General features: G+C 38.5%; 5 protein-coding genes across 5 annotated transcripts; 3 read left to right on the forward strand and 2 right to left on the reverse strand.

The window, feature by feature from the left end:
- Positions 1–2,845: 2,845 nt before the first annotated feature.
- LOC140226125 (gamma-aminobutyric acid type B receptor subunit 2-like) lies at positions 2,846–68,622 on the reverse strand. The gene is made up of 19 exons (XM_072309854.1): positions 68,359–68,622; positions 53,109–53,246; positions 22,912–23,082; positions 20,811–20,912; positions 19,164–19,229; positions 18,118–18,321; positions 15,167–15,424; positions 13,728–13,788; positions 12,530–12,761; positions 11,229–11,443; positions 10,050–10,127; positions 9,574–9,739; positions 7,294–7,426; positions 6,613–6,720; positions 5,996–6,118; positions 5,453–5,599; positions 4,842–5,030; positions 3,913–4,077; positions 2,846–3,400 (listed from the first exon to the last, which is right to left on the reverse strand). The coding sequence occupies exons 1-19, from the start codon at positions 68,620–68,622 to the stop codon at positions 2,846–2,848; spliced, it is 3,375 nt and encodes a 1,124-aa protein (XP_072165955.1).
- Positions 68,623–80,038: 11,416 nt separating this feature from the next.
- On the forward strand, positions 80,039–89,806 carry LOC140236407 (epithelial sodium channel subunit beta-like). Its single transcript, XM_072319627.1, has 9 exons — positions 80,039–81,012; positions 81,332–81,438; positions 82,656–82,819; positions 84,743–84,944; positions 85,646–85,718; positions 86,351–86,408; positions 87,662–87,735; positions 88,774–88,849; positions 89,537–89,806. Exons 1-9 carry the CDS (start codon positions 80,039–80,041, stop codon positions 89,804–89,806), a joined length of 1,998 nt encoding a protein of 665 aa, XP_072175728.1.
- Positions 89,807–100,312: 10,506 nt separating this feature from the next.
- Positions 100,313–102,782, reverse strand: LOC140227972 (carbohydrate sulfotransferase 14-like). The gene is made up of 3 exons (XM_072308357.1): positions 102,668–102,782; positions 101,937–101,971; positions 100,313–101,248 (listed from the first exon to the last, which is right to left on the reverse strand). The coding sequence occupies exons 1-3, from the start codon at positions 102,780–102,782 to the stop codon at positions 100,313–100,315; spliced, it is 1,086 nt and encodes a 361-aa protein (XP_072164458.1).
- An 11,464-nt stretch (positions 102,783–114,246) lies between these two features.
- Positions 114,247–118,432, forward strand: LOC140246041 (uncharacterized). The gene is made up of 6 exons (XM_072325838.1): positions 114,247–114,651; positions 115,237–115,406; positions 116,454–116,552; positions 116,967–117,122; positions 117,635–117,799; positions 118,262–118,432. Exons 1-6 carry the CDS (start codon positions 114,273–114,275, stop codon positions 118,430–118,432), a joined length of 1,140 nt encoding a protein of 379 aa, XP_072181939.1. The 5' UTR covers positions 114,247–114,272.
- Positions 118,433–131,755: 13,323 nt separating this feature from the next.
- Positions 131,756–133,361, forward strand: LOC140227982 (uncharacterized). The gene has a single exon (XM_072308368.1). It carries the CDS (start codon positions 131,756–131,758, stop codon positions 133,256–133,258), a length of 1,503 nt encoding a protein of 500 aa, XP_072164469.1. The 3' UTR covers positions 133,259–133,361.
- Positions 133,362–144,179: the final 10,818 nt, after the last annotated feature.

The raw sequence follows: 144,179 nt of genomic DNA on the forward strand, positions 1-144,179 counted from the left end.
GAAGATTCTTTTCGCATTATCTAAAATTCCCTAGATGCAGCTGAGTAAGGATGATACTGATGATATATATGGGTGAATAAATATCGATGGAACAAACTCTTCGCTATCAACCAACAAACCAAACACACACACACACATATACACACACACTATTTTGTTTAAAAAACCAACACGGAAATAGAAAACCACGACAGTACCGACGACTCTCCGAGAGGTCTGCCCGAGATTTTTCCATCGAAAGGGGGGGGGGGGGGTCAATATTGACTCTTTACTCCCCTAGATCAGCCAGAGAGCCCCCCCCCCACACACACACACACAAGCACACACACACACACACACACACACACACACACACACACACACACACACACACACAGTGCATTGTTTTTCGTAATATGATTATCCGTACATATATTTTGTATGAAATACTCTGACATATTTCTTTCAAACTGTTGAACAATATGAATTGGCATAATTTCTGTATATTTAGTACGTAATACCTTTTGCTTGATTGAAATAAAATATGAATGAATTGAAAGGAAATTGACAGACAAACACAAGTTGAATTTTCGATATTTCACAAGTGATAAGCCGGTCACAGTTTCTATGGTTTTATTGTGATGTCACACAAAATGACAAGAGTGATGATAAAAGTACTTTGACTTCATGCACAAAATTATTGCTTAAGTCTTGAGTTTTACATGCAGTTCTATTCGTAACACGCTTTATATACACTTAGACACGTCATATTTAGAAAAGCGTAGAAAACTTCTTTTTGGCTGTACATAAAAACAAGAACATACATATAAGACACTTGATATTTTTTTTTGCCTCGAATAAGTTTGGCTGCAGATAACCATTCACCCTTCCCCCTCCCTTCCCCCCCCCCTTTTTCCGAGATGATTTGAAGTGATGGTTGCGAAGCTCTTGAAATACAATGTGCGTAGTGCCTGTTGTACATACATTTCGCCGTGTCAGCATTATTTTACCTGTATTTGATAGGTAGACTGCAGCTGTTTTGGATTTGGCATAAGGATTATGATAAATGATAATAGTAATAATGATTAATAAGGTCTTCTTTATCCAGGGTACAGCACATCATTATTTTCCTCGAAGCAATTAGCACACCAAAGTGTTTACTATCCAGTTGGACTATAACTCTCTAAAAAAAATCGAGTGAAAATTTTCACTCTTAAAGGAGTAACAAAAAAGAGTGAATTTAGAGTGAAATTGGAGTGAATTTTTAGTGAAAATGTTCATTTTCACTCGTTTTAGAGTGACGTCAGGGATCACTCCAAAATCTTCGAGTGATCCCTGAGGTCACTCCAAAATGAGTGAAAATGAACATTTTCACTCGAAATTCACTCCAATTTCACTCTAAATTCACTTTTTTTTTTTTGTATTCACTCCTTCAAGAGTGAATATTTTCACTCGATTTTTTTTTTAGAGAGTACGGAATAGTTTTGTTTTGACTAATTGTAAATAACGAAGGTCACCGTTGAACTACCCATGTGTCTGATCAAGCAATACCACAAACCACCGAAGCCATGTCATGTTAATGGGATGGGATAGTTTTGGTTGAGATGGGGCTTTAGTTGAGATAATGAGAAACTACGTATGAAATATGATGAGAGAGCATACAAATCTCAGAGGAAATAACAAAATGTTATTTAAATCGGTTTTGACATGCCTGAGATATCCAAAATAAGGTGGTCCTAATAAAAGCTACATATAGGTGGGACCCTCCTTTTATTAGGACCACAACCATAACTACCATCCTTTTATTAAACGAACGCCATGACTAAATCCACACCTCAGTAGCTTAGACAAAACTATGAAACATTTAATATCTGCCGTGTTTTGCGATCGTCACAGACGTCTCAAGATCTGATGATGGTTTACACCATTTCATTTTGCCCCCAGCAGATTATTAAGAAATACACTAAAGTGCATGGCACAATGTAAACAATTAACCCTTTTTGTACCAGGGACTTTGGAGAGTGTATACAACATCATGGAATTTTCTGTGCAAATTGAGCACTCAAAGCGAACAAAAAGTTCAATAAGTAAACACACTATTACTTTATACATTTAATCACTGTATACTTTTGAACAAAACAGAAGGCATGCTGCCACCGGGGAAAATCAGCGAAAGTAATGAAACACGCAGAGGTATCAACGGGAACATATCCACACTTTCCCCTTCGTCGCTATAACGTAAAGAAGCGTGATCTCCATCCAATATTCAGGAGTTTTGGACCAAATTTTGGTGTCGAGAAATTTAACATAAAGTATTATCATCAGTGTCGGCATCCTTTTCACATATAAAATGTCAGATTCAAAATGTTAATAGTTATATTGAAACGGTGGTCCCTTTAAAGGGTTAAATGGATGGTACAGTATTGGTGGAGATGAGAATTGGGCTTTTAACTTTTTGCGAGATACCAAGAAAAAACTTATCATATAGTACAGAGCATACCATTTAAGAAGAATTCAAAGTTTTATTTTGATGAAAATCGGGTTTGGAATGACTGAAACATGGAAAAACAAAGTAAAACAAAGCGATCGCAATAAAGTGTGGGTCCCACACTTTATTAGAATCGCTCTTTTTTGGGGGGAGGGGGTATCTCAGCCATTTCAAAACGAATTTTCATCAAATAAACGTTGAATTTCTCATAGAATTACATGTTCTTTCATATTTCATAAGAGGTTTCCCATTATCTCACCAAAAAATTCAGAAACCTGAAGTTAGGTCGCAACCAAAGCTATACGATCCCTTTAAAGTACTACACCATGTTGGACATCTCTCAGTGAATGGGTGTTCCCTCTGAGTCCTCGAAACCTTTCACCTCGATGTAGTATCTGTCGTTTTCATCTGAATAGCTTCCGCTCGCCCGTTAGAGGGCGGACTCGTCAATTCGGTCGGAAGCGCTTCTTCGCCTGACGCCGCTTGTGCCGTCGACGCCGTCGCCGTTGACGACAGGGAGTTCGTTTCTATCGGTTTCCATATTGTTGTAGCACCCTGTCTCGACGGCGAGTTTGTCCTTGAGGATTTCGCCCCACCCGAATGCTCTCCGTCGTCGCTATCAGCGATGAAGCCGCCGTTTCTCAGCCCTGGAGCACAAGAGTGTGCATCGTGCGATGTAATTTTTAGAGCAACATCAGATGTACTCGCTTCTGTCTTTGCTCTGTGCCCGAGGTAAACGTGTTTTGTATCTTCAGTGTTTCCATCGTGAGTTAACGTGTAGACCGAAGATTCGCCCTCATTGTCCAAATGAGCACAACAATTCCCGCAGGAGCATCCACAGAAAAAACCCATACACCGTAATCCGCAGACGTTCCCCCCTGCTTCAGTCATCGTCTGTGGCGTGCTCCCCTCTTTCTTCAGTTTGGCTTCAAGCTACAGAAGGACAATATGTATGAAACAATTCCAATAGATATTAGCATAAATCATATGAAATGAGAATAACTGTTAACTTGAAAGTACAGAACTATCAGCCCCAATAAAAATGTCGCAAACATACTGAGATCACCATTCAAGTTAAACTGAGTGATACATAGAGAAATTTGCTGGGTTATTCTTAACCACGAAATAGTACACAGGTGAATCTCTCGAACTTCTATCGTTTTGTTTCAAAATGACAGCACATGCGATCACAGTGTTGAATACAATCAACCATGATTTTCCAGTTTTTATACAATCTTGGTAAAGCATTCACTTATGTAATGCTAAACATTATTCATATGTATATAGCAACTTACATAAATAATAGAAAAGAAGTTCTACTCCACAACACCATAAATTGAAGACACAAAAGGATGTAATTTAACATAGGTACAAATGAATATCCAAATCAAAAATGGAATCATCAACAGTGAATGGTAAAGCAACTAATAATCAGACATCATTACCACTTTAATCTTTTCCTTGAGGTTTTGGATAACTTTTGCCTGGTCTTGAGAGGATCCTTCACGACTCAAACTCCCTCCAATGTTCACCAGTGATGATACACCTCGACCACCGGGTTTCTTCCCCGTGGCATTTTCTCCAGCAGGGTCTTTGTAGACGGAAATCATCTAGAAAATCAAACAAAAAATTCTTACTAATTTCCGATTCAATCTACTGACATGTTAAATACTAATTACAGTGATCACGTCTATCTAATATGTGCATCTTTAATGCCAACATCGACTCACACAATCACCGGTATAACCGCATAAAAAAAATTCAAGAACAGTGGTACCAAACACTTTTTGCAGCTGGAGTCGTCATTGACTAATTTTGTGCAGAATCTTTCATGCAAGTTATACGGCTTGTGTGGTGGCTATGAAAATATAGACAGAAACGATGTCCATATATCATCACAGTCCAATGAAAATCAGACAGTAAAAACATGTTGTTGTTATCCATTGAAAAACTGGGGTCTTATTGAAGATGATTTGCCCCAGTCTTTAATGATAGCAAATTAAACGATATTACAAACAGATCAAACGAAATTGCTATTGAAACTATGTTGATATAGATCTTTACGGGGAAGCTCATAATAATTGTCTTCATGGAATAATTACCTCCATGAAAGCATGTGTCTTTGATTTGATTATACGATTAAAATTACATGTGCTCTCTTATTATTGGTGCATGGAGATGTAGGCCTATAATACATTAATATGACAGATGTTATATGTCCTTCAGATTGAAAAAAGTGATCTATTGGCTATGGGTAGCTTGCGGATGAGGTGTTTTTACGTCAACGCAAGGGAATGAATACTACAAATAACCAGGAAATATCATCAGTTAAATGAATAAAAACCCAGTTGCGGTGGTCGATCTCGACTCTGACCTTGGGCACGAAGACGACGAGGAGGGTGATGGTTGTACAGAAAATGACGATGAGGGAGAGGAAGATGAAGAGCGAGGAGCGGTCGTCAATGAGCGCGAAGCTGACCCCGACCCCGATGCAGGAGAGAATGACCACGTTGTAGACGCATATACCTATCAGCTTACTGTCGTTTAGGGCTGGGATAGTTACCTGTTTGTAGATAACGGCGATAACATAGACTAACACTTAAGTTTAAAGGGAAGTTTCATGTTCCAATCAGCTAACTGCCGTTTAAGGTTTTGATAGTCACCAGGTAGTAGATGACAGTAATAACACAATAATAGCAATAACACACTTTATATCTTAAAGGGGAAGTTTCTCAAAATATACAGGTGAATTCAGTGAATGCAGAAATATTACTAGAAGACATCAGTGAAGTTTGAGGAATATCGGACTATCCATTCAAAAGTTACAGATATTTCAAGTTTCAGTGCCTCTATTGCTGGATGAGAAGACTACTACAGTTTGTAATGTCGTTGCAGAATAACGATATATAATGTATTAAATATACATAGATCGTGCGCAAAGACGTGGAGTAGAGTCGACCTAAGACTTGCTCTCATATTACCCACCTTTCTCGTCTCCCACGCCAGGAATGCCCCGAACACCAAGAGCAGCCCCTTGTAGCAGTAGATAGCTATCATCCAGTAGTTTATGTAGACCGAGCTGCAGTATTCGATGTAGGGTTGGATGTCAGACAAACGGTCATGAGGATCCACCTGGCATAAGAAAACAAAAGTACAGCAATGTTTTCTGAATCAGTGACTGCCCCGGTGACTGTCTCTCATCATACACTCGTATACCAGATTTCGGTCTGTGCAAGTAGGCCAAGTCATAACACATCTTCATAAGATAATCTCTCCACCAAAGAACTATATTTATAGAATCGCTAGGATAACATGGAGGATCATATCAGGACGATTATACCTTTCGAATATCACATAAGTATGATTCACAAAACAGGGACGAAGGTTATGTTGTTGGGATGGTGCTGGTTTTGTTGGTGTCAGGGAAAAGGGTATATAGGATCTGTGGAGCAGCCAAGCTACCTGTTACCATGGCAACACAAGGGAGTTCTTCCATTTTTGCCTCTGATCCGCTACTAAAAAAATTACCATAGAATAGAGCATCTTTCGATGAAGAACCATTGGGTCTAAGATCTGCCAGGAGAGAAGGATGCCGAAGTCGATGATGACGAGAACGAATACCATGAGATAGAGGTGCTCGTCACGGACGATCTGGGATACGAAAGAATGAAATGAAGCCATCATTATCAGAAAAGAAAAGTTACTGCTTCAACCAAGCTTAAATTCAACGTGGAAAAGTATTTTCAGGATAAGAGATGGCGCGAAACCATCATAAGGTTAACTTTAGCATGGTAATGTAGCAACGTGGAGATCAGATTCGGCTTATAATCTTTAAAATTATCCACAGTTTACTGTGAAAAAAAAAAATTGTTTAGGCATACATGCCGCCGAAAGCTACTTCTTTGACAATGTGGCCATTTACTTTTAGTTGCGTTGATATTCTTCTGATCCAAAGTTTAAATTTGTCCACACGATTATGATTCATGTATTGCACAGCAAAACTTTGATTCTGAACAAGGCACAATGTTAGAAACTCCACAATGCTGTAATAATGTAGAGCCATAATGCGAGTGCAGGCATCATACATGTCGACAAAGGAAGGAAATGAAGTACTGTCTATAGAGCGATATAAGGTGTGCACGAACCCTCCGTTTTGGCGTCTTGAACGAGGCTACTCGATGCACTCTCCATGTTTTGCTGAACATGGCACCAAAGGCAAACACAAAACCCAGGGAGATGATCCAGTTTCTCGCCTGTTAGAAAAGACGATATGGAATTATTATGAGGTGGCATTTTAGTTAACGAAGATATTTCTCGCCAGTTGGCATATATTATGGTTGGTGTCGCCCATTTTTCTGCACGACACTCAAGTGGACATGATAAAAAGTGGACTGTACTCTCTTGCTATTGAATAACACTGCTCTGAGGCACAAGTCAACAGAGCCTTTCAAGCGAGCTGTTTGTTTGTCTTATCTAATCATAAAGACTTACTGTCCTATATAACATATGTGATTACACGATGATATGCACTGTATATCCCCAATTTATTTCATAACTTCGTAGGCAGCGACAGAAACAGGAAGTATAGAGGCCACATTCTTATTCAGTAAAACTACATCAAATGGGATTATTAGTCTACACGAGGCGGTTATAGGTTTCCTCAAAAAGGCATCGGTTTAACAAAACATTGAATGTGAACTTAAGTTTGACTGCACACTTGAACGGTTGGGTTTTATTAGAGCTTATGAAGTGTACTTTAGGAACAGAATATCTCAGTCTTTCATTGTCAGACGCAATTTTTTTTTTCTTGTGACGTGAAAGTGTACCATGCAAATCTTTTCGCTGCCTTCAGGACCAATGATGTTTTTGTCCAGTCCGTAGACAAAGATCCAAACATAGGCCATGACGCTACCCAGGATGATGAGGTTGTTCAGGTTTGGGCTGGATAACTTGACGAACCTACAGAAAACATGACAAGCCAAATCATATGATTGTGTTGTGATACGATTTAATAAGCGTTGCACAGCCAGAGATCCTATATATTGGAGACTCTCAACGTTTGGTGAAAAGTTTTGTTGAAACCCGCTTTATGTAGGCGCCTATCTCAGAACGAGAAGGTGACTTATCTACACTCGCCAATGCATCAAGGCATATCTTCAATTCTCAAGGAAAGGCGCTTATATTACAGGCGAATTTTTGGAATCTGTCTTCTAATCTATCACTCTCCCTGAACGAGTTCCCGTAGCGAGTTCCATCGATTTGCCATTTCGCCTTTTCATCTGTAAGGTCACATTGGCATGTTTTAACAAGTTAATACTAAAGCATCCGTATTTGAAGCAAAAATAATATTATTTTGTTTAAAAAAAAGATCAATGACAATTACATCACTAATGTACTTGTGGACCTGCCTATCACGCAAGATAGGCACAATGTGTGTTTGACTACCAACGCCCATTCCTTGTCAAATTTTGGGGTTTCCCTGGGTACTTAATAATGTGGCACGAAGTCCCTGCACAAAGTTACATGAAACACACACATACATACACAGGCACACACACACACACGAGCAAACGCATTGTTACAGAAAAAAAGCACAAGTAAGCCAGCTACACAATCAGCTATAATGTACAGTAAATCATATTACACCGCAAACGTAGTATCGTAGTATTCATCATACTTTTAGGAAGCATGCAAATGGAATAACTAACCCACGTCCAAAAGGTTATAAAATGAATTGATCAATCCGTCGCTATTCCATTCAAATACTGTTGGATGCTAAATTCTGTGTTGAAATGTAACTTCGGCTTTAGCGAGAGCAGAATAGAACCATGCGATTGTTTGGCAAAGGGTACACACTCTTTCAGACAAGCTAACGATAAGAAATTAAAAACCCGCGTGCACACCCACACATTTTTCGCAATTGATAACAATATGATGTGCACACACTGTGTAAATTGATTTCATGGCCAAATAGATGCAATACCGATTTCGAATGACTCAGCATTCAAGTAATGTGCAAATTAATGCCCCGTCACTGACCAGGCACGCTAATCTGAAAACATTAAACTGCACATTACTTGAATATGAGACCATTCTGAAGCAAATTATTTTCACACAACAATAGATATATAATGTACTCTTAAATAAATCCCACAAGGATTGGAACAATCATCCTCCAGCATTCCCACTGATTCCCACTGATCAGTTACTAGCCATCCCCTTTAAACAATTTCACCGACAATTCACCCGGAAAGCAAACAAAAGTTGAAGCTCGTGCACTTTTTTTTTGTTGGTCAAATTGATTAAAAAGTATGGAGAGTAAATTATGTAATTAATCTACACATAAGACTAAAAACTCCCTTGGATTTGAAAGGAAGAGGGGAGTTTAGTTCCAATTTGACACCATTGGTTTCACCGACACATGCAATACATTCTTGTGTAATATCATGTGCATATTCGTCGAAGTGCAATTTCACATTATGCTTCATGTTGAATTAAATAATCAAATGGATAGATTAAAATCACACAAACAGAATGATAGGATTCTGATCAAAATCGAACTGAAAGAAGGGATGTTACCAAAAGACTGTCACGTGTCTTCAAGTGTCAATTATAGGAACAACCACCTCGGGAAATTGGCGGAGGTGATGATTAATATCGCTGTCTAATAAAGTTTCCCTTGACCTACACATCTATCTCCACTTAATTTCATTTTTTCCCACATGAAGTAAGGAAAATAAGTTGTATCCTTCGCCTGATATTATTAGTCTTGTTATGACTCTGCAACATTAGCATTTAGGGGAATGTAGGGGGTTTTCCATAAAATTTCTGACCAAAAGCAGATTCTTTTCCTTCAGTTGCATCCGTTCGGGGAAAATATAACATTCATTTCTATTTTTATAATTATAGATTGACCTGTATAGATAACTATAGATTGATGTGCATGCATCTTACGAGCTTTTCGTTCTGAGCTCGTGTTCTGATTTGCAAGAATATGTTGTTTTTCTTGAATGACAATTCCTCGTTAATTTGTTTATGGTCTGTTTATTTGTTTGTTTGCAAACCGGCGATGTGCAAATTTCCATACCGTTGCGGCATTCACTCACTTTTGATTCCTAAACCTGACGTTGAAGGAGAGAAAGACAACTGCCATAACGATGCCGAGGAGCGCAACGGACGCCATCACGATGTAGAGACGGAATGTGATGCCCAAGTACATCTCGTTGACCATCCGGATGACCTTGGGGGTTCTGTCCGGAGGAATCATACCATCTATGGATATCATTGAAGGAAAGAGAAAGACTCGAATTTTCAGCCCGTCACAGAATGAATAGGTTTTTATTATCATTATTATTATCATTATTATTATTATTATTATTATTATTATTATTATTATTATTATATCGATTACAACTTTCTTAGTTGTTAAAGGAACAGGATATTTGGCCCTATGATCAATCTTTAGTGCTATATAATTCTAATGACTTTCATAAACTATTGCTGTGTTCTCTTTTACAGATTGACAGATTGATAGAACAGATTAAAAAAATAATCGACATGCGATGTTGGTGTTCGTACATACCGGGGAAGAGTACTTCAGTGTCTATCCGCAGGTCATCGTCCAGAGTATGATATCGCCCAATTCGTTGCTGGCTATATTCTGGAACCAAAGAAAGAGCATAATGGAACAATCCGTCACGAATTAAGAAATCCTATGGTGTCTCTTCAGAGGTTAGGAATCCTAATCAAATGCTTTTGAAGGCAAGACTACCATGATTATCTCCATTATTATCATATCTGCCCACAAACGGAGCAACTGTTGAGTGTTCATTTTTTTTCCCCCCGGAAGGCAAAATATCTACTCATAATCGCCCCACCACCCCCATCGATAAAAAAGGGGGAAAAAGAACAAAAGCTTAACTTTCTGAGGCAGTTGTTTATATGTTTATATAGTTATATTCATTTTCCAGGTTTGTAAGTGAAGTTTTCTCCCAATCTCAAACCTTACATTATTAAGAGTTTCTTATTCGCATTTTGCATACAAATACATTTCTTTAAAGACAAAGTAATGTAATATATAATGCGATATAATATAACATGGAAATCATTGAGGTCTATATATGCATTGAAATGAATGGGGCTTCACGACGGACTTGCGATTTTACTTTTTGAAGCATAACTGATGAATGGAACCCCTAATATGCCTTCCTCGTCTTGCTGAGATAATTGTTGTTGAGATTAGAATGGCCTGTATAAGGAGAACTGTTGTGCAATTTTCCAATGTTTTTGACTGCTTCATGGCATTTCCAAGCGCTACTCAAGTGAGTCATATTCGTCTATGCGAAAAGTGTTCATCACTTTGATTTAGATATACGATATAATTTGCTATACGTGATTCGCACGTTGGAATGGACACTGTATCGTTGGGCTGTTTCCAATTATGAAACACTATTGTCAACACTTCTTCACATTTTGAAACTGCTGTAATAAAGAACGCTTTGGATATTCTTCTGTTCCTCAATTCTATTGAGGGAATTAAGGCTAGAACCCATCCTCTCTTCCCATACATTATTCAACCAGTCAACATACCGTTAAGTAACTTTATTTGAGTCACCTTAGGTTTATTGCAAATTAACGTGAAATAGATAATACTAAGGTAGTTCGGGAAAAAAACGCATGCATGGTACAAGCCACCATTAATACTCTAGAATCAAATGTTGAAAGGATTATGGTGGGCATTCCAGAATGATTTATTCCTCACCGGCTTGGCGTGAGCAAATGTAGGGGTACATTTTGCCGCAATCAACGACCAAGAGATCCACGCCCTGGTTGAGATCGATCACGACGCACCCTGGGGCTGACGGCGACGAAATTGACGTCCACGTATCGCTCAAATTCACCTCGGAGAGTTTCTCCTCGCCAGACAAGCTGGTTCGCCACACCTCTCCACTGGTGTTCACGTAAAGCCCCAGCCACCTGAAGATGAAAGTTGAATTGAAATGACAACTTCCCTCATAACCAATTGGTAAAGTTTTTCCTGTCTACGTCATCACTGTTCTTGCTCTCATAGGCTATTTTATTTCCAAATGCGTCCTGCTCCAACAGTACAGTATTAGTAAGAACAGGGAGGTGGGAAGAACTGGTAAGAATTACTCACACAATGTACCTTTTTAAAAGTTTAACACACTGAGGCGATAGGCGATGTTGCTTTGACTGTTTTGAAGATATTGAGAGTGATAATGCCAGAAATAAATGTTGTGCATTATTTGTTTTATGAATTTTAAAACAGACCATTGTCGTCTGATAAATCCCACTCATCTCAAAGTTCATATGTCAGTAGATCGACATCTAACGTAGCTGTAACGTTGGATCTTAAACCAGGCAAGATATCAAATTGGGTCTGACTCCAACATGATTTCAAATGTAGTCGGTCTACATTCCACAGCAGTCATTTTCGCGAGAAAATAGAATGATGAAATATATCGCCTGGTCACCATCGCGTAGGGAAAGTGCTAATGACATCTCATCACTACTTAATTACGTATGACAGGTCGTAAGAAAGAGTAGGTATATAGTGCAGAATAAATGCCTGCATGGTCACCTGTACCCTCTCGCCCAATTATCTGAATAAAATCTACTTCATCATTTCATCATGGTTTTATCTGTTCAATACTGTTAAACTACAGGCAAACGCTGACAGTCCTGTGTACCATGATCGTGTACGACAAAGATACATGGGATTTGAAATCGAAGGAAATAAGTAAGATTTAGCTTTTCTTGACTTTGATTTGGGTGCACGTCATGAAACCGACACCCACGAGTCATACAGCCCATGAGTCATACATCCAAAGAGTTATACAGCCCACGTGTCATACAGCCCATGAGTTCGACACTGTTAGGCAAACAAGGCCCACGAGACCGACACATGAGGCCCCGTGCTGTAACGTCGAAATCGTGGGCTATTCTTACCTAGTGTCGAACTCATGGGTTGTATGACTCGTGGGTGTCGGTCTGGTGAAATGACCTCGTTGATTTAACATTTAAGCGAGGAACATATTTTACCATCGACTGTACAAAGCGATGTCGTCTGGCCGTTCGTCCATGACTGTCTTCACCATCAGTTCGATGTCCACCCGCTCGTACATCGGAGCCAATATCGATCCTTCACCGTGATCATAGAGACATGCGATTCTAGCCTCAGACCAGGTCCTGGTTTGGTCCACAAATCTTAGGCACATGGAACCGCTCAGGAGCGCTTCCTCGTTAAGGCCCTCTCGATGCTGCTTACAGCCAACTACAGTATGTCCCCCCAAAAAATACAATCAGATTTTCGCATTGATAACACCCAATATGATTGAACTGTCTAAATGCTACTTCAGGGTCTTAAAATATAACATCTTAGCTCTATTTTGCAGAAAACCCCATTCAATTTGGTTAAGCGGTCACAGAGAACCTTTAATGTGGATTGTTTTAAAGCATGTCATGAGTCTGATTCTTCCAAGTTTAGCACTTGGATGCTGAGGGAAGAGATTCCGACATGCTCTACAAAATTCCTAATTTCTCTTTGACCACTGAAGCAAATCGAATGGGGTTTTCTGTAAGATGTGGGCAGTGAGTTATAGTTTTGTACCCTGAAATTGTATTTGGATTGATTCGTTGTAATTTTTGGGGGACATACGGTATAGTGCAAGGTATAGAGCAACAGTAGATAAGATAAATTTGTGTCTAGGGCCTTTTATTTTCGTGCGAATGGCCTTGGAGCAAATAATTCTATACTTGAAAGTTGAAAATGTCATTCATCGATTTCAACTTAACATACAGTGCACTCCCGTTATAACGAACACGGTTATAACGAAATTCCGGTTATAACGAAGTAAAAATTCGGGCCGTAACGTTAAGCACTTTATGTATTTTTATTGTTTATTTGTTCGGTTATAACGAAATTTCGATACAACGAAAGAAAACTGCCGGTCCCGAGGACTTCGTTATAACGGGAGTCCACTGTATAATTTCTGTCATATTTTCTACGCATTTTTTATTACTTAAAAGCAGTTCCACTCCACAGATGAGCAGACAATTCAATAATTTCGCCCTCCCCGCTTCAATTTTCTGCATGTTTTCTACATATAGGTCTACGTACAGATTATTTTGGTGTGACTTTAAAAAGAAAACAAACAAATAAACAAACAAAAAAACATCGTACACAGGTTTTGTAACAGTAACAATACGAGAGGAATGAACGTTAAAGCTTATAGCTCACGTTTAAGCTGCTTGATGGCACAATCCGTGATTCTGTCCCCATCTTTAAACGTAACCATACCCTGGTGTTTCAGAGGAAAAACAATAAGAATAAGGTGACGATATCAATATTGCGGACTTTGACAACTCTGAATGAAAGAGATCTGGTAAGCATGTTAATCTAATGAGGCATATCTTTAGATTTAAAAGACACAGTACAATGAGAAATAGAGGAAAACAACGACATCTGCTGCATTTACCTTTCCAAATATTTATTTGTGTGTGCGTGTGTGTGTGTGTGTGTGTGTGTGTGTGTGTGTGTTCCTTAGAGTAATTCTCGTTAGACATTACACCCTTTGATATCAGTTTATAGGGGAAAAAATACAATACACAGCATCTGCTGCATTACCTATCCAAACATTCATTGTTTCTTCTGCCGTTCTTGGAGTAATTCTCGTCAAGTATCACATCCTTTGATATCATAATGGAAATTGTATGACAAAAGTTTTTCAGTGTGTTGACGATATCAAATACTGGGTATATCTGACTAATTTATTGGCAAATAACAATTTAAGTTAAATCTCCTACACCCTACCAACTTGACAAACTTTCGCTACCAGATAAGCACGACGAGTGTTAAGTAAAGGAGATACATGAATGAGAGCAAAGAGCAATAAAAATAGATAGACAAACCAGGGAGGTGTTACAGAGATGGAGTAGCAACTCTTCGTAATTCATGCAAACACATGTTTGGGTTCAAGGCGTTACAATGGGATGTCTAGCATTCCATTACGCTCTGAAGTCATGCTCGGCACCGCTCTAGTTGCAAGACGAAGTTCGGAGACGAAGAACGCATTTCACCTTTCGTTGAATTACAAGCTTTATTTCACCGCAAAATTTTAAATGAAATACTCGAATTGATTTAGAACAGTTTAGGAAAGAATTCAATATTATTAACATGTATTTCTAGTTTCTTCGTAATTCGCAAATCGAAAGGAAATGAAAATTAGGCCCTCTTAAAAACCTATTTTTTTTTCTATAATGCGCACATTTCCGCATGTTGATTTTCTATCTATTGATAAGGGGATATTTTGATCTTTCAAATAAAGTACTCCGTTAAAGCGTGTTCCAGCGTGTTTTTAAATTATTTGCTGTTAAAATTGTGAGTTTTACGCTGCATTTTGATTCGCTGCTCCAATTCAAGGTACACAAATTCATTGTTGCCATCACATTGAATGAGAGAGCGAATTGCAGTAGGAGCAAATATTTCTAGATGTGAGAGCGCTAGTCCCGATTATTGATGCTCTCTTTTGTCAAAGCACATGGGTAACACCTGTAGTTGAACGCATAACTTCTCGGCGGTGCCGCGCATGACTTCAAAGGAGAGCTTTAGTTGCCTCTCCTTCTCTGTAACACCTCCCTGGACAAACAAGCAATCGAACACTGGGCGTCGACAGTTACCGTTACACCTCTGAATTCTGTGACGTTAAGGTTGTCGAAGAACAGTCTTCCTAGTTCATTGTCGTCGTAGTTGAAATCTTCCAGTCGCTTCCAGCGGTCAGACGAGCTGTTCTGGAGGGCTGACGCGGTCCGATTCAGCATGAGGGCGATGGCCCAGACTGTATCGTAGGCGGGAGCACCGTATAGTGTCGGGGTCTTCCCTCTGTTCTGTGGAAGATTAAATTTCGCGTAGTAGGCCTGCTGGTAGCTCTCCGCCGTCTGATAGGAGGAACACAGGTGGTTGTGGCTCGGCAGGGTGTGGTTGATGTTGGATGGCATTGGATGGCGTTGGGTGAGTGGAAAATAGATGGATGGGATGGCAAGGAGCAAATAACGTCGCCATCAATTCGTGTATTTATTTTAATAATAAAAAAAAAATACAGCTATACCACTCGGATTCAATCGGGAAATAGGCCTACGCCATTAAAAAGTTTCTGTTGATTTTCCACGATGATAATGGTGATTGGTAGTTCCAGTACAATGAATTTCACATTCTTCAGGATTACCAAATCGCCTCGTAGACAAAAAACAACAACCCCAAAATCCCCCGAAACTGAGAAAGAATCACTAAAAACTTTGCTATCAATGAATATTATGAAATACATGTAATTGGTCCAGTATTGCATCAATAAGTTTATCATGCTTTTGATTATTGCCCAAGTAGTGACACGTCATGGCGGTGCATTGTGTTAGTGCCCCAGTATTAGGGTGAGCATCAATATGAAGAGTAACTGCGCATATGATTTTGATGGCGTGTGTGTGTGTGTGTGTGTTTGTGTCGGGGTTATCCCCAAGCCCGACATCCACGAGTCATGCAGCCCACGAGCTCGACATTGAAAAAAGTTCCATGAGTCATACAGCCCACGAGTCACACAGCCCGTAATCGACACTACGCACAAAAGACCCGCCAGCTCGACACTAATGGGTAAATAAGGTATGTGAGCTCGATACTAACGATAGGCAAGTAGGGCCCGCGAGGCCGGCACTAGGCAAAAAAGCCTAACGAGACCGACACTGCGTACATTTGGTCCCGTGATATTATATCGGTCTTGTGGGCTTTTGGCCTAATGTCGGACTCGTGGGCCTTGCTTGCCTAGTGTCGAGCTCCTAGACCTTATTTGCCTAGTGTCGAGCTGGTGGACCGTATGCCTCTGTGGCCTATTTTACTTGACGTCGAGCTAACGGGCCTTGTTCACTTAGTGTCTAGCTCATGTGCTTCATGTCTCGTGGGTTGTATGGCTCGTGGGTTGCATGACTCGTGGGCTGTATGGTTCGTTGACTGCATGACTCGTGATCTTTATGACTCGTGGGACTCGTGACGTGCACCCGTTTGTGCGTGGGTGATGGGGTGTGCGATGGTGTGCGTAATACTCGTAGATGGTGTGTGTGTGTGTGTGTGTGTGTGTGTGTGTGTGTGTGTAAACAAATTACAGACACGACAAGAAATATGCAGTGATGTCATCGCTTGTTTCCACACCAGGGCAAAGTGCCCTCATCTTATCAGATATTCAGTCACGATCCGTATCACCGACTTCAATGTCATACATCCCTGGATGCCATTTATCAAAAATACATTAAACTAATTGTTATGGCTCCAAAATGACAATAACAACATGGTTATAACGAAAGAAGGATTAATCGAGTCAGAAGTTTGATGTACTATCCAGTTACTCAAAAATTCAATTATTCTATTAGAGAATAGCGAAATGGAAATGTGACCATAACAGTCAACCGCTGCATCGACATTAATCGAACCAATCAACCTCGTGAAAACTGAAGATTTGGTACCCAGCACTCATCTGCTGGTAGCAAGTGACATTTGTTTTATTTCCTTTTTTTGCTCTCCTTTTAATGTTGTGACCAAAAGGAAAGAGGGCAATAATTGCTTGATCGCCTTTTCTCTGGTGGCCCGCTCGGGCAACTGAAATCCTTAGAGATGAATAGTAGTGGCCCCAAATAAAAGGAAACATCACAATCCATAATCTTAAAGGAGACCTCCGGATGATTTTCAGATTTTACATTTTTTGAACAACTATAAATTAGTTATACTAAGGACAGAGTTTCAGAATCTGTGATGACTTGGGTGAAGAATAAGAATATTTTCAAAATTTAGAACAAATTGCAATGAACAAGGATGATGACATGGCAGAGTCACCATAAGAATGCATGAGTTCGGGCTCAAGGAAGCAGAATCTGTGATGACTTGGGTGAAGAATAAGAATATTTTCAAAATTTAGAACAAATTGCAGTGAACAAGGATGATGACATGGCAGAGTCACCATAAGAATGCATGAGTTCGGGCTCAAGGAAGCAGAACAAAAGAAGAAGGTATGCATAGATTATACACAGGTGAACTCGCAAGCAAGCAGTATTGTACTGGAATTACACTGCTACATTTCTGAAATATGTGAACCTCTGATATGTCATCATCCTTGTTCATTGTAATTTGTTCCAAGGTTTTTCAAAGTATTGTTTCTTTGCTCAAAAACTACAATAAATTCCACAAATCTATACATGGAGTTGTTTCATTTATGTACTACATCATGTGAAATTATGAAAATCGTCTGGAATGTCCCTTTAAGTGCCCGATCACCGTGACAATGGGGCCACCAAATGATAGCCTTCTGGAAATTGGGTAGCACAACATTAGTTTTAATGGCACTACATTAACGGTGTCCTGTGACCACTAAAATTGATATCGGGCCACCAAATTAAAGAAAAAAGTTATCTTTTTGGATTGTTATTTTTACTTTTATTTCGAACCATCAAAATTTCAAATCTATAGATTTTAGCAGGCCGTCAGAGAAAAAAAGCTAGTGTCGAAAAATACATCCGAATGAGAGGGAGAAAGAGAGAGAGAGAAAAAAAAAAAGTTTTACGGATGAGAAAACAAAGGAATTCGGTCTTCTCACCAAGCCAGAGATGGTGAGATCGTGGTCATTGCCGAGATAGATAGCTTCTACGGAGATGTAAGTGACGTTCTCCACGGCCTCTTTCATTCTCTCCCGGATGCATCGGGGATCCAAGGTGTCATCCTGTTCGAGATACCATCCGTCCGCGTACCAGCCAAGCATGAACCACACGTGGTCCCTTCCCGTCATGCCTTGCAACAAAGCCTGATAATACCAAGTCATTTACGTCACAATCATGTTCTTGATATATTCCTTTGTAGTTATTGTTGTTGTCGTTGTTGTCGTCGTATGGACCTTTAAATTCTTTTGATATTTATGAATCGCTTTTTATTTCTTTCTTTATATCAAGGCATCTCATAGGGTATCTGCAGCCGTAAAGATTCCCTCAAAATTCTCTTTCATCATTAATTTATTTCTCACCAACTGCCTATCCTATTTTCCTTCTGTATAGCACCTGCGTTATGCGTTTTGTTTGTTTGCTTTTCCGTTTGTTTTTGTTTTTTGTTTTTAGTAGTGTTTGTTTGCTGTTGTTTTTTACTATTACCGTTTTTCTGATTTATAGGTGTGAGGCTCATTCAAGATGGATTAGTCTTCGAATAGTAGTAGTAATATAATAATAATAATAATAATAGTAATCAGCAGGCTATATTGCACTTTCAAGTCCAAAATTGCTCTCCTCTTTTCTGCATGTGAAGCCGTACGAACGTAGAGAGATAACACCCTATACGAGGTCAGTAAATAGTCAATATTCTGCGGATATCATTTTCGGCGAGTATGATCTACTTCTATGGGTGATTGATATCGAATGGAATTAATATCATCAACAGTAATTTCCAGAGAGAAAGAGAAAGGGAAAGGGAGAAATGCATCATCGTGGGCAGTGCAATAATAAATTACCAATTCCATGCATCCCGTATATAATTTGATAATAATATTGATGTAGGCAATGCAGCTATTACAGCGCTCAAGTAGCAAACTGTAGCGCTTGATATCATATAAAAAAATAATTGACTGAAGTTGACTAATTAAAATAAAATTGTACTTGCCTCGCAAAGTAAGCGTCTGGCGGGGCTTTCATACATGTTTGCGATGATAATTTTTGTATCCTGCAACTGTGTTTGGCAAAATGAAAAATTGGGGGCAACAAAGAAGGAGAAAGGACATTAAGAGATGATCATCAGACATCAAATTGATATGTGATGTAGAATAGCGCACAAAAACCGTCATCCTTTGAGTCCCGAGTATCGTTGTAGGTAGATACATTACACTCCCATAGGTTTGATTCCATACTGCTTGGTAATTCGTTAGATAGTTATGAAACCCTATTGCCATTAGCCCACCTCATTTAGAAGCCCTTGTAATGTCTATCAAGGAAAAGATCAACATGGATGTTTTGTGACCCAATGGAATTACCCATTCTCGGTACATATAGGGGCTTCTCATTTCTACAAATTTCATCTTAATGGATGAATTTGAGACGGAAATAGCACGAGCATAGCAACATTAACCCAAACTGTAGGATGAAATGTATAATGCGCAATCAATCTTCTGTAGCAAAATAAAGTCCTTGTCCTCAAAGATATGGTGTTTAACTCCTGATTCATGACACCTACACACAACAGCAACCAAAAAAAAAAAAAAAAAAAAATGACTCCTCCTTGAGCAAAACAATGCATCTTTTAAACGAAAAAGTTTAAGCAAAATTATTCGGCAGATGTATGCCTATATGTCTTGACTAACTTCTGTGTAAGAAAGAGCATGACGGCATGTTTAGTCATGCATATATGAGCATAAAGGGGTCACATTTCAAACGTTAAAAGAGTCATTTTGGGAGGTCTGTGAAACATTCTGTATCTCGTGAGTGTTTACGTGGTGTTGTTGTTTTATCAACCATCGTTCAACCCCCTCACGACAATATTCCGACACTTTTTATTTATTTATTTACTTTTTTTCTGTAAGATCAGCACGATTTGAGTGGAAATGGCCCTGTTCAACTATTATAAAAACTGCAACATCCATTTAGTTTACTGAAAGAATTGACATCACATATTGTTGCCAGTATCCACAGCGCATGTTGTGTGAACATAAGAGGCAGGTGATGTGTCGTATAGTTGAGTGAGTACACTTTAAAGATGGAGCGAGAGATTCTAAAAATGCGCTGTTAATGTATTGTACAAGGGGGTCAAACAATGAATGATAAAACAATAACAGCACTTAAACTTTGACCAGAAGCAGAATGTTTCACGGACCCCCCCCCCAAAAAAAAGTGACATTTGTGACTTTTGAAAAAATACCTTTTAGTCTTTAATGTGTTCTCATCCATGCATGACTCAACCGATTACAATAATTTTCAAACGGCAGTTAGTCAAAAAATGTAAAAATATTAATGTCAAATATTTTGCTCAATACCTTTAAAAAACTACTCCATTTTGATTAAAGGGGAAGTTACTTTTGTGTGTAATGGGTGGAATTCGCGTGAATTGGCGTAATATTATTGCGTTGAACACATATACCTCTCCCAGTATCTTTACTATAAAAACATAAAAAACAGATTACGGCCATCGTGTTCTTAGTCTTCCTTTCGTCACAATAGACTGATTATTTTATTCTTTTTTTTTATATTTTGATATATTTCTGTTGTCATATAGACTGATTTTTTTTTTTTGCTATGTGATGCTATGATTAATAATTACCTTCAAATTGGCAACTTGGTTTCGCGGACTTTCCGAGAAACTCTCCGAGGCGATGATTGTAATATTGGCTTCCTTCAGCAGAGTCAGAATATGGTCAATGGCCTGGATGTACGTAAGAGATGGAATGCATGATGATATTAGTCATTCAGAATATGCATGTATTTGTGCCCAAGGGAACAGGCTTAACAAAGGTACTTTACCCCTTTCTTTAGTATAATCTTATCTGCGGAAGAACATCCCCAATCCGTGCTTCTCTCGCTCCAGGGAAGGTCATACTCTCATTTCATTTTGTATATATATATATATATATATATATATATATATATATATATATATATATATAACGTGTGTGTGTGTGTGTTAAGTAATTCGTAGTGAACGTGTTGGTACAATAATATCAAAAATAGAACAGAACACAGGAAATGAATTATGTTGTCAATACCAACAGTATGTGAAGAACACACAATTTTTCGGCCTACCTGTCCTTTGTTAAGTGATTTTGTTTCTGAGAGAACGATGACAAGTCTTGATGATACTACACCCGCGTTACAAAGGATGCGTTAGGATGGTGATGCAGTTATTATGACCCGTTATCGTTCTCGCATAATCAAAATCACTTCACAAAGTGTAGGGGCCGGAAATTGTGTGTTCTTCAGATAAACTGTTGGTATTGACAGCAAGATACATTTCTTGAGTTCTGTTCTATCGTATATATATATATTTATATTTATATATTTCTTGAATTTGATTCTAAAGGAATGCATGCGAGCACACGACTGAAGACTTGATTATCAAGTTTAAAAGGCTTACAAAGAAGAAAAACTTCAACCACGTGAAGGACACGACTCAGGTGTGTAATCAAGTGTGTAGCGTGATAATAATTATTGTATATTGTGAGGTAGAATAAAAATAAAATCACGGAATGCGACAGGGGTGGTCTCATTGGCACCGCCGTACATTAACCATGAATCCCGAATGATTATATTATTTTTTACAACTGCGTCCTGTGAAAGCAGTTGGCATATCAATAGTTTATTCATTTCTGGCTGTTGCGTGTACTTTTTGGACTACAGAAACAAAGAAATGAGAGTATGCAATTGTCCCAGAGGAAGAAAACTCTACACCACTAAGTGCTTCAGTTGACAATTTCTTCTTTTTTTTTCTCTCGTTGCGAGCTTATCGTATGGTATAACCACAAGCTCATGCCATGAGATTCTGAACCACGTGATCATGTCACGTGACTCATCAATTTGCTCAGACAACTGGCAAACTCATAAGAGGCAAGTGTCAATGCCACAACACCTTTTTTTTTTTTTTTTTTTGCATTACGTCATGTACAAACAAAAAAGTAATGTCTACAAGACATATATAATACGTAAGTGATTACAATTTGCAGAGAATCTGAGAAACATCCTCACGATGAAGATGCCTACAGCTTGTCAGGGATGGACCCGGAAAAGCAAAGGAGCAAGGAAAATATATAAAAAAGAAGAAGAAGAAGAAGAAGCAAGGGGGAAAAAGATGAGGAGGATGAAGAAGAATGAGTTGACTATGAAGTAGAAGGTAAATGTAAAGTGGGAGGGGGTAGGTAAAGTGACAATACTTTCCTGATTGCCCTACCAAGTTGCAGTTGTTATGATGATTGGGTTTTCTTTCTTTTTTTATTTGACTATCGGACGTTGATTTGTAGTGTAGGTTATTTCATTGTTTGTATTTTGTTTTGATATTCATGACATTCTTATATGTGAGCAGGGCCGCTTGGTAGAATAGTAAATAACCAATTGAATAATAAATAACCAATTGAAATGGGTACTGCTAAAAGAACAATGAAGTAAGTAAGTAGATATATAAATAAGAAGGTGAAACAAAAAATGAAACAGAATATGATGATGAATGATTGTCGATGGTGACGACGAATGAAGAAGATGATGAGGACAATGGTAATAATAATAGTTATGACTGTTTTCCCCAATCATTAGATTGTGATTACATAGTTATCAAATGTAGGGAGAATGATACTGAAGAAGATGATAACGTTGAAATAGTGATGGTGGTAGTATATGCTCAGGAAAGCAAATTCCTCAATTCAAATCAAACTTACCAGGGAGAAGAGTTCATGGTTTTCGTGGATGGTTGCCACCCGGTTCCAGCCGTAGCGCTGGAGGAGACGAAGCCTCGGGGCGCTGAGGATTTTGTCATCAGAGGTCAACCGGAAGAAGTACGGGTACTTGTTCCGGTCGGAGAGCTCTGGAGAGGAAGCCGAGTAAGACACCTATGGCACAATTTTAGCGCGAAAAAAGAATAACATCATTATGAAACTGGCGGAGAAATTCGTTTCGTGGGAAAATCTATACATCTTGGGAACATTTTCCTCAATCTTATAGTGTGCCCTGCTAGTGCGTGAAATTATTTTGCACTAGAACACTACCAACATTATGTATTTTTGTTGTTGTTGTTGTTGTTGTTGTTGTTGTTGTTGTATATTTGGCTAATGGATGTCTGTCAACATAGCGAGATATCTTTTGTAAACACCGAAAAAAACAAACAAACCTCGCAAAATAAAATATTGGCCCAAAATTCTAAATGCTGGAAGTCACATTTGCACATTTACTCACCTACAGGCAAAGACGAAGACGCAATAATGCACCGTATATAGGTTAGGAAAGCTCATTGTATGTATTAGTATTTGTTGCATTTAACCCCGTGTCACCGGATGGCGCATTATCTCTTTGTGCACAGTCAGCACCTATTATACTTTTGTTCCTGATTGTGTTAAATCCTAACATCATTAATGCATGAAATCCTACGATGGAAGAAAGCTAGAAAAGAAAAACAAGAAAAGAAAGGACAAAGACATAATGAATCATCGTCGCCCTAAGCTGGTGTTGTCACGGTTATTATCTGTCTTTTTATCTCGTATCTCTTCTTTCTTATCACTTCTCCCTTATCTCTTCATCATTCTATTGTGCAGGAACATTCCTCATCCCGTAGTTGCAGAAATGTTTTTCTATGTTCTTACAAATCGATTGTTTGTTAACTGTATCTATTTATGCTCGGTTTTTGTTGTTGTTGTATTTTTAAGTCTTTTTTTTTAACATTGCGCACACTTGGTAATATATTTTGACGCAGACCTTGCTTGTAAAGTAGGCTTTTGTGGCTCTGAACAATATAGCATTCTAAATCGCTTTTAAAAGAAGATGGAATAATCAATAGGTCAGCAGATATTGCATTTATTGTACGCGGAAATGAGTGCAGAAATTTAATTTGGAAAAAGAATTCGGTGTACCTGACATAATATTGCTCTCGATAAACCATGCAGCCGTATAAGGAAGTAATATCAATGGATAATATTATGATCATGCATCCCCATTCAAAAATCCATGATAAAAGTAACAAAAAAAAAACGAAGGACTGGAATGTGTAGGGGCCATGTCAAGAAAGTATCAAAACAACCATGGATTTCAAAGTCCCTACTTAGGTCTATCAATAGGAAGAATAAACTGTTTTGCAAATACCGAAGATCTCCAAACTAAATCCCGTTATATTCGTTACCGCATTATACTTACTTCTTCGTTACGCTTAGCCAAGCAACTGTATTTTGCTAATCAGTTTGAAAAATGTAAGTTTGACATTAAGAGTACGTGGAGGGTGATAAACACAGCTTTGAAATCAACCACAAATTCCCCTACTCATATTTTGAATGACGGTCATCAAGTTGATGATCCACAGGAAATGGCCTATGTATTTAATGATTACTTTGTTAACTTAGGACCTGACCTTGCCAGCAAAATACCAAAAACCCAGACAACTTTTCATTCTTTTTTAAAATACAGGAATGCACAAACCATGTTTTTCATTCCTATTGTTGAAGAAGAAATCAAAGAAATTGTTGATAACCTAAATATTAAGAAAAGTATAGGCAATGATGTTATTTCATCTTTTCTTTTGAAGAACATAATAAATGAAATAATTTCTCCACTTTTGTATATTTTCAATCAATCTTTATCTAGTGGCAAAGTCCCAGATAAAATAAAAAATCGCTCGAGTTGTTCCCATATACAAAAAGGGTCCAAAAGAATTTGTGAATAATTACCGCCCGATATCTCTTTTGACCTCAGTTTCGAAAATTCTGGAAAGGCTTGTTTATAAACGAACTCTTAGATTTCTTGTTAATTGCAATATTTTTTCCAATTTCCAATTTGGATCAGAAAACAACATATCACAACTCACGCATTATTAGCCTTCATTGATAAAGTAGCTCATGCTTTAGATGATGCTTCCCACACCATCGGTGTTTTTCTCGATTTTTCGAAGGCTTTTGATGCCATTGACCATTACATTTTGCTTTATAAGTTAAGCCATAACGGTATCCGTGGGAGGGCTTTAGAGTGGTTTAAAGACTATCTCACAAACAGAAAACAATTTGTTTACATAAATGGTTATGAGTCAAGTATGATGTCAATTTCTTGCGGTGTCCCCCAGGGTTCTCTTCTTGGCCCACTTTTATTCATCCTGTACATCAACGATCTCCAAAATTCGTCACAGATTCTTTCTTTTATTTGTTTCGCTGATGATACAAATTTATTTCTGTCTCACCGTAATCCCACTATCCTTGTAAGCATAATGAATAATGAATTGAAATCTGTTCAGTCCTGGATTTACGCTAACAAGTTATCATTAAATGTTGATAAAACACATTATATGTTATTTAGCAATTCTCTGCAAGTTATTCCTGATGATGTTAAGATTAATGATGTTAATCTGACCCGAGTAGATAGTACCAAGTTTTGAGGACTTTACATCGATAGCGACCTCTCCTGGAAAACTCATTTTAATTTTTAAGCAAAATTTCGTCACGAAACACAGGAATCCCAAACAAACTGAAACATTTTTTGCCCAACCATATTTTGCAGATTGTATATTCAACCATGATTTCCCCATATCTTAACTATGGAATTCTTGCGTGGGGTAACGCATCCAAATACTTGCTGGATTCGCTTTTTCTTCTTCAAAAGCGAGCGATCAGAACTATTAATCATGCTGGGTATTTATCTCACACAAACGCCTTATTTCTGAAAAATAAGATTTTAAAATTGATAGACTTGTTTGATTATAACTTATGTATTTTTATGTATAAATGATCTTCCTGATGTGTTTTTACAGATGTTCATAAGAAACAATTCTGTCCACCACTATCCAATTCGCTAGAGTGACGCTTATCCCCTTCCACGTACTCGAACAGTTTTCGCTGAAAACACAATTACGTATGCAGGTCCAAAATATTGGAATGATCTCCCAACAGAAGTTAAAGGCTGTTTGTCATTATCATCCTTTAAGCGTAAACTGCAGACAGCATGTATTGAATAGCTACAACACACAAGTGCACTAACATTCCTTTTTATTATGCTCATGGCTGTTCTGTTATACTACTCAGTTGTTGCCATGTGAACAGACTTATGCATATATGCATTTAGTTACATGCTCTCTGAAATTCCTGCCTATCGGTGTTTTTCCTTCCACTTCTAGTAAGACCTTCGGTCGTGTCGCATAGCGTCCGTAGTTTCCCCTTCTTTCTTCATGCGGCATTGCAGCTGGCTGGTATATCACATATAGGAATTGCAATTGTTCATGTTTTCCATTTTTCGAATCTTTCCCCGTGTCTACGGAAGCCGGAATGTTTAAACACTAAAATTATGTCGTATTCACAATATCACTCCCATGTCAAAATTGCTATTAGAGCAACTGCTATAGTGTGCAGCATGTGGTTACTTTTTCTCATTTTATCACACACATACATATATGTGAGATGAATCTTCTGTACCCCCGAATATTAATAGTCATTCTCTTTTGTTTATCCTTACTTTTGGTCTTTAATTTTTCCCGTGCTCCTCATCCTGTACCCCACACTAGGCTTTTGTTGGGACCTACACTCAACAAGCTTTGCTTTTTAGTAGGTTCCATCATATTTCTCTTTGTATCCTTTACTTTGATTGAACACATCGACCGCTATGTATTATGTTTGTATTCCTATTTCTTTATGTATGTATTCAAGCTGGACATTGTGTATTATCATATTTTGTTATATCATGTATTCTTTATCGAGAAATACGAAAAATAAAATTGAAATTGAAATTGATTTTTTTTTTTTTTAAGACAATGTTTTGATCGTGATGTGCACAGATGTCTAGTCTGACGGGGGCGGGGAAATTTCCCACTGATTAATCGTCTTTGCAATTTGAAGCAAACAAAACCATTCAATCAACATTGAACGTATACAATACCTCACCAGCGATCCCCCCATTAAGTGCAACCTTAGAAATCTATAATTCCTCGAAGCACAGAGTCATGTTTTCCGTCAGTGATGATTCATGAATGGCAGCGGCAGTAGAAGTATACTATAGTTGTACACACTAAGGAAAATAGGTTTGCATCTATCATACCAGTGTCACAATGGGAGCACATTTGAAGGTGCAACTTCGTGCCTTTCTGATTTGAAAGGTGCAAAGTTACACCCGTAAGATGCTCCCAGTGTGACATTGGTTTGCAACTCAAAGGTGGAAACGAACCTAATTTCTCTTGGCGTGTAGTTCCAGTTCAAGTTGTTTTATTCCATTTCCAACAAACAAATAATTAGAAATACAATGAAACACTCGTATATAAAGATGTCAGGAAATCAGTACCACAATGTGATGAAGAGAATAACATTGCAAAAGAGATACAGGTAAATTATCAACAGAGATACAAATAACTGTCACGTCACCGTGGTAAAGGCGGAAACAAAATTGCTGGCAATGGAGGGGACTGCTAGTTGTAGAAGTAGTAGTGTTATAGTAAAAATAGTACACGTCGTAGCCTAGTGGGGGTGCACGTCACGAGACCGACACCCACGAGTCATACAATTCACAAGTCATACAGCCCACGAGTAATACAGCTCACGAGTCATACAGCCCACGAGTAATGCAGCTCACGAGTCATACAGCCCATAAGTTCGACACTCAGCTAACAAGGCCCACGAGGCCGACACATTAAGCCCCGCGTTGCATCTGTTGAACTCGTGGGCTGTTTTTACCTAGTGTCGAACTCATGGACTTTATTTGCCTAGTGTCGAACTCATGGGCTGTATGACTCGTGAGCTGTATGACTCATGGAGCTGTTTTCAATGTCGAACTCGTGGGCTGTATGACTCGTGGGTGTCGGTCTAGTGGGATGACCCCGCCTAGTATAAGTGGTCTCTTATAATGCGCTGAAGTCCATCAAGAATGATGCTCATGGTAATGTTGGTGTTGTTGCTGTTGTTGTTGCTCTTCTTCTTCTTCTAGTTCTTGGAAAAGGACGCACCTTTCACGAGCTCCTGTAAGTTCAAAAATTTCACGCTCTGACCACCTGGTCACCTGATTATAACTCTCATTCATGTGAGAGACGGGTTCGTAGCAGTACCTAGACCAAGTCCACCCACAAAATATATGTGTATTGTTGTTTATAAAAGGGTTTCTCATCTAGTATTTCTTGACTCGTGTATGCGGCCATTATGGCCAGCGAGGCTGCACAGGTCCCCCGGGACCAGCTGGGGACTCGTACCTCCCAGCCCGCACCAGCTGCTTCCAATGCTCCCGCTACGCGAACGGAGCCCTTCAGCTCCGTGAGCAGGGACAATGGAATCTATTTCGCTGCCATGCCGGATGTTTCAATTCATGAGTATGTGAAAGCTAAAAGACTACCTCTGCCGAATATATTATCTCTGCATCACGCATAAGCAATCAGCGCATTGCTGTTTACCTGAAATCACGACAAGCTGTCCTAGAAGCAGTCAACAGCGGATTGACATACCAAAACACGTTCATACAGATTAACCCCTTGGCACTGCCCACAACCAAGCTTACACTCTCTAATGTATACCCAGAAATCCCAAATCATGTTCTGTCAAAGCATATCTCAACCTTTTGCAAAGTGGTGTCCCCAATCAGACCCATCCCCCTTGGCTTCAAAGACAAAAACTTCTCCCACATCATGTCTTTTAGACGCCAAGTCCGAGTCATGATTCTGCCCATTAATGTAACACCACCTGATCATCTGAACATAAGCTACAATGGGGGGACCTACCGTGCCTTCGTGTCTACTGACTCTGTAAGGTGCAAATCAAGACCCCATCGGGAAGAGGAAATCGGACCCCAAACATCCCCCGAAAAAATCAGTAAACCAGCACCCCGACCCCACCACTGCCCCTCCAAAAACCCCTACCCACGGTGCTGGCCCATCAAATGCCAATTTTGACCCCACCCCTACTGAATCGCCCCACACCCAAAAAGAAAACTCCCCACCCGCCAACTAAACGACACTGCCCCGCCCCCTGATGACAGGAACAAATCCCCTCACCGTGAGGGGATCCCCCTCATAACGGGGGCTCACCATCTAGACCGGTTAGGCTGTTTTCTGACGTCGTATCTAAAAAGAAACAAGACCCACCAAATTCAGCTGTGGAAACATCCCAGCTCACTGTACTTGAATCTCGAACCCCTCCACGCAAACTCATGAAAAAAAGCCTCTTCTCCCACAAGTTCAAATCCCACTCCCACACCCCCAAAATCCTCCAACTCCGCCTCCTTGGGACCCCCAACCCCCGCGCGGGCGACCCCAAGACCTCCCACCCCCGTGACCCCAAGTCCAGCTACTCCCACACTAACGTCAAACCCATCTTCCCCAATCCCTTCCTCCCCCGCCTATGTTCAGGATAGCAGCATCACCGATGCAGCTATGTGGGAAGATGCACAGACATCCGATGACGAATCCGTTGATTGGGCATCATCCTTCCCCTCGAGCCAAGGACCCCTCTCTGACAAACAACTCATTCACTTCCTGAAAGTGGTTAAGTCTCGCAAAAAACCCTCGAAATAGCCATGAAGTTCACCCCAAACATCCCTGTACTTGTTCGTCAACTAAGACCACTCAGAAATAGTCCGCTCTTTAAAAAGAGCACTCAACAGCGAATACGTAAATAAACTAGACAACATGTATGTAAACACATCAGCTATGGATAGAGCCCTACATGCTTTTCTGCGTTACCTTATGACGCTGTCATTGCTCACCCTGGGGGCTGCTCTTCACCACTGAAGAACGCTTCCATTAGCTCATACATTGATAATATTGCCTGCAATCCTGACATTGTATTTCTTCAAGAAATCAACGATTTACCTCAAAACTCCCCCCTGTTGGAATGTATAGCCATTGTACACCCCAATGTGCACCCCAGTCGTACTCGAGGATCAGGAGTAGCGACCCTGACATACTGTTAATGTTGTAAACTCTGCATCTCTTTTTGAAGGCCACATCTTGTATGTTAAAGCCGAGTCTAACGATACTCTTTATCATTCATACAATGTATTGATACCTCAAGACGACAACATTGCATTGGAAGCTATCCGCCGTCTTTCCGTTGACCTAACACAACATAAAGACGATGTAATCATAATTGGAGGAGATTTTAACAGCACTCCAAATCCTTTATTAGATCGCTTCTGTACATCACAAAGCACAAACGCAAAATATCTGACTCTCTTAAAGTATGGTGAAAGAGAAAAAAAGGACGATATACATAAACATGGTGATTTATACATTTCTGGAAAGCTTGAGTCTCTAGGAATATGAATAATCAAATTTCGGAAGGTAAAAACGTCTCCAGAACGATAGAGAGATGGTGTTTTGAGACCCTTTTTAGACCACCTGAACCCGATCTGACGTCGAAATTTTGGTGACTAAAATTATGGCGTCACAAAATGTGCTCTGTTCTACCACTCCATCCACACAGTGGGCTCCGTTTATGGAGGGCCGTTGCGGACGTGGTTCGTTTGAGGCATACGTATGTGGAGAGGCAATGTGCCCGCTTCCATGTATGCCCCAAACGAGTTGTGTCCGCAGCGGCCTTCCATATCCGTCGCCTCTCCCTCGCTTCTTCTACCACACCGACTTTGCCACTGTCACTATCAGTGTCATTGTCACTGTCATCACTCAATTCACTCTCGATGTTAAACTCAAAGTCTTTCCGTACAATATAAGGTAAAAATTGGACGTTTTAATGTCTCAGCCGAGAAAGCAGAGGCGACTAAAGACAGGCCAGATATTGCATCCGCTCACCAAGAAATGCGTGCTTTATGAATGGAGGCCTCGATGTCCCGCTAAACTCGTAAAGGGTTTTGTTCATTTCGTGGCGTCATATTTTAGGGCTCGAAAAAGACGGCTGTTCCGGAGCGAATATCGGTGAAGCAAATCAGTCAGCTCAGTGGCGCGAATATCTTTTAACAAGTCACATCAAAAATCTGTTTTAGGAGACATATCCCTCTGCTTTGACACCTTCTTTTATATGGTTTTCTTGATTTTAATGTCTCGTTCACCATACTTTAAACATGTCCTAGAGAGCAACCACCTCTGTGATGTCTGGCGTAGACTACATCCCCTCGACCAGGAGTACTCCTGGCAAAGAAACAACCCCAGCATCACTAACCGCGCCTCGAAAGCTAGACTAGACCGCTTTTACACACCTTTCAACCTAATGCCATCCATATACACTCATGCTCTATTGTTCCCTGCGCTCTGTCAGACCATTCTGCTGTCATCCTGAAAATAACCCCCCCCCCTTCCCAAAAAAGAACCAAGAATATTTGGCATTTCAATAACACCCTCCTTGAAGATCAAGAATATCGAATCACCATCATACAATAATCTGGTCAAACTGGCGAAGTGAAAAGAGTAGTTTTCCCAACGTCTCCCTATGGCGGAAAAATACATATTAAATCACTCACGCAAATGTATAGTTCCAAACTTGCATCTGAAAAGAGAGAAGCTTTGATTATCATAAACAAACAAATTGAATCTCTCCAGGCTGAATCAAATATGTCACCTGACCTCCACCAACCCCTCTCTCTGAACAAAGGAATGAATCTAACTTATTACTTATGAACCAGGCCAGTGGAAACCCTTGTCAGATGTAAACTCGCAAACGAAGTAGACACTAGTATATCTACATTACCTGGCCTCGAACTCCAATACACCTGTTTCTACACTATTATACAAGTCCTACACCCTACTCTACACCTACCTATCTGTATAGAGTACTTCCTATTCCTAGATACATTGCTTGTGTATCAGTTTTTTATAATATGGGCTGATATCTGAAAAGGTTTAAGGCATGGTTACTAATTACATGTCATACATAATATTAGTCCCATCAAAATATGAATATGCATTGTTATAACACAAGTTGAAATAGTAACAACAGAGAAATTTCCAACATACTTCAAAGTTTAAACCCAGACTATATACTTTGGGTTTTTATGTCTTTTATCTATTTCCTCTCCTTTTTGCATGTTAGATGTTTTCTCATGAATATTCATGAGCGATACAGAAACCAAGTCAAACCAAGGATCGTGCAACTTGAATCAACTTGTATTACATTTTCCAGTTGCGTAGATGAGGTTTAAAATGCATGGGAAAAAGTCAGTTGTGTCCATGGATATATTAGTACTAACCGAGTGTTTGCACTCACCCACAACCACACCCACACACACAATCAAGCACACACATACACACATATACACATTCACACATATACTAAATACAGGCTGTACATTTATTACATGAACGTACCGGTATAATATTTTGGGTCGTACTTGGAATTTGTACATGTATGAGATAAAACACAATGTGAATGAGTTCCAGAACAAATGAACTGTTACATATAAAGAATTAATTAGTTTGCTTATCTTTAACGGGCCGGACTTATTTGGCTATAAATGCTAAAATTTGCATTTTGGGAGGGAATTCCGCCTCCACCCCCCCCCCCCCCAAGATCTCGACCATTAGTGTTACGATCGTAGCGAAATTTGGCCCGTGTTACAACCACATCGTAATCTACAAGATTATGTCTTATATGGGCGTGTGTACCCCCTTTAATTCCGGAAGTGGCACCATGACAGATCCCTCCCCCCCCCCTCCCCCATTTACGGAATTCCCGGATCCGCTCCGGTAAAGAATAGTCAGATTTTTAAAGAGTTTCATGACAGAATACTTTCTTCCATAAGGTGAAAACACACGCACAAACACACACACACACAAATCACAAATTGTGGCTGTTTTGGGGTGACATGCAGTTACAAAAATAAGCGTGGCTGCATAGCACTACGAGCAGACCTTGCAAATTTTGTCTTGAAATTACTGGCGAGACTTTGTGGTTGTTTTGGAACTGTTTGTCCGTCATGATTTCTCAGTGGGCTCCTAATCCTTCTGTGCTACTTTGATGCTGTTTTCAATTATCTTTGCATCGATTTTTTTTTTTCAATCGAAGAAGGGACCGCACTTCACAAGCTTTGTCTTTTTAGTGGGTCCCTCCTTTTTTCACACAATGCATATTTCATTTATTTCACTTTTGTTACCTCAGCAACCATTGCATTTCACCCCTACTTTAGGTTTTCAATTATTGCTTTCTCTGTACAAATTACATGTATTATACTGTCATTGAAGAAAGCAAGATTTATGTCATCAAATAGATTATTTTGCTGTGGAAAAAAACAACAATGAATTTGAAGTTGAACTTGAAAAAGTCAAAATGTCTCACGACAAGGTCTCTCCCATCGCAGACTCGAAACGTCGAGGGGGTGGATTCTGCCCCTCCCTCTCCTGCCACGTCCCTAGAGTTTAAGGGGTTTACCTTTAGAATCAGTTGATGTATATTTTGATTTTTCCCATTTGTTGCAAGTACTCATAATGGTCCAATAGTTTTGACTGTAATGTATTGGTACGTTTATAATCGTTTAAAAAGTGGAATCAACTGGTAAAACTGCCAGATTTGATGAACTGGTATGAACTTCCCCAGTCATGCCAGTTTCGTCCATTCATCCCGGCTGGGTTCTACTTACTGTTACGGCCTAAACTTTATCAAAGTGTGTGATAGGTTAAATCTGCATTGCTTTCAAGTTGAATAAATCTATCATTTGTGTCAAGTCAATTGCAACAGGTATACAGGAGCCTGGTTCAATACAGTTAATTCTGCTGGAATCATGGAGTTGATGTTTTAGTATGCCAGTTTTTACCGTTGTTTACAGGTAGAATGAACTGGTAAATCTGCCAGTCGATTCAAACTGCACCAAATTGGTCCAATTGTTTCGGGGTCATCCCACAAGTCATACGGCCCATGAGCTCGACATTGCATCATGGGGCTTATTGTAAAAGTGTCGTGGGCCTTATTTACCGAGTGTTGCAGTCATATGGGCCTTGTTCGCTAGGTGTCAAATTCATGGGTTGTTTCAAGTTTCAAGTTTATGTCATATTTCCACTTTCTCAGTGATGGGATGCCAAAATGATTGACAATAAAACAAAAGTACAAAATATATACAACCATATCTTATGTTTGAAAAAAAGACAAACAAACATTAAACACAAATATAAATGGTCATTATCATCTGAGGATATCACAAATCAATGTCAGAAATATGATGGGGCCTACATAAAAGCGATGATGCTTGTAAAAACTGTAGGTTCCAGAATTTATAGGCGTGAAATTATACGGAGAACGGACATGTTTATCTCGACCAACTTAAATTGTACCAGTGCAAAATCAGTATTAGGAACGAACTATCGAACCACATGAATATTTAAGTATCGCTTAAACGAGACTGTACATATTTCGCCGTGTTTACAAAGAAACTGCGGACAAAGACAAAAGACTGGGGGTATTAAAAAAAAAAATTTGCTAAGAGCCGGGTAGTGCGTATCCACTAAGTAATAGCCGTTTTAATTTGCGTTTGAAGGTGAATAAAAATAAGGAAGAAGTAATATCTTGAGGGAGGTCATTCCAGTATCTGGGTCCAGTAAACATAATTGTTTTCTTTGCAAAAATAGTGCGAGTACGGGGAAGGTGATAAGCGTCACTCTGACGAGTGGGGTAGCAATGAATAGAGCGATTTCTTTTGAACATGTGGATAAAAACAGATGGTAATTCATTAGTTGTTAGTCTATACATGAAAATTCCAAGATTATAATAAAACAGGTCTGGAATTTTCAGAATTCTGTTTTGATGAAAAAAACAGTTGGTATGAGCAAAATATCCGGCGTGGTTTATAATTCTTATTGCACGCTTTTGAATTCGAAGAAGGGAATCTGATAGTAAATTAATTGCATTTCCCCACGCCAAAATTCCTTAATTAAATGTGGAGATATTAAAGAAGAATATATACTCTGCAAAATATAAACAGGGAACAAATGTTTAAGCTTATTTAAAATTCCAATATTTCTGGACAAAATTTTACTTACAAAATTAATATGAGTTTTCCAGGATAATTCTCGGTCAATCAAAAGCCCTAAAAACTTTGCGTTATTGACCTGCGTTAAACATATATCATTTATTTTGATCTCATGTGGAACAACATTCAAAGAATTACTGAATACCATATAATAAGTTTTTTCTATATTCAGGGATAATTTTCTTTGCATAAATCCAGGATTGCACAGACCTAAGCTCAGTATTCATCATATCAATTAATGTATTAGGGTCTCGATGAGAACAAAACAAACTTGTGTCATCAGCAAAACAAATAAATGATAAAATTGGCGATGATTTTTGAAGGTCGTTTATGTATAAGATAAATAAAAGTGGGCCCAAGAGGGAGCCATGTGGGACTCCATATGAAATAAGTTTTAGCTGCGAATCATAGCCGTTAATGTTAACAAATTGCTTTCTATCTGTTAAGTAACTCTTAAACCACTCGAGAGGTGTCCCGCGAATTCCATAATGACACAGTTTAGAAAATAAAATTTCGTGATCTATCGTATCGAAAGCTTTAGAAAAATCAAGAAAAACTCCAATTGTATGCTCAAAATTATCTATAGCATGAGCTACCTTGTCTATAGAAGTAAGTAAAGCATGGGTTGTGTTATAATGTTTTCTGAAACCAAACTGAGAATCTCATAAAATATTATGATTTGTGAGAAATTTCAATAATCGCGTGTAAACTAACTTTACAAGGATTTTAGAGATTGAAGTCAATAAAGAAATTGGTCGGTAATTATTCACCAAATCTTTCTGTCCCTTCCTAAAGATAGGGACAACTTTTGCAACTTTCATTTTATCGGGGACTTTACCATTAAATAAAGATTAATTAAAAATGTATGTTAAAGGAGAAATGATTTGATTCAAAACATTTTTTTAAAAGAACATTTGTAATTCCATCATATCCTGAACTTTTTTTATCGTTTAAATTCTTGACGATATCAACAATTTCTTCTTCAACAATAGGTTCAAAAAATATTGATTGAGGATTCCTATTACCTATAGATATCTATAATATTCAGTTGGGGATTTCGGAATTTTACTGGCAAGATGCAGAGACTCCAACTTTCCCGTTTTCGACGGGAGATCTCCCGCCGAAAGCCCATTTTTGCAAAATCTTCCGTTCTCCCGTTTTAGATTTGATTTCTCCCGCCCTGGCTCTGTGTCTCCCGGTGGAAAGGATTTCTTACTTATTGCTATCGTATGTTGAAAAAATAAGCCTTAGATAGCACCAGAGAACATCTAGAACCCTAGGAACTTCGCGCTTCGCACACATCAACTTGGAGTCTCCCGTTTGTTGGGGGTTTCGGGCGGGAGAATCTCCAGATCAGAAGGTGCTTGGGGTTGGAGTCTCTGAAGATGTGGACCAAGACATGCGAAATAATCCTTAAAAGATTCCGCCATGATAACCGGATCGATTTGTTTGATTTGTTTGATTTGTTGGCTGTATGATTTATGAGTGTCGAACTCATTATGTACACTCATTGTTTCTACTGGAATCAACTGGTTGTTGTATGCCATTTCATACAATTTCTTTCAAGTGGATCATCAACTGGAAAATCTGCTAGTTGTGTCCAGTGTTGATCCCACTTTGTCAAAGGGCATACTTTGGTCTATTTTCTTTCTACTGGAATCAACCAATAGGCTTTAATGTTCCAATTTACACAATAGATCTGATTTTTTTTTTAATCTGTCATTTTCACCAGAACAGTGCAACTGCTAGTGGTGTGGCAGGACCCTGTGGTATAGAGCAGTGGCAACACTGGAGAGGCTCTCCTGGATAAGACCTTGTTATTGTTGTTATTATTATTATTATTATTATTATTATTATTATTATTATTAATATTATTATTATTATTATTAGTATTAGTATTAGTATTAGTATTAGTATTATCACCAGTACTACTATGCTACTACTATTACGTGTGTTATTATTAACTCACTCCATAAGTTGTTCAAACTGGAGTCAGCTATATTTTCTCAGTGTACTGGTCCATTCCCTCGCTTTCCAGTGGAATCAGCTGGTAAATCTGCCAGTTGTGTCTAGTCAATTTCAATACAATTATCAAGGGCCCGTTTATGTCCAGCTGTTTCCATACAGGAATCGGGTAGTTGATTTCTGTATGACACTTTATTCCGTTTCTTGCAATAATTGGAATCCAGTGGTGAATCTGTAAGTTATGTCAAGGAATTCTAATTGGTAGACAATTGCCCAGTTTATTTCATTTGTTTCAGTTGGAATGAAATGTTAGCTTGGAGTCAACTTGTCTAAGTGGAGTCAACTAGTGAATCTGCCAGTTGAGTGGCATGGTTTCCAGTTGGTACAAATAAAACTTCATAATCAATGATTTAGAGCCAGGCCATATATTCAGCTGGAATTGATTGGTGTTTTTCAGAGTGTACCAGCTCGTTCAATTTAATGTCAACTGGAATGGCGTGAGTTGGTATTAATTTTCATCTTTAAATGCATATGGTAATTCACACCATGGTAATGTGAACGAGTATCGGCCTACTTCCAGTTTGCAACTATTTGAACAAGTTGGGTCAAACGGATCGCTATAATGGGATCATTTTTTTCTCCATGTGATACCATTAGAGAATGTACCTTTTTTCGTCGTTATTTGACATTTAAAGGGAGTATACAGTACTGGTTGAGATGAGGATACAGCTTAAATTGTAACATTTTGCGAGATGTTTAGAAACCACTCTTTGAAGTGATAAAGAGCAGACTTGAAGAGGACTCAAACGTTTATTTAATGAAAACAGGCTGAGAAATGACTGAGATATCTAAAAACAAATTAAAACAAAGAGCTCCTAATGAAAGATGGGGCCTGTCAATTTCATTTTGATTTTGTTTTTTTTCGGAGGGGGGGGGGTTGGTAATCTCAGCCATTTCAAGACGAATTTTCTTCAATAAACGTTGAATCCTTCTCGAAATTACAGCTGTACATGCTCTTTCATATTTCATAACAGGTGTCTCATCTGACAGAAAAAAAAAATGTTATAAACCTGAATCCTCATCTCAACCAGCTACTGTACAATCACCTTAAGCTATAAGAATATCATAATTAATATGTTGTTGTTGAACCACGGTATATCACCATGGGTATTTTTGTGTACCTTTAGAAATGCAGAAGATAACATAAAGACTATGCATGGTTATATATGCTGCGGTACAATTAAAGACCCTGTGGTTGTAGTACATGGTATGATGGTTATTCATGGTATCTCCATGGTTATTCTATGGTAGAAGTAGGCCTAGTAGTGCCAGAACCGTGCTACGGTATGATGGTTATTACATGGTATATCCATGGTTAATTTATGATACCTGCAGCGATACTGAAAAAATGCCCTAGATACCATGGTTATTCTATGGTACATGTGGTAATACCGTGGTAATGCCATGGTATGATGGCCATAACATGGCATCACCATAGTTATTTTATTGTACCTGTAGTTATGCCAGGCAAATACAGTAGATGGCATGTTTTTTTTCAATGGTACTGGTAGTAATACCATGGTAGTGCTATTACTTAGACTTCGTAGCTCCCGCGTCGTCCGGCGCATGAGGCGGTCATCTTCTTCCAGTTTCGTCTATCGGCGGATAGGTCCTTGATATCCTCCCACTCTTTTAGGTCTTTAACATCTCTGCAGACAGTCTGTTGCCAGTTCATTTGTGGTCTGCCTCTTTTCCTTCTGCCTGGAGGAACCCACCAGAGGGGTTGGTTAGCTATACGATCAGGTGGAAGTCGTGCAGCATGCCCAAGCCACTTAAGCCGCCTTTTACAAATGATGGAGGATGCTGGAAGTTGATTAGTTCTCTCTCTGACTTCCTTGTTGGTAATGAAGTCATTCCACTTACATAGTGCTATGGTATAAAAATTAAAACATACTATTACCATGGTTATTTTGTGGCGCCTGTGGTAAGACTATGGAAATACCATAGACTTCACGGTTATTCTATGGTATACGTATCAGTACCATGGTCGTGCCATGGTAATGATAGTTTACCATGGTTTTTCTGTGGTATCACCATGCATCACCATGGTTTTTCTGTGGCACTCGTAGTAATACCATTGATACCATGGTTGTATTATGGCAGTTGAGGTTTTACCATGGTAATACCATAGATTTCATGGTTATTTTTTGTAAGGGTTGATAATGTGAGTCATGCTTTTCTTTTTAACATCATGAAAACCATGGGTATCGGCGACTCATTTATCTCCTGTATCAAACTCTTGTACGAAAACGCCGAAGGCATGGTCAAAGTGCATGGGTCCCTTACTGCACCGCTTTCCCTACAAAAGGGGATCCGACAAGGCTGCCCACTATCCGGCCTTCTGTACTCCATTACCATTGAGCCCTTTCTTCACACACTCAGGCACAGACTCAATGGCCATAACTTTCTATTACCTAACACCAGTACGTGTGTTTCAATGTCAGCGTACGCTGACGATATATCTATTTTTGTTACCACTGACACTGCCTTTGGTATTATTCATGATGTGTATTGCATATTCAGTAAGTCATCCGCAGCATGTCTTAACTATGACTATGACAAGTCACAGGGACTGTGGCTTGGCCAATGGGCAAATCGTAGCGACAAACTGAGGGGCTTGTCATCCTCGGAGTACACTTAATTAGGTAGTAACAACAAACACATGAACTGTAACTGGACCAATGTAAGGAAAAACTAAGCAAAACTCTGTCTCGAATTGGAGTTCTCTCTCCAAAAGTCTCTCTCTCAAAGGCAGAACTTTAGTTGCCGATCAACTAGCTGCCTCCAAAACATTCCATTGTCTCTCTGTTCTTTCACCACCCCAACGTGTTCTGTCTGAATTACAAGACATGCTTGTCAACTTTATTTTGTGTAACAAAAGACATCTGTTAAAGAAACAAACCTTGTTTCAGGAACGTGAAAAAGGTGGACTTGGTCTAGCTTGTCTCCAAGCACGAATTTATACCTTTCGCCTAGTTTAGCTTTGTCCAGCGGTTTCTGAACCTCTCTCCTCACCCCGCGTACAATGTGCTCATACAATCTCCAAAAGTATAAGAATCTCAAACTAGACTCTCAACTTTTTCTCACTAATCTAGAACCAAAACATTATCATAGCCTGTCACCCTTTCATGCTGAACTACTAAGTGCTTGGAGAATATCCGGAGCTCCTATTGAAGCGTCGTCCCTCTCCTTCAACCATGTGATGAACACACCTCTGAACCATCCCCTAGTAATTCCAAGTTCAGTAGTAGGTCACAAGGCTTTCCCCGCCAGACTCTTCGCAAGTGGTACCAAACTCGTCTAAGATCTCATCAACCCGACCCATGGCAAGTGGCTCCCAGCCAGCGATATCAAGCTCCCACCACTTCTACGACGATCTTCACTCCGCCTTCTTGATCACGAACTTTCCCACCTACAGGAATCTCTCATCGAACACTTCCCTGCTCTCTTCACCACTGACGGACTTCGATCACCCACACATCCCCCTTATCACATCTCCGCAGGCATTGTTTCCCCACTTCCGGCCAGAACCAGTGACAATCGAAACTTCCTCATCATGCCCACCCGTTCCATATATCGCATCCTGAACAAATCAGCGAACTCTTTGCCGTCATTCACCTCAACAGCCTGACATGAAAACGGCGTGCTGTCACCAACAAAGACAATTCACTGGTCTGACATTCATCGTCCCCCTCCTCCAAACGTGATGGAGATATACAGTATAAACTGTTGCACAATGTCCTGCCACCACTCACAGTCCTCCACCACTTCAACCCTGATATTTCACCAATGTGTGGATGGTGCGACGAAAGGGGGACCATTCTTCACCTGTTTCTCACCTGCGAGGCCATACAACCTGTCTTGGACCTTCTCCACAACCTGCTATCGCGTCTTCTGCCTACGGTCAAGCTCGACTTCGACCTCTACTTGACACTGGTCCCACATGCGCGAGGTCAAAGCAGGGAAGCCGTGTGCCTATCCAATTATCTGATCATCAGCCTAAAGAGCACCCTCTATTGGCTCTATCGTACCTCTCGGTTGCTAGACCCGATCCCCTTTTGGACAACAAAAATAAAGAACAGGATCACTTTTGAATATGAATTTTATAAGCTACAGAACAACACGAGCACCTTCACAAAACGATGGTCTCACAATAACTCACTCTTAACGATGCACGGGGAAAACATCACATGGTTGATACAATAATTAATATTATTGTCAACATTATGACCTCCATTTGCTTTTGTGTCACTCTCAGGTCAACATATTTTAAGCAAAAGTATGAGAATTTTTCATGCTGACTATAAGCACTGCTTATTGTTTTTGATTTGGCGGCCATATAGGGCCAGTTTCCACCTACCATTGATTGACACTCCTGATTTGTACTAAATACCTCGATTTTACTGCATTATAGAAACGGCAAACCACCCGTGATGTACTAAATGCAAAAAAAAAAAAAAAAAAAAAAGGAAAATATCGAGAACGAATATGTTTCCCGCTTGAAATAAATTGTATGTATTTATTATGATATGTTCCAATGTGAATAGCATGCAAGTGTGATGTAAACAAATAGTCAGGTCGCTTAATTAATGTCAAAATTTGGGCTTACCGTTACAAGGCGGATAAAAGCACCAAATTTGGAGAGGTGATCCTCTAGGACCTTCTCATTAATATTAGAGTAGGAGTCCTTTGGAATTTTTTGAATTTTGGGGTGAAAATAAATTTCAATGTTTCTTTATATTCATGATAGATACATACCGCATTTGCGTAACTAAGGGAATATGACAACATATAAGTTAAGATCTGTTGTGAATTGATTTAATTTTCATGGAACTGAAAACATAAACCCAAAGTTGAGACCATGATCAACATCAAAGTATTTGACACATGGAGTTGGTGGAATTAATTACTGATCAAAACGTAATATACACATATTATATACCGATCATGTATGTACACAGTTTAAATAGACAGAAAATAGTTTTTGAAATAAACATTTTTCCTACTCAGGATCCATGCAGGTGGGGGCGCAACGGGCGGGCCCCTTTCTATTTTTTTTTTGTTAAAACAAAAATAATTTAAAAAAAAAAAAATGGAGGGGGAGGGCATGCGCCCCCTTTAATTTTTTAAAGGCGCCCCTTCCCCCTTACGGAATTCCTGGATCCGCCCCTGCTACTCCCATGCTCTGAGACTCACTTTACACTGAAATTATTTTGCAGTGCAGTAAAATTTATTTGTGGATACAGTGCACTCCTGATATAACGAACGCGGTAATATTTTTCGTTCCCTTAGAACGAAGTAAGAAATCAGGTCCCAAAACTATCATCTACCTTTCTACACTTTACTGTTCGGTTATAACGAAATTTCGATATAACGGAAAAAACCCCTGCCGGTCCCGACGACGTTTGTTATAACGGGGGTGCTTTGTACTGTCTTCTTATGGAAACATTGGACTCCCGTCATAAATCTAGCAAGCTCTAAATTCCATGAAATTGGATGGTCATCGAATAAGCAACTATCACTTAAACCAGAAACAGCCACATTGTAAAGACAGACATTTAAGAAACCACTGGTGAGGATGTTAGACTACATTCAGCTACTGCTTTCTTCCTGTGCCACCGACACGTGTCTCAGCAAACAGTTGGCAACAGAAAATTTCCCTTCTGAGATTATGGGTGAGCTTTATCTTTTACAGTGAAACCCCGATATAACGAGGTCCGTGAGACCGCCGATATTGTCTCGTTATAATCGGTTCCTCGTTATAATCGTACGCACTAAAAACATAGAAAAACATAAGCATGGAATCACATACCAATCAATCAAACTTATGAGCAGTCTTTGCGTTGTTATTACACAAGTTAATGGATCATTATTATTGAGAAAGAATAAAAAGGAATCTTGTGAGTTGATACCAAAAGAATAAAAAAAAAAAGAAGGGGTTGAAAACGCGTTCTTTGTTTTCTTCCGAAAAATCTCTTTGCGAGTGTTGTGCATGCGTTCTTGAAAAGTGCACGGCAGGGTTGAATTTGTAATCCTTTCTAGACCTATCTCTTCCTCGAGTATTGAACCATTCTAAAAGAATAAAAATATCGTTTGTGAAACACAGTATAAAATCTTAAAGGACAAGTTCACCTTCATTAACATACGGATTGAGAGAATGTAGCAATATTAGTAGAACACATCATTGAAAGTTCGAGGAAAATCGGACAATCCGTTCAAAAGTTATGAATTTTTGAAGTTTTTGTGCAGTCACCGCTGGATAAGAAGACTACTGCAGTGTATGATGTGACATGCGTACAGCAATATAAGGAAAATATAGAGAGAATTTCACAAAATTTCATCTTTTGAAAAAAGTACACATTCCCTTGACTCGTTATACCGACATATGTTATGGGTACTATTATTCCCATTGCCTTTAGAAAGAGGCAAGTCAAGTGTTCTTTTATTATGCGAGAAAAGTGAAAATATGTTGAATTTTCTTTACATTTTCTTTATACTGTTGTACTCATATGACATCACGAGCCTTAGTAGTCTCCTCATCCAGCGGTTCCAACACAAAAGTTTTAAAAATTCATAACTTTTGCATCGATTGTCCAATTTTCCTCAAACTTTCACTTATGTGTTCTACTAATATTGCTGCATTCTCTTAATCCTTATGTTAATGAAGGTGAACTTGTCCTTTAAAGGTACTAGCCCACATTTGCAAACCCACGAAAATCAAAACTGCATAAAACAGGTCCAATATGACTTCAAGTACAAGTTATAACAGTAACATACCTCACCTGTTGCTCTTTGTCTATACCATTCGATAAAAGAGAGAAAAATCATCGTTTTAAAATAAATTTTCAAACCGGGTCAACCCGACCCAAAATCGAATTGCGAGCGCGGGCTAGCTACGTACATCAACTTACACATGCATGTAGTACGCGCTGGACCGGAGCTAGCGAGCGTTTTTATACGCATGCATACGGTGCATATTCATTTATTTTTATGAAAGTAATGGACTAATTGGAACGAAATTTTGCACAGGTGTTACTGCAATCATACCCAAACTCCATGCTAATTATGAGACCAATCACTGCAGGTTTACAAATGTGGGCTGATACCTTTAATAAACAAAATCACATTGTATTAAAAACGTTTGTTACTTTTTTTTTCTGAACATGGGTGCAAGCAGAGTAACATGCATTATTCAGCTTATTTCACCCTGTGTGCGCCCAGCGGGATCGCGATAATTACATTAATTATTTAGGCTGTATTCCATGATGTTTGCACCACCAGGGGTTGAAAATGCGATTTGTATTTTTCTCCCCGCAATCTCTTCGCATTTTGTACATGCGTTCTTGAAAGGTACACGACATGGTTGAATTCGTGATCCTTTTTACGCCTATCTCTTCCTCATTATAACGGACCATTCTGAAAGAATGAAATAATTCATTTGTAAAATACAGTGTGAAATAATAATGAACATCACGATGATTTCATTAATTATTTCTCCTGTAATCTCTTACGTAGTGTACACATCAATGTTTCCCAACCAGCAAAACAACTGGAAGTCGGAACTAATATGGAAAGGATTATGATATTATGTAATCCCGTGAGATTTTTGTGCCAAAATTAATTTTTTGGCTAACTTGATCAATTTGGGGGTTCTGAATCCAAAAAAACTTTGGTTCCATTTTTTCTGACCATGTCTTCAGCCGCCATTTTGAATTTCAAAATGGCCGCCATAGCAAACTGTATTTTGACACATATCTCATAAAGTAAGCATTGTAAAAGCTTCAAATTTGGTGTAAAATACATAGTTGTGATGTCAGACACTCTGATATATCTTTTTCTGATATTGTGGATTGTTTTGATAAGATTTGTAGGCTGCCATCTTGAATTTCAAAATGGCCGCCATAGCAAAGAGTATTTTGATCCATTTCTCATACGGCGAGCATTGTAGAAGCTTCAAATTTGGTGCAAAATGCAAGGTTGTGATGTCAGTCACTCTGATATATCTTTTTCTGATATTGTGGATTGTTTGATACAATTTGTAGGCAGCCATCTTGAAATTCAAAATGGCCGTCATAGCATTTTTACCCATATCTCAGTTTGCAATTATTATTAGAGCATCAAATTTTCAAGAATGCACATGCTTGTGGTTTCCAACATTCCAGTGCAGCTGTTTCCTAATTGTGGATCATTAAATAAGCCACCATCTTGAAATTCAAGATGGTGGCCATAGAAAAACATATGTGGTAAGCGCCTAAGATGAATTTGACAAAATTGTCCTAGTTAAATCAAATTCATTTCCAGGTCACGCAGAGTGATAGCCATAAATTCAAAATGTAAGGACGAGATTCTAATGGGGGGGGGGGGGGGGCATGCCACTTCCATACCCCATATCATGACCGGTGTGGGCAAGCGTGTATGCGTTACATCCCATCACGTCCCATAATAGCTAGGTGGGTGTAGGCCTATGCGGTTAACGTACTGCGCGCTACACAGCTATGCGCTTTTATACACACTTGATTTGTTTTTGCCTCTCAACCAACACATTATTTGGCATCGTGAAACCTCGTCGATAATTATATTTAATCCCAGTTATCAAATATTAGTATAAAAGCAAGCGTTGATACGATTGGGTGTGATCTCCAAAAACTTGATATTGCCTAGAGAGAATGAAGACAAACAAGGAAAAGTCTCGCAATGGCAAAAAAAAAATGCCATATTATGATCACCCTACCAGGCATCCCATTCACAAGCCTGTTTGTTGTCCACAAACTGAAACAACTCATCAGGGAGTTCATAATTGCTGGATGTATTTCTGGAATAACACAGAATGAATAAGGACTTAATAGGCTTTTTCCTGATTACCCTTGTGTGGGTCATCCTCAGTTATCAAGACTTCCAAGATATTCACTGCTGTACTACCAATGATTCTAAAACTACAAAGGAGCAATAACAGCCCGGTTCTGTGGCGCTTTGGATGCATCAGAATTCCTCAACAATAGAAAACCATCATACGAGATTAATCTACAAAATTGTAACTGCAAAAGCTGATGAATGTGGTGCTTGGCAATCAGGTATCGAAAACATTCAAGGGGGTATCAATAGAAAGAGATAAAAAGGGAAGTTTTCATGTTCTGTACTAAGAATTTGTATCTGAAAGAATTAAAAAAAAAAAATCTATCCGGGATAGTATGAGAAAGGCCAGACATTCAGCTCTTGCAATATTATACACCGTGTGAGATTGGATCCAAAGTGATTAAGCTTAAGAGGATCACTAACTTCTCATAACACTTCTACTGGTTCAACAGTCTGATAGACCTGCCATTATCCAGTCATTGCTGGACGATACAATTATCGGAAGGTATAAGTTCTAAGTAATTACACAATCATTCTTATGATCTTCTGATTTTATGGCCTTCTCCCATTCTCACTAACAAAAGTTCATTTTTCATACCCATTCCTTAGAAACCCACAAAATTGAGCCAAATAATCAGCCTGAAAGTTGAAATACTGAGCATTCAATTCCATCTGACACATATACCACATCATAAAAAGAAAAGAAACAAAGGGTTCACCAAAGATGCCATGGGAGCTGTCACCCTTCACGAGGAAGCAGATATCCTCATTTCATTGCATGTATTAGATGCTCCTTCAGGAGCAACAGAGAAAATCAGAAATACTTGTATTGATGATTATCATGTATAGACACTGACATTTATAGTATTTTTCATTCTCCTGATGGATCTTTGCTTTGCTCACTGCATCGCATGTTGTCTGCTCCATCACTGGAAAAGGAAATGATAAAAGTACAATTGACATTGTTAAGAGATTACGTTCTACAGTTTGTCGCGGAAAAACAAAGGTCTGCTTGGTCATGCCTTTTGTGGTGCCAGCTGAAGTTGAAAATTTGAGGATGTCTCAAAGAGCAGATGGACCAAGAATTATCTAAGCCTTGAATCATGCAGAATGTCCAATGACACAGTCCATCATGCCTTCTAGAAGTTGGCCGTGGATGACTTCAACCAGGACAATCTCCCACTTTGCCCTCGTAGAGTCTCGATACAATTACATCCAGGGGAACAAACCTCGTAAACTTTCACAACCTAATCTGTGCCTCTACTACAGGGGAATATTATGTAGTTATTTCCAGAGGATATACATAAACTGTGCAATCCTTTGAGCATTCTACACCAACGGTAGCCACAGAATTCATTATCATGTTCGATGGCAAGAAATGCAACATTCATTGTTTCTGGAAGAATTTAGAACCAATTCTCCCCTATGTACAGCCTTATACAAGTGCTGTGACTTCAAAAACACATGCAAGGAATGAGCCTATAGAAGACATTAACTAAATGACTATCCCATGAGTTTTTGAGTATACGGCTAATATTGTTTATTTAAACTCTGCCACCAAATCATCTTAATGGGAGCACTTAGTCACTCAGACACAGTTATTGAGATACTTTTGAACGTCATTTGTTTTAACACCAGAATCACATGATTTCCCATTCACAAATTTTACCCAATTAAGTGCATGCAATGCTCTTAAAGGAATGTTTCCCACGGCAACCATTTTGCATTTCAACATGGCAGTCTACAGGAAATAGTCCCGCGTATGCAATAATGATACTATTCATTGAAATGACTGACTTGGACACGAGTGCTCCAGCATGCTTGAGTTTGCAGTTTAAAGATCTTACATTACCAAATATGGGTCAAAATCCATCTTGAATTTCAAGAGGGGCAGCCAATGTGAATAATCCATTATTACAGAATGTATATAATCATGTGTGTGTGTTTTTAAAAGAATGTACACTGTACGCCACCATAAACATTGATATGCCTAACAGTTGTTTGTAACCAGAGATATTAGCTGAAAAGCAGCCATTTTGAATGTTAAGATGGCAGCCTCAAAAATGATCTGCATTTTGAGGGAGGGGAAAAGTTCATCTGAATGTTCAACATCATGAGCCCGGTTTATGCCCGAAATGTGAACTTTCTGTATTGTTTACAAACATGATATATGGGTCCAAACATACATTCTAGTATAGCGGCCATTTTGAATTTCAAGATGACCACCTATGATATCAAAGTGGACCATCGTTTCAGAAAAAAAATGTTTCAGAAAACGATGTTTCAGAAAGTCTGATAGCATACGCATGCTCTTTGCCCCGAATAAAACCTTACACATTGCATACGATATGAGATATAGGCCCAATTACATTTGCTGTGGTGGCCATTTTGAATTTCAAGATGGCCGCCAACCAAAATGATCCATTAAAAAAATACATGTATATTAGCATGTCTGGCATCATAAGCATGCTGTTTTCCCCAAATTTACACTTTCAATAATGCTTACAACCTGAGATATAGGTAAAAATACATTTAGCTATGGCGGCCATTTTGAATTTCAAGATGGCAGCCTACAGATTGTATTAAAACAATCTACAATATCAGAAAATGGTGTATCAGAATGTCTGACATCATAAACATGCTTTTTGCATCAAATTTGAACCTTCTATGATGCTCACATTATGAGAATTGGGTCAAAATACAGTTTGCTACGGCGGCCATTTTGAAATTCAAAATGGCGGCTGAAGACGTGCTCGAAAAAAATGGAACCAAAGTTTTTTGGATTCAGCACCCCCAAATTGACCAAGTTAGCTAAAAAAATCAATTTTGGGACGAAAATCTCACGGGATCCAACATTTCGACATAGCAGACTGTACTAATTCCCAAATCATATTTCTCCATGTTCTGTCACCAGTTTGTTTCAGTGAATGAAACACTTTTGAATGAGTATTTTTTTTTTTCACATTACGGACTGGTTTCAGCTAGTATCAAGTAGACCGCCTACGCGTATCTCGAAAAAAATCAAATAATTATGTTCAAAGACTGAAGAACATCGGGTCGTATCCCTGTGTCTTATCGCATGGTTTATAAGAAAACATGCAAGGAACGGTACTCAGCATTTGTCACTGATAAAGGAGGAAAAAAGAGGGATAGCGGCGGGACTACTGAGCCTGGCACATTTGTTTCCTCTTCCCGCCTCAGATCATTCATTGATAGAAAGACGGCATGAGGATCGCTACAATAAAGCTCACGTGTCTATGCACATATAAATCGTGATACACGCGCGCGCTATGTGGTCAGAATGACTGCAGAACGAGCAAGAGAACAGAAGGATAGCGTGAATTCGGTTTTTAATGTTTCGTCTGTCGCGTGTTTGAAAGCGGCAGGTCAAGAAATGGAACCTCGTTGTATCCGATCAAAATTGCTTATATGTTTCTTTATCATGACGCACCGAAGATGTCCTCGGTATAACCGGAATCTCATTATAACCGAACTCGTTGTAACCGATCCGTTTTACCATAGGTTTACACTGAAAGAAAATGGGACCGACGTGATAACCTCGTTAAAAGCGGTTCCTCGTTATAAGCGAACTCGCTATAACGGGGTTTCACTGTACCCGGAATTTTACTGATAATTATACCAAATAAGACAGAAAGATAGACACGATGTCTTGTCATAGTTATGCTGGCCATAATCTATATTTGTGTTAAAGATGGTTTAAAGTTTCGTGGGCTGACTTTGGCTGAGGGAGGTTTGTTTTGCAGAATGTTTCATTAGACGAAAGGAACTAACTGACTAGGGATAGTCGCTTTATAAGAAACTGTATAATGTCCCTTTATAGATGCGATGGAATCCAAAGGTTTATACAATAAGCGGATTAAATTCCAATACCTTTGCTTTTCAGAATGTGATCCATCATGGCATTTAAATGGGATCATTGTGTGATTTGCCAGCAAGACACCATTGAACCCTTAAAGTGTGTCTTGAATAGTTCAAGGGCAAGTGGTGACAAGACAGAGGCCTATATACTAGTCATTCCTGTCCAATGCCGAGCAGTTCCGAGCCATTAATGCTGTTCAAGTTGAACTCTGTTTGGGGAGTGTAGAAACTGTTGAAAGCTTTGTTCCACACTCAGCTCAATGGCATAAGCCTTGCCATTTAAAATTCAATGATTCTAAATTGGAGAAGGCAGAAAAGAAGAGAGTTCACACCCAAAATGAAGATCAGAAAAGGCCCACTAAGCGCAGAGCATTAGATGTTCAAAAATGTTTCTTCTGTGAGAAAGGAGCAGAGAGTGGAGGATTTCCTCCATAAAGTGTCAACATTCGACGCTGATAAAAATATCCCTGACATGATCACAGAGCTCAATGACACCTTACTATTGACCAGAACAGTTGGAGGAGATCTCATTGCAATGGAAGCAGAACATCATTGACATGTCTCGTCAAGCTCAGAAATAGATATCGCAATCACACTCGCAAGGCAGGCCAGACGCCAGAAATCATAGATGAGAGGGCTCCTGTTCTAATGTTGTTTCATGATCCTCAAGGAATCCGTGCGCCAAATTTGATGTTTTTATCCGCCGTGTATAGAGCAAATCGGGAAAAAGCACGCAAAAGAACAAGCGAACAACCATTTTTTAAGGGGGGGGGGGTCCCGCCACTTTTGCCCTATTATACCCCCCCCCCCAGCAGTTTAGAGACATTATACGCAAGAATATAAACAATGCTCCTACCGTAATGTACAAATTCATGTTCTAAACCAAACCAAAAAGAAAAATATGTATTGTCAGCGTATCACCCATGCAATAACATGAAAAGTGAGGGGTTTGCCATAAGTGTCCGTCATTTTGGAACTTGATCTTTTTATGTGTGGGTGTGTTTTCCTTACAAATTCCAGGAGGGTTCCTACTCTATTATTATTTACTAGTCCTCAAGGAATGCGTGTGCCAAATTTGATGTTTTTTATCCGCCGTGTATAGAGCAAAACGGGAAAAAAAAACACGCAAAAGAACAAGCAAACAACCATTTTTTAAGGGGGGGGGGGGGGGGGGTCCCGCCACTTTTGCCCTATTATACCCCCCCCCCCCCCCCCCCAGCAGTTCAGAGACATTACGCAAGAATATAAACAATGCTCCTACCGTAATGTACAAATTCAGGCTATAAACCAAACCAAAAATAAATATATATACATACGTATATATATATATATATATATATATATATATATATATATATTGTCAGCTTATCACCTATACAATGACATGAAAAGTGAGGGGTTTGCCATAAGTGTCGGCCATTTTAGAATTTGATCATTTTATGTGTGTGTATTCCAGGAGGGCTTCTACTCTACTATTGTTTACGAGTCCTCAAGGGATCCGTGTGCCAAATTTCAATGTTTTTATCCGCCGTGTATATTAAGAGCAAAACGGAAAAAAGCACGCAAAAAAACCCAATCGAACAACCATTTTTTTAAGGGGGGGGGGGGGGGGTCCCGCCACTTTTGCCCTACCCCCCTCCCCCTTCTTCTTCTTCTTCTTCGTCTTCTTCTTCTTCGTCTTCTTCTTTTGGGAGGGTGATGTAAATAAAGTACCATTTTGAAAAGTCAAAAAAGTGAAGAGTTTGTTTGCAAAAACCGACAAGTCCATTTTTGAAGATTTTGAAGTACGGTCTCTGTCATAAAGCACAAAATGATACCTTTTGAATGATATATCGGTCAATACATATAAAGGTAAAATTTTGAAGTTATGGTCAAAAGAAGCAAAAATTTTCTTATTATTCTCTTTGTTTTTCTTGACCTTTAATCGCAAATATCTCCATTAGGCAAATATGGACTTATCAGTTTTTTGCGAACAAACTCTTCAAGTCTTCTTCTTCTTCTTCTTCTTCTTCTTCTTCTTCTTCGTCTTCTTCTTCGTCTTCTTCTTCTTCTTCGTCTTCTTCTTCTTCGTCTTCTTCTTCTTTTGGGAGGGTATTGTGAATTAGCGGAGACATCGCAATCCGTGCCTCGTAGAAAGTTCTCTGCTACAGTTCGGTGTTTCGTGCTAGGCGGAAAGCATGGTTGCGAGCACACTCAGAAATGTGGCTCATAATGCATCCTCTTTGCGCTTCCACTGCAGGCACACATACCCATACCCACACACACTCACTATTATATCTTACTCACAGATACGCAGGGATTTGTGGGAAAGAAAGATGCATTAAGGTATCGATGCAGAAGGCAAAGAAATGAAGGTTACATACCCTAACGTGCGAAAACGGAAAATAAAAGGGATGCAAGGACGATGGGAGGTTTCGTTAGTTGGTACAAAACACGGGCACTGTATGCAATTAATGAACAGTGGTAGACAATAACAAAACACTATGTAATTGCGACTATCGGAAGAGCCAGAAGGACGTTGCGGATTTGTTTACATTTTTTTTTTTTTTTTTTTGCCTGTACTTGCCAAGCATTCGACTTAAAGAACGGGTCTTCTTCAGGGTTTAAATACAAATATGATAAAAGTCAACCATCATTTTGTAGGAAATAAAATAGTGAAACGAAAAAGCAATATGGATCAACATAAACTCAAACATTATGACAGAACGGTATTAGCAATAAAGCTGTCTATTAACTTTCAACTGAATTCAAGTCAAATCTTAATATTTTGATATAGATCTAAGCATATTAATTTACTTATATCAAACGCGTTTATACATAATTATACCTTAACTGAGCCAGAGCAAGAGAAGGAAAACTTGTTATGTTTATATCTATTCATTCCTGGTGTCTCTTGACTGAGGAATGTAGGAATATAGGAAGTACCCTAATTTTTATCAATGTGTCTTCCTCGTGTCTACCCGACAAGGGCGCAAAGACAGCGACAATCACTTATGGCGACCGAGCAAAAGAAGCGTGTAGGTCTATGTCAAAAACCATAAACATGTGTCCTTGCACCCGCAGTACTTGCGCAAGCCAAGAAGAGTATGTTCAACTCAGAAAGGGGGCAGCTTTGCAAGTCTTTATCTTTAAGGGGCTGGGAGGAGGGGCAAGTATTGTACGATACCCCTCGATTCCGCTACAATAGAGTACTTGGATGTGGGCGGAGTGTCTGCAATGATATGGCAATGCTGAGGGTAAACGGCATCCTTACTGTGACCAGATTCCAATGGTAGGCGGTGGCGGCTACAGCCTGCGCCGCTGTGGAGCACGCCGGGCCAATGATGATGATCTTCTGCGGAGTGTGGAACAGGTGGTTGAAAAGGACACGAGTACCAAGACCAGCTCCACACTATAGAACAAGAGACAAGACAACTATTGTTAGTTTCTTTTTCCTCTGCATAATCTTTACACAGATTGTCATTACATTTTGTCTTGCCTCCCTGATCAAATGAACCTTTTTTTTTTTCATTTTAATGTTGAAATATTTATCTTAGAACAACAAGAACATACATCTCTCAATTACACGATTATCCCACTACATAAATATATACATAAATTCAATTATTCAAAAATATCTCGAGCTAATTTTAGTATATTAGCTAGCTATACTGTGGAATACAATTTGAAATAGTTATAATTTGATATTACCTCATATTGATTACGATTGTATCATTTGGGACACTTGTTCCAAAACATTATTGTTAAAGCTTCAGAGAAGTTAAAGCCTTAGTAAGTTCGCCCGATTGGTGCTAAACGCTGATTTGGACACATCAAAAGATGTCTTAATGCTCTTCACTAACGGAAGACGGTTAAACAAAGAATTAAGTATCAGTATACCGTGTTGCCATTTACAAAACTAAGAATGGGTTGTACCGTCATATCTGGACTACACTGTTTTTAATTGCCACGTGCAATTACCACCAGATACGCTATATGAATAATCCACTTTATCTACTTCAAAAACAAAATTTGATTTTTCGCTTTTAAATAAACTACTAGTAAATATTCAATATTCACAGACTTTGAACACTTTTAAGCAGGGAATGAGTAAACCCAATATTCAATTCATTTTTTTTTTTTTTTTTGGTTGAGATAGTAACTTCTATTGTTTCTTTTTATCTTATGCTGTGCCTCGCTTTGTCATATAAAGTACACTGTTATATGACAAATAACAGCGGTGAGTTGGCTCAGTCGATAGCGCGTCTGCCTCACGATCGCGCGGCCCGGGTTCGAACCCGAGTCTGGACTGAGCAATGTTGTGTGTAAGCATACCGTCCCCTCTTGCAAGAGGCAAAACACTCTGTCCCTGAGGACATAAAAATGGAGGTCCCGTGTATGAGAGAGTAACAACTCATGCACGTAAAAGATCCCGCTTCATTCATTCATCGCAAAGAGCAGGGTGTTTAACCCGGTGAAGTGGTCCCACCTCACATCTAACTGAACCCCGTGGAAGACCAGCTTAACGTAGCTGAATATGGGCTATCCAGTCATCTCCTCAGATGGAAATTAACAAACAAAACAAGCAAAACAAACAAACTGTTAGCTTTACATCAGAAGTTAGAAATGTTTATTGTGCATGTTGTTGTGTTGTAGTGTGTTTCGTGTTTGGTATGCAGTTTTGTGGAAACGTGGCTTTTAATTCTATTTTTGTTTAAATTGTTCGATTTTGTTTATCATGCTCGGAAAGCTAATCATTTGCAATGTTTTTACCCCAATTGTGTGTGTGTGTGTGTTTAATACAGTGGTCTTATATGCTCGCAACATTTTATGTTTCAACGCTCTCTCTCTCTCTCTCTCTCTCTCTCCCTCTCTCTCTCTCTTAGTATTTTATATGGTGTTCATTGTTATTGTTTTTACTTCTGAAACCTATTATTGTGGGATGTATTTCAACGTCACATGCTCTATTGTAAAGCAGGCCCCTCAGTCCTGAATCAGACGTTCCCTGTGAATTTAAAGAAGACCGAATAAATAAACAAATAAATAAACAGACAAGTAACTAAAAACAAACACACAAACAAACAAATGAATACATTTTTGAGTCTCATTTCTCATTCATTTTCGAAAAAAAACCTTAATTTTCATTTTTCTTTAAAAATTGTTTTTTTCTGCCTTTTTATCAACCTTGCAAGAATAATATATGAATATATATAAAGTTTTTATACATTTGTGTTTTAAAAGGGAAAAGTGGGAAAAGCAAAAAGAAATAAAGTATATACCAAATTATGTACATTCGCCGTAAATATGTGACATTTGACGCATCAAGACGAAAAAACAACAACACATGCACGTTTGTGGGTGTACGGAACTTACAAATAGACCCACCAACCTACCCACATATAAACACATACGCACCAAGACAATAACAACAGGCTGAGAGTAGCTCCATAATTTTGTGTGTAGGTTCAGGGCGCTGGTTATATAGTGAAGGAGTGTTGACATTTTGACGCACAAATTTCCCTCAAACTATACAAATGCAGACGAGAAGAATATTAAATTTTATCTAACGTTTATCACTCTACCCATTCCTCTGCTTCCTGACAAAGATGTATCTATACAACTATGTATATGAGCTAAAAATCATTGCACTTTCATTAGTTTTCTAGCGAGAGAGAGAAAATAAAGAAACAAACTTCCTCCCTCATACCACGTTAGCTTGTACATTCCAGTAGGCAGATATGATACATGATTGAGTGTAGAAGCATAAATAAGATATTTCAGGCTCAAACTTCCGCTTCTCGATAGACTGCCCTCATTGTGATGGTGATAATACCTTTAGCACCGCTTGGTATATATTGGAGGCAACCTGGTGTATCAGGCCTTCACGCAGGTATAGCTTTTAATGCATCATCTTATTAGGATTCTAATTCAATTTACATGCTGTAGCATATAACTGTTGCGATGCAGGCAGCAGAAAGCAGAGTAGAATCGTCATTGCCACCACCGCCTCAGTCAGTTGGTGGCATTTCAGCGCTTCCATCCGTTAATGGAGCGTTTGCAACGTGATCGTCATTAACGGCTCCAACCTGCTCATTGATTATTCTCGGTTGAAAATTAGCGGCGACGGATGGGATGCGACGTTTGAACAGGATGAACGCGTTCGGACGAGTCCCGCTAGATACATTGAAGAGCGAGGACGCCAATGATTCGGTAGCAATTAATCTGCTCCGTACCCAAAGCAACAACAGACGATACTTATATAGCAAGCGAAATTAAACGCTGTATACGTGTGAAATGCTTGGCGATACGATTTAGGGAAGTTTTAGGATCATTCCCATCATCAATAAACTGCAGAAAATCGGAAGGGGAGTGCTTTAATCTTGTTTCAGAGAATGTCAACTGAGTCGAAAATCCGAAGTCCCACGTAAACCCCATGATTCCTTTTCGTATTGGTCATTCCGCGAGAAATAAGGAAGTGCAAATTCAATAGAATAATTCAAATTGACATGCAGTCCTCAGGAACTGCATTTATCGTTCAATTTGCTTTACAAAAACACTGTCACGCTATGATGACCAATATCCTACCCTTCGCTTCTTTACGACAGTATTGAAAGGATGCGTTAACTAGATTACGTCTAAGTTAATATAAAATTCCGTCACTTCTTTGGTAACGTCTTTTAAAGTGCGGATGTAGTGCGTATACCATCTCTTTTGGTGTGAGAGTAGACACATTACTAAACTTCATCAGCGTTTGATAAGAACTGACATGTGAGTTAAAGTATCCTTAACAATATATCGATTCGGGCTCCGATTCGGGGGGGGGGGGGGGAGGTATCGATTTTATCCCTCGCTCTAGGAAACCTTAAGTCCCCTAAGATCTTTATCGTGAAATCATACCATGACTAAGCAAGTTTAAATAGACACTAATATCATATACCTTCTACTGTTCCTGTCGTTTTATTGACTATATCTGTATATTGCAGAAAGAAAAAAAAGTCAACGGAGCAGCCAATGTCAGCTCAACAGGAAGCTATGCAGCCCCCCCCCCCCCCCCAACGCACACACACACATACACTCAGGCGGTCAACCATACACATTATGATAGTTCCAGATTCTTAGAAGAAAAAAAAAAAAAGAACCTTTACGGAGGGAAATGGGTTAGGATCCCCCCCCCCTCACGAGCGTTTGGAAGGGGAGCCATCAAAATTGCCCAGTATTTTAAGGTTTTGAAAGGGAGGCCAGCAGAATTTCCCCCTTATCACATGTTTTTGGAAGGGAAGTAACAAAATTACCCCCGAAATGAAGGAAGAGTGCTGAGGATGAGCATCCACAATTTTAGCACCTGCATGGACAGGGATATAGGCCCTATTTAGAGACATTCTCTTGCTGAATGTACCAGAGAGGATGCACTTCCTGCAGCACTTTTCCTTCACTCAGGTTCCAGGTTGGGATTTACACAGATGGACAAATCTGAAAGATGGTGGGAAAGATTTGTAAACTGCCCGTAATTAGAAATATATATTTCGGGGGAAATGATAACAGACTCTCCAATTTTCGGGGATTTTCCCCTTAGAACTAGGCCACGAAAATATACCCCTTTCCCCCCCCCCCAAAAAAAAGGAAAAGTAGAAATATGTCCCCGCCGGAAGCAGCATTTAGTAGCAAAATGTACAACATCGGTAAAAAATCAAGGTCAAAGGTCAAAGAAGTCAAAGGTCAAAATTCTGTGTAGAAGTTTTGAAGCCCTCACCTAGTGCCATCACAAAAAGCAAACGGAATCGAAATCGGGTTTTGATAGAAATGGCGAAGGAGTAGCATTTTGTAGCCAATGTACAATATAGGTCAAAAATCAAGGTCAAAGGTCAAAGAAGTCAAAGGCCAAAATTCTGTGTAGAAGTTTTGAAGCCCTCACCTAGTGCCATCACATAAAGAAAACGGAATCGAAATCGGGTTTTGATAGAAATGGCAAAGGAGGAGCATTTTGTAGCCAATGTACAGTATAGGTCAAAAATCGAGGTCAAAGGTCAAAGAAGTCCAGGGTCAAAATTCTGTGTAGAAGTTTTGAAGCCCTCACCTACAGACTGTAGTGCCATCACATAAAGCAAACGGAAATGAAATTGGGTTAGAAATGGCAAAGGAGTAGCATTTTATAGCAAAATGTAAAATGCAGGTCAAAAATCAAGGTCAAAGGTCAAAGAAGTCAAAGGTCAAAATTCTGTGTAGAAGTTTTGAAGCCCTCACCTAGTAACATCACATAAAGCACACGGAATCGAAATCGGGTTAGAAATGGCGAAGGAGTAGCATTTTGTAGCAAAATGTACAATATAGGTAAAAAATCAAGGTCAAAGGTCAAAGAAGTCAAAGGTCAAAATTCTGTGTAGAAGTTTTGAAGCCCTCACCTAGTGCCATCACATAAAGCAAACGGAATCGAAATCGGGTTTTGATAGAAATGGCGAAGGAGTAGCATTTTGTAGCCAATGTACAATATAGGTCAAAAATCAAGGTCAAAGGTCAAAGAAGTCAAAGGTCAAAATTCTGTGTAGAAGTCTTGAAGCCCTCACCTAGTGCCATCACATAAAGCAAACGGAATCGAAATCGGGTTAGAAATGGCGAAGGAGTAGCATTTTGAAGCAAAATGTACAATATAGGTCAAAGGTCAAGGTCAAAGGTCACAACTGAAATTCTGTGTAGAAGTTTCAAAGCTCCCATGTAGTGCTATCATATAAAGCAAACAGAATCAAAATTGGCTCATAAATGACAGAGAAGTAGCAAATTGAACATTTTGATCACACACGGACGCACAGACAGACGGACGGACGGACAGACAGACGGACGGACACACGGACACACACACGTACGGAGCCCGTTTCATAGTCCCCTGCTCGAACTCGTTCGGCGGGGACAAAAAAAAAAAAAAATCGGGACTGCGCATGCGGTACGGATGACCATGTGAAGGGGGGGGGGGGAGGCAGACACGGTGTAGCGTATCAAAAATAGACTTGTTTTTGGATAAATGAGACAGCATCAAAATATAAAATTTGAGAGAGCATTGATGATAAGAGAGTTTTTGAATCTCATCATCTGGCCAGGAAATTTGTCCATCAACATTAGTGTTTTTTTTTTTTTCACGAAGCATCATTGCAACAACAAACAACAACAGCCAAACAAATACTAATGGTCATATTTCTTCAAATTTTAAAAGTAAACTAATTTATTTTTTATGTAGACACCCATATAAAAATCTGTCAAGTGATATCGCTTACCATGCAAAAAAGTTTCATTTCCATCAACAAAATACTTTTCTTCAGGCATAGTAACGAATACATGTATATATGCGAAAGACAAATAAATTGATAAATGAAATGAAATGAGGTGGCTATTCGATTGGGCAATTTTCTCTATATACTCCGATTATTCATTCAGGATATAAGGGAAAATATCTTTATTAGTGCGGGATAATTCCTTTCTCCGTGGAGTCTCTCTGCTAATGGAAACAATATTGAGGTTAGGCGTTATTATGTGCACTGAATGATGCCATACCCCCCAACTGAGTTAAATCCATGGGATTTTCCAGATTCAGATGTGCCATACATTGAGCGTCATTACCATAAAACATGGACGGTGTCGAAAAAAAAAGTCATTTGGATATGAATTTATCCTGACGGGTACAGGCAGGGACTAAAAGGCAATAACTGCAACGTGACTGAATGTATGTTATTAGAGGCACTTATTGTCATATTCGTTGTGCGTTAGGTATTTGCTGACGCTTCTATGTACGCTTCTTTTAAACCAACCTTCGTCAATGCACAATATATACCCCATTGCACGAGAGCAATTAGTTTGCTCATCCCATTACATGTAATTCCAATTTCATATTTTATCTCAACAGCGAAGAACTATTGCAGTCCCATTTGTAGATGAATATGTAAACAAAGGGAAAATAATGCAAAGATTTGCTGTATTTGCGTGTGAGAAACTTTTATTATTGCAAGAATTTTAGTTGAAGTTAGTTGAAGATAGGGGGACGTCTCTTCATCTCAGAAGTAAGGTGTGATAACCTTAATAGAAAAGGATAGTAAAGATCCTAGGAATAGACATACACGCTAATTATTTTATTGAATGAATATTATATGATTTTTTCTAAACCTTTAGCAAATTGAATAAATGATTAAAAAAATAATTCAGATCAAGTGCAAGGGGTAAAAGGAAGAACAGGAATATTGGTATTCAAGTGATAGACATTTATTATGGTATTTCCTGTTTAACCAAAGATATAAATAGTTTATTGATAGTTGAAGATTTCTGGGAAAAAAAGCTTTGATTCCATTTCTCCTCAATTCCTTTTTACATCATTGGGATTATTGTTTCGTGCTTTCGTATAGACTACTGTCATGATAGCTGTATTATAAATGTGGGTTTTAGTTCCGGCTCAGGATGACATAAATCAAATAAATATTGAAAATAGATACTTAATAATCACAAGGCAAGATGACATATTAAGAAGAAAATTTACATATGAGAGTTTTTAATAGTAGTCATATTGCAAAATAATGTGTGGCGTATTTGCGAGACAGTTCTGCAAAGTGGGATGAATTGGGTGTTGCTTAAGACACTTCGCGCTGATGATGAACATGATGATAGAATTTTATGATTATAGACATTTCGGAACAGTGGTTAAGTTTTGTGATATTCCATCGAGAAGGATTCACGAACATTTTGGGATAGGTTTACAGAAATCATACACTGTATAAGTACGAGATGGTCACCATAATTTTGTATTTGCTTATAAAAATGCACAAAGAAAAAGTAAGGAGACGACCAAGAAGGGCAAATGTTAGGATAGGAAACTTAAGAGAGTTTTAATTTAAATTGCCTCGTGGAGTTGTATACAATAAGGAACATTTTTTGTTAAGTTTGACTTTGTGACGAATAAATAGAGCATGTTTTTCTTGTAAGCAAGGGAAAGAAACACATTTAGATTTAATTTGGGATTGTGTAAAGGGGAAAGTATTGTGGCAATAATTAAGTAAGAATCATTTGAATTGGAGGATATAAACTTGGAAGACGACTCAAACGTATTTTCTCATATCCAGATCCCGACACCTTGGTGGAAACCTTAAATTCAGATCTTCAAAAGGTAATTTATTGGACAAGTTCAAACAAAAACCTTTTAAAAAACCAAGTGTATGTTATTCAGTAATTCTCTAAATAGTCTTTGTAATAATATAGTATTAGATGACACAATTATAGATGTAGTCACATTAACCAAGTTTTTAGGTCTGACAATCTACAAACTTTCGTGAAAGCCACGTATTGATGGTGTTACAGTATCTCGGAATATTGGTGCCATCAATGAAGTTAAGTTTTATTTTTCCACCCCACCCTTTTAATGTTATACTGTTATACTCAACTTTGATTTTGCCTTATCTTAATTACGGTATCATAGCTTGGGGAAACACTCATACAATCTATAATGACAGACTGTATTATACGTCTCCAGGAAAAATAAAAGAGTCCTTCATATAATTTGAAATGTATCTTGGAGATCTCAAGTATACTGGCGTTTTATTTTCCGAAAATAAGATTTTAAAGATAAGTGATCTTTATTATTATTATTATTTTCATCTCGGTCAACTTATGTATAAACTCAGTAGTAACTTATTACCTCCCACCTTCACGGATGCATGTCGAAAACAACTCCTTTCACAGATACCCAACCCATCGCTCTAATGAATTTCATTTGCCTTTAACTAGGAATATTTTTACTTAATCTCTACATTTACATTTGTTGGAACAAAATTTAGGAATAGCCACTGTGATAGCTCAAAAGCGGTCCAAGGTTTAAACTCTTTCAAAATTGATTCAAGGAATATTTTCATACCCCACCCACACATAGTGTGTAGGGGGAGGGGGTATATATGAATCACTCTGAGGTCGGGTGGCCGGTCGGTCGGTCGGTCGGTCGGTCGGTCGGTAGGTCAGTCGGTCGGGCGGTCGGTCCGTTGCAAAATCTTGTGGATCGAACTCCTCTCTCATTTTTTGAACAATTGACACCAAATTTGGCATGTGTGACCACTATCAAAGGTAGATGTGCAAGACACCTTTTTCGTTAGTATCGCATAATGCGTTGCCATTGCAACAGCATATTTTCGTAAAAACTTGTGGATCGAACTACTCTCTCATTTTTTTGAGCAATTAACCCTGAATTTAGCATGTGTGACTGCTTTCAAAGGGAGATGTGCAAGACACCCTTTTCGTTAGTATTGCATAATGAGTTGCCATGGCAACGGCAAATTTTAACAAAATCTTACAAAATGTTGTGGATCGAACTCCTCTCTCATTTTTTGAGCAATTGACCCCAAATTTGGCATGTGTGACCGCTATCAAAGGTAGATGTGCAAGACACCTTTTTCGTTAGTATCGCATAATGCGTTGCCATGGCAACGGCATATCTTAATAAAAACTTGTGAATCGAACTACTTTCTCATTTTTTTTTGGAGCAATTAACTTCAAATTTGGCATGTGTGACCGCTATCACAGGCAGACGTGCAAGACACCTTTTTCATGAGTATTTCATAATGTGTTGCCATGGCAACGGAAGATTTTCATAAAAATCTTACAAAATGTTGTGAATCGCACTACTCTCTCAGTTTTGTATCAATTCAGTTTGAATTTGGGATATGCGATCAATGTAATGCATATTTGTGCAAAACACCTTTGATGTGTGCGTTAATAAGTCTGTTGCCATGGCAACAGCAGTTTTTTTTAACCAATCATACAAAAATGTGTGGATTAGCCTAACTCCTTCAGTTTTTAAGCATTTGGCTTGAAAATTGGCACATGTGACCACTATGGTACGTAGATGTGCACACTTACTCTGTCGTCATTGTTGATCAATGTGTTGCCATGGTAACAGCATAGTTTGAATGAAAATCATACGAAAATATTGTGGATTCAGTTAACTCCTTCAGTCTTAGAACATTTGACTTGAAATTTGGCACACATGGCCACTATAGTGTACAGATGTGCAAACTTAATCTTTTGTCAGTGGTGAACAATGCGTTGCCATGGTAACAGCTTGTTGCACCAAAAAACATTAAAAAAATATTGTGGATTTAGCTAACTTCCTTTAGTCTTCGAGCATTTAGCTAGAAATTTGGCACACATGACCACTGCGGTACGTAGATATGGAAACGTAATCTTTCGTCAGTGGTGATCAATGTGTTGCCATGGTAACGGCATATTTTGAATGAAAATCATACAAAAATATTGTGGATTCAGTGAAATCCCTTACTCTTTGAGCATTTGGCTTGAAATTTGGTACATGTAACCACTATAGCATATAGATGTGCAAACTTAATCTTTCGTCAGTGGTGAACAAGGTGTTGCCATGGTAACAGCATCTTTTCACTAAAATGCATATGATTCAGGTAACTACCACAATTTTTGAGCATTTAGCTCGAAATTTGGCACATGTGACCACTATAGTATGTAGATGAGCATATATAGTCTTTCGTCGTTGTTGATCAATGTGTTGCCATGGTAACAGTATATTTTGAATGAAAATCATGCAAGGGATTCAGTTTACTCCCTCAGTCTTCGAGCATTTGGCTTGAAATTTAGCACATGTGACCACTATAGCATATAGATCTTCAAACTTAATCTGTCATTATTGTTGAACAATGCGTTGCCATGGTAACAACATTTTTTCAACAAAAAGCATGTGGATTCAGCCAACTCCCTCAGTCTTTGAGCATTTAGCTTGAAATTTGGCACATCTGACCACTATGGTACGTAGATGTGCAAACTTAACCTTTCGTCATTGTTGATCAGGGTGTTGCCATGGTAACAGCGTAGTTTGAATGAAAATCATACAAAAATATTGTGGATTCAGGAAACTCCCTCAGTCTTTGAGCATTTTGCTTGAAATTTGGCACATGCAACCATCATAGTATAGAAATATGAATGCAAACTTCATATTTCATTATTGTTGAACAATGTGTTACCATGGTAAAAGTGCATTTTGAATGAAAATCATACAAACATTTTGATTCTCCTAACTCTCTCTCTCTGTTTAGAGCATTTTGGCTTCAAATTTGGCACATGTTACCTCTACATTACCTAGATGTGCAAAAAATCTTTTGTCAGTGTGGAAAATGTGTTGCCATTGTAACAGTATATTTTGAATGAAAATGATACACTAATATTGTTCATTCAACTAATCCCCTCATCTTTTTAGCATTTGGCTTGAAATTTGGCACATGTGATGGCTATGATATATAGTTGTGCAAACTTCATTTTTTTCTTAATGTCCAACATTGTGTTGCCATGGTTACACAATTCTTAATAAAAACCATAGAAATCGTCAGTTTATTTATCTTGCTCACTCAGTTTTTGAGCACTTGACTTGAAATGTGGGACATGTGACTAACAGTGAGCAATACATTTATTCACTGTTGAACAGTGCATTACCATGGTAATTTTTTTTTCCATTGAAAAGTTAAAAAAAAAAATAATTCTGGTTGAGCTTATTCCCTCAGTTGTGGGTGGGGGTATATTAATCACAACGAGTGATAGTTCTAGTTTTGTTTTGTTTTTTTGTAGATATTAACAAACATTCATCTGACCTTTATTATTGAATAGAATGTTTTATACATTCAAATTATTTTTAAAAATGTGCTGATTTGTCAATGGTTGCAAAAGAACTTTTAACTGCAATTCTTAAACATTAAGCTTATAGCTAAGCGGCTCCTTTAATTCATCCTTCACTTTTTGTCTTCTCCATCAACCTTTTTATTTTCACACCATGTTATCAGCTTTTCTTCTCCTCTTTCTCTTATCCTCTTCTGCTCCTTTTTTCCTACTTTCTTTTCTGCATGACAGAAAATAATTACTGGTTCCTAAGTTTATGTAATTTGGTTTTTGCAAACCCGCATTTCATTCATATAAATAGCAGGTCAATTACGTTACTTGATTGTTTGTTTGTTTTTGTTTGTTTGTTTGTTTGTTTTTTGCGAATGGACACTACAAGCATTGTTTTTTAGGCATTCCTCCCCATCTCCAGCATTTTCACATTTCCAAATAGTTTTTTTCTTCACTTCTTCTTTTCACTTTCCTTCAAAAGGCAATTTCACTCATTATACTCTGTAATGTCACATTATTATTATGCACTTCTGTTTTTTTTTTTAAAATCGTATTTGGACAAGTTAGACGCTTAGTTGGAGATGGAAAAAGAATGAATAAACTAATGAATGATAATCATATATTCATGGTTAAGCAAACTTTGTACTTGTAAAGGTCAGGAGAAGCTGTTCCGTCATTAGACAAAACACTTTTTGAACACACATGAGGAAGAGGAAAAGAAATAGTTCTTGAAGATAGAAAGTTAAGATTACATTCGCTAAATTTGAAAAGTGTAAAAGTTGGTTGATATTTTTCCTCTTTTTATGCCTACCCCCATCTCACTCTTCTCCTTTTTAATGTATTGCAGATGGGGAAATGTAAGTAAGACTGAACAAAGAATTTTGATATTTGGAAGAAAAAGAGAGCAGTGGTCCTGGCTTTTACTTAAGAATTAATCCTTAATTCATCAGAAATATGTAAATTAGATAGTGTTGAAATGATTGATGATGGCGCTTAAACATGTGTGTTACATTAGTGTGTGAGTTACATTATAAGGCGGAATGCGTACAAATATCCGTACCCAAGCGAACGTGTGTGTTACATTAACGTGTGTATTATACTAACCTGTGTGTTACATTAAAGACGGAATGTGATGTACAAATATTCATACCAAAGCGAACCAGGATACCCTTGCGTTGGTTGCTCAGTAATCATTCAATGTAATCGCTTCATATACATGACAACATTATCCATGTTGTCACTCTTGTTCCTCACAATAGCCACGAAGCCTCTGGCGCGGATGTAATGCTCATATCTTTCTGATTATTCAAGTAGATTCTGTTGCCTACCTGATATACTTTGTCTAGAAAATATCAAAAGAAAACTACATCCTTTTCCCCCAATTAGGTTTCCTGAGAGGAAAAAAAAGTGAAATATGAGGCCGAAATGACACCAAACTATAAGCAGAATTTCGTGTAGCTCATATGAATTTCTAATATGATACTTTCATAGTTCCGTTTCCTCTTTTTTCATACAACAGCAAGATTAATCTCATTTGTTTTTTTCAGGGATATGCACGTAATAATTATACGTATATGTAATGTGATAGCTATTATGTCGTAAATAATGTCACTCTCACACTAGGCCCAATGTGAACATAATCTTTATTGCCATCATTGATTGCGTCCTTGTGGTATAAAGAAAATAACAAACAAATGGATTTATGAGCATTTCACTGTCATACTATATACATCATAGTATTATGTAAAATCAAAACCATCTAACTGTAGGAAACACTGGTCAGTTATAAAGTGGATATTGTCAGAAGGGTCGTTATCGAAATTCTCTACCTGTTGCTTTCTGCCCCGCACCAACAACCAACAGCGTTAATCAATCATTGCACTGATGATTATAACCCATGAAAAGGCAAGGCCTTTGCAAAACAATGAGTATTGACTTTTAATTAACGTCTATTAAGGTCGGGTCCCAGAGAACGCACTCCTGTAGTTAGCGATATTTACCACAGGGGGAAAAAGTGTCGAGACCTGATGTGTGTGTGTGTGTGTGTGTGTGTGTGTGTGTGTGTGTTTAATGTCTATGTGTGTTTAAAGTCTATGTGTTTAAGGTAAGCTGTATGTATTTCGGGTCAGGCACCGATTGATTTTTTTATTCTTAATCTTTTTTAATTGATCAAGCATTCCTGATTGTATGTTGTGCTTACACATTCAAGAATGTTTTTGTCGTGAAATATAAGTTATTATGTATAGTAATTAAATAAATATTATTGAAAATCAAAAACAATGTAAAAAATGTGTGTGTGTGTGTGTGTGTGTGTGTGTGTGTGTGAGTGTGTGTTTGCTTCTGTTGTATACATATAATATGTCGTTCCACAAGTTGTCACTTCTTGTAACTGAATTTCGTTTGAATGGTACGAACTTGAGAATGTGTAGTGATTTTGACTATCTTGTCATCGTAGTCGAGATGACAAGCCAGTGGCACGGGCCAATGACACCTTACATCGCATCATGTCTATTTGACTTGTTTGTCTCATGTCTAGGATGGGAATTCATATAATGGAGGGTTAATAGCTTAACATTCAAAGGAGGGGGAAGCGCTATTGTGACGTCCGGTACTATTAGCCTAATGGATGAGCAGTACCATCTCACCTGTCATCTCACGCCTTCATTCCGTTCTCTCCACTCTATTTTAATTAGCAGACAGTAAAGATTGCATTAAACTGCACTGTATCAAATTCAAATAGGTTCGCGCACAGCATACCCACACACACGCGCGCACACACACACACACACGCACACACACACTTATACACATACACACACACACACAAATAAAGACTTATTTCTCATGATCCTCAATTATTCAGTCATTCACTTCGATATCATCTCGTTTGTCGAGCCAATCATTTATATTGTGTTTATGTACATCACACACACAAATATAATCTAATGGTCTATTTTAGAATAGGCAATTATGATGCAATAAGAACGCAAATATTGATTGTTTTGAGGGACAAAGCTTCAGTTCAGAGAAAGTTGATATGATATCAAATTCCCGGTGTGATGGCAAGTGTCGCGGTAATGACGCGAATCCTGCTTTCTGATTGGCTGTTGCTTACGAGAAGTTCCTTTTCTACCAAGAACTACTATCCAACAACCTTTCCCGCAGCCTTTATGAAATGAGACGCAGGATGAACACAGTTAGCCATAACGATTTTCAGATTCTCGCATACTGCTAGCTTGCAGACCTAAACTCTTTTCGCGCTTCTCAAAAATGTGAACATGATACCAGTGAGACTATTTGTACCAAACTAAGGAGAAAAAAAAAATGATACACACTATTTCTCTTTCCTTCTCTCTTTTTTTTTTCTTGTCATTGAATTTTCACGGTCGACTTCACTATGTCAATCAATCACAATGACATTCTGAAAATAAAACCAGAAAAATGAAAGATACTGAGACTTAAGGGCAATATGCAGGAATGCGACATGAATAACTTTGCTCACGCTTTCCGGCAACATGCCGTTCATCAGACCGTGATGTATATATTCCCATGTCGTGGTATATTGTTTTCGGATAGGTATGATTGTATAACTTAATATTATGTGTGAAGAATGAAAAAAAAAGTGGGTACCAGAAAATAAGTTCATATTATTATGCGAGGATCACCAGCCGTTATACGTGAGATTCATACAGGCCATAATCATATATTATAATAATCACTTATTGCCCTCCTACTGCTGCTGAATGTCAGGTTCGTAGGAGAATGTCCTCTGGCATTAATTGTTATTGTAAATAAACATTTGATAAAACCAAATGAGTCACCCATAGGAACGGAGAAGCTCTAAGAATTGTCGTTGCATAGTCTATACAATCAAATCTCACCTGTGTATCATTCCAGACCATTTTGATTTCGTAGTCGTGCAGGATGTCAGGTCGCTCATTGACGTGATCAAGCGCCATCTCAACGGCAGGGAGAACACCGCTACCGTCCCATCCACCACTGACAGAAAAGAACCCCGCCAGATACAGGGGAATTTTTTCCCCACTAGCTCCACCTGGAGACTCTGCCACTCCATCCTGTTCATTGATGACGGTACTTTCGAGCAAGACCGCCGTGACATCGGCATCATCGACAGGGCTTGGCATGGTAGAGGAATCATCTCTCGATTCCGTCGTCGGCGACGTTGTCGAAGCGCATAGCACAGTCGAAATTGTGAGAAGAATAAAAAGGCTTCCTCCCATGCAGACGTTTGAAGGATGTTGAGTATTCATAACAATGAAAATCGAAAATGAAAAACGAACGTACATTAATGTTTTCTTCAGTCGTGAAGTAGCCTGTTAGAACCTACTCAAACTTCCATGGAACTGATCTGCATGCCCATCCCGCAGTAGCGTCTACCCTTGAACTGAGCAAAGCACTCAGATTTTGCTACCAACGACAGGTATATGATAATGGTATGGAGACACATAAAATGGTTAATTGCGCAGGTCCACACGCACACAGCGTTCACTGGCACCACATTGGCGTAAACTACCACCACCTGTTCGCCACACTCATTGTTTTAATGATAATCAATTCAACGCCGCGCCGACGTCCTTATCCGCAATCTCTCTCGTCCATGTTTATTTCCTCGTCGTTATGCATTTGAGCGGCTCATGGTTTCCAAGTCTCTAAAGTCATTGTGCATAATCTCATGCGCAGTGTTGTAGGATTTCATATGTTTCCATTCATCGACATCATTCATGTGGAAACTGGCCATGGGTATTATGTGTAATATCGGTAATCTCTTTTTTTTTTTTTTTTTTGGTGGGAGCCAGGAATTGGAGCCAACAGGGGGAAGATGCACGTGTCTCCTTTCATGTATTTTTCATATAATGATCGCTCTTGCAGCTTCATCAAAAAAGAGTCAAAGTTCGCGCAGCGAGCTCAAAGAAGACGAGGTAAAATGCAAGCTGTATATCAAAATCTCCGTTTATCTAGCAATTGAATGCAGTTGATTGTGCGTGATTACAGTGTCGTGATACCATGGGTTACGCACTTATGTTGGGTGTTTGTGTGGGTGGGGAGGTGGTGGGCTGGGGCATACGAGGAGACAGCAAGAAGTTTAAAAGATGTATGCTGTTACCACACATGCTGGCCATCATGGCTTCACACCACTTTCTCAAAGGGGTTCGGCGCAAGGAAGTCATAATTAGCTTTGTTAAAAATCATTATTCATCGTGGTGATTGATAAACCTGTCGCGGATTACATTCAAAGTGACTGTAAAGACAATTCTCACAGCAGTAACTTCAACATTGTCCTGGTTTTGGTGACTAACCTTACAACTTCCTAATTATTACTGAAATAGAAACTCAATTCCATATTGGAGATAAATAGTAGCATGTTTAGGAAAAGAATAGATCTACATAAGCAAAACAATATAATAGTTTTACCAAAATCAGACCAAAATATGAAAGCTGCTTAATCTCAAATTTTCACGTGTTTTAACGAAAAATCATGCTCACACCGCTGTCTATACTGTATGATAAATCAAAGTGGTCGTATCTCCACAATTAACCAAATAATTGTAATCGTATTGACCAAAAATACCTCGGGATTCTTTATAACTCTCCTGTCAATCTACATATCATTATTGCAATGGCATGTATAGGTGAATTTTTGTAAATCCAAATTGAATAGCATTTTTATATTACAAAAGAGCTGTAATAATCGGTACAAGTTCTTCCTTTCTAAGAAATACAGATCCTTTATTTCCCAAAGTAAAATAATATGTATGTTTTGCAAACTTCAATATTCATAATCAAATTTACAAAAAACTTGCGACATTACGCTTTCAGCGACTATTTCTCATACAACAAAACATTGTATCCAACACAGCAATGACATGAGAATACTATATTGGTTCATGAAATCAGTGCTTAAGACATTATGGACCTGATGTATGGAATGCTCTCCCTAACCACCTAAAGCAATTTACACATTTCTTTTAGATGGAAATGATGATTGGTAGTTGATTTTTGTCTTTTAAATGAAACTAAAACCAATAAAAGCAATGTCGAAACACAGCGCAGTATATTACACAACAACTAAAACAGAAACATATAATAATGTTAAAAAATGCATTATTATTTTAAGAGTAACCACAATAACCAACTGGATAAAAGTCGAATTCACACATGTAGGCACCGCCTTCTATCATGTATTTTTTTTTTTAAATGGAAATAAATGAACCATTGAATTGAATTCAAATTGAATTGAATAATCATTATTTTCTTCAGTGCAACTAAACCAGACCTTTTGTGAATCATCTGCCCCCCCCCCCGCACTCGCATTTTTACTCTATCTTTGTATGTAAATCCTGAGAACAGTTTTCAACCGTTTTGTCAGGAAAAGGCTGTCATCTCACAAACAGTACTATCTTTGTTTATTGCGACGGCGCGGCGCCTGCATTATGGAACATGTCGTGAAAGAGAAAATGCAATAATCTATTGTATTTTGCGTCTCACATACTGAATTTGATTTTTTTTAAAAATTTAATTTAGACATCATCGTTTATTGAAAGACGTTTGAAATTAGGGCTTACAAATTGAATTATTTTTCCTATTTTCCGAACCGTATGACTGAAACCATGTGCATTTATTTTGCACTATTTACTGTAGCAAAGGATGATCCACAAACGAACTTAAACAAAATGAGAAATGACTGTTATAAGAAATTATGTCTAGTATATACAAAACAAAGAAGTCATTAGAATCTTTCTGCAACATAATCCAATTCTGTCGATGAGATAAGTGTATGAATTCTAATCTTCATTATAATAATCTGGAGAGTATTCCCGGACTCAGCCATGCCATAAATTTATGATGGATCAGGGTAAGGCTCTCAAATGATACGTCACTATGGGAGATTATGCCTACGTCACAGTAGTGTTACTGCGGCGCCAACTACCGAGGCTTCAAGGACACAGGTGTAATGGACTTGTTGATACCAGGGAGGTTAGTTCGTATCAACTCCCTGTAGATACCTACACATTCACTGGATCTCTAGTATTTTTCGGACTTTTCTTTTTCTTACCGAGCTTTTGATGCTGTTTCACTTCTGTCAGTCAAAGTGAATTTGATTACTGTTCGATAAATTATCCTTAAAAAATGATAATTACGTACATGCATGCACGTATCCTTCACCACACGCATATCATACTCTCATAGCTCATTAATTGAAATTCCTCCAAATGAGAGGGGGATGAGCTGGGAAAAGAGAGGGAGAGAGAGAGGGAATGAGGTGGGAGAGGGGGTGGATGGCTGGAAGGGAGAGAGGGAGGGAGGATAGAGTACCAGCTTGGATCAAATAGATTAAAGCTGTAGCAAAAAACAACGACTTTTCGTGTTTTGTGTCACAGCAAGACGTGTGTGAAAATTATTTTTCTACCATTAAATCACGTTGGTCTTTTGCTCTGAGGACTAGTCGTACGAGATCACCACGCACTTTTTCATCAGATTTGATGCGAGGGACTAAACAGACGGCAGATTTTTTTTTCTTTTCTTTTTTTTTTTTTACGTGAGTAGTGACAGGTGTAATCAGATTAAGTGATGCTGATCTACCTTTTTTCTTTCACTGTCAAGATAACGAACAGGAAAGAAGGTCCGTCAAGAGGTCTACATCCAGAGATATAAGCCCGTCTATTCCATTTCACAGTTCTGTTCAACCCGTGGCTATCAGCAGGGATATACTTCAATAATCAATAGCCTGCATAGTGTCTCATGTCACTTCCCTGAGGTGTGGCGTACATTAAAGTGAAATTCCAGACGATTTTCGTAATTACTCAAATTCATGAAATTCTTCCGTCGAGATGTTTTCATTGCAACTGACTGACAAATTGCCCTAAATCGACGTAAATAAGCACTGAAATGATCAGTGTTTTAGTCGTAGCCATGATACTCGAGCAGGATTCGAACCTACGGCCTCCTGATCACCGGACAGCTCCACTAGACCACCGAGCTTTCGCCAGACAGCAAGCGTTGGTTTTAATCCTTAAAACGTGCAGCGGGTACTGCGTAATTACTCAAATTCATTAAAACTGCATTGTAACTGATTGACATTGTCAATTATCGTAATTCTACATCATTTAGAACATAAATCGACAGTGCCCTGTATAGATTTGTAGGATTTATTTTGGCCCTTGAGTAGACAATCCAATTCTCTGAAAAAAAAAATCAACAACAAACAACAAACATGGATGATGACATAGGAGGCTCACATATTCCAGTAACGTAGCAAAGTAATTTCATTACCACTTGCTTGATAACTTCATGAATGAATGCTTTCTTCCTTTGTTCTGCTTCTTTGAGCATGCAATCATGCATTCTGATGTGAAGCTGCTATGCCATCATCCTCACTCAGTGTGAATTTTTATGAATTTTGAAAACAATGATTTCTGTCACTAGAGTGAGTAGGATGTATATTATGTTATTGTCGAAAAACGGGAGTAAATTTGAATTGAAATGAAATGAATTGAATTGAACATTCTTATTCCTCGTCACAATCGCTATGAATTCTAAGACTGTACCCAGTGTAGCCGATTTATAGATTTTCAAATACTTAAGTCTGAAAAACCATCCTGAAGTCTCATTTAAGGCACTCTCACTGCCGATTCTAAGATCACCTTTCTTATATTAAGTAACTTGCTCCTGACATGCACCACTCTAGTCGTCCAAGCCTATGTACAGTTAAACTGTTTTCGTCATTTACTTCATCCTGAGTTTACATCATTTGTCCTGCAGTTTTTCTTCTAATAAAGTTAACATAATTTCATTTTATGAGTCCAATCCTTTCTGTTATTGTCTTATCAGCAAAGATAACGCTCGCACCTGAGGTTCTGGATCTACGTGACCTTCGCTGAAAAATTTACTTAAACGCTTTCTGCACTCATTAAGGAAATTGACCGTGCTACGGTGCTTGTGCTTTTTGTGTAAAATACTGCGCCGAGATCATTCATGGAGCTACGTGTCCATGGATCATTCTGCATACATTAAACGCGGGCATATCGAGGAGCATCCGACGTTAATTTGACTTGTCTCGCATGCAGAGTGCCATTAATTTTTCAACCGGTGCCCCATTCTTCCGCGGAGCGCGACAACGCGTTGACGCAACACCACCTTTTGTTTGTGGATGGTCATTGATCCAGGCACAGGTGCAATGTTTTTTGGGGGCATCCGAGAGTGACCACTCACTGACCTATACTGCAGCTAATAATACTGGACAAATTAAAGACATAATTATATAACGGGGTTTTCTCTTGCCTACGCATTCATCACCTCAGCCTCCATCCAACGCCCTTCCCTGCTCGGTCGATTGTTTGTTTGTTTGTTTATAGTATACATCAATTGAGCAATCAATGAAGAAAAAAAAATCACACAACTACAGAGTTCAGTTTGGTTTGGGTGTTTGTTTGTTTGTTGCAATTTAGATAAATGCCAACATATCGTCTTTTTTTTTCTTTGACAATTTTATACATACGTAACTCAAGTGTGCACCAAGTCGATAATTTTCAATTCTTAAAATTCAAAAGCTCATTTGTGGGAGGGCTTGGGACTACGCCCTCCCACACTCTCCGCCTGCTCGGCCGATGCTGCTGGGTTCATGCGGTCCCTCGTTTCCCTCGAAGATTGAACATAATCTAAACACCAAGTTCCTACCTACGGCTAAACCAATCAAGAGCGACACCCCTTACACTTTAGTGATGCAATTCTAAATTAAGATAATTATGATCTAGAGTATCAAACGCCTTGCCTAGATCCATAAACACACCGATCACGTGCATATGGTCCGCCAAGGTGCTCGACACTCTGTCGTATAGTTTTAAGATTGCAGCATCAGTGCATGTACATGTACTGTTTTATACGAAAACCAGATTGACCAGGATTAAGTAAGTTATTGCTTGTGAATAAAGAAGAACCACACCGTCAGATTCGTTGAACACGAATTCTCAAGTACTTAGGCAAAATGAAATTAGGGTGGTAATTGAAATATTCTAAGGATCATCTTTCTTGTAATAAATTGGCACCACTTTGACTATTCTAGATGAGTGTGGATATAACTGGTCTAGAAATATCATGCATTTTACAATATTTTTTCGTATCATTGTTTCTTATTCTTTCATTTTGTACCTTTCTCTTTTAAAACAACAACAACAACCCAACAATAATAAGTATGTTTACAATCTAAGCCTTCATAGTTTAATGTATTAACCTATGCTAATATATTGTATCGAGTTGTATCGTATTAAGGAATATGCTTTATACATGATGAACCACGCCGTACCCCGGGATACTGTCCGATTGCGTTGTGTAGTGCTATCTTAATAGTCTTCGTATAAGATTTGAATTATATTTTTATTTTGGTGCCAGATTTTAGCAGTCGGCCAATGATCCCAATGCCGGTTCAGCACTGTTGAACATTATTTCAGTAATGATAATACCTTTCGATTTTTTTTTTTTCGACACATGTTCTTACAATTTTGGACAGTGGTTCAGGATGAGATCATTTCAATCAAGAACTTTGTCCATGATGACATATTTTCCGTCTTCGTTGGGCGTGGACTGGTATTGCATAGTTCGGTGCTGCTGTATGTGTGTGACATTATACTGGTGTAGTGAATGATGAGTCGCTGGTTTTACGATGCTGCTGCACTGCTGAGCTCATAATCGCAACAAAATTTTCTTCCATAAAGTACTCAAAATTGCCGTCACCCATTTTTTTTTCTTTTTTTCTTTTTTTTTTTTTTTGGGGGGGGGGGAGGGGAGCTTAATGTACTGCGCTAAAAGTAATGATATAGTAGTTTAATAAAATGGAGGGTTTGTATTTGCTACGCCAGGGTTCAAAAACCGCATAACATTATTTCAATTCAAATATATCAATGTACGTTTGTTTATGTTTATAATGCAGAAATAAAACAAGATCCAAAATCAAGTGGAATATACGAAACGTGCTGTACGAAAAGAGAAGAACTTAGTGAAAATGAATATTTATACCCTTGATTATGGAAGACCAAGCGCCTCCAAGGCAGAGGCAACCCTAATATGTGTCTTCCATGTCAGCCGACAGCTTAGAGTATACTATGAACACACGTCTACGGTAGACGGTCTGACGTCCGATCTGATACTGGTTGTAGTGACTGGTCTGTGCGAGATGCGGGACCTATATGTGTTATCTGCTGCTCAGCTTCTCGCCAAACCATTGGCAAAATCACAAGAAAAGCAGCGCCCTCTACAGTCTGATGTAATTAATTATCGGCAATAGAACATTGAGGACAGATTTTAAAACCTCAACATTAGCAATGGCAAATGGATCTAGAAAAATATCGGCAAATTCACAAGCACCGGAACCAGTTCGTCTTATTGCGTCCGCCACTGCCCGTAATATTAATATGCAGAAAGACAATCCGTTAACCTTTTCAGAATCACAAAAAGTTTTTTTTTTTTTTTCTGGATATCTACAACAATAATTAACAAAGGATAGTTTCTGTTTCATTCTCAATTTCAGTCTGATTTTATATTAGCATTTTTCCATGAAAATTATACTTGGAAAAAACTTTAATTGAACAAAAGTCTACCTAGTTCATAGCACAATACAATGATCACGATAAGTGAAAAAAAAAATGTAAAGGGCCAATATGACAGAAGATTGACTGCATCCTGTTTTAGATATAAAAGAGAATAGACGGATGTTTTCAGAACTTTCAATCGTTCAAAAGCAATTAATCTATCTTTCAGGCATATATTAAGCCCTTTATTTTCAATAGGTGGTGATCTATTACTCGTCATCAGATAAAGGTATTATTGTCTTGTAACTCAACGTTTTCATAAGATTAAACACATCATGTAAACGATAAGTACTGCACTGCTACCGCGGCCCTAAAATTTTCTGGAATTGATTTAGCAGTAAATTATTTTCAAGTGGACAAGCGCACTATCTGTCTCTTGTGCACATCGAGTATTCTCCAATAAGTTGCACGCACTTCTGATCGCATCACGAATTTGACCTCATCCCAAATCAAGTTTCATGCTGGTTGGATATACATCATTCGTCTCTTATACCATACCAAAACGTTAAGCAAGCAAGCAAGCAAACAAACAAAAACATCCAGTCCAGTAACGACAGTGGATCGACTACCTGGTTTACAATCCGCTTCCGATGAGCTCGTGCAGGTAATAGATATTAAACCACTTTAGACACTCCATTCCTTCCTATAATTTGCTTGTGGGCCCTCAAAGGGGTTACAGAAACACTGAGCCTCTTCAATACATCCGCCCACTACAACACGACATATTCCGCGTCTATCATCTTCCTTTCCTGGTATAGCGCTATGATGGCGGTATATCAATCAATCAATCAGTTTAAGTGACTTTATTTCCACATAAAGTAATACAAAACAATATACATAACGCTTACATGAGTACATAATATTTTAAGGAACTTTGAATCACATAAGTTTCACAAAACATGGATACAATTCAATATGGTATATCACCATACCTGTACAGAAGTCCCTTAATCCTGAAGCTGCATGGATATGCAGAGATTCAAAGTCAGCAACAGGGTGACCACTGTTTAAAATACGTGCTGATGATTACCAATCGCTCAGATTAATCATGAGGAAAAACATTTTTCTTTCACTTTCGTGTTTTGCTCTCTTTGGCATCCAGAAATTGATCATGTATAGTAATGTTGAAAGCGTTGATAATTCTAGTTGCTTGTCAGGATGTATGATTTACAGCAACAGGTTGACAATATCATTTCAGCAACACCTAATCCGCTCTAATGCTGAAATGAGAATCGATGATGGCAACAACAATAACAATAATAGGATTGTATCTGATGATGATTGTAATAATGGTGATATAATAATGATCATTATTAACAGCAATCGCAATTAAAATTATTTAAATGGTAAGAAATTATAATAAAAGATACTAAATATGGTCTTGCTTTTACAATGAGATCAGCCTCTTCTTTATAAGTCTTGCCGTCTTTACCACCAAAATTACCAGGTATCCACTTGCACACTTATAGGTCAAGAGGGATATTATTGATAGAACAAATTATCCAAGGATGAGACAGGATTCGAACCCCAAACTCTCTGTTTACAACCCTAAGTCATACTTTGTCATGTGTGTAACACATCACCACAGTGCGACGTGTATCGGCACAATACATGTATACCGTGAAACACAGACAGCGCTCTGATGACCTTCACATTTTATAGCTGATGCATTTGAAAATTGTTGTCAATTATTGATTGTCTGTTTAATTCCATCGGTTGAGGTAATTGAACTGAAGGGACGTAAAAAATAAAGTTCACGTTTCCCTGAGAATGATGGGTTTTACACGACGCTGTCCACTGTCTCCTTGTCCAAGCTTTTTCAGCATGTGATCTCACTCCTTCATTAATCACCAAATGATTTACATGAATCACCGAGGTTGTGTCCTTCAAAAATATCACACTGCTGATTAAAAACTGGTTACCAATGGTTTCATGTCTAAATAAAGTAGTAGAATTGCTTAATGAAAATGCACAACAATCGTAGTGAGGTGCTGTGGCATAGTGGATAAGAATCTCCACTCCCGATCGGAGGACCCGAGTTCGAATCCCGCCCAGTGCTTAGGTCCTTGGACAAGATGCTTTTACCCACGATGTTCCTTTCGACCCAGGTGTATAAATGGGTTATACCAAGGAGCTTCATGCTTATATACCTGACAACGACAGGGCCCTCTGGTAGAGCCGTGGCAACACTGAAGAGGCTACCCTGGATAAATAAGACCTTATTATCATTATTAACATAAAGAACAATGACCACTGCGTTGAGGTCATGACGTTCACCCCTATATAGTTAGCCTTGTTTTCTAATCATTTGTGATCAGCTGTGGCGGTGGGCAAATTATAAGGGGGAACAAATTTACAACCTCAACCTGGTTAAGCAGGAGTAGCAGATATTGGCTATTTGACGTTTACCATTTCAGTCGCTGGTGGGCGGGGGGGGGGGGGGGGGTGGAGGGGGGAGGGGGGGGGTTGATCTACCGTCACCACTGACATAAGTATTCTGGGGCCCGTTGCATAAAAGTTAATATCATGGTAACTTTGCCATCCAATGGTAACTACCATGGCAACAACACTCAACAGCCAATCAAAATCAAGAATTTCATGGAAGTTACCATTGGATGTCAAAGTTACCATAATAGTAACTTTTATGCAACGGGCCCCTGATTTTTTTTTTCCGTTAGCTATCTCATCATGTCCATGAATGCAGTAGTATGGTACATAATTGTATACGACATGACTTGTTATCATCATGTCGTTCGTCTCCAATAAGTATTTATCATTTGATACCTCTTTCTTGTTAGAAAACGTCGACTAGGTTTTATAAGAGATAAATCCATAGAATCACTCGATATGTCCGACAAAAGAATGAAATGTTTACTTTGATGATTTTTTTTTTGTGTGTGTGTGTGTCTTTGGTGAAGTTTGTGCCAACGAAATGCTAATGTAGTATTTCCGTTTTTCGAACAACACCACTAAAGGAGTTTGGCGTAATAACATACACGGATCATAACATACAACATAGCCATCACACTCACCACTCGTATCACGGGTTTACAACATACAGCAATCCACCGGGAAATAATGCAAATAGTCTTCAGGAGTCATTGAGTAGTTTAATTTAATTATCGCCACATCAAAGTTGAGTTACATGTGCCACTTAGTGCGTCGTCCGTGGACGATTGCACCAGGGAGGTGCACCTCCCTGATTGCACGTTCTGTTTGCAGTGCATCCATTTTAATCTTACCTTCCTTCAAAAGTTGTACCAAAATATGTGATGAAAGAAATCCATTTGATTAAGTTCAATCTCTTGTTTTGAATTATAATAATGCATCTGCGGATGTACAAAAAAAAAGGTGAATCATACCGTACAACACAGTGAGCAGAAATTAAGCGAAATCGATGTACTTTTCCCCATAGATGAGCATGCAGAAAGAGCTGAATCGGCTTATGACTAACATACATCAGTCGCAAGAAGGTCTGAAGAAGAGTTCATTATAGAAGAGTTCAATTTACCCTCCTCATTTCACGACGAGGCAGATTGATGATAATGCTCGTGAGTTTGATTAGCGTGAAATTGATAAAACGACCGAATCATGACATATCTGACCTTAATAGGGTGCCCCGCATCTTCGGGTTTTTCGTACCAGAGGCTCCCGCACACGCGCGGAAAGGGGAAGCAATCAAGGTAATATTCTCCTCCGTGATGCTGAATACCGCTCGAGTACACGCCTTTCATCACTTTGGATGGTAGTTCTTCTGATGTTCTCAATTCTTGGTTTGAGGATTGTCTCTGCCAAGGTACTACACCATTTACATTTCAAACGATCTGTACTCACATGGACAGTGTATAGGCAAATTTGTGATGGTGTAGTGAGAATGTCTATGTTTCAGTGCAGGAATTTTGAATAACCTTTTTTCCCATCAGTTCTGCGATTGAGTTGTTCAAACTTGTTCTTCATAATGGAGGAGAATTCAAATTCTGCAACAGAGATTGAAAAAGCGGCTCCAAAAACTCGTGAGCCTCCGACTAATAATCTGGTGAAGTCGTGGCAAACCGTGGTACAGCGGTTCTGTCAGTCCACTACCATGCATGGGGTCAGCCGACTGGTTGACTCCACTCGCATAACTTTCAAGCTCCTTTGGTTTGTCACCGTATTAGGCTTTCTATGTATCCTCCTGTGGCAGGCGGTTCTCCTGGTTGATGAGTACACCAATCACCCGTCGACTACCCACATCCAGCTGGTGACAAAAACCAAACTCCAGTTTCCCGCCGTCACTGTATGTAACATGAACAGGCTTCGCAGATCGAAGCTTCCGGGAACACGTTTCCAGGAGCTGCTGGACCTAGATCGACAGGTGTCTCTCTACAATCTTGGTCTCGAAGACGAGATCCCAGAGGAGACAGGGAGCGGTGGTAGAACGAAGCGACCACGCCCTAGAAGGCCGAGCACAACAATCGCTCCTGATCAGACAGAATCACCGATAACAGAGGGCACTGTGGAGTTAAGACTGACCACCAATGGTACAACAGATGATGGCACCACCACTCTTCAAGAGAATGCAGGTAATACGACGATAGATCCATTGTCTACTAATCTTCCTGATGACGAAGTTGTTCAACACTCTACATCCGGGCCTCGTCGCAAACGGCAAGTCGCAGATTCTCCCAAGTCAGCCTCGTATGGAAAGACCGGAGCACACCGTCATGTGGTTGCTGCCCCCGGCCTTCCCTCAATTTACATTCCCCTCATTGGCGCCGATCCCGAGAGTGATCACTCGAACTGGGGGCGGCTCTTCGAGCTCTCCGCCACGGATGATTTCCGGGACTTCATTGGCTCCGTGAATCCATCCCGAAGAGAACTCTCCGTGCTCGGCCACCAGGCCGAAGACTTTATAATCCAGTGTTCATTCAACCAGCTCCAGTGCGACTACAGGTAAGAGTAATGACAATTACAGTTTCTCTTGATCGTTTTGAAAGACGAAAGGTGACGGATATTGACTTTATGTAATCATATTGTGGAATTCATTGTGCAAACACGACATCAGTAATCACTCGTAGTGTCCCCTATTACGATTGAAAATTGATCAAGATTAATAGTGCTGTATCCAAAGCATAATCATCTAGGTTTGCTTTGTCGTATAATCACGAATCACTTAAAGAATGTAATCATTTTCCATTATAAAAAAAAAATAGGGCCTACTGGTAGACATTTCATTATTTTCTCCCTTTTATTTACTCATTACTGATTCCAGGAATTTCAGCAGATTCTACACTACGCAGTATGGAAATTGTTACACATTCAACCGACCAGATGTAAACAAATCTATTTTGGAAACGGGTAAAACGGGATCTCAGTACGGTAAGACTCATGATGTCCTCCCCAAGAAATAAAACGTCGTATTTTTAGATGTGTGATACTAGAGGTAATATAATAAAATACGTTCATTTTATATAGTACATTTTCCATGTACACGCATTTTCAAATGTGCTTTAAAATGGGATCATTAATGAAAGATGTGAGCTTTTAGAAGTTGGGTTTGAATACTGCGCCCTTGTCATCTGCTTGTGGCAGCATGTATCTGCAGCACCCTCCAATTTTATTACTCTTTATAGTCATCGTAACTGCGATAAGTTTTGAATGGTCTTTTCTCTTCTGTGTAATGATTATTCGATTAACAATTGACAATACTACTGAATGCCCCTTAAATTACTTTGGACACACCAACACACTTTATAAACATGGCCCCTTGGGAGAAGAGTGATCCATATAATGTATTAATCCTGCATTTGGTTGTAATATTATTGTTTAGCTTTCTTATTTAATGATTGATACATTGCTGTTGATCGGTGGATTATTTTTTGCAACACCCGTATTTACTATACCTTGAATCGTTTATATTGTTATGTGACACTGATGAATATTAAGAAAATCCAGCAGTTTGATATTTTTCTTTAATTTTCTTGTCTAGTTTTGACAGAAATGAGACTTACTCATTATCTGATAAGTATACTTATAAATCTGTGGAATATGATTTGTACGACCCATCATATTTATTCAAGGGATATCATGTTGGCACAATATATGTAATGTCAATATTTTATCGCGTTGAATTTACCATCAGTGGGATTGATTTATAACTAACTATAACTATATAAAAAAATAACTATAATGTTGAAGAAAGAGATTATTTGCAGTATAATTGAAAATCGATTTGTTTGTGTTTTTAATTGTATTTGTATTGTGTTTGTTCATGTTTGTTCCAGTTATGGGTTAATTCATGAACGATTTACGTGAAATCCATAAATATCAAGGGAAAAAAAACACACACAAAAAAAAAAACCGTGTGTATAATCTGCATGTGTGTGTGTATTTGATATTACTGTGTAAACTGGTAAAGTATTGGGAAAATGATCTAACCCACATGTGAGAAAAGGTAAACAAACAACTTACGCGCCTACGTGATTGAAAAAAGGGTGTTTGCAGAATATATATATAATTTATAACGTATATATTCGTAGTATTTGGCAGGAGAAACAGAGAGCCGAGATTTCATCTCTTTCGTTATGCTTGTGCAGGTTTACACCTTACTCTATTTACTGAAGAGTCGGAATACATCGGGTTACTCACTCATCAGTCGGGCGTACGGGTGGCTATTCACCAGCCCAATGTACGACCATTTCCCGAAGACGATGGTATCACAGCATCGACAGGCACGCTTACGTCTATCGGACTTCGTCAAGTAAGGAAACCCACATTTTGTATTTTAAATTTTAGATTTCCCCTCCAGGTTGGAATATAATTCAGTGTATACAGTAAAATTGTCAAAAACAATATTAAAGTATATACCCTTCAAAATGTTAAACTGATTTTGTTTGTCATGAATAATGTTTTGCACACCTATATTCTTTATTGCTGGAAATGAAACTAAGAAAATGAAATTACATGAAAAAATTCATTGATGAAGTCTGGTAATTCGAAATACTCACTTGTTCTTACAAAAAGTCTAAAATTCTGATTCTGTTTGTATGAATTATTTTACTCTCTTCAGGCAAGTCAACTTAAAAACACTCACCGAAATAAGGATAGATTTATTGACCCCGTCGGATATCTATTTACCATATAAACAAATTAATTCGTTTGATAATAACAATGTTGAAATTTTCATATTTCCTGAATTACAATATGCGTCTTTGTATGCATAAATTGCCTTAAAACAAATTCTGTTTATATCCATCATAATCAGAAGAAATAGTCTAATTCATGCCTATTCTACTTGACAGAAAGATACACTTTACTTCCGCGTACCCGAACAATCTTCGCTAAGAAAACAACATTATATAGTTCAGCCTTATTTACATGTTTGTATCAACTGGGTAAATTAACGTTGGCCTAAATTCAATGAGGGGGCTTGGGCTACGCCGTGTATACAAACCACGTGACATGATATCTTGTGTATTCATCTTTTCCCCTCCTCCTCCTTAGTTCGACATAGTCGTCACCTGTAAGACTTTCTCCGAGTATAGGCACTTTTATCTGCATTAATCAGCTAGTTTTATTAGGATTTCTTGGTATATAGGTATGGTACCTCTCCATTTTGCAACGCCGCACCTCCTCCTTTCTCCACTAATGACGAGCTTTTTTTTTTCACCCCGTATTGTGTCCGTATATATACGTTTTTTCTGCTTAGCCTATGGAAACTTGTGTACAGATATAATCATGTCCGATATGATCAGACCAATTTAAATATTCATTCATAACAACACCCAAAAATTTGATACATGATTTTTGTTTAATTGCAGTATTTTCTGGATCATGATTTGTTCTTCTATAATTCTTAAATTGAATAAAACTTGTTTTTCGACAAGATAAAGAGATGGCACATTGCTCCGGAACCAAAGTGATTATTTGCTAATTCAGGATTGAGTTTCGAAATGAGACAATTGTAATCAGCATGGGAAAAGAATACGTTCGTATCATCGGCAAAGAGAATATATTGCAATGAATCTGATACATTAACCAGGTCATATATTGGGAATAAGAGCGGACCTAAAATGGATCTCTGGGGGACACCACATTCTACCGGAAGTAAAGTAGATGAATAAGAGTCGTGAACAGTATATTGATATCTATTTGAAAAGTAACTAATAAACCAATCAAGGGCGACGCCCCGTACACCATAACGCTGCATCAATTGGGATCGATAAAACTAAATGAAATGATATATGAAGCAATAATACTGGACATATCCGCATATGGAAATTAGATGACTTGAAGATGCCATCGAATGTGATTTATTATGTCTAATTTCGCTTATCTGTAGATAGGAGAATGGAAGACCTGACATCATGTATATCATATGCGTTTTGACTTGTAAAAAAAGTTCATGATTTTCTATCTTTTAGCTCTCGTAGATGTATGGTACCTTCATTTGGGTTGTAGTATTTGACGACCTTTGTTGTCATTATACATGCGTGTGTGATCTTATGTCACGAAGGCAAAAAAACCCCCTTCAAATTGGAAAACTAATTGTGCAGTAAAACTTCAACAAGTAACTAGCGCTTCATTTTCCCCTTGATTTCAAGCATCGTCTTCGGTAGGGAAGCATGAACTGTATGTTGCATAACTTGATTAAAATTCGAGTCCTCGTTGTATCTTCGACAAGCGGAATATCACTCGACTCGGCAACAAGTTCGGAAAGTGTCGGGACACTTCGGATCCTTCGCAGGCCTCCATCGACGGCTTTGACTACACCATTCGGGCCTGCCTCAATGCCTGCTACCAGAAGAAGCTGCGATACGAGTGCGGCTGCGCGAGTGACGTCATGGCCGATACCACTCAGTGCAGTACCTTGGACTCGCATCAAGGTGATCAATGTCATGTGACGTCATGCCGTCTATGTGTTTATGTGTGTTTGTGTGTGTGTGTTTGTGTGTGTGTGTGTGTGGTAGATAAGAATTGTGGTGGTGGTGATGATAATTGCACAGGTCACAACATTGGTAGTAAAAATGGCGTAAGCGGCAACATCACTTAGTCCATTATTACGGCGCGACATCAGAATGATAATCACTAACACTCATTGCTGTCATGACACTGACATCAGTGTTATACTGTTAGTAGGGATGAGTTGGTCCAATATAACGAATGAAATGAATAACGTGAATGAAAGCAATATCAACTAAGATATCTCTTGTCTTGTTGGATTTCTAGAGAGGGATGATTTCCAATTTTAAACATCCGTGCAACTTTGAATGTAAATCCACCATCTGAATCCGCGATGCTTTATATACGCAGACACTGAAAACAGGTGTGTAATGCTTACTTCGATATCAAGAAGTGTCTTTACGTTTCTTTTTGTGGTTAACTTTATTGGGGGGGGGGGTAGAGAAAACGGGTGGGCTATCGCATGTTTGTTGTATTTGTTTTTTCGTTCATTCCGTTAATGTCAACTAAAAAGTAGTCCTATCATGCGAAATGTAAATCTAATGTAAAATCCTCAATTCTTTAAGGGAAGTAAACAGGGAGCGCTTTTCCTCACTCTCTTCATTTCATTTTCGTCTGCAAACAGAATCTTGTCTGCATGAAATCGATCGGATGGCAATGGAAAGTGAGCTGAAGTGTGACTGTCCAACCCCATGCAGGTGAACTGCGACAAAAAAATTAAAAATATCTTGCAATATCTGAGCAATAGAAGAAAGCATGTAGCTATCTCTTGTATAGGAGGGCTCTGTAACAGAGTTTTGTTGTCAATGGACCGATTAATATAAGTTATCATAAAAGAACACAAAGTGAGTGTGGAAAGATAATGATATTCAGAGAGGGTAAAATTAAATAATCCTGCAAGAAAATTCATTTGAGACAGATCATACTGTCGAGTGCACGGACTTGCCACCAATAATAAGCTTTGGCTGAATCTAGCTTTAAGAACATGAAGAATCGTACATAATTATCACCAACAATCTCGTTTTCACGATGAATATAACGAAGTCGAAGCTGATTGCAAATGAAATTTTGTAAAATAAAGGCCCATCTTAACAGACTTCTGAGGGCGTTCTCCGGCGAAGATCTACAGAGGACTGCACATGACAAACTTTTTCATTTCATAACTCTTAAACGAACATATCTTGATTGATATATCATTTTTATTGATGTGTTATACTGAATTTTCTGCGTCGATAACTATAGTTTTGTAGAATCAGCATGCGCTTAGGAGAAACTTCCCTCAAACTGCTGTGTTCTTTGAGTGAGATGAAAAGTCTGTATCTTTATGCAGGGAAATAGACTACGACAGGTTTGCCTCGTTCTCCAAGTGGCCAACCGACAGTGCAGACGTGAGTTTTATTTCAAGTTTATCTGTCACTTTTTTACAAAGACCGAGTAAAATGATACTGTTATATACAAAAAAGTAACAATATCTAAATGAAAGGTTTTTGGTCATGCTCACCATAATGCATACGTGAATTACTGGTCTCATTGTTTTCATTGTTTTTCGCTTCTTTTTTTTTCTACTTCCTTTTTTTTCCCCTTGTACTTTTTAATTTCGGGCATTTTGCCTCAGTTTCATTAGTTCAGGACATTATTATCGTAATTAGTTATTGTTCCTGAGGGGACTGCACTTTGCAAGCCACGCTTTCAGCAGTCCCCTCCATTTCCACCAGCGTTTCTTTCATATACAGTAAAATCACATGATTGTATTTCATCACACTACGTTTTACCTTTTAAGAAATGAGCCTTTTGATTTTGTTTCATTGGGTATATTCAAATGTCATGCTTAATTATAATTTGTTTACATGAAATAAATTACATGAAAAATGACTGTATGATTCGTGGTGTCGAACTCGTGATGTACACCCCCTTTTTCACTTCCATGGTGCTGAGTACACGCCTTTCATATCGGCTTGCCCCACCCCCATGTTAACTATGATGAAAAGAATCAATTTATGTTCTTTTTTTCTAGATTGTCACTTATTTGTACTCACATGCAGCAACCTTTATGGCTGTTGAGTTGACTCAGATCATTTGAGACTTGTCGGGACTGCATACATATTAATGACCGTATCCGGGCAATTACCCCGAGAGGGCAATTACCCCCCGGCCAAATACTGGTTGGTGGTAACGTTAGGGTAAAGATTAGGGTTAGGGTTAGGGTTAGGAGTTTGGGTTAGGGTTAGGATTAGGTTTAGAATTAGGATTAGGATTAGGATTAGGGCCAGGGGAAGGGTGCGGGGTAAATGCCCAGGGGGTAATTGCCCTTGACCCATAAATGACAAAATTATTGACAGTGCTACTCGAATTAAGCTGATATTTTATATCATCAATTCATTTCTTCTCACCTCGGAATTCAGAAATAAAGAAAAAAGAAGATGATGATATACTGTACTTACAAAAACAGACTCTTGAGATTTTGTTATCTTTATTTTGTCATGAAAAATAAAGCGAATAAAATTTTCAACGCAAGTAACATGTGGCGATATGCATGGCTACAATCACACATACACGCATTGATTTCAAATTATGTACTCATTATACATTCCACGTCTCTGGTCTTTTTCTCTCTTTTTGGCTTAATTTATGTTGATTCTAGCGCCATTTGAGGAAGAAACTGAACAAGAAGGCACGAAAGATGGGGAATATGACAATGGATACGGCATTCAGGAGGTACTAATTTTATAATGAATATATTTCTTGTCAAAAGTCTCATTAGAAATGGCAAGAGTATGAACAGCACCACTTCGCTTAGAAACATCCGTATTAAGCGCATTATAAATGCGTATTATTATTATTATTATTATTATTATTATTATTATCATTATTATCATTATTATTATTATCATTGTTATTATCATTATTATAATTATTACTATTATTATTATTATTATTGTTATTATTATTATAATTATTATTATTATTATCATTGTTATTATTATAATTATTATTATTATTATTATTATTATTATTATTGTTATTATTATTATTATTATCATTACTATTGTTATTACTTTGATTTGATTTCAAGATATATCATGATGTCGATGTCATCATCGTTAATAATCATCCAATGATACTTGTTTTCCATATCATAATCGTACAATTTGCTAGCACAACACTCTAGGCTGATTCGCTTTTGTTGTACCCCAGTCCTGAGAACTGTGCTAATTAAAAAGACATAATCATGCACTTGATGTGATTATGTCTTGCAGACTTAATATTTGTTTAGGCAAAGTATTTTGTTGTAAGTATAGGACAAGAGATGTTTTCAGTTATCAGCTATTTGAAAGCCGTGCACTTGTGTTTGTGAGGTTTGAAATGACGTGTTTTTTCTTTCAATTCAAATTAAAATTCATTTCCAATATTACATACTGATTTTGATACAATTAAAGGGAAACAAACGAACAATGTATTACAACAATATAAATGTGTAAATATGCATGTATGAAACTATTTGTTCAAAATAATTGTATGTATGGAAAAGAGAGGTCCACGTGAAAGTCCAATTGGAAGAGATGTGGGCCACTCAATAAATTGAACTGACAGTAGAAAAAAAAAAAGATAGTAAAGGAACGGAAGCACACACAGCCAGGCGCGGAGACGCTTGTGGGAAACAAAGACGTAGACAGGACAAACAACAAGAGACAGTTATCGCAACAAAATAATAATGTTAATTAAAATTTCATTGTTTTATTTTTCACTTCCAAGGAAAAATATGGTACGACTGGAAATCTTCTACGAAAAGCTGAACTACGAATTGTACAAGCAAGTAGCGAAGTACACGGTAAGGCAACATTGTATTTTCATGTATTTTTTAAAGAAGATATAAGTGTCTGTTTGTATCCTTGTTGACTGTGTTGGATAGATGGTTTATTTATGTATCAATGGTTACAGGTATTGTGCTAAAATCAAGAGCCGTAGCGAATATACCGGTACTAAAACAAGCCAAAGACAACAATAAACCTCATCCTTTTGTGGTTTTCATCATCGTTATAATTAATCAAAATTGGGAGCAGCGATTAAAAAAAATAAAAATCCCATTTCACATGTCACATTTAATGCATATTATGTATAGTTCAGTTGTACATGTATCACCATGAATGTAAAGTGACCCAGCCGTAGAAAGAGTTCGCAATAAAGCCGCAAATATAAGGAGATATCACTTTTCTCAATTTTTGAAGGACTAAAGCTTCTTTTTTTTTTCCATATTTGAATGTTAGCAATGGGCTTGAACTGTTTGACAACTGTTTTGCAAAAACTACTGAAACTTCAAAATTTCCTAACTGTCATAATCTTGTCCATTTTTGTTAAAATTTTAACTGTTTTTCTTGTAAAATTTCACTTTTTCTTTAGACAACTTTTAACTGATTCGGGTTTCCCCTTTAAAGCAATGGTCGTTCACACGGTTTTTGAGGACGTGATTTCCATGTTTTGTTTCATCCTTTTTTTTTTTCATCTGTATTCAAATTAGTTTGAGGGCCTAATAGGAGGCATCGGAGGAATCATGGGATTCTTCGCTGGCATGTCATTGATCACCCTCTTCGAACTGACCGGCTTCATCATACAACTTGCTGGCTTGCTGGTGGGAAAGCTCACTGAACCCATTGAGGCCGAAGAGGGCGTCCCACATGAAACGAGGATCGGAAAAATGGGGCGCCGCCTCACGTTGGCCCTGAGCAATCGGCCAAGTCGTCGAAGTGGACGTGGAGATGATGACGACTGTCCAAGGGTTGACCTGTAACCATTGGCAACAAGGGTGAACGTGAGAACTAAAATGGTTGCCGCTGCCAAGTGTAGGCCTATCATTTGTTTTATGTTCCATGACTGTAATCCCGAAGAAAAGAGAAACGCCATATGCTGATAAAAGGCACCTTAAAATAAATTTTCTTATCTCTCCCTCTCTCTCTCTCCAATAGCTCTCTTTTTTTATCTCTTTATCTTTCTCTCCCTCCTTCGAACTCTTTTCCTAATTCGGTGAGTACTGCCACAGCTCATACTCTGCATCTTTTTGTTCAGCTTACAAAACTCTTACTGAGTTAACAAAAATAAATGTGTTGATATAATAAAGTATATTCTTTCTCACAATACGGTAACATCACAAGCCCAATTTCCAGTTTTATTGCTTTTGCACTGATCGCTTTTGCCTCATAGACGTGAGATGTTCAGCGCTGTTTGAAAGCGCTTCTTTGTTAGCATCGTTTTTTTGTTTTTTGTTTTTTATTCCATTCACGATCCACAAACAGATTATACGTATTTGATCGTTTGTCCCCGGTGATTGATGACTTGTTTTCGACGTAGGAATATTGATATATTATAATACTCAGTGCTATTGTGATCGATAACTGCCATTCTGGCTGTCAAAAAAGGTTCACGATATACAGACACAGTCTTCTAACACACTGATTATATGCCCTGAGCTATTTTACTCTTTTTGTTTTAAATGGTACTTTAGTGGTAGTGTAACCCACCTGCATGTCAAAGTTGGCGAGTTGGAGCAGAAGTTGACAGTAAAACAGTGGAATTGACGCTAATAAGCTGTAGAACTAAACATTTTTTATAAATCCATCGTCTGTATCAATGAGTTGTGCTGCAGTTTTGTTAAAGGATATATGCATGTAGGCCTATATGAAGGCAAAATAGAAATCGAACTAAATAAATATCGTATGATATTCTAGAGGAGACAACAGTAGCTTGTCGATGCACTAAATGGGTTACAGCTCGTTATTCCGAATGTTCGTTATTCCGAAGGCTCTTTATTCCTAAGATTCGTTATTCCGAAGGTTCATTGTTCCGAATTTCATTTTCGGATTAACCAATCTTCGGAGTAACGCACCTTTGGAATAACGCCACAAATTTTCGGATTAACGAACCCTTTTTCATTTTCCTCTAGGTATAGGGAATTTCCGTGTTTCGGATTAACGACCCTTCGGAATAACGACCCTTCGGAATAGCGAACCTTCGGAATAACGAACAGCACCCCACTAAATGATATTTAACTGCAATCGTTGCAATGTTTTGTGTTTGTGGCTAGATATAGTCTACTTTGTACTACCAACGCCTACTACCTCCTTGCTTGGTATACTACACTCCAAGTTTGGTCGCTTCTATTTGTCAAGTGGTTCATGACGTGACTAAGAGCAATATAAGTTCGAGATCAAAGCGATTCTAATCTGTTTGAATTGGGTTTGAGTTGATATCAATTTAGTCTACATTGCGTTAAGATTTGAACATTGAAGTAATGATGCCACCTGACAGCCACACGAAACACTGAAGACGGATATTGTTTTATTGTACACTATCATACATTTACATGGACGATAGACACATTCTATACTTGCGTGTTTATGTAGATGAGTGTGTCTGTGCGCTTGATTGGTAGGTTTAAGGACTTTTATTGTGAAAACTTCTCGTATGATATGACACCCTCTATGAATCGGATGTAAGCAACAACGGTACGATAATATTTCTACGTGAATTGACAGAGAGATGTCACGACCTCTACTATGATTATTGGCCTTGTTTTTTTCTTCAACCCGTATACTAGACCATTATTATCCTTGACGTAATGGGACGTAAAGCCATTTAAGCGATTTAAAAGTGTTTTTCGCTGTCATTTATCGTTTGACATCCATTTATTGTCAACAATGTCATACTCGTTAGATATTCCGGACTTGGTAATTGTCATACACCTCGACTTGTATGAGCCAGCGGTCTATCATTTTAGTGTTAGCAGATTGTATTTCAGTTGCTTTACTTGGTCATCATAGAGGTCCAGCGTAATTTAACCATACTTGATGTATTAAAAGTATGAGAATCCTGATATTTGGCCTTTGAATCTCATTGTTTTTGTCCGTTGTTAAAATCTTCCTTCAGCTGTGGGTGGGCACGAGTGAAATGATCAATGTAGACATAAATACTGACATTTTACTCTTTCAATCCAGATGTTTATTTTATTATTTTCCCGTTTCATAATGAAAATCTTCTTGATTGTTTATTACATTTAGAATGTAACACAATGTTGTGCGGAGTATAAAAACTATGACATACTAGTACTGTGTGCAGCATTAACAACAACAAAAGCAAACAAGCAAACTATTGAGATAACGATAACATTTATGATGTTATGCAGGGAGAGATACAGTTTGAACAGGGAGGTGGGAAGAGAATTTTGATTTTTATCATCTTTATTTCCCCTAATATTTTTTGACATTGCATTATAATCTTCTTATTGTAGGTGTGTCTCTTGCCTATCAAGTATTTTCTCGACTTTCAGTCAGTCTCTCCTCTCCCTCGTATAGATACTAATCATGATTCTTAAGGCGTAGAGGCGAAACCTGCGGCGTATGCTTGAGAGAGCGCTGACGTATATTCCACGTCTCGTATCTGACCAGCTGCTACCAGTATAAATCGATCGTGATGGGGGGGGGGGGGGGGGGTGGGGGGGGGGGGGTCTCAAAGGAGTTTATAAATTATCACCACCAGAATCCGAATCTAAAGAATTTACTCATATATACGTCTTAATTACATGTATTGCACCTTGGTCACTATTTTTTCTTTTTTGTTGACTTGATACTAGTATAATTATTTGTATGGTTATCATCGATCATACAGAGAATGAATGAACAGAATCTCGACACATGCAACGCAGGTATCGTTACTATACATCAACGATTTCATCTTCAATGGACAAGCAAGATGTAAAAAATGAAATAAAATTATGTAACCATCAGATTATAGAGCCAGAGTTATACGGTTTGTATTATACCCTGTAATAATACATACACGTACGTATTTGTTGGATGTATATGTGTGTGAGAGAGAGCGTGCGTGATGCTTCATACCCTTTATGAAATTGAAGATTATAGATGGTAATTGTATACACGATTTCATTCTCAATGGACTCGTAAATGTTATGTACATAATTTATATGTATACCATCAGTTCATTCCTTCTTGGAGTCAGTTTATATCCTGTGAAAGTGCGCACATTCTATCTGTGTGTGTGTTTCAACTGCTGTATATTAATGGGTACAAAGGCCTGTCCAGCAATATGTCAAGTACCTAGTACAAGAGTGACTAAGGTTTAGACAGATCCTTTCAATGTAACAACAGCAATTGATTAAATCTGATATTGAACCTAAAGTATAGAATACATACAACACAAACAAAAACACACACACACGCACACACATACACACCTTTTTTTCAAATAATTTATGCTCTTTCAACCAAATAATACAATATACATCAATTCACGTTATTATTACATTACAATACAAACATAAGGGGATAATTCTTGTAAAGATAACTGAAATAATCATACATTTGTATGCTTCAATATGACAAATAAATTGGCAATAGTACAGCAATGACGGAAGAAAGAAAAATGGAAGTACACTGTATATTATATCTAAATAAAACCCATCCTCCTATAAAGTAACCTCACTACCCTTCCTGACCAAATAATTAACTAATTTACTTTACGCTATACCTCCCCCCCCCCCCCACCAAAGAAAAAAGGGGGGGGGAACCCCACTCCCTCCATAGGTAGACACCCATACTCTTCTTCCCACCCTACCTATTACAATTTTACTATTTTACCACTCAATCGCCGTTGTTTAGTATGTATATATATATATATATATATATATATATATATATATTATATAATATATAAGGGGGACACAAAAACACCTGCGGGGGGATGCAAGCTATTATTTGTAATGTTCAAAACAATCCCATTTCAATAAAGTAAACCCAATTTATTTCTTTTAATTGAGATTGTCTTTTCTTCCTCACAATCATAATTATGTACCTAATATACATATTCTTCAAATCTGCCGATGACGGTAATTTTAGTTGTAACCTTGCCTTATAATAAATTTGGTTATCAAAATGACTGTATTGCACCATTTTACTTTATGAGAATTCCCTTCAATGCCCATGTGTATATCTTGCCAATCTACACTGTAGATCTTGCCAATCTACACAAAGTACTCAACCATATCCTGCCAAAATGTCCTGTCAACATGTATCCGAATACTAAAGCATGTTGTTATTTATCTGGGTTTTTGTTAACTTCTATATAAAGTAAGGGCTCCGAACTGAACGTACACAGCAAACAGAACAGTAACACAAATTCACAACTCATTTCCACGCAAACACTTCACATTTTGCACAATGGACCCCTCGCACTGCACTTTTTCCCTCATTCTTCCCTCCCTCTCTCTTTATCGCCACTCAGTGAGTGGTAACTTGTATAATAGCATTCTTACAATGTCGTATTGTTTACGTCATTTCTTAAGCCATTGTCCTCGTCAAGCGTTTGCTTATGATGATGGTCTCCTGAATTTCTGTACATCAAGAATTGCCTAGTTTGTCTTTGAACAACAGATATTATACGGGAACCTTATATGTTGGCATAATAGTATACATAAAATAATTTGTTTGTTTTCATTTTGCATTGTGTCAGAAAAAAAAAATGTTGGATACTTGAATTAATCATTTATTTGTTTAACTGTCAGATTCAAATTATACTATGCTCTTGATTAGTTCGTTCAATTGACTTTGCATGTCATTTATGTATAGAAAGGAAATTCAGAAATAAAATAAAATCAAAATAATAATAATAATAATTGCATTTATATGGCGCTTCATACTGACGTTTCTAAGCGCACTTTGCTACTCATACAAATAGATTAGAAAACACAATAACATTAACAAAATCAGCGTTAACAGTAACAAAAGAAGAAGAAAGAAAAGACAAATACATGTGATACAATGGTACAATAATTGATAACTGTGTGCGCCTCCAGGAGAAAAAAAAAAAATTACAACTGATTAAACAGGTGAGTTTTAAGAAGAATTTTAAATGATTCGACAGATGAGGCATTCTGAATATACAGAGGGAGTTTATTCCAAAGAGTGGGAGCAATGGAAGAGAAGGCTCGGTCACCATAACGGGTTTTTGTACGTGGGCCATGAAGTAATTGGAGAGAGGAAGATGAACGGAGGGGTCTGGCAGAAGAGGAGGAGCGGAGAGAGACTAGGTTTTGAAGATATATGGGTGCAAGATTACGTGTGATTTTGTACGTCAGAAGTAGGATCTTGAAAGTAATACGGGAATGGACTGGAAGCCAATGTAGTGAGCGGAGAACAGGAGATATATGGTCATGTCTCCTACTAAGGGAGACTAATCTAGCGGCTGAATTTTGAATACGTTGGACAGGGGACATGTGAGAAAGAGGGAGGCCGGCAAGGAGGGAGTTGCAGTAGTCCAGATAGGAGGAGACGAAGGCATGGACGAGCCGCTCAGCTGATGATTGATCAAGCAGACGCCTGATCTTCCCTATTTTGAAAATACCCCATGATGCAGACTTACAAATGTTTGTGATATGGTGTTTAAGAGTTAAGTGTTTGTCCAAAGTAAAGCCAAGGTCTCTAACACAGTCAGAGACCTTAATAATCCCATCCCGAGTAGTTAGATCTGGTAGAGGAACTGTGCTCCTAAACTGTGATGAGAAATGGATGAGTTCAGACTTGTCTTCGTTCAGACGGAGTCTGTTGGCAGTGGACCAGGCTTTGATGTCGTTGAGACATTCTCTCAGTGAATTAACAGCAGCAATCCTATCGCCAGGTGACATAGTTATGTAAATTTGAGTGTCGTCAGCATACATAGCGTAGTTGACTCCATGATGACAATTGATGATTCTGGTGAGTGGACCTGTATAGAGGAGAAAAAGAAGGGGGCCGGCAACGGATCCTTGCGGAACTCCGCAGCTGATAGGACTAGGACGTGAACAGGTCCCATTGATTATCACCCTCTGTGTGCGATCTTGAAGATATGACTTGATCCAGTGGATGGCAGTGCCTGTGATGGAGTAGTCATTACTAAGTCGTTGTAGTAGCAACGTGTGGTCGAGCGTGTCAAACGCAGCCGAATAGTCAAGAAGAAGAAGAGCAGCCTCATTGCCCTTGTCGACAGCGAGAAGGAGATCGTTGAGCACTTTCAACAAGGCAGTTTCTGTTGAGTGGAGGTTGCGGTATGCTGACTGGTTTGTAGGAAGCAGATGATTACTGTCAACATAAGACATTAACTGTGTAGACACAATCCTTTCAAGAAGCTTACTCACAAATGGCAGATTGGCAATTGGTCGGTAATTGCTCAGGACATCGGGATCTAGGTTCGGTTTCTTCAACAGAGGGGAAACAAGAGATGTCTTGAAAGGTATTGGAACTATACCCGATGACAATGATGTGTTAATGATGTTTTTAAGAACCGGAAGCAGCTCATCAAGGCACTCTTTGAGCAGCCAAGTTGGAAGAGGGTCCAGAGTGCAAGATTTTGGTGGAGATAGCATGATGAGACGTCGAAGCTGTTCATCAGTGACCGGATTAAACTCGCTCAGGTTGCAGTTCAAAGAGTTCTCAGGAGCCTGGACGGATAACTCCAAATGGTTCACGTCAGATACAAAGGAAGACGCAATATCATCGATTTTCTTCATGAAGAATATACTGAACCTGTGCGCCAGTTCTGAATCAGATGAGTGTTCAGGATAAATAGAAGAGTCAGAAGGGGTGGACAGTTTCTTCACGAAGTTGAATAGTCGTTTAGAGTCAGCATTGGCGATCTCTTTTCTCAGGTACTGGGACTTTGCATCGGTAATCAGATCAATCAAATCAAAATCAAAATTCTTTAATTTTAACGCAATTCCGAAATAAATGCGAGTAAGTCTCTGAAATTTAACTACAAAAAGAACAAAAGTTATCAGCAACAAAACCAAAACTTAATGTTTCTCAATATAAATCGCTCCATGAAGTAATTTAAATTGAAATTCTCTTAAGATCTCCAATAAGCGTTGAACTTTCTAGGTCTCATAGAAATAAGTCTCAAACTTTTTTCGGGAATATCAATTTTCTGAAGGCCGTCTCTAATTTCTAAGCAATATAAATTTTGTAAACCAGACACAAAATGTGTATAAACACACACACACACACACACACACACACACACAACCACACACACACGCACACACACAACCACACATACACGCACACACATCAAACTTAAACTGTAACTGTAATCATGAGCGCAAACAGTGCATGTTAAATCCTTATACATATTACCAAATATAAAAAATAATGATCTTTGCACTGGCAAAGATTCGGTGGAGTTCTGTAGCATTGAAGAATAATAATGTAATAGCATGTGGAATCCAAGCCCACACACCACATACACACCATATTACCAAAACGACGTCTGCCGTCATCAATTAAGATGAATTAGGCATACGCTTGGGTTGTTGTTTTTATTTTCAAATCTCCGCTGGTATTTGCTCTGCCAAAATACGTAGGTAAATAGTCTCTAGAAGGTGAATGCAAACAAAACCTACAGACTGAAAAAAAAAAAGAAACGTCCTAACCCGGGGCTGGTCTAACATTCAGTCGTTTCTTTTTATTTACACACACCCTGATATACCAACTATACCCTCAACATTACTATCTCAAAATAAGCACACTGGGTCACCGCCATCCCAACCACCCCTCCCCCTCCACACTATACTTTGCAGGTGCTGGAGTTGGAGAGGGCCTAGGGGTTTTAATTTCGAAGTAAATTTGAGCCTGAACCACAGGGGAGAAAAGGGAACGGGTAAAGATACAGGCACTATATTTCTTCGTCATTTCTAGACAATCATAAATCACATGATACGGCGCCATTCTTCCTTAGTATGCATGATGTACTCGGTGTTATAAAAATCATTTCCCACTTTTGATCCTTAATAGTTAAAAAAACAAACAAACACCTATATATATCGGATAACACTGACATTGATACGAGTAATAGTTGAATGGTGTACAATGAGGTAATTCAAAAGTGATAGCATAAATCAGTTTAATCAAATTCAAGATTTATTTTTAAGTTAGGCTTCAGATTTTGCTGTGTTTTCAACCCTCTGTACAAAATTTTAATTTTGCACAGGGGTCAATTGGTGTGTATGGGAGTGTGTGGATAACACCCTGAAAATGGTCCAAAACAATGGCCAGGATTGGAATGCTCTATTACATATTCATGATAAATTCCACAATCAGAGTTAGTCTTTATTCATCCCGAATACCCGGAATGTAGTGTATGCAAGCACATGAAAACATGTGCTTATTTTTTTTCATCTGCATACATTTTACCCTTTACCATGAATTCAGATTAGCAGTGCTCAGGGCAATCCATCATGAATTTTAGTAAATCATTCATGTGCCTTGGAGCAAGAGACCAGAAACCTAGTCAGCAGAGCTCTGAAAAGGTGGTATTCGTGGTATTCCTGTCTATTGTTCAGGGTCATTGTAAGCATACACTCACATACACATCATTGGTTCTTGTGTAAAGTTCAATTTTGTACAGAGCGTTCAAATTTGACCAAAATCTGGCACTTAACTTTAAAACTAATCATGAATTTAACGAAACTGATTCTTGCTCTCATAGTCAAATCACCTCCAACTAAATCGTACACTATTAAGCTATTACTCATCAATGACAGTGTTATCTGATGTATAGTTTTCGAACTATTAAGGATCAAAAGTGTGATTTTTTTTTTTTAGTAACACCTAGTATAATGCCTAGTATTGTCACGAGATCGGAACGCAACATCCCTATCAATAGTGATCGTATATAGGCAATATGATTCAACCAGCCACCCTGAATGCATTGCGAATCAAGCAGCTTTGCAATCATACTTTCTCTACATAGTAGGAATTAGCCTATACAGTGTCTTAATGACCTTTTGGCGGGTCTTATGTGCCCTTTAGAAATAAGAGTATCTACTTTATTGTAATAACTTAATGTCCGCAAAGTGTTATGCTGATAAAACAAAATGATCTGCAACAGGGTGCACAATCTTGATCTAGACTTTATATAGCATATTCCATTGGGCAGTTGGGACAGTACATCTAAACGAATGTGCAGAACTAAAAGGTATACCTATCAGTAAGCCTTATGCTATTATTCAAGGCAATGAATCCATACTTTCCATAACGACTTCCATCAATGCCCACAAAAAACAAAAAACAAAAAAAAAACATGTCCGACATGTTTTTATATCAATTATGACACTAATATCGCCAGTTAAGCATATTCACTGTAAGTATAAAAGTCAAAACACAAATCTATTAAGTGCTACACTGGTCGCTTTCTGCGTTGATGAAAATTCCAGTTGATTTAGCATTTAATGATGAGTCGTAAGAGTGGAATTGATACATTAAACATAACGCCAATGGAAGATAACACTTGAATGTAGAGAGTGTTTAGAGGCACATCAGAAAAATATGATTCTTTGTGTGTGTGTGTGCTCATGGAATCTCATACCTTTTCAGAAATGCTTTCGTCAAAGTGAGTGACGAAGAATTCACTATATAAATTCCTGCGTACCGGGTACTCCTTTCTGGGGAATCATTGAACACTTAAAAAACATCCGGGTCAGAACTGACCCGTGAGGGTCCGTTGGGGTCACACTCCGTTCCGGGTCAGAAATGACAAGGAATGAATTGGGTCAGGGTGACCCCATTCCGGTTCTTCATGACCAAATTCCAAGTCATTTTTGACCCGGAACGGAGTGTGACCCCAACTGACCCTTTCCGGGTCAGTTTTGACCCGGATGTTTTTAGAGTGAATACCGAAATTCCGATAGACAGAAGATTTCATTTATTTCACAAAACAGTAAAATATCAAAGTCCGTTTGTGACGGACACACTCAAACCTACACATACACACACACATAGAAGCACGCACGCGTGCATGGAACACATACTCAAAAACTTCATCGAAGAATCTAGTACACGTAAGTAGTTTGTCTTCAAATCCACATAAATACACACTCTCAAACACACACACACACATACACATACACACACATACATACACACACATACACACACACACACACACACACATTCGCACACACCAAATAATATCAATGTGAGTGTAAAACTTGATTAGAGAATCGGGGACAGCTATCTATGGTGCATGGACGCCAGATCAATATTTTGCCTTCAAGCTTACAAACCCACAAACATACGCTTCGCTGCAATCCTCCTTTATATATTCTGTCTGTTCATTGTTTTGCTGCAGATGGAAGATGCACGATGAAACAAGACAAACTGATATTTTGGGAAAGTATTCACACTGTCTTTGTTCATAATATCTTGGGATGTATCGGATAAACAGGAACGAAGAGAAGAGCCTACCAGCTCACTTTTTCTTACAAATCTTCGTCCTGATCGAAAATGCCTTTGATGAGGTACGAAATTGTATCATTTATTCTATACCCGAATGCCTTATAGTCGAAACTGTAGTACGTGGAGAGTTTCTTTAGTAAATGAATTGGCACTTGCGAGTATTCTTCTACGAGGGAATTGGAGGCGTGCGACTCGTGGACCTCTGGAAAGTGAATAAGACCATCGACGCCCAACCAGTGGAGGGCAAAGGGGGCTTCCACGGCGAGATTCTCGTAATGCCCGATAAAGTCGTAATGAATCTGGCATGGATTGGAAACAACGTTCAATGGAAGCCAGTGATCGTTTAGAACGTCCATAGCGATATTGCTACCGATATCGGTGATGTATTGAATATATTCTGCCAAAGTGATATTCATCCACGGTTTAACCTCTGCATCCGCGTATCTCTGCTCGTGATCGTACCCACGATAACGTTTGACGATCGCTCGGCCGATATATCTTTCCCACGTAGTCTGCAATCGCTTGAAATTGCGGAGTTTGCTGAGATAGCCAGACAGCATACGTGTTATGGGTTCTCGGACAAACAGTACCTTGCGATAACTTTGCAGACGGTAGGTTATTTCTGTTAAGTTGTCACGGAATCCTTTTAACGTAGATACCTGAGATTGGTACCCCCTGTGTGTTCTTCGCAAACTACTCATCACCGTCTTCCACGTCGTGCAGCCAACCTTTGGGATAAAGCCGAACAGGATCTTGTACTTGTCGTCAACGAGTAGGTGACCAACACTTTTGAAGACGTTCTTGCCGTCGACACCAAGGTCAAGTTTGCGTGACATGTTCGCCTGTTCGCAGGCCTGATCGACGAGTGCTCGTCGCCGGGTCTGTTCAACCACCATGTCAGCGTACCAGCTAGCGTTCTGGAAGTTCGCAGGTTGTGGTGGTCTCCATTTTTCACTGCCCTGTTCGAAGCATGGAGACGAGAGAGAAAAGGGAATAGTGGCACTCCTAACCGACTGAACGTATAGGTTATACAAATATACGTATATATGTATATATATATATATATATATATATATATATATATAAAATATGTATGTATATATATATATATATATATATATATATATATATAATTATATTCAGTGCGAAAGTAAGCCAATTCAGTTAAGGTTAGTTGCTTAGAAGGTTCGTTTATCCGAAGACGAAATCAAGTTCGAAGATACATTCTTTTCATTATTGGAATTAACAAACCTTCGGAATGACGAACCTTCGTAATAACACCACATACATTATATAACATGTTTGGATTGACCATCCCTACTTCATTTTCGGATCTGTGTAACGAACGTCTGGGTATACGGGATTTGTGTCTTTCGGAAAAGCAAACCTTCGGAATAAGGTACCTTATTTCGGTTTTGGATTAGCAAACCTTCGGGTGTAACGAACATCTAATGTCGTTTCAGGAGATTTCTTTGAAAGTTACAGAATCTCAAGTTGATAAACGTGTTGTAGAAGACTAACTTTACACCATACAACAATGACTCTTGTATTCGCAAAACAAAATTATCATGAAATGTAGGAGATGTAATCTCTGTATAATGATATCGTGGCGATTATATTCAAGTAATATGGCATTCTCGTACTCACCTGCTGGAAAAACGATGCTCTGACGGGAATTCTGCCTGTTACACAAACGAATGAATTCATCAGCATTACCTAAGTATCTAGAGATTTTTACTGAGTATTACAAGAAATGGGAATAGTAGTAACAGCAGCAGTAGTAGTAGATATGAAATAAGTATCTTGTCAAAATCATATGGAAGTAATGGCAGAAATCGTTTTTCTTGTCTATCATCATCCTTCTAAACACTACACGTGGAGTAAACCGATCACACGTTACTGTAGTATAGATAGGGTAGAGCGCAGTTTTCGATTTCGTGGATAGTCTCTGACATTGATCTCAAAGGGAGGGAATATAGAAATTTTAGACACAGAATAGTATAACAATTAGATATTTTCATTAACTTTAGCAATTAGCGACTTAAAAAGATACATTGTTTCCATAATGGGATGAAAAAGCAGTTGGTTATTGTTCTCAGTTATCGGCATCTGGAAATAGGCACACTGTCATATCGGCGTTAAAAATCCTCGATCTACTATCTTTATTTGTTAGTAACATTTCTTGTGGCTATCAGAAATGTAAAGATGGACTATTATTATCTGACTTTCATGGAATATTAAGGCTAATTATGAAGAACAGTATAAATTTTGTCTCAAAAATACGCCTGTCGTGGGTTTGTTTTCACTCCAGCCGCCGCTAGATACCCGGATGTGCGATCATGGAATAAGAAATTTACACGATGATGTCGAACGCTTACCTTGCAGGGAAGCCAACGAGCCGAACGAAGCCATGACGTACGCCAGACTTACGGCGCACAGGATGACGACGGCCAAGGGACCGGTGGAGAAACATGTCCGCACGTTCTCTAACATTTCCGTTCTTCACCAGGGTTGCATACATGTAAAGAAAACGAGTGGGATTTGATCAGATTTGAATAATCTGATAGTTGATACTGAAAACATCAGCTTTTTGCGGTAACAAACTAAACTGAATAATAAAAAAACAACAACTAACCACTGATGTCACAGATGATAACATTTTGTCCTTTATACAGAGAGAGTATCCTAGTACCTGAAGGTATTAAAGTGAGTTTGAAAAACACCAAGCACCATACCCAATACTCGTACATCATGGAAAGGCAGAAAATAGATTCTCCTTGCTACACCGTAAACGTGGGTCAGAACGAGTTCCAAGCGCCCATTAAGAGTTAGTAGATAACGTCCTCTACGGGCATGCGTTTTTATTTTCACTAATAAGTCGCACAACTCATATACACTACATGGTATACATAGGACCTCGAAATCGGCTTAATTCCATGAAGTTGTAAGAGTTGGCACGTATATAACTGTAAGCGTGAATCCAAAACGCTAAGAATTATGCTGATAAAACACTTAGGAAATCAACGCTCTGTGGACACTTTTTTTGATAACTCAAAGAATGATTTACTCACTTGTTTTTATCATGATTTCAGATTGACGCAAAATTACATTTCCATGAAGCTCGGCCCCGCAATTGAGGCTGGGCTCGGCCGCGGCTCGGCCCAGCCCCGCACTGTAAACGGGGTCAAGGTTCTTCCAAGAAGATAACTTCTGGACCACTCTAAGGCCTTTCCACGAATACCGTAATGATGTAATTGGTACAAAAGTATTTCGTGGTCTGTATTGTGTAAAAGGCCTTGGAGTAGTCCAGAAACAGACCGACTGTATGCGACTTGGTGTCTATAGCTTTTGCAAATTTCTCAATGAGTAATAATGGGTGGTTTTATGTTTGTTTGTTTTTTCGGGAACCATTATCAGTTACAATATCACATTCATTTAAAGATTAACGTAAACGATTATAAGCCACCTAGAGGACAAGGTGGGGGGGGGGGGGTGAAGACAGAACAAAATTAAAGAGTTCTTTTTTTTTTCCAGCCTAACTATCTTTTGATGGTGATGGAAACCTTATTAATACAGCTGATATACACACGACATACTAAACATTTCATGTTGCTTCATTGTCGTATCTGTGAACTTTAATGCAGACGTCACGTCGTCCCGAAGTTGAGTAAAGATGGTACACAAGATAAAGAAAATGATCAACTTTGGCAGTTTATTGGTGAGGGCATCTTAAAGCCATTGTGGAGTTTCTAAGGCTGCTGACATAAGATCATTAACTTGTTGCTATGGCTTTTTGAACGGCTTTTAACCAGGTTTGGGGCTAACTTCGCACGAAGGTGAGAATTCCAATTCCATCTCCCCCCCCCCCCTCTTCCCATGGGGGGGGGGGATGAATGAGTATGAAAACACAACGGGGTTAATCAAATACTACACGCGTAATTAAAAAGTGAATAGAAACGGTCTGAAAGTACTCGTACTTGTAATGATTACTTGCAATTTGTATGTGAATTTCTGTTTGCACAGCTGCTGTCAGGCTACAGACAGAACATGCCACCATTGGGCAGCTGCAAAAAATGTTCAGGTAATGACGTTTTCTACTCCAGTCCATCGATAGTTCGGCAGGCTGGAAATCATGAACAGGAACATGTCCAACAAGGTGGAGTTGAATTCATCTCAATCTCATCTCAATGTATACATCTGTATCATACTGGTATCTTTTGAAAATTCTGAAGAAAAGAAACGATGGTAGAACGATATTTTTTTTCCATCTTCTGTAGAAGTGACATGTTCCTTTCGCTTTCCCTGATCGTTACCTAGTTGTACCTAGCTGCTGTTCCGGAGTACCTGACCGCTGAGATTCTGGAGCTGGCCGGCAACGCCGCACGCGATAACAAGAAACGAGTATTGTGTATTGTTATGTTGTTAGAAATTTCACGATGTATTCTAGCAAGGCATATCCTAGGCAGTCTTAGGCGGTAGGGAAACCATGTGGATTTATGCAACGGAACCCTGCTAACACACTTTTGGTGTGCATTTTCTTAACTCGTGAAAACCGTCATTTTTTATATAAAATGAAAAGGAATGTTACAAAGTGTGATCCTATACAGCATGATAAACCAACTATGAATGAAATGTACTTACACTGACTTATCCTCAAACTTCTTCAAAGCTATATGCAAGCTTGCAAAGAAGTATAATCATTGGTAATCCTCTGTGCTCAGACCCACGATGAGCATGAGAGTCATGAGTATGATAGTAAAGTCAAGTTGATTATCAATCACCCACAAAAAATCCAAAACAAACAAACAAACAAACGAAAAAAGTAATCCTTTCATTGCATTCATATGCGGACATCACATATTACTTACATAAGCTCCAATACAATTTAGTAAACATGTTGGGGTATATAAGCCTACTTGAATATTGTATGGTATAAGTAAATTATATCATAATGGAACAGATCTTTAATGATTAGTTTAGAGCGTACACGCGACCAGGCATATATTTTGCTTATGCTTATGACCAGTCAGTAGTAAAGTATAATTACCGATCATTAGTACTGTCATGTAGAGATGGTGACCGGGCGAGATGTCATTGTATCACTTACTCGCGGTGATAGTGATTTATCAAAAGGATCTGCTTATCATTCTATAGAGCCAACAATACACATTGTTTCGTTCGGGCAGTAGTATAATTAGGCCTACCTACAGTGGACTCCCGTTATAACGAAATCCTCTGGAACGGCAGTTTTCTTTCGTTATATCGAAATTTCGCTATAATGATAATATAAAAACAAATAAACACTGAAGAAAGAAAGTGGATGATATTGCGGCCTGATTTTTTTTCTTCGTTGTAACCCGAATTTCGTTATAACAGTATTAGTTTTAACGAAAGCGCACTGTACCGAAATTTCTTTATAACCGAACAAAAACAATTAAAAAGATAGAGTGGATAACATTGCAGCTAGAAACAATTAAAAAAAAAAATCGTTACAACTGTGATCGTCATAGCGGGAGTGCACTGCATATTCGAAACAGACCAAACGCCTTCGGCTATCGCCTCGGGTGTCTTAGACTGTTCCAAAGATACCTGGTGTGGGTAATTCTTACTAATGCTCCCTCCGCTGTGTCTAAAATACTCTCATACAAAAGGAAATAAGCAGAATGATAACATTTATACATTCAGGCATTTTCTTCTTTTTTTTTTCTTCTCTGTTCCTTTTTACTGCAGTAACCCGCAGATCCCTTAGAAATTAATGTTCCAAGGTTTGTACTGGCATCGTATACATAAACATTGCAATGATTGAACAAAATATAAGGTAACCAGGGAAAATTAAAGAATAACATTGTTGTAAGATAATACCCAAATGGACTAATGATGTATTAAACTTAAAAGAATAATCTTAATATAATATTGGTTTTCCCGCCCAATTTCATCACATTTGCCTTCGAATTAATGACAAGGCGTTCAAATTCAAGGAATTTTTGTCACTGCTCTACTCTCCCGGTTCATTTTAATTCTTTGAGTATTCAATTTCATTTCATGTAATTCCTCTTAGATTTTATTTCATTCAATTTAGAGAGAAATTCATTCAATTTAACGGCTCAAAGTTGGCATTCAATATCGCGCCAGCTGGATAGACGTTCAAATTCGCACCAAATACCAATTCCAATTTCATTTATAGGCACACAACTTCTACCGTTGAACGTTCAAATTCAATTAGCATAACAAAGTCCTGTAATTCTATCCAATTTTTAGAAATATTCTTACGTTGATGGATGGAAAATTCATCAACGTTCAGTGTTATAATTTTAATTTTAACATCTTTTTTTCATGTTTATTTTTTATTCGGCTAGCACTTTATTTCCCCATCAAAATGGATATCACATTATTTTTACAGAATGGTTAAACTCCGACTTTGCCTACATAATGAGAAATCACATGAAAACATTGATATGTCAAGTGTGATTATAGTCGTATTTCAGGTTTTGTTTTCAATCACGTTTGAGGTTTGAAATGTGTGTGAGATACGATGTATTGGGATATTCGTTCTTTTACATAATTATTCATAATTTCGATATTCAGTCTCTCAGCCTCTTCAGCCGTCGATCCGTTGACGCCCCAGGCACCTTGGCATGTACGTCTGAAAGTGGTTGTACCATTATTCAAACAGATGGAGAATATACAACGAATATGAGCAACAACGAAAAACACTGCCCAGATGCTGTAACTGTTTGCCTATTCGTTGATTTGAATTCCTCAATGTTCATCGCAGCGGTGCTGGTGAGAATTTGAATGCGTTTCTCATGCATTTTTAATTTGAACGCGCTGTTTACACGTTTGTATGACAAAATCAGGAATTCGAATGCTGAAGAAATTAAATTGAATAAACTACTTAGCTTTTTGAATGTTGATCTCGGTGATCATTCAAATTCGCTCGAAAATGAATGCTCGCATCATTAAATCGAATGCAAATCTGATGAAATTGGGCGGGAAAACCTATATAAGCCAAAATGCCTAAATGATTTTTATAATGAACACACACATTTCCGTAAAGTAATGTATTATTATAATGCGTACACAAAATGCCGTGGTCATGAGGACATGGTTATAAACTGCAGGTGTCTGAAATTGTAAAGTCAGCAACGCGAGCTGAACTACACAAGAAAACGCAACTGTGCACTTTTTACATGTATGTGCTGTTTGTTAGATTTTCCCTCATGAAAGTACACTTGATGGTGGAGTCCAGTTATACTCTGCATCACTCAATAAAAAGCTCTTTGCGTATAGTGATACAGCAGCAATTACAGTATTCGCTTTAGAACTTTGCCAAGCGGAAAGCCTGCAGCTGTTGATCAAACAACTGAGAAATTTATTTATTTTAGTTACGCAATCGCAAGCTGCCGCAAGTATAAACTCTGAAGAACACGACAGTCCTCGCTTTTCTTTCCTAAATATTTGAAGGTCCATTGTCCTTCTGAAGACTTCACGAGTTCCAATTTACATTAATGAAATAAATGTTACGTGTGTACTATAAAGGGGGTGAAAACCAAATGTACATGTGGATTTAGATACTGCAGCGATTTTAGTAGAACAGAGCAGTGACATATGAGGAAAATTGGACAATACGTTCCAAAGTTATGAACTTCTAAAGTTTCGGTGCCGCCATCGCTTTATCAAATGATTGCAGTGGTTCGTGATGTCACCGCATGACAAATGAAAAGAAAAATAAGAGAAATTCCCAAATTCCATTTTATGAAAAGTATACATTCACCCGACTTGTTGCTGGCATATGTTTAGGATCCTATTCCAAACCCCTGCATTCAGGAAAAAAAAAAGTATTAGTCACGTGTTCTCTCATTAGGCTAGAAAATGGACTGTTGTATTCTTTTCATCTAGCGATGACGGAACAGAAACTTTGTAAGTTCATAATTTTTTTGAAGAGAAAGTCAAATTTTCCTCAAATTTAACTTATGTTCTTTACTTACATTGGAATCACATTCACTCAATCTACATTAGTATTTGAGAATTAAGATAGAATGCTGATTTGCTATAATCAGAACATTATGTACATCTTCATGACAGTCCACGTATAATGATTGAGATATGTATATCCGCGAAAAATGACGAAGACGTGGAGTACTGTATATAAATCATTTCATATTTGTTTATACAGTTTCCCTAGAGCATCGTCTCGCATTCATCATGTTCATATTCAATAAGCGTCAACTTGAATGCAAGGTGAGCCAGAGACTTAATGTTGGCGTTGAGAGTCTTTTTTTTTTTTTTTTTTTTTACTGCTTTGTTGAATTCAGGCTGTCGTCAGGCAATATTGACACAACGGAAGCAGATGTGAGAGGTGTCACCCCTCTTCAACTAATTCATTTCATTTCATTTCATGTAATTCTTCCCTATTTCCTGTGCAAAAAAACGTACATGACAAAAATTCCACAGAAGTGAAAAATAATCAAATCTGTATACCGTAACGTGTTTTGAAATACACAAAGTCCTACAGAATGGTCAAATTGGCGCCCATCTTTGTAACGACAAATGTCCTCCCTGAATATGCTTGAACTATGCACATAATATTATACCAATTTTCTTCCCTTCAACACTTCTTAGTGCCGGCTACGATCATAATTTCAATTTCTAAATATGGACTGAAGGAAAATTTACTTCTGCATCCCGCAATAAACATTATGTTGTACGTGTGTCGTGAGCATGGCGCATTACGACATTAAAGGACAAGTTCACCGTCATAAACATGAGGATTGAGAGAATGTAGCAATATTAGTAGAACACATCATTGAAAGTTTGAGGAAAATCGGACAATCCGTTCAAAAGTTATGAATTTTTGAACTTTTTGTGCAGTAACTGCTGGATGAGAAGACTACTGCAGTGTATGGTGTCACATGCGTACAACAATATAAGGAAAATATAAAGAGAATTTCACAAAATTTCATCTTTTGAAAAAAGTACACATTTCCTTGACTCGTTATACCGACATATGTTATGGGTAATATTATTCTCCCTGCCTTTAGAAAGAGGCAAGTCAAGTGCTCTTTTATTATGCGAAAAAAGTGAAAATATGTTGAATTTTCTTAACATTTTCTTTATACTGTTGTACACATATGGCATTACAAGCTGTAGTGGTCTCCTCATCCAGCGGTTCCAACACAAAAATTTTAAGAATTCATAACTTTTGCATCAATAATTGTCCGATTTTCCTCAAACTTTCACTGATGTGTTCTACTAATATTGCTGCATTCTCTCAATCCTTATGTTTATGAAGGTGATCTTGTCCTTTAATGTAATCTGGATTTTAACTGATGTCGGACAACATGTTTTGCTCGATGACGTGTTGTTGACTTAAATCGGTGATAATCTTTTATATCCAATTTGATGAATCTGCAAGTAGGAATTCATGTCCAGCATTCCTCTAAGTGAACTTTTTGAATGTCCGCATTCATAACTCAAGCGCTCATGAATGTTTCTTCTCCAATACTGCCCTATGACGAAGCACAGATTATCTTTCCGTTCCTCTTATAGGTCACGGGCTAGATCGGAGAATGGTCGATAAGTCTTGGTGGAAGAAGATCACTAACAGCATCACAAATCTCAATTGACATCGTACCATTCTGCTAGTTATGATAGCTCCAAAAAGACAAAGAAAAATAGTCCTCAACTAGCTAGGTACGCTGGATGAATGAATGCAGAAAAAGCAGAAAACAATTCATCTCACTTACCTAATTCTCTGTGCTTTTATAGTAAAGGCGTAGACTTTGAAATGGCACCAAATTTCTCATGAGTAATGCAGTGCTTCCAGGTAATATTATTCACAATCCCACGAATCAGGCACCAGTGGCGTCATTGCAGAACGCGTAGATTTCTACGAGCAATCTAAGCACTTGCTCACACCATGCCCCTCCGAATACCGTTGTACATGCATTCTCAAGTTCGAAAACGGTTCCGTCAAGTGGCTAGGCTAAAATGTCAAGTCATTCTTACTGGCCCAATTTGTTTAGAAGAAAAAATCGTGTTCGGCGTACGACACGAATGCGGCGTATCAAATAATTCTTGATGACTTATTGCCACCAACTTACCGAAGCAAATTTGCTCTACGCTTCCAACCAAGCTGTTCCACGCCACCTGTCAATATTACTCTCCACCAACACATTCACATTATTATTTGCTCGCCGACTTGTTTTTATGCCTCCGCCACGAAGTGGTGCCGGAGGCATTATGTTTTCGGGTTGTCCGTCCGTCCGTCCGTCCGTCCGTACGTCCGTCCGCTTTCGTTTACGCGATAACTTGAGTAATATTGACTTGAATTCTACCAAACTTGGTCCAAGTATAAAGTATGATGGGGCAATTAGTTGATTAGATTTTGGGTGAAATCCGCCAAAGGTCAAAGGTCAAGGTCAAATCATAAAATTGTATCTGTTTACGTGATACCTCAAAACGGGATGAAGCAGCTTTCACCAAATTTGGTCCAAGGATGATGTATGATGGGACAATTAGTTGAGTAGATTTTAGTGACATTGACAAGAGGTCAAAGGTCAAAAGGTCAAGGTCAAATGCTAAAAATGCTGCTATTTCCCCCAATATCTATACAATGCCCTAAGGTATTTTCTTGAAACTTGGTGTAGACATGTACTACTGCATAAAGATTCTCCAGAGAGAGTTTCATGTCATAAGGTCAAAGGTCAAAAGGTCAAAGGTTAGGTGAAAATGTTGTAATATCACTTTTCTCACAAATGGTTCAATTCGATGTATCTTCATGGAACGTGGTACATATGCATGTACTGACTGGCAGAGATTATCTAGGGAATTTAGGGGTCAAAGGTCAATAGTCATGGGGTCAAAGGTCAAGGTCAACTCCTCAATATTTTACTATTTCCCTCATATGTTAGTATATGAAATGTTTGCATTATTAGTTTTCAAACTTAATATATACATGCATTACCTAATGGAGATTCTCCAGGAAATTTCCAGCAAGAATGTCAAAGGTCAAAGGTTAAGGGTCAAAGGCCAGGTTTCAATACCCTCCCCCCCCAAAAAAAAAAAAAAATCTATTTTGTACTGTAATTACACTCTTTCTTCATACCTTGGAAATTACTCAATGCATAAACTTATAAAATGGTCCGTCAGAATTCAAGTAAAAATTCTCAATTCCCCCAATATGTGTACCTGCACTCTTCGACAATTATAGCAAACCCAGTTCAAGGAAAGTGAACATTCAAGTCATTTCTGACAAACCTGTCATATCAATATTTTACCAGTTATGTGAAACTGTCATGGATCACACATTGTGAAGACATTGTACTATACGCCTATTGGGAGAATCATGCATTATGGCGGAGGCATCAGTCGCCGTAGCGACATTTCTAGTTTTTTAATCATTATCATTTTGGTAGCATAATGATAACCATTGACTAAAAAAAAAGAGAGAATTGATCCATGTAACTACGGTGAAGTATTTTGAAGACATTATCATACACATTTCCACTTACAGTGAGGATAATTATTGTAAACACATTATAATGCACACAGAGCATGCACAATATTTTCATGATAAGCAAATACAATAAACAAAGTTTCTATGAGCTTGATTCCCATATTGTACACTTGGTGCAAAGCAGAAATGATGAACATCAAAGAGTGCTTTTATGTATACGTATCCTTAACGTGTATACATGCATACTCTAATTTTATAAGTGTAACCATGTAATTATTCATCATAGAGCTTCGTGGACAAGCTGCTGTCGGAATTCTCTTCAAGGGTCAAGGTTCAAGGATCTTTGCTATGGTGTAAAAGGAACGCAATGGAGGGGCGTTGATAAAAGAGACTTAAAATGCCAGTTTTAACCACTAGGTAAGCTGTGTGTTCTAAAGGCGAATGCTGATGCAAATCTCAACTTTAAATGGGGAGTGAACTTCATTGCCCCTTTCAAAAACCTAACATGACACCTAACATAATAGTTATGAGTGAAGAAAACTGAAAACAAGGAGATCACTTACTGTGGCTTACCTCTCACTGCTGACTTTACTACGTATGAATACACACACATACACACACACCCACACGTATACACACATACATTATGCGGTGACACATCGCTTTGCATTGAGGAGGTCATTGCAAGTTATATAAACCTAATAAATGCAACTTATATCTCTTCTTGAATTGATTTAGTGAAGAGAAAGTTCTTATTTTATATGGTATATCATTCCATACCAAAGGACCTCTTTATAGAAAAACATTTTTTTTTTAGCACGTTTATCGTGTTCATTGATAGAACACTCATGTACCCATACCCATGTCATGTTTACGACAATAATGGAAATCTCTGTGAAATAAGAATTGCACCATTTTAAATGAAAGTGTGGGGCAACTTGTTTTATTTGCTCTGTAGTGAACAATTCCTATGAATCCCATGAATGCATGAGTCCGCAAGGCGCCGCCGCGCCGTAAGGCTGCGTTCACACAGAAGTATTCGGTATTCGGTATTTGGTATTCGCTATTTGCTATTCGGTATTCGGGCACCGAATACACCGCCACCCGCACCGTCAACTCACCATCCCATGCAGTGAGGATTTCTTCCTCCTACATCCCAGAAAATCTTATTAACAATTTCTAAACTGCATCAGAATGTCAGTCTACATGCTTATTTTTGCTAAAGGGCAAATCCAGACCAAAAGTGTCATTATTTCATAAACGAGAGACGGTATACGCTGCAAGAAAATCGAACAAGCTCGATTCCCACTTTGCTATACTTTTCGCAGCTATTCGTACTTTCGAATAGTGCCCTCTTATGTGAACCGGTGTGAGGAAATCCTATCGTTCGATTCAAGCTATTCGCGTGCCCTCGAAAAACGAGCCCGAATACCCGAATAGTATACTTCTATGTGAACGCAGCCTTACGAGCAGGTCGGAGAGCATTGACCCTGAGATTTCTGCTTGTTATGTCACTGGACGTCACGTGACTAAAGAGAGGCGCCACTTTCGAACTGGTTCACAATGCAAGTTACTCAGTGTCATTCGTCTCACACGACACCTGGTGATATGCACTTGTCGTCTTCCTTGGTCATAGATATCCCGCGCTTTCGGCAAATTAAGCACAAGATCTAGTTAGTCGCTGATTCTCTGCTCCTTGGATCATAGATTGCTGCATAAGAGGACAAACCTTCTAAATTTAAATCAGGTGAGTGTTATACGACATTATGGCACTATTTATTCAACATAATGTGAACACAGCAGACGGCTGCAAGCACTTAATCTGATGTGATGTTGAAATAATGTTCAGAGATTGTCGGTGACAAGACGTCAGTATGGTGTCCCCTCCTCTGCCAAAAGATTAGTCGTCATAAAAGAATATTGATTGCATTCTACTAGTGTAAAATTGTAGGTTAAAATAAAGCCCAGAGAAACAGTTATAGAATTTCCTCTTTGGCTAATATCAATGTCACGATAAAAAAATTGCGGAACTCCTTTAAAGTAATGGTGTAAAGTATTTTCATTTACACATTTGCGTTCCTACGCCAATGTTTACTCATGCCGCAGTTGGAAAAGATTAAAAAATGGAATAAAATTTCTTCACGACACATTAGATACTCTATCACTACGGATTAGTGGTAGGGTATGGCATTTGCCGACCTTAATTTATTTTGGGTTTTTATTTTTACTCATTCATTGACTTTCATCATGGTTGGAATTCCAACTATCTCCCCGTTTGTCAACAGCATCAAAAAAGTCAAAGATGCGTTGTTTAGTAGGATTGACATTGTATGCATACGGCTAAATCACATACTTTTGATTCATTCAAGAGTCGTACTGATGTATGGAAACGGAACCTCACATGAATGGTGCTTTCCCGTGCAAATTGTAGTTGCTATTTTATGAAAAACAAAAGTAAGCAAATATGTGGACTAGAATCTTATCAAGAAATGGATTCATTTCAGTCACACAGAGTTTTGATAATCATGAACAACGCGAGATCACGAAGGCAGAGAGGATTTCGGGTGTTCGACTGCTCGACACACAAGTCAATCCCCGCTCAGGAGGACGTGAAGATGGGCAGCGAATACCAGGCCGAGGGGGCCCTCAACCCAGTCGTGATGGTCAGGAGAAGCCGACGTCTGCGGATGAGACAGAACGGGGTCCCCGCGGTGGCGCCCAGCGGCGGGAAACCCGTTCGCGTTCCGGAGAGAAACGTCGGCAGGAATGGAGGCAGGAAGCAGAGAGCACTGAAGGCAATCAGGAAACCTCGAGTGGCAGAAGAGGAGTCAAGGAATGTGCCGAAGAGAGTTACAACCCTGCCCGCCCCGCCGAACAATACGCCCACGATCGGAGTTCAAACTGGTATGTCGAAATCTTTGGGAGCACCTGCTGTTGATTTTATCGATGCTGACGATCGCGATACCAAGATAATCACAGGTGTTTTATCTTAAATAGAAATGTAATAAATTATCATTCTTTCCATAAAAGCACATAATAATGTTACTGAAAAACAAAGCGTCCATAGCAAAACAAATGAATATACGAACGATCTAATGTATTTTGCCTTGCTGTCGTTGACGTGACAATTTTCTGCATAATTTCAAGTGATTGAAAGACAAAATGAAATACATGAACGACCTGCTGATATTTTCAACATGATAACAAGCCGTCGGTATAAACCATGCTGGCCTCTCCACATCATTTCTGGTCTTTTTCTATAAGGACACAGATGAAGAATCATTTGCATGTTCCATTTGTGGAGATCTTTGAGGAGGAATGCGGATTGCCAAAATTGAAAGAGCGTAAAAAGATCTACAGCTGAACTCCCTGGGAAAGTTTTAGTTCACATTGAACCTCACTGCTAAAGACCAACCTGCAGATGATTATTACCCCAAGCATAATTATGCACATCATGATTTCTACACGGTTAACTGCATTTTTCTCCAGGATGCCATATCTCGGATGAAACGATGACCGAACTGTCCGCTTTCGTCACCAACCAACTGTCTTTCCATGAAGATGATAGCGACGCTAATGAGACGCTGGCAGACCTGCTGCCTAACTTTGACCCTCTTGTGATGTCACCATACGTCATCGATGTGCTGGAGTATTACCAGGTACATATGACTTGGACGTCAATAGCAAGTGATACGAGATTAAGTGAGAGTGTATAGTGGGAGGTTTGTTTTCAAATCATTTTCTTTCCATGTTGCGCCCGATAAAAATCCAAGCTCGAGATATTTTTCGCGATCGCAAATTAGCGCGCTATTTTATTTCCTATTCACATCAGCCCGAACATTATCAAATAGCGCGCTTTTCGCAGTAATTATCCTGCTATTTCGGAAATTCCCCGAGTTGGACTCGAGAAATTTTCTCGATCTATTAGCGCGCCAATTTGTATTCACATTATCACTATCATAGCACCGGCTATTTCGTGATCGGGTTAATTTCCCAAGTCAGAAAATATCGCGCTATTTCGAAACATCGGGCTGATGTGAAAACGCCTAACATAGTGTGACAAATTTCCACAACTGACATCAAATCATTCCATGGTCAGAAAGAATGTTCCTGGCAACCGAGGCTCCACCAACATAGCAACAATTAAAGGATGCATGTAAGGTGGATTCTTAAGATCTATTTATTGTGAAAGAACAAGTGAGTTAGACTAATTTACGTATAACAATGTACCCAACAATAGGACATCCAGCGAAGATCGCTTGGCATAGCAACTAATTCACGTAAACTAGAGTCCATGCATTTGAATATATCAGGTGAATTGAATAGGTCATTAGTACTCCCTCAAAAACTTGGCATTATTTTATTTTACTGATTATGAATGTGACTTACTGAACAGTAACCGTTATTTGCAAAGCACCGGAGGGAAAACGTATTCATAAAATGTTTCTTTACCGAATGGTACATGACAAGTTAGAAATCGGTATATTGAATTGGGCTCCACAGAAATACTCAAGAAATTTGAATACGCCTGTAAACTGGTCTCTTCCTCACAGCCAAAAAATTCTTTCCTTCTTTGAGTTTATTCTTTCCTTCTTTGAGTCAAAGAACAACTTCCCATTGTTTTGCGCAACAATCTTGTGTTCTTTCTTTTGTTTAGCTATACTGATGTCATATGTAATTTGTAAATTTGATCGACATATTCACAGAGTAACGAGACCAAGAGCATTCTACCGGACTACGGGGACCATCCACCCGTTGACCCCGCCCATCGGAGGGTCCTTGTGGACTGGTTGATCGACGTACAGGTGATCCTTAAAAAGTCATGTTATAAACTGTAATAGACAGACGTTCTTGTTGGGAAAAAAAAATCTTTTGCGTGTCGCATTAATTTCATTTCCGTAAACATGTGTTTAAAATTTGTGCATATTTGACTCAGTGTGGCACAGAAAGGGTTAATCAGTGTAACACTATGTCCCAACTAGAGAAACTATTCATAATCAAAATATATTAGTATAGAAATGCTCGAATGTTACATCTAGGAAGTACCAATTACAATAGTCTCAACTTGTTTATCATTGTTATGAGTCTGAATTGTAATTTCCAAATTGACGAATATGAACATCAAAGATCCGAATTCTAAGGTTAAGAATAGTGACATTATAGAAGCTAATAAATGAAGAATCAAGATATGAGATTATGTATTGAATATTTCGAAACAGAACCACCTGTGTCTCGGCCAAGAAACGCTCCATCTATCCGTGGCCCTCCTGGATGCCTTCCTTTGGAAGCGACCCGTCTCCCTGAACGACCTGCAGCTTCTTGGGGTCACTTGTCTGCTTGTGGCCTGCAAGTACGAGGAAATCTACTTGCCGGACGTAAGAAGATTCAAACAACTTTCAGTAGTAGTAGACCTCATAGTTATGAGAATTTCTGAATTTTAGGAAGCTTATGTAGTAGATCGAAGACGATGCGGAGATTTGTCTGAGTTTGTCTGATAAATTGAAAACAAATATATCTTCCATCGCCCTGTCATATTTTTTAACACCCAGAAAGAGATTTTTACATAATGATGGTTGAAAATATCAGACTTGTTTTGTTAACAACGGTGTATTCGTGGACTCCCCCCCCACCCCACTAAAGTAAGCGAGTGTGTGTGTGTGTGTGCTTACAAACTAATTATGATTATCATTTTACTGAAGCTTTATTCCACAAAGGTTCTCCACAAAAAAAAAAATGTATCTGAGGCTTTCTTGAGACCTATTTAGCAACTGCAGAACTTAACAAAAAACCCCACCCTCTGTGAATTGATTGTAAATGATGAATTATTTGTATAGAGAAAGATTGCGATTTGGCGCCAAATCGAATTATCGTCTGTACGTTCTGTCAGGTCGATACCCTCTGCGCACTGTGTGCCAATGCATACAAACCCCGTCAAATTCTGACGATGGAGAGGCGCATTTTACGAGTGTTTCGCTTCGATCTCTTCTACCCGACGGCTACGGGCTTCCTTAATTTGTTCCTCGTACTCACCGAGATGCAGGACGACGAAAAGGTAGATCGTCGATGTAACAATCTCGTTATTGTCACCAGATTGGATTGTGATGATGAACAATGATAAACAGGTGAATCAAATCTCGGTTGATCAAAAGTTGGGCTTTGAGTAGAGCATTCATGTAACGATTACCCAATTATTGCACGACCCAGGTTTACTGGTACCTGCATTGCATATATGAGGGAAATTTTGTACAAGTGGCCTGCATTCTCTGTAGAAAATCTTTTAATCTCTAAGAACTCTCTAGACCACCTTCTGGATAAACAGTGCACGGGACTAGATCATTGCACCACTTCCCCTTTAATAAAGATATGCATAGCTGATGCGTTTTATTCAGTTTAAATTGTAGAGAGCGAAAAACACGATTCCAGTGAATGTTCATGATTGCACAAGAAACTGTTCCTCTTGTCACGTGCTCCAAAACTTGTTTTGTTTTGTTTGTTCGTTTTTTTTTTTTTTCAGATTGTTCACGTCTGCAACTATCTTCTTGATCTGGCACTCGTCGACTTCGAACTCCAGCGCGCCCCGCCTTCCAAACGAGCTGCTGCCGCTCTCTTTGTCGCCTTGAGACTTTGCGAAGACAGCTGCCGAAAGAGGGCGTCGGATCGTACGAGTTTGTCGATCTGCTTTTAACTTGTTCAATATGCATAGCTTTCTATTGCCTGACAAGTTGAAAAGAAATGGCATTTGCATGAACTTTTGTGAATGTATAGTTATTCATTACGCATTCCATTCTCACCTAGACTTATGATTTCTGCTTGAAGTTACATTGACCGATTATACTATTACAGGCCGAGGATTCGTTTCAACTACCCCATGCTCCAGCAGTGTATGGTTCAATTACATCATATTATCTCATGTTTTTTAATTAGTGTATAGATGAATATGACACCTGTGACAAAGTCCTGTATTGCAGAGACCTGGTCCAGAGGACCAAAATAAGTAAGAGTGTTTGGATACCATGCTTAATCTCTCCGTAACTCGGAACCATAATCATAGCCAAATTAACTGCTCGAAGTAGTGGCAACGGGGTGGGGGGTTCTGGGGAACCTGTATTCGTTGATGATTTTCCTCATTCGCTTGAATTTTATCTATGTGCAGTGACTAATCAGCAGGCTAGTGACGGTGACGATGAGAGTGACAGTTCCATGTGGACCAAACGATACAGACTGGCCACTCGCTACCTCGAAGCAGAGTTGGTTGGACTCGCAGATAAACTGACGTTCCTTGCTCAAAATATCCAAGGGTCAATCTCAAAGGTTTGTACGAACGTCATTTCCTAATTATATGCAGTAAGTTATTAGTAGTTTAAAATGTTTTATTTGTTGCAAAGTTTGATATTAAGGGGGTACATTTTGGGAATGCATATCTTATATTGCCGAGATAGTGTCAAAACGATTTAGATATGAGCTTAAAAATGTTTTAAGGCACGGCGAGGTGAAAGAAGAAGGTGAAGTTGTTTAGGCATGGTATTTCTTCAAATGTATACGTGCAGAGAAGCCACTAGTCTTTGTCAAATGCCTTCCCGCTGTCGTGATTACAAGAGGAGCAGGCAGAGGGTTATTTCGCGAGATAAGTCAATCCATTCGCGAGAACCAAAACCCAATGACACACCCTCATCTCATGCCCCTCCCTAACCGATCTCCTCCCAACCGACCCCAAGCACACGCATGAACTACAGTTCGCGAATGTGTGTATCGGCAGTATGGGGATTATAATGGTTTTGTTATACTTCGATTTAAAAGGGGGAATGTATGAGTTGAGTGTTGAAGATAGAAATTAATCCATGATTCCTCTACTCGAGTAATTCGGTTGATAATAGATTAGATGTTGGTGCTGATATAAAGTATGAATATCATTCATACCTTCCGCAGGGAGCGTACAATAAATACGCCTGCAAAGCCTACCTCTCCGTCAGTGCGTCTCTTGAACACCAGACTGAAACACTCACTGGTCACTAGTTGCGTCGATTTCCCTGATCTGAACTCGGACCTAGTCTTGCCAAGAGAGATGAATTATATGATTATATATTATTATGATATTTATGGCAGAGATTTATATATAGATTTATAATGCACGTATATAGTCATGATGGACGCGAGTGACATAGATTATTGTTGTCCTATTTCGTGACATCAGTATCCTAATCGTACTATCCCTCATTTCATTATTGGTATGAACTTGTTCATTCAAATTTGTAGAGTATTTTCCTTGCACAAGACCCAATACAATTTTCATCCTTGTCAAAACGATCAAAATCTGGAACAACGAAAGTGTCCGCTTGCAGGATTTCTGCTGAGCTGTGACAGTGACTTACGTTTGGTGAACATTTTGAAAAAGTGAACAAATCTTCGAATTTCTTGATTATTGATGTGAATCAAAACTGCAGAGTTTCTCTTTGTCTTTGCGAAACAAATAATCATGCTGATCTTTCAACCTTTGACATTTACTTCTTTTTTTTTTTCTCACCCAATCACTCACTGGAATTATACATGTGATGTAATCTTTGTGGATACAAATCTGGTCAATATCAGAGGAAAATCTAAGCAAACCTTGAGTTGACGGATTTTCTGTGATAACGTGTCAACAGAGCTGATGCACTTATCATTGCCTAAATAGAGCATTGTTTTAAAGCCGGTGATGGACATAGCAATACAGATGGGAAGGATTTTCATGGCAGGAAATATCTAGAATGGATAACTTGAAGACATTGAATAAACTGATGGAATATAATTATAATGTCAGACTAACGCGGCATCGTCACGAACATAGATTGTAGATTTATATAGTGCAATGAGCCTCTTGCCAACCGAAACGACTTTTCATACTTTTCATATTTTTCTACAGTCATCGATGCTTGCTATCATGTTTAGTATCTTCGTCATAAGTCTCCGATAAAACCGACACTGGTGTTTTTATAAGCACACAATATTACTGATCTTATCTACTTCGTTTGTGTATTTGACGTTTATATTGTATATACATTATGGGATTGGCACGCTGACCTGTATGTTTCAATTGAAATGCAAAAATATCGAAATGATAATCTAAGCAGATAGCAAAAGAAATTATCGAAGAGCCAAGCATGTACTATCAAAACACTTAAACAGCTTTAATAAATTCGAATTTTCCAGATTATGCAAATTTGGTTTTCACCAGCGAGACCTGGCTGAAATGTTGCGAAGATGAATGAACTTGAAGCGTGAAATAAATGCACCTTTCCAATAATCAAGTGCTGCGCAGTTTCTTCCCTAACAAACAAGAACATGCACATTTGGACTGCGTGTTTGTGACCTGTTTCTTACAGCACTGAATTGATAAAATAGATCACGTATTGTCGGCTCCTGTAGAATGTTTGTATGTACGCTCTTGTCTGTAGATTTGTAATTGTTTGATTTTGATTTCCTTATTGTGTATACATCTTGTTTCCCTCACTGCACTGCTCAGATTTTCGTACACTTTATTTTCCCCCAACGAGTTTGAATTCTTGCAAATTGTTTACTGCATAGGTAATGATTTGGAAGTATAATGGTATTAGTTTTTTGTTTTGCGTCACACAGACAGATTACAATAAAAAAAAAAAATACCGAGGAGGCAAGCATGTCATGGCGAAACATGTATCCGTAAGAGAACATTCGGATTTGCCTCTCAGAGTACATACAAATTGGGTTTTCACCAGCGAGACCTGGCTGAAATGTTGCAAAGAAGAATAAACTTGAAGTGCTGAATAATTCACCTTTCGAATGATAAAGTACTACGCAATTTCCTCCCTTAAATTTCAGGGAACGCATCATTTAGGTTTCATATTTCTAACTTGTTAAACTGATACATTCCATTTAAATAATTAATGTATTGTTTGGAACTATGATGTTAGTGCGCTCTGATTGTTGTGGATGTATTAACTGCTCGATTCTGATTTTCTTGTTATGTAAACATTTTCCCCCTCATTGCACTGTTCGGATTTTTGCACACTTTGTTCAATTTTGTTCTCACGAGTTTGAATTCTTGAAAATTAATCACTTCACAGGTAATTATTTGAAAGTTTATTGACACAACACTGTTTCATTTTGCGTCACAAAAATATTAATGTCATTAAAAGACGTACTATGACTCCAGCGTTCAAACTATTGTCGTTCTTCAATATACACAAACGCTTTTCTGTGTTTGCTATATTGTAGCATTATCTTAATGGTTTTAAGGGGAATTACAGACGATAATTAAGATATATAGATTTATATATATATATATATATAATACCATACCATCATATTCAGAACTAATGAAGTATGGTCGATGAGGATGGATGCTTTTTCAAAGTACACCTAATTTGGAGGCTTGACGCACTTTCTTTCAAATCTAGGGGGACTACTTAGATTGCGTCCTAATTTTGTTTCGGCGTAGATTTATATAGAAAACCGGTAAAACTGTGAGAGATAAAACTGTTTTCCTTTTTTTAATGAACATGTGAGCGGATATTGATGTACGCACCCCACCCCATACTTCGTGACTGAATTAAGTTAAACAAATTGGTATCTTTTGGTATGATACACGTAAGACATTGAATCTTTCGTGATTGTTACCCAATTTCTCATTTTACATTTTATCTTTGATAGCTGTTTACATGGAGAATCATTGACGGTTGTGAGACGTACAGAAAAAGAATCACACTGCTCAGGCTCAGGCTGCCTGCCTGTACAACCGACCCTAAATAATCATGACGGGCTTTTATACCCCTGCGATGACCCAACTGATTAAGTGCAAGACACACTTGTTAACATACATTGACATTTACATTGCACTGTTTTGAATAAACACATCATGCAAATACTGTGTGTGGCTGTGTGTGGGGTGTGCGTGCACGCGTGCGTGTGTGTGTGTGTGTGTGTGTGTGTGTGTATAGGAACAATCTGAAATTGTAGAACAGTAAACAGTCCGATGATTGATTGATTTTTGAAGGAAAATTCGGTGTTCACGGTACTTGGTCTACCTGAGGTTTAAAGTAACGACGAAGGGTTATCATCTATTTTTTTTTTTCAAGAACGCTGGTCCTTGCAAGCACCAGTCTTCAATACAAACTTATAATTTTGTTACGGACAAATTTCCATGACTGTTGACCATCACATCGAATACAACAGGTAGTCTAGATCATCAGACCACGTACGTCGGCAGATTTCAGTCGTATATTCGATTACTATAGCCGAGATTGCAACGTTTCAGGACTTTTTATTAGAGGTGCTGATTCTTCCTGTACGCGTTAAGTTGAGTGGTGGCGAGATCCTGAGAACCTGTGGGCCAGGAGATTTTCCAATCGATGAGGTCAGCAGCTAGACTAAAGAGTCACTGTAGTTCAAGTTCGTTTAAATGGACTGTACAGTACTGGTTGAGGGGAGGATTCAGGTTTATAACATTCCGAACTGAGATAATGAGAAACCTCTTATGAAATATGAAAGAGCATGTAATTTTAAGGATTCAACGTTTATTTGATGAAAATTGGTTTTCAAATGGCCGAGATATTAAAAAAAGCGACAATAATAAAAGATGACAGGCCACGCCTTTTATTAGGATCTCTTTGTTTCACCTTGTTTTTGAATATCTCAGTCATTTCAAAACCGATTTTCATCAAATAAACTTTTGATTCCCCATTAGAATTGTATGCTCTTTGACATCTCATAGAGTGGTTTCTGAATATCTTGCAAAACATTACTAAAGCTAAATCCTCACCTCAACCAGAACTGTACAGTTCCTTTAAGTTCTTTATTTAACACTTTCATAAAACAACACAATGGATACAGAAAGCACATTAACACATTACAACCCTCCGCAGAGCACAGAAGAAAAAAAAGAAGAAAATGGAAAAGGAGCATTATAAAAGTGTAAGGGTACAACAGGAAGGCTGATTGCCTTATAATATAGTTGGAACCCTGATGACAAAATAATTCATATATGTATATATATATATATGATATATTTATATCATACACACACACACATATTCACATACATTATGAGGTGACAAATCGTTTTACACGTGGCAAAACCATTGCAAGTTATGTAAATCTAATAAATGTAACTTATCTTTTCTTGAATTGATTTAGTGAAGAGAATGTTCTTAATTCATATGGCATATCATTCCATACCAAAGGACCTCTACCGTGTGTCTCAAAAAACCCCAAGAACTATACACTTTTAGAATGGCTGCCGAATAAGAAATACATATATGATTCTGGGGGAAAACGTTTATATGTATGGATAGCTTATGGACTAGACTTTCATATGACACCAAAAAGTCTAAAAATAATTAATGCTTGAATGAGCACTGCTCACTTTTGTAAAGGGTATGAAAATTAGGCTGCGCAGGAATTAGCCTTTTAAATTTGCGACAGGTGAGTCCGTTGGATCTTACAAAACTGAAGTTGATACGATAAATTCATGATCAATTTGCGATCAGTTTTGGTTTGCTGAGTGAATTTTATGGTTTATTAAACCAAACTTTTATGCATGAGTAAACCGCAGTTGCATTTATTTTATTGCAGCATTGCGAATTTCCCTGGTAGACTCAGTGGTGTGTTCATGTGAGTCAGGATGAGGTGATGGTACATGTTGCAATTTCCATGTTACACACACGCATTTTTTACATCTGTGACTTGAATGAAAACCTCCGCCCAACATATCAAGTTATTTTCAGATCAGTACGGTAGAATAGCTCATTGACTGATTTACTTAATAACCAGATGGGGATTATGTAAATTCGTTATTCAAATACATTTTGTTGAAAAAGGAATATCACAGGTACTGGTTACTTATTATTCAGGTTACTCATTGACCTGAAGAATGAATAGCTGACATCTTTGACATTCTTTTGTAAGCATACTCATGCATAAAAGTTTGGTTTTATAAACCACAAAATTCACTCAGCAAACCCAAACTGATCGCAATTGATCATAAATTTATCATATCAACTTCAGTTTTGTAAGCTCCAACGGACTCACCTCTCGCAAATTTAAAAGGCTGATTCCTACGCAGCCTAATTTTCATACCCTTTACAAAAGTGAGCAGTGCTCATCTACTGTAGGCATGAAATATTTTTCGATTTCTTGGTGTTATACGAAAGTTGAGTCCATAAGCTATTCATACATATAAACCTTTCCCCCAAGAATTATATATTTCTTATTTGGCAGCCATTTCAAAAGTGTATAGTTTGTTTGTTTGTTTGTTTTTGAGACACACGGTATATAGATAACAGAATTTTTGAGTATAGAGGTGCGCACAGACGGGAGATGAAAATCAGAAGAATTTTTTGCATATTGATCTTGGATGGACCGATTTAAAGTACTCTTGCAGAGAAGTAGGGATAGTCCAGAATCGAGACTATGATCGTACTCAGTTCATTTTTGTTGAAACCCCCCACAGTGATTTCGAATGGGAAAATAAGGTGCACCGCCACCAGTATACATACGGATGACAAGGAGCGAAAAGGTCGTCCAACAAATAACGCCATCTTGTGCTGGTTGATGAGGCAAAAGTGGCAGCTGTTGACAGCATGGGATAAAATGCATGGTTGGCAAAAGTGCAACCTCTAGGGCCTATGTTGCAATTGTATTTTAGTTGTTTTGGGATTTTTGCCATTTGAGAACTTTAAGTGCAATCGCACTATGATATGGACTAGTTGAATTTATTCAAAATCATCATATATTCGTAACAAACAAAGCATCTCTTCATACAATAAACAACGTTCAGTATCTAAAACACATACAAACAAACACTAAAATCGACGAATGCACAACATGATCATCAAAATGAAATGAAAGTAAAAACCAGATAATTCGATGAAGTATCAAGGTCAGTTCGGCAGCCCAACTCTCCTAAATTGTGTGTGCACAGATATCGTGTTCTCAATATTTGTGTTTGTGTTTGTTTGTTTTTTTATTTCGTGAGGTTCTCTTGATACATTTGCAATCAATCAAATATAAATTTTAATCATTTTGGGATACAAAAGGGGAAAACTTGGCTTTGTTTTTTTAGCGCTCCCCAGCTGGGATTGACAGGTAGAACATCGAGAAAAAAATATCTTAGCGTTCATTGGCGGAGTAGGGCCTTTGATATCGCTAAGGTAACCATAAACCCCGATTAACGGGGAAAATAAAACCCTTTTGTCCTGGAATAAAAAGGAGTAAAATCCTAATCAAGGTTATCAAACGCTACGTCGTCTTTGTTACCCGCTCCCAGCCGTTCCGCTCCTGTACCCACACTCTAACCACTGCTATCTCTCATCTCTATCGCCCCACGACTGTTGCAACCAAGCGGGGCTGAAAGGCGGTGGGACAAAACGACCACTAGACCTTTACGAGAAAAGGGGGGACTGCTGAATCGTTCCCTTCCTTGGTGCAGCGCTAACGGTGGCTGAGCGCCCAGAAAGCTCGTTGTTTACTCATGCTGTGAATCGTTCTCAAGTTTCTACGGGAGCTTACCAGTAAGGGGCAAGGTAACACGAAGTTGTAGGTCGATAGCTTAACCCGACAATAAACAGCACGAATGTTACATCGTAGATTTGAACAGTCACAAGACACTTTACTGGATCCTTTAAGAAGTCTTCTGGAATATAAGATACATGTTCACGGATACAAGTGAACATCACAACATAGGTAAACAAAAAACTATGCAAGCGTTGGAATCACCGTATGAGCGTCACGGTTGCTCCTGCATTCAAGAATCGAGTGATGTGGCGCCACTGAATGAAGGTGGCTGGTATAAGAAGCGACAGTTCCATAGGTCTTACCGATGTGATCTCAGTCAGTACAAGGTGAGCACGGTGTAAATGTATATTTCTTTCTTGAAAACGTTCTGTCTGCCTACCAAAGGAAGACGATAAAGATGTTAATTCATAAATATTCGGTACTTTACGTCATTTTGAGTCAAAATTCAAATGAAATGCGTTTATCTTGTAAAATGCACTGCTTTTTCTAAGTGTGTCGGATCATGACAACAAATATTTTGGCTAATCTGATGTGAAGTCAAAAAACGGTGTGTTTAACGTCAAAGTACTGTTGCTTCTGACTTACTTGAGGGGGCAAACCTTGCTTGCAACTTTCCGTTTCTGTGTGACTAATAAAGTTGGTGAAACAGAGTGCTAAAGATTAAAAAAAAAAACTCAGCAAAGGATTGAAAACACAGCGAGTCACTGGATCACTTAACATGACGTTGGACGCACTTGTACTTTACATTTTGATTTGAGAAAAAAAAACACCTTTTAGGAAATTGAGATTTTAGATTGCTTTAAACTAATTGTTCTCGATAACGTCGCTATCATAAAAATGGCCTGATTAGACTTTTCAACATTCCTATCTAAAGTTTCACAGTTCTTCAACTGCACTAATATTTTGAGCAAGGCATTAATTTTCTTATCGTGGGTTCTTTCTCCTCTGTCAAGAAAGCGCAAATCCAAAATTTTGACTTATTTGTGGAAGCATGGTTACACTTAGTTATTTGTTATTCCGAAGGATCGTTATTCCGAAGGTTCGTTATTCCGGAGGTTCGTTATTCCGAAGGCTCGTTTTCCGAAGGTTTGTTAGTATTCCGAAGGTTCGTTAATCCAAAAAGGAAATATGGTTCGCAATATATTCCGAAGGTGGTTAAAAAATACGCACATTTTTTTTTTTTTTTCGGATTACCGAACCTCATTTCATTTTCGGACTAATAAATGAACCTTCGGACTAACGCCACAAATGTTCGGATTAACGAACATCTACAATGTAAGTATACGGAATTTGTATGTTTCGGAAACACGAAACTTCGACATTTTTCGGATTAATGAACCTTCCGAATAACGAACACAACCCCTCCTGGATCTGCGCTAAATTTGCAAGTCAAATACTTTAAGGAGAGTTTAAGTAGATACAGTGCACTCCCGTTATAACGAACACGGTTATAACTAAATTCCGGTTACAACGAAGTAAAAATTCAGGCCGCAAGATTATCCACTCTATGTATTTTTATCGTTTATTTGTTCGGTTATAACGAAAGAAAACCGCCCGTCCCAAGGACTTCGTTATAACGGGAGTCCACTGTATCATCATAGAAACATTTTGTATTTTGGTATTGGGCACATGCTGCCATTGCTTTAGTGGCATTTGATATAGCTTGTGTTAGCATTATTCCAAAATCTTAATAATTATTGCAAAATCTATAGACATAATATTTACTATGCAGTTTGTTTTAATCATGTTCAGTCTGAAGAGAAGGTGTCCCGGAAAACAACTTATCAAGCTTTGAGCGGTTTAGTCGTCTACGAAGTGTGATCTTGAGTTCTTTGGCATCGATTATTTTGATCTGTAATTAGCGTCAATTTTTGTTTTGATGAATAGACAACGACATATTTGAAATTCCTGCCAATATCCAAGAAGACAGACATGACTGAATGTGTGGTATAAAATTATGTGCGTCGAGTTGTTTTTTGTTCCAATGGATTGACAAACGGCCCTCATATAAGATTGTATGTACATGAACACCGATTATTCACTGCTTAGAGTAATATCTATGATAGAAATAATGGTATACATCCTTGGGGGGGGGGGAATTCAAACTCACAACCTCCTGATTGCTAGACAGGTGTCAAAGCAAATAAGGGCAATTTTTCAATCAGTTGCAAGAATGAATGTGATATCAACGCGCAACATCATCGAGCGATAAATCTTCTCACTTTCTGTTTCATTCTAACAAACTTACATTGATTTATTCAACCATCATTAGCGTTGTTCAACTCTTTCATCCTAAAGCTGATGAAAGGGTGTACGCCACTTATGTTTTAAATCCTTTGATTTTCTAAATTTGTCCATACTGGCTTCACCTTGAGACAGCAGCCAAATAAGATTTTTAAAAAAAGAAGAAAATGTACTGCAAACGTTAATATGGGTACGTTCAGTGCATGGCATGTCACAAGTGTTTTTCTTTGACTAACTGTTTGACCACAGGATTAACTGGTGGTTTTCAGCAAAGAAAATGTGGATTGTTTCTATTGGCAGCATAATGTCACTTCACCAAGCACACAGGATCACATAGTCATCATTATCTTCATAATCCCAACAAGATAAAACATACCTGCATCGTCTGAATAGCAGGTGATCCGATCTGGTAGTTATACATGCCACTTAATTCTGTTTGCAATGATTGTCTGTGTTTAAATTCCGATTTACTTTGTGCTTACATTGAATGTCATTCGTGTTAGTTTGGACTTGTAACAGATGAAGCACATGCATATGTGACTCTTTAACACAACACAAGCCAGTTTACGGTGATTAAGTTTCATTTTCGGAGAACTCTTTATTTTCATGTCTTTTTGTTATTTTTACTGATAACTAATTTGAAGAGATTTTTTTTTTCAGAGCTAAGCTAAGAATTTAAGATGAAAATGATAAGATGCGTTTTCAAACTTATCATAAGCTGTGTAATAATTGCGTTTAATGGACTTTTGGCTGTTACTTAGTCTGCTAAATGTCACACTGCATTGTCACAGCACACCAGCAGATTGATATCATGTTACAGAACATGGCATCATAGTTATTATACAGTAACATCGTGTTGGAGCACATAATTATTATATAAAAGAAAAATTAAGGGGATGGCAGGCCGTACGTATCGTACATGGGAGGTCTGTTTGTGCGTTAATTAGTGCAGAGTAGCTTGCGTTATACCAGGGAGGTGAGACGAAATAAATGTTCAGAATAATGTGATAACGTAATATCTTCACGTATCGGTATCACAACGAGCATTGTCGGTGTTCGTGATATTGTCTTCGTCAACAAGATTGGGAGTGAGGATAATAAGGAAATCGATCAGTGACAACAGCTCTTGGAGCGCCCACAAATAACATGATCGATTACCTGTGGTCCTGTCGCAAGTATTGCCTTTTTTTTTCATCTATAGTTGTATAGCAATCATCTGATCATGTATAATAAGCGAACAAGATATCCAGCATTTTAGCTGGGCACTAACGCCTGTGGCACGTACAGTGTATGGTTTTTTTTTTTTTTTTTTTTTGCTTTTATTCAATTTTTCGCTTTGTTTGACAGTTTGAAAGGGTGTTTGAACATCGATGGCCTTATATTAGGTTGTATCTTACAAAGAAAAAGAAGTACAGAGGGATAGAGAAATTCTTATCTTTAGAGACAGATCTTCCCTTCTATTTGTTGTTTGTGTGTTCGTGTGTATGTGAATGGGAAATATACCTCATTGATTTTATTTCATGAAGAACACACCTAGGGTCAGAGATAGAGAGGGGAGAGAGAAAGAGAGAGATAGAGATAGAAAAGGAGAATATGACATTGTGCTTCTAGCCCTTAGGTGTTACTTTGTCCGTGACATGTAACGTGATTTTATATATTTTGACATTGCGTGTGTTCTTTAAATTTTCGAAAGTTTATGTGGAGATAATGAAACAGGATTTAACCTTATGCCTTTTAAAAAACGAAATCATATATATTCCACAATTTGTCATCATGCAACGCCTGTAAATAAGATAAAATAAAGAATAACGACATTATACCTGAATGAGCTGTAGATTCATTTTCCCCTGGGGGAGCCAGTTGAATACGTAGGCCTACTGCCTCACTCTAAAATCATTCATGAGGGCGAATTAAACAAACTTGTGAACTTTTCATTCTTTGTTGTGAGTGATGACAATATCGTAAAGACCGAATGACGCGCGCACCCATACACTCCAATATTCCCCTTTGTAACATATCGAATGAATGGCGTTGGTTCCTTAAATGACCATCGACGTATGACGACATAATAAGAGGATGGAAAATAATGGATGTTCCTCGAGTTCCTGTTTGTTCGAGAGTCCAATATGAACCTTGGTTCCGATGAATCATATTATTCTGTAGAGTCACTGAACATTCGTGACGTCCGCGCGTTACAAAACAACAGCGATTCAAGCAAGCTTCGAATCATAACTCTTTTCAACAATCAGGTATTGAGAAATCCAGACTCATTAAACTTTCATGACGGATCGACCGATGAGAAGAAACGCCTCTTATACCAGCTCGTAATTTCCGTACGTTTGATTCCAGCACTCCTTTCCGACCCTAATCGTCTTTCTCCTCCGACAAAGGAGCGTCGTAACTGGCCATTTAGAAGAAGGAATATCGACTTTTACTGACGTGCTCTCTGGAGTTAATCCTCTTTTCAGATCTTCTCCCTTTCCCGTTCACAAACAGAAGCCCCCTCCCTATGTGGTTTCTTCTTTATCAATAAACACGGAGAATCCGATCGATGCTATTTCGCCTGTGGTGCTCTGCCGCGGGTAACCCCGGCTTCTCTCTCAGTGTCGACCTGGCATTGATGCGCGCTGCCAGCACACAATGTGTTATTCGGGTTGCTAGGGATGTTGGTGGCAGGTCGCAGTGCTATCTTGTTAGGATACAAGGGACATTTTCAGCTATGAGTTTGTTCCTCAATGATATTTCTTTGCCTCGTCGGTGATATCCCCTCAAGAAGGTTAAGGTAATGTTGATTCCTTAGTAACGAATTCACTGGCCTTGTCATGTGTTTGTATGTTTTGGTCGTTAGTTGGCTTGCTGGGGATTAATCCGTGCAAGGTGATTTAATGTTCTCTATTCTTTCTTTCTTTCTCCCCTTTAGGCTGCAAGGAGAACTCTGTTCGGGCTAAACATCGTAGAACGATAAGCCGCCTGGAGTCTGCGTCAGTTGATATAGCGAATCATTGGGAATTATCTTGGGATTAAGAGAAAATCAAGCAACAACCGACTACATCTGTGAACTTTTTAACATCTAAATCATCTTCGGTTGAACTGTAACAGATGACTATCGACATCTGCCTTTTGCGGGATCAGTCACGCAATATCTTGGAAATGTTGACGCGGTAAAAAAGAAAGCCAACTAAATTTTCGGTCATTTTTTTTTTCTCCTGGAAGAAGTGTACTTTTACCGTGAATAACTATGACGGGTGGTTCGTATCGTATAGATCTAAAGCGAGATGACCCGAGAACGCTGATGATCAAGATGGATGCGAGACTGACCTTTGCCGGGCGAGAGCGGAACCACGCTTTTCGCATGGACGCTGAGCGGGAGCTGCGCCATCTCGACTACGCCCGTCACTTGACGCGGGCAACGCTGGAACGGCAGCAAAAAGAGATGCACAAGCGGATGAACTTCTTGAAAAATCTTGTCGAGGAAAACCGAGCGAGGAGAAAGAAGATGGAGGAGGGGGATGGGGACAAACTGGTATCGGATACCAATGCCGATGCCCCGGCAGATCGTAGGAGTCGAAAAGAGGAGGGCCTGAGACATACTTTGCCGATATTGCCGATGAAGAGAAATCTAGAAGATTTCGTGAGTTCTCTAAACCCCAAACAAGAAGGTGCTTCAGCAATGAGTCGATCGCTCGGTTATCTCAGTGATTCATTTCAGCGGAGTAGAACTCAAGAATCGTTGAGCGAAAAGAGGCTGAGACAGTTAAGGCAAGATTTGAGGAACGCCAAAAAGAAGGAGATACCACCTGTTCAACTGAAGACTGACGACAGGCCGACGGAGACGCCAAAAGTTGTCTGGTCAGGTGCCGATGGAGAAGCTAGACTTACGGAAAACGAGGAATCGAAGGGTAATAACTGTGCAACTCATAACATCTCCCTTCCGGACATCGCTCCAGGTCCTCCGAAGTCTCGCGAAGCTTCCATGGGAAGGAGAGTTTCCTTGAGCCAGATGATTGCCACGGGAGAGATCACAAAACTTCCTGTTATCAACCCAGGTGACAATGCCATGTTGAATCGGACTCCGCAGAGTCTTAACTTGGCGCGGACATTCTACATGAACACTAGCCAAACGAGTGGGCGGGGTCCCATCTTACAACCGATTCAACAAAGCCAACGATCGCAGCAACAACAATCATCTCAAGCGAACATCAATAAACGCGGTGGTGTCAAACTGCCACCAGCGATGGTGCCATTGAAATTCTTGCAAGAGGACATCGAAAAGAACCCCTTCATGTCGTCCGACTTCAAGCCCAAAACGTACCGCCCACGTGAACTTCTCAACGCGAACAAGCCTGAAGAAATGTATGTGTGGCTCGGGTTTGACTCCGAGGACGAGTTCCGCGAGATGGTGGCACAAGCAAAACAGGACCTGGACGACGGGAGCGACGACAACTCGTCGAATGGAGGCGACGTCGTAGAACTCGATGTCATTGATGAGGTCCCCGAAGAAGTGGCGGAAGGCGATGGCATCGAGAAGGAAGGAGCAGAATATTTGAGTAAGAGGAAAATGAGCAGACGAGTGTCTCGATTGAGCGCCCCAGTTGCCATGATTGCGTCCAGCTTGAACAGAGAACTGTCTGCCAGTGGGAAGAAGCCCAGCAGCGCGCTCAAAAAGTTCATCAGAGCCGCGAAAACAATCTGCGTCGTGAGACAATTTCAGCTGAACAGTGATGACACGGCGGAACCGTGACGAATTATCAAACAATAATGCTGGATATTGAATCATTATATTTTCCCGATTTCAACTTCTTTATTTATTTTCTGAAGTTAGGGCCCATAGCAAACTCTGGGTCCATTTTCATAAAACACCTTACCACATAATTACGTGTAACTTGCATCAATTGCGGATAACCAGTAATATGACAATTTAGCTTTGAGCGTTCATTCATCCATTGTCGGAGTATTTGTACTTGCTGCTACCTAAAATTAAAGCAGACTTCTTCCATGAACGAGCCCCCGATTTGATCGAGGTAGGAAATTAGAACTCATGAGGTAGTTTTGAAAACATAATGCTGTGAGTGTATTTGCAGGGATGGTATATAGTATTGGTATAGTATGAGGATTCATCTTAACTTTTTGCTAGATACTTAGAAACCACTTTATGGAATGTAGAAGAGCATACAATTCTAGAGGAATTCAAACTTTATTTGATGAAAAACAGTTTTTAAGTAACTGAGTTATCCGAAAAAATAAAACAAAGCGATCCTAATAAAAGGTGGGTCCCACCATTTAATGGGATTGCTTTGTTTTAGATATCTCAGCCATTTCAAAACCAATTTTAATCAAACAACTTTGAATTCCTTGTAGAATTATATGCTCCTTCATCTTTCATAACGGATATATTATTATCTTAAGAATCATCATGAAAAAAAAAAGTTGGAAACCTGAAGACCAATCTCAACTAAAACTGTACCATCCCTCTATCGACGATAGAAGCATGTCCACAAACATGACATGATAAATCAGAAATGTTATTTTATTTTGTTTTTATCAATTCTGAAAGAATTTGTCACTTCACATCGTAATGGGTATCTATCTTCACATCTGTAAAAATTGCATAAAAACAATTTTTTCCTTGAAAAGGGATATCGTTCATTTGATGCTAGCATTTACACTTTAAAATACTGTGCAATGAAGACTTATCCAGCAGAACAATAATAATATCATTGTAGTGCATAATGAATAATTCATGTTATTTTTATCAGGTATCAAAATTACCTACTCTATGATTATTATGGTGAAACTTGCACATGACACGATTTCAGTGGATAGTTCTGTCCTACAATCAAAAGACAACCTGTAGTATTATTGTCAAATGCATCTTCATTTTCATTTCCAAGAAAGCTAAATTATACTTTAGATTACGCTTAGAATTTAAATGGCATGTCGAGACAGCTAAGAGATATACTTTTGTCTGATACTTTGTGTATTTTGTTACTTAACTTGAATCTATGAATCGAGGACTTGTGTAACTTTATAGTATTAAGAAAAAAGATTTATGCGAGAGAATGCTGCAGAATTATCTGTAAGAATTGATCAGAAAGCAATAATTGTACTTTTGACAAGTCTCACACCGACATATCGTGTGACATAATTTTTTATCATTATTTATCATACTTTTGCAATGTGCAAAATCGTTCTCAGTCCGGTTGTGTTCAGTAATTTAGAGTTCTTTAGTCCAAGACTGACTAATCAAAAGTGCATTGCTAGTGACAGGATTTAACACGCTGTTGATATAATAATTATGCTTGAAATAACTCCAGCATATTTCGTTGTCATCATGCAAAATTGAGTTTGAGACGCTCGTTTTTCAACTTACAGCAGTTTCTTACGTCAGGGTACATTGCAAAGCAACATCATAATCTAGTTATCTTTATTTCACCTAAGCAGTATGAATCGTTTTCAATTATTCAGGTTGAGGGGCAAATGAATTGATCCAATGAACTGTCATTATTTTCTCTTCCTGCAAATGCGCGGACTTCGTGATTATCTCACTAATTCATCATTCATTTTTCGTTGGTATGAGATCTCTTTTCTTTCTCCGAAACTCAATCTGGCTGAGAAACTTCTTCCGTTTCTAAGCCAGATACTACCTTGTGGAATTCTTTCAATTACTCTGTTTTCGTTTTCGTTGAGAAATGATTTGACACACGTTTTTTGACCGAAAGTTGTAAATCATTTCAAGCCCATAATTGATTTCATGGCCAACGAACTGCATCTTCTCAATTTCTTCGGTGCATATTGAGATGAAATACCCTAAACGTGGTAGATACAACGAAAAGAAATTGATGCCGTTTATATTTCACTGAAAGTGCCTAAATAACCTTTTCGCTAGATAAAGTATTCTGCCAAACAGTGATGTTGCCAATATTATATATACAACGACTTCTCATGTTATTTTGTCCGTACATTAATTAGGGCCAGAAGAACGTGTTTTTTGTTTGTTTTTCAGGTCAATGCTTCTCCATGGGAAAATAATCTTAGTGGAAAGGTCATGGGTTTTATTGTCTTTTAATTTTCTTCTAAAAGATGTAATAGTGTGTGTGGAGGGAGGGAGAGGCTGTCACCCCCGTCCCCCCCCCCCCCCCGTTCCGCGGCCCCTAATTAATGTCATTAATATCATTTTGTTTTCATGTGTGTACGCATGACAAGAGCAAATGCTTGCTGGCATATAGATAATGTCCAGGTTCGTCTCGTATTTGGCTGACGAAGTAATCGTCCAGTAAAATGAAAAAAAAATGCCTGTGTAGCTGAGAATATGGATCTCTACAAAAGAGCTGAATAAAGATTGATGGTTTATTTGGTACAAAGCAAAAGTTAATGGACAACATTTCTAGCACCGTACGATCATCTCAAGTGTAGATTTAACAAATGATTTATCACCAGAAGTATGAATATATATATATATATATATATATATATATATATATATATATATATATATATATATATATATACCGTGTGTATGTGTGTGCGTGCGTGTGTGCGTGTGTGTGTGTGTGTGTGTGCAGAAAGGGTCTTTCTGCTGAAGCTGCGTAGAGACAAGGCTCCCGTAAAGAACGACAGCCTTTCATTCGTATGTCACAAAATGATTTCGGTGCAACATTCATAACTTCACAAGAGCACCTAGTCTGAACAGCTACCACAGTCAGAGATTATGATTTTGCTTTTTTATCCTTTTGTAAATGGAATATCGATTCCTTACGATGTTCTCCAGAAAGAAATTGCTTTTTCATGACTTTGGGTCCAGGTATTTCAGAGACATTGTGTTCTGGCACATACATCTATACAGGAGAATGAAATAGTAATATGCAGTATTTCACACGAGCATATGCAGCTGTATAATGTATATGAAACGTTTGATTGCAAAACGAGGTGAGAACTCCATTTTCCTCAATATCAGACATTGGTGATGAAACCTTAAAAAACAAAGAAAATTATAAGAAAATATGGGATATTTAAAGTCATAACTCGGCAGTAAATGAGGTGTCATTGGAAAGGTATTTTCCTCTATCTGATGGACTTACTTTGAAATCTTTAGAAATGGCTCATAACCCTTCTTGCAATCAAACTCTTCATATAAAATTATATGTAAACAGATCAGTGATATATGTATATATATATATATATGTGTGTGTGTGTGTGTGTGTGTGTGTGTGTGTGTGTGCATGTATATGAAGGTCAGTTAAATTGTTCCAAGTAAGCTAGGAGACGAATGGAAAATGTATTCTTTATCTCTATCATCATAAAATAACAGTTTGACATAAACACACACACACTGATCCGATGTAACTCAAATTTTGATTGACCTCTTGATCTGGTTCATTCAAACAATCCCCGATTGTAACTTATTATGACTCTGCAATATCAGTAAGCAGCATGTGGGTCGAGAACACTACTAGTATCTCACTCGTGGTCGATGGTGCAGCACAGAACTCTGTGGGGTGCAGGAGCACGTGCACAATATTGAACAACAGAGGGCACTCTACATATATTCTGACATTTGACGACCAGACGAATTTTAAAAAACATAATGGACTCCATCAAGGACTCGTTCTGACCCTGTTTGACAGTCTGCAATTGAAACCATTTTGTGCCAGGGATTTTGGATAGTAGTGCATACAATGCCACAGGGTTTTCTGTGCCAATCTTGACTCAAAGCACACAAAGGGTTAATTTTAATCATTAGAAGAGATTATTCCTGGGAGCCTTTAAAAATCATGGGGTCTATAAAAAACAAACAAACAAACAAAAACTCATGGGGTTTAAAAGTTGACATCTATGTCTTACATACATATGTATTGGTTGAAACAGGGAGGTGTAAGAAAAGGAGAGACAACTCCTGCTCTCCTTTGAAGGATGCGCGGCACCGCCGAGAAGTTATGCACTTAACTACAGGTGGAAGTCAGGTGCTTTGACAAAAGAGAGCATCAATAATCGGGACTAGCGCTCTCACATCTAGAAATACTTGCCCCTACTGCATTTCACTCTCTCTCTTTCAATGTGATGGCAACAATGAATTTGTGTACCTTGAATTGGAGCAGCGAATCAAAATGCAGTGTAAAACTGAAATTTTAACAGCAAATAGTTTAAAAGCACGCTGGTGCACGCTTTAGCGGAGTACTTTATTTGAAAGATCAAAATATCCCAGATTAAAGGATAGAGAACTAACATGCGGAAATGTGCGCATTATAGAAAAATATTAGGTTTTTAAGAGGGCCTAATTTTCATTTCATTTCGATTTGCGCATTATGAAGAAACTAGAAATACATGTTTATAATATTGAATTCTTTCCTAAACTACTCTTAATCAATTCGAGTATTTCATTTAAAATTTTACGGGGGAATAAAGCTTGTAATTCAACGAAAGGTGAAATGCGTTCTTCGTCTCCGAACTTCGCCTTGCAACTAGAGCGGTGCAGAGCATGACTTCAAAGCGTATAGTGGAATGCTAGACATCCCATTGTAACGCTTTGAAACCAAACATGTGTTTGCATGAATTACGAACGAGTTGTCTCTCCTTTTCTTACACCTCCCTGGTTGAAAAGTGTCACAGTACAACTTCAGTAGTCTCTACAGGAGTTCTATTGCTCTAACATGCGAAACACATGCACTACCTTCAATAGTACTTATTGATTGATTTCCCCCACCACCCATGCTTTGTTGTTGCTGAATGGTCTTAGGAGAATTATGTGCCCTTAGTGGTTTCTGAACAATTTGTTTCAAAAAATGTACAAAAACATATGATATACAGGTTGATCTACTAATGAAAACAAAACAAAGAAGAACAAAGATATGTAATTATTAATGCCCTATTTATTGTCAAATATAAATATGTGCATCAAGGTCCAGTCAGCTAAGTGTCAAGCACAAAAATCTTTTTTTTTAGATAAGAGCATCACTCTGTAAACATACTCTTGTGGTGTATATATCATTATTTTCTCTAAGCAGAGCATTAGTATGCAATTTACATATCCATGAGGCATGATAAATTTACACCATTCCCTTTCTTCAATATTCATGTGATAACTGCAAGAATCATTTTCATTTCTTTCTATGAAAACAATCTGGTAAAACATAAATATAATCATAGAAGAACACCATCAATGTTCACATTCACAATGAAAACATTGTTCTAAAAACGAGAGAATTGTCTGACAGTATTGGAACATCACATATACCGTACGTATACCTTAATCAGCAAAAATAAATGGTACAGTCACACTACAGGTACTAAAATAAAAAATTTTCTGCTAGAAAGGGCTGAAAACACCCTTCCCTCCCCCTCCAAACACAAAACAAAAATACCTAACCCCTCCATTTTATTTCAAATTACAGTATATGACATTGGGTAAACCTCGGCATACACTCTTCTTGAAAATACATACAATATCCGAGTTTAATATTCTGTGACCTGAACTTTCCTCATATTAACGTTTGATTCCATGACACAAGAAAATGATATGGCATCAGGATGGCACAGCAGACAAGAATTGGAGTCTAGTCCTGCACACCACTGCTTTATCACTAACATGTGCCTGGTGTGCTTTTCGCAAGAATTCAGTGCACTGTTCAAATAAATGTTCAATTTTTCAGTAATCTAACAGCATGTGGTTGTCTTCAGCCCTCTTGGATACGGTGAAACTTTTCTAAAATCATCCTAATTACACACAAGGCTGGAGATGAATAGGTTGTACCCACAAATGTAGAAATGACCACTAATGTACTACCATAACCCTGTACAACCATCAATCATCACCTAACACACGAGATGTATGCAGTACATGTATTTGCAGTAGAATGCACATTGAATTGAATGGAACTGATTTTCCATTTCCATGTTCATTCATGTCGCTTCAGACATATGTATCATATTTGAATGCTATCATAGTAAGCAAGCAATCTCTAAATGCCACGTGTTTCATGTTCTACTGCATTTCATTTCCAGCAAGCTACTGCTGCATACTTACAGTGTAGTTGTAGATGAAAGTTTTGCGTAAGATATTTAAACCAGAATCTCTTTAGGTCACATATGTATACACTCTTGTAAACTGGAAGAACTAGCGTGTATCCAAAGCAGAAATAAGTCCATGCTTCTTATATATACTCTTCATAAATGTCCTGCCTAATACATGTACACTTCTCAGAAGTAGTATGCAATATCAGCACCATTTCAGAGAACAAAAACAAAAACAAAGTTTCAAGCTACCCTCTGCTCAGAATTAACTCATTGCACTCATCTACGTGTAGGCCTACTCTTACTATTAACTAGTGATACTGGCTACAGCTTGTACTATTCTCTTCAAATCATCTCTTTGGTTTTAGGTGGTGAAGAAAAGTACACCATTCGTACAATATCTACCCATGCCGGCTGACACTGTTGATGTGTCTCATTATTCCAATCTGTCCAAAACGCAGTGTGAACAGCAATAAAAAGACTGGCATCAATGTGCTGATCACCCTTTTATGACTTTTCTAAAACTGAATCATGACACATAGGCCCGAATTCACGAAGGTGGTACAAATGAAACCATGGTTTAAACCATGGACAAAAACCATGGAGCGCCAAGTTTCGCACGGAATATTTCGTTATGATATTAGTCATTTCGTCGACAAAATGACCGTTTTGTTAACGAAATTATCATTTTGTGGACGAAATGTTCATTTAGTTACAAAATGTTGTCATTTCGTTACAAAATAATCATTTCATCGACGAAATGACTGATTTCGTCACAAACTATTCCATGCGACACTTGGCGCTCTATAGTTTTTGTCCATGGTTTAAACCATGGTTTCATTTGTGCCACCTTCGTGAATTCGGGCCAAGGTGTCTGACACAATAAAAAAAATACACACACATACACCAAACAAAATACTGAATGTAAAGCACGCTTGTGGCACAGAAAACAGAATACACCACACGTTGTGACGGTTCTCAAAAGCATAAAAGTATTCCATGTTCCCAAATCGACAGTCACCTGAAATTTGACTTTCTCAACCCCTTCTGCACCACAGACTTTTGGACGGTGTGTACAATACTATGGAGTTTTCTGTGTCAATCAACACTCACAGTACACAAAAGGTTTGAATAACACATGTATACATACATTATAAGCATGCTCCAACACCCAGTACTATGTACCCCAATGTGTGTATAAATACATAAATAATAACAATTTTAAGTTTTAAACTGTAAAGAGATTTCACTGCTTCTCTACACCTCACTGATCAAAATCATGAACGCACATGATAACACCTCCCATTTGTCATTTGAGGTCTATTGGCATTCGGGAAATGTCATGTGTATTCACTCAGTCGAAATTTGTATAATTCATGGATTGAATTTAAAAGACCTTTGTTAATATAGGCCATAAAATCTGACCTGTGAATATATGTATATTGATGTGTGAAAGACAAAAAATTCAGAGATTTATTTTCCTCACAGCAATGCCCAACCTATAAGAAGTTTGAAATAAAATTCACACATGCTATCGCACTTCCTTAAGAAGAAGAAGAAAAAAAAATAGAGGAAGGTTTTTTGGGCATTGGCAGACAGACAACAAAGTGGCAATACCTTTTGCCTATTACCGGTAAGTGTATCTGTAATGGCAATTACAAATCTTATAAATACAAATGTCACTTGTTTGTTGCTTTGATGAATCTTTCAACATGAACATTAAAGGACAAGTTCACCTTCATTAACATAAGGATTGAGAGAATGTAGAAATATTAGTAGAACACATCATTGAAAGTTTGAGGAAAATCAGACAGTCCGTTCAAAAGTTATGAATTTTTGAAGTTTTTGTGCAGTCACCGCTGGATGAGAAGACTACTGCAGTGTATGATGTCACATGCGTACAACAATATAAGGAAAATATAAAGAGAATTTCACAAAATTTCATCTTTTGAAAAAAGTACACATTCCCTTGACTCGTTACTGATATATGTTATGGGTAATATTATTCCCATTGCCTTTAGAAAGAGGCAAATCACGAGCCTTAGTAGTCTCCTCATCCAGCGGTTCCAACACAAAAATTTTAAATATTCATAACTTTTTCATCGATTGTCCAATTTTCCTCAAACTTTCACTGATGTGTTCTACTAATATTGCTGCATTCTCTCAATCCTTATGTTTATGAAGGTGAACTTGTCCTTTAATTTCATAAACTAAACCTGCATGATGCAAGAATGACACTTTATATATTGTACTGAAATTGCTCTGCAGGGATGGCGCTATGTTCAGGGGTGTATCCAGGATTTTTTCTGGGGGGGTCGTAATCAAAATTTTTGGACCTTTACCTTTGCGAGGGAGCGGAGCGACCGAGCGGGGGGAGGGTGTGGGAGGGGGGTGTCCCCCCTCCCACGGTAGGGAGTTTTTGAATTTTATATCTTAAAATGGGGCCATTTGGTGCATACAAAAGTGACTTTTTCGGCATGGCAGTGCGGCTTAGAAAACATAATAAGGTAAATTAATATATACGTCTAAGTAACGAAATTTACGAGGTTTTTGACAATTTCTGGAACACCGCGGTCACTTTTTTTCCCTGTTGTAGGCCTATATAGAGTAAAAAGCCCTCAAAAAACAAAAATGTCTTTTACAAAAAGTGGACCTTTTGAAAATTTGGGGGGGTCGTACGACCCTCCCGACCCCCCCTTGCATACACCCATGATGTTTTTTAAAAGTGAGGGGGGCCCATTTTATGGGAACAGGGATGTTGATTCATTTGAGGTTGGGGGGGGGGGGGGAGGGGGGTCCCAAAATCGGCTGACAAGCATTAAAACAAACCAGACAGGCTTAACATTTTTCTGGTGCCACTTCTGGAGTTAACGGAACCGGCTAACAAGCCCAAAAAAAAAAAAAAAAAAAAAAAAAAAAGGGGGGGGGGGGGGAGCTTAACATATTTCTGGTGCCGCCCTCCCCCACTGCGTCGGCCCTGTCCTGAGTTGATTTTAAAATAAAACAAAACAAAACAAAATAGCAAAAAACAACAACGAAGCATCTGCAGAATAGCAAGCCTTTATATCATTGGACAAAGTATGTAAATATGAATACCACCACTTCCTTTCATTAAGGCTATATTAAAGGAATAGTGCACAGACTGGCATTATCAGCTATATAAAATGTAGCAATACGGTCATGAATACAATCAGAAAGATTACATCAGTACGAGAAGTGTGGTCAACCTTGTATCAGCAGTAGCATACGTATGAGGATTCTTGCCTTTGAAGACCACTATATCATGATTTTAATAGGTAATATGTTTCAGTTAGTTGAACGTTAATAAACACCACATCCGCAAAAGTCTTTTTTTTTTTCTTTTTCTTAATGTTGACAGTGGATACTAAATTCACAGAAGTCTGACTTTGATAGCAAGATTTTTTTTTTCTTCTTTTCGTGCACTCACATATCTATTAACCTCCTGCAGACTGAAAATCACATTGACATATAGTACCCGTAAAAAACATATTCTGAAGGCACAAATCATATTTTGTAAAAGAAAAAGAAGAAAAATTGCACATCTTTGCATGCTTAATCAAAATTAGGGGAAAAAATAGTTTAAAAACCCAGTAGCATAGGGAGAGGAGGGTGGCCTGTTTGAATCGAACTTCATTTGCTGCCCACCGGGATACATTTAACAAGAGACCCGGGGGTCACGCGCTCACCCGAGTATCGCAATTTCACCTTCCATGCATTCTTGCACACTCATACCTGAGAACAATCGAAACTTAGGTCTGCATATATGGATCCCCCCTCCTCAACTCCAGGGTGGGGGGGGGGCAGGCAGCCCTGCTGGATCTGCAATGAACAAACTTGGAACTAAAGTCATCAATGTACAAACTCATGGTAATAAATTTGCTTTACCATTTCTGGTTCTAGAGTAGTAGATTTTAAATATTCCTTAATGTGGGGGGGGGGGGGGGGGGGGCTAGGGGCCCCCAAGAGGGACATGGTGCCCATTTGAAGGAATTGAGATTCTATCCCCCTAGGGATGCTACCTGCTAAGTTTGGTCAAAATTCATCATGAGGTTTTCAAAAAGAAGATGAACATGTACAATTCAGGTCCCATTAGGACCCATCCCCATCCCCATTCCACCAATCCCATGAACAAACTACAGTCATCAATGTACTAACTCATAGTATTATCTAAGCCCTGTCACTTCTGGTTCTAGAGAAGATTTTTAAAGATTCCTTAATTTTAGTGGGTTTGGGCCCCCTGGGGGCCCCCAGGTGGGCCATGGTGCCCATTTGAACAAATTGAGATCCTATCCCCCTAGGGATGCTACCTACCAAGTTTGGTGAAAATCAGACATGGGAATCTCAAAGTGAAGATGAAAAAGTACAATTTAGGCCCCATTAGGACCCCTCCCAAGCCCCCTCCCCTGGGTCCCAAGGGGGGCACCCCTGATTCCCCCAGGAACAAACTTGAAACTACAGTCATCAATGTATTAACTCATAGAATTAACTAAGCCCTATCACTTCTGGTTCTAGAGAAGAAGATTTTTAAAGATTCCTTAATTTTAGGGGGTTTGGGCCCCCCTGGGGCCCCCCAGGTGGGCCATGGTGCCCATTTGAACAAATTGAAATCCTATCCCCCTAGGGATGCTACCTGC

Source organism: Diadema setosum, chromosome 1, assembly GCF_964275005.1.
Source record: "Diadema setosum chromosome 1, eeDiaSeto1, whole genome shotgun sequence".
NCBI lineage: Eukaryota > Metazoa > Echinodermata > Echinoidea > Diadematoida > Diadematidae > Diadema > Diadema setosum.

Excerpts from the sequence above, each read along its gene's own strand:
- LOC140226125 (XM_072309854.1), bottom strand. The coding sequence starts at position 68,622 with ATGCCAAGCCCTGTCGATGATGCCGATGTCACGGCGGTCTTGCTCGAA. Across the intron at positions 15,425-18,117 it reads ATCTCACCATCTCTGGCTTG|ACGGCGGAGAGCTACCAGCA; the intron begins GTGAGAAGACCG and ends TCCTCCTATCAG. Across the intron at positions 5,031-5,452 it reads TGGCGTGGGAGACGAGAAAG|GTAACTATCCCAGCCCTAAA; the intron begins GTGGGTAATATG and ends ATCTACAAACAG.
- LOC140236407 (XM_072319627.1), top strand. The coding sequence starts at position 80,039 with ATGGAGGAGAATTCAAATTCTGCAACAGAGATTGAAAAAGCGGCTCCA. Across the intron at positions 82,820-84,742 it reads CGTCTATCGGACTTCGTCAA|CGGAATATCACTCGACTCGG; the intron begins GTAAGGAAACCC and ends ATCTTCGACAAG. Across the intron at positions 87,736-88,773 it reads ATGGATACGGCATTCAGGAG|GAAAAATATGGTACGACTGG; the intron begins GTACTAATTTTA and ends TTCACTTCCAAG.
- LOC140227972 (XM_072308357.1), bottom strand. The coding sequence starts at position 102,782 with ATGTTAGAGAACGTGCGGACATGTTTCTCCACCGGTCCCTTGGCCGTC. Across the intron at positions 101,972-102,667 it reads CTCGTTGGCTTCCCTGCAAG|GCAGAATTCCCGTCAGAGCA; the intron begins GTAAGCGTTCGA and ends TTTGTGTAACAG. Across the intron at positions 101,249-101,936 it reads GAGCATCGTTTTTCCAGCAG|GGCAGTGAAAAATGGAGACC; the intron begins GTGAGTACGAGA and ends TGCTTCGAACAG.
- LOC140246041 (XM_072325838.1), top strand. The coding sequence starts at position 114,273 with ATGAACAACGCGAGATCACGAAGGCAGAGAGGATTTCGGGTGTTCGAC. Across the intron at positions 114,652-115,236 it reads CACGATCGGAGTTCAAACTG|GATGCCATATCTCGGATGAA; the intron begins GTATGTCGAAAT and ends ATTTTTCTCCAG. Across the intron at positions 116,553-116,966 it reads ACTGGTTGATCGACGTACAG|AACCACCTGTGTCTCGGCCA; the intron begins GTGATCCTTAAA and ends ATTTCGAAACAG.
- LOC140227982 (XM_072308368.1), top strand. The coding sequence starts at position 131,756 with ATGACGGGTGGTTCGTATCGTATAGATCTAAAGCGAGATGACCCGAGA.